The sequence below is a fragment of the Galleria mellonella genome, unplaced genomic scaffold (assembly GCF_026898425.1).
Source record: "Galleria mellonella isolate WM207_F2 unplaced genomic scaffold, CSIRO_AGI_GalMel_v1 utg266, whole genome shotgun sequence".
NCBI lineage: Eukaryota > Metazoa > Arthropoda > Insecta > Lepidoptera > Pyralidae > Galleria > Galleria mellonella.
In genome coordinates this window covers 4,773,678-4,877,500 of record NW_026442061.1, presented here as the reverse complement: position 1 = coordinate 4,877,500, position 103,823 = coordinate 4,773,678, and the positions used below count along the sequence as shown (strand labels likewise).

The window sequence follows — 103,823 nt, the reverse complement described above, 5'->3', positions numbered from 1 at the left end:
ACCGCAGGTTTTCCTTGGCGCGGAAAAAATTAGAATATATTTGACAAGGACCAAATTATAGCGCCTTGTTAATTTGCCGCAGCGACATCTAGTTAGTTATATTATCACTACAGAGAAGTGTAGAGTGAGCTTTACACGAAGAAAAAAAAAAAAAAAAAAAAAAAAAAAAAAAAGCGTGACGGAATTCCGTGCCGTGCAACGATACCTTGTTTAACTAGGCAATAGCGAGCCGGCCTAAGGGCCAGCTAAGGCTGGTATTGCTACAGCCTGGTGGAGGAGCTGCCAGTGAAGGTAGCCATTAGAGGCCTACCCGCTGACACTCCGCCGGACGCTGTGGCCGCCAGCTTGAGGGCCCTAGGGTTCGAGGTGTCACTGGTGAGGACCATACCGGCGCGTCGAGGGCGCCCAGGATACCTGTTCCACGCGCAGTTGATGCGCATGAACAGGGACGACCTCGCCCGGCTCTACAGCACCAAGGTGCTGCTGAGAATGCCGGGCGTAACCATTGAGGCGTGGCGGTCCGCAAACAGGATGGCACAATGCCACCGCTGTCAGGCGTACGGCCACGCTTCAACTAACTACCATCGTCCGATCAGGTGCGTCCGCTGCGCGGGGGAGCACGCCGCGGGCGCCTGCGACCGCCCGAGGGACGCTCCGCCCACGTGTGCCAACTGCGCGAGGTCCCACACGGCCAACGACCGGCACTGCCCGGTGTATAAAAGGGAGGCGCGCCGCCGAAACATCGCGCCGACTGCGCCGATGCCTCCCGCACCCGTAGCGGCGCCAGGAGAGTGGCAGACCGTCGGCAGGGGGCGCACGAGGGCGCCCCCCACCCATACGACCCGCCATACGGCGCCCGCAGTCGCACATAGTGCGACACAATTGCCCTCCGCCACCCAACTCGCGCCGGTGCGGCACGAGCCGGCCGGGCACGGAGGCGGAGCACCACCAGCGTCGGCAGGGGCGACACTCGCCACACCTGCCAACCCACCGACGGCTCGCGGCGCTCCAGTGAGCACCAAGAAGCGCCGCGGCCGCAGGCGACGCGGACGGTGCGCCGAGTCGACGCCTAACCAAGGCGTCGAAACGGAACCCACCGAGTTAAGTAGTAATAATATAGTTAACAATTTAGTAAATAATAACAACCAGGACGTCGGGTATGTGCCCCCCTTGCTCCCTAGCCACGCAAGGCGTCCCCACGGATTCCTTCCGACGCCGGCCGCGAGCACGCCTGGGGTGTCGGTTGCAGACCCATTACTTTTAGTATTGGGTTTGCTAACCGATTTCCTAAAGGCGCTCGCGACGGGGTCGGACATTAAGTCGGCCGCGCTCGGCGGATTGGCCTCTTTGGAACGGCTACACGGGCGCGGTTGAGCTTCGTATTGCCTACTGGAATCCCGGGGGAGTCGCCCACAAAGCAGGCGACCTCCGACTCTTCGCCCAGCAGCAGGACTTACATGTCATTCTGCTGGGTGAAACTAAGCTAGCCTCACATATCGATTTCAGTGTGCCTAATTATCACGTGTATAGGCGGGACGAGGTCTCTCCGGCGGGAATGCGGTACCGAGGTACGGCGGTTCTTGTCCGGAGGGATGTCGTCCACACGGAGATTGGGCACACTGAATATCGTTCCCTGCATTCCAACGGTGTAGCGTTGAACGCGGGGGAGGTAGAGGTCCGCCTGTTTGCAGGCTATCGTCCGCCCGCCGCTCGCTTTTGCTCGAACGATATTCGAGCCATCATGGACAGCGACAAACCGACCATTCTGGCGGCCGACCTCAACGCGAAACACACCGCGTGAGGGTCATCCCGCGTAACGAGGGACGGTTTGTGGCTGTTTCATGATGCCGAGAGCGGCGGTTACGAAATCCTAGGCCCCTCCCCACCCACTCATGTCCCAACCAATCCCAGGCACACAACCGACGTCCTGGACATAGTGTTGGCTAAGAATGTCCCCTGTCCCATCAACCTGGAGGTGTTGTACGATTTGAATACGTCTCACCTCCCGGTATTGATCACGTTTGACGTAGCGGCCACGTTCGTTCCAGCGTCGCGCCCCAGTAGGAGGATAGACTGGACGGCGTTTCAACGCGAGCCCGACGGGTACTCCCTCAGCGGCGAGCTCGCCACTCCTGAGGCGATCGAGGACGCCTCCACGGCCATCACGGCCGCCATAGTGGCCGCCAAGGAGGCGGCAACGGTCGCCCATACCCCCTCGGGAGCGGCGGGCGCGTTTTGCCGCCGCGAGAAATTACCCGTCGACTTATACGAAATGCTCGTACAGAAGCGCCGTTTTCGTCGCCTATGGGCGCGCACGCGTTGTCCGCGCGTCAAGCGCGATCTCAACGGCTGCACAACTGTCGGAGGGGGTGTGGGTGTGGCGTGGGGCCGCCTGGGACAATCTGATTGAACAGGCGACCGATCACGACACCAACCTGCACCGGCTCTGCCGACAGTTGTCTACACGGCCACCACCCGTGTGTCCGTTGCTAGACGCGACGGGCACACGAAGGTACGCAGCCAAGGACAGGGCAGACATTCTAGCCAACCATCTACAGGGGCAATTCCAGCCCCATCCCCTTGCCGTTCCCACAGATGCCGGCTCAAGAACCCAGCGACCCGGAGGTAGTTGCCTCCGGAGATGCAGCCGGGGTAGAGGGGTTTACCCCGAGGCCCCTACTTCGCCCGCCTACACAACAAGGCGGGCAAGAAGACCTTGATTGATTGATTGACAAAAAAAAAACATTACTTTTACCTTTACTTTATTTACATAAAACAGAATTTTTATGAGTAGGTACGATAAACACAAAATATATTCATAATCATGAAGCATTTTCTTTTCCTAAACTACCCTCACATTACATGGTTACACGTTAAAAAAAAAAGAAGCTCAGCGCGCTGTCCTAAAAGATTATTATATGTCCTAGAAGATACATTATATACCGGTCATTCAAAGATCTCGCGGGCTCATACCGATGAGTGCCAGAATAGACTTGTGTCTGCAATCGAAACTTCACTCCATCAAGTTTCGATCTGGGGTGAATAATTGGGTTGATAAAAAGTCGAGTCTAGGAATTCTGGGCGTTAATATATCTTGCGACGTCCAGTTTTGCGGTCATCTGGAGGTGAAGGCAAAGATAGCTTCCAAAAAGTTAGGAGTGCTCAATAGGGTGAGACGGTATTTCATGCCTAAACACCGCCTGAAATTATATAAAGCTCAAGTCAGGCCGCATATGGAATACTGTTCTAACCTGTGGGCAGGAGGGCCAAAGAACCAACTCCTTCCGTTAGACCGCATTCAAAGTCGGGCGGCTCGAATTATTGATAATCAACGCTTTACTGTCCGACTTGATCCACTGAAACTACGCAGAGATGTTGCATCTCTGTGCATCTTCTACCGAATTTATCATGGGGAGTGTTCTGAGGAATTGTTCGGATTGATACCTGCTGCTGATTTTCACCACTGTATAACCCGCCACAAACTAAAGCTGATCCCAATAATCTGGACAAGTGGCGGTCTTCCACCATGCGTTTTTCAAGGCACTTTCTTCCACGCACAACCATTCTTTGGAACCGATACGACAACATAACCTTCAAAGTCCAGTTTACAGGCTAATAATTGGGATAAGGGTAGGAACATGATGATGTCTATGATATATGTTAACAGTAACCTTGTCTTTATTTAACAGTTTTATTTATTGTACTGGAACGCTAGCGCCTCTGCCTTTAGGAGGTGGGCGTTGACAGCCACGACAGTTATTTTTAACTAATGTGGCTGTTATCGTACACTAGTCTACTTTTGTAATTTGTATGGTTCTAATAAATACATTTAAATTTATCTAAGTTTTTTAGTGTACGTAGATTATGATTCGAATCGGGTTCGGTTAAGTTACGACGAAACGGGAAAAATAGGAGATAAGCGGTGGAGGGTAAAATAACGTTTACACAACTGTAGTATAACAGGTATATTTATAATGACAATAAACAAATACATTGTCTGGCTAGCGTCGATGTATGAATGAAACAAGTAACAATATAACGAGCAAAACTTAATTGATTCATATTTATTGTTTACTGTATACAATTTTAAACATGTATATAAAAAAATTACATAATAGATTATATCCCGGACGCGTACAAACTATATACTAAGACAGTTGATAAATTCAGTATCGGCTCTTTGGTCTGCGATCAATTTACAAATTAAACTCTAAAACGAGGAGCGCGCCGGCGCGGCCCGTGCCGACAGCGGGGTCAGCGGTCGTCGGCGGCCACCAGCGCGCGGCACGTGGCGTCGTTGGCGGCGCCCAGCGACAGCGTGCGGCCCGGCGCCGGCCGCGCCCAGCGCCGCGCCGCCGCGCCGCTCGCGCCGCCCGCCGCCCAGCGCAGCGTCACGTTGTGCGCGTACTGGAAGTCGGGCAGGTGCGCGCGCACGCACAGCGCCACCTTGTCGTAGAAGTCGAGGTCGGCGGCGAGCAGCAGGCGCGGCTCGGCGCGCCAGGCGGCGTGCGCGCGCAGCGCCGGCGCGCCCGGCGCCGCGCCGAGCGCCGCGCGCACGCCGCCCGCGCCGCCCGCGCGCAGCTCCAGCGCCGCGCGCGCGCCGCGCGACCACAGCGACACCTGCGCGTGCGCGTCCAGCGCCAGCGCCGCCGCCGCCGCGCGCCGGTAGTGCAGCGCGGCGCCGGCCAGCAGCGCGGCGCGGCCGGCGCGCGTGCGCAGCGGCAGCAGCGCGCGCAGCGCCGGCGTGGGCTCGCTGCCCGCGCCCGCCCACACGTGGGCCAGCAGCTCGGCCTGCCCGTCGAACAGGCGCACGCCGGCCAGCCGCACGCCGCCCACGCCCAGCTCGAGCCCGCCGGCCGCGGCCTCGGCGCCCTCGTCGCCCTCGTCCAGCTCGGCGGCCGCGCCCTCGGCCGCGCCGGCCAGCGACTCGAGCCCGCGCGTCCACAGCTCCACGGACAGCTGCTCGGCGACGCCGGCGCCGTCGTCGGCCAGCAGCCGCACGCGGCCGGCTCGCAGCAGGCCGGCGGCGGCCAGCTGCACCGAATCCAGGCGGGCGCGCCAGCCCAGCGCCGTCCAGCCCGTGCTGCGCGTCAGCACCGACGACGTGCCTGCGGACCGACGTTCCACTTTCCAATTTCACCCGGCAACCGAGTATCTTAAGCCGTCGATAAATCCTAAATTCTTAAGGTGATTGATCACTAAACAAAGTTAGGCAAGAAATATGAGATGAAGCTAAAACGTAGCTTCGTTAGTAAGATTAGTTGATAATCTTGCAAAATTTCTAAAGTGATTTTTATTATTATGTATAAATATGAACTGACAGATAATATGGGTATATGGGCGAAAAACTAAAAGTCTAGCGGTCGGCACAGAGAGCGGTTAACGATGACTTTTCTAAATCAGTATGCCATTCTTCAATCATGTCAAACCTCCCCCTTTGTTTGCCAGTAATTGCCTCTTTGCAAGTGGACTGGCAACCGCAGTCAGGCTTTAGAGATGTTTTAAGCGAGACGCTGCTGTCCATCCCTTTGCCCTAAGGCAAGGCGAGGGATGGGAAATACCGCCCGGAACAAATTAAATAAGTCACACCTATTTGATGAGCCGGCCTGCCTGCCTCCTTGCGCTGGTGTCTTTCTCCACGGCGCAGCTAAGGAGCCTCACGGGCTCCGGAGCACGCACGACAACTTGTATTGAAACAGGGTCGCGTCATACTTCACGTGTCCATACACTTAATAGTTTTTCCATCAATAGAAACTTAGTTTTATTATGACATCTAACAAGTTGCACACAAAACCACGTCGTAAGCAGACTATGAATTTCACTTGTCGTTTATAGTAAAATAAATACACGAGACAGAGCGTATGCTGCTAATATCCCATGCTCACTTTTCGCGCCAACGCCATATTACTTTTTTTTTTATTTTTCATTTTCTTTTTTTTTATTCGATCATAGTAATGCTCAGGTGCGATGCGACAGCACTCTCTCGTGTGCTAAAACGACCTTCAATCCGTGCGATGCAACCGATATCGGATTTTCAACATTATACTAGCCTAAACAATAGGATTTTTTCCTAAATAAACTATAACGCACATAATTGTATTCTTTTTTCTTAGTATGTGTTTAGTTTTTACAAAATCATAATATAAAAAAAAACGCGTCCTTTTGCACCATCTAGTTATTTTTTTTATACAACTTAGAATGGCAAAAAAAAGTGACAACCGTCGCCTATAAACATGAGCAGTACCATGCACATAACAGAGTACTGTTTCGCCCATGATACCCGCCATGCGTTGTCATTCCTGAGGACTCAGGTGTTATTACTCTGTACCCAGTAAATTCACGCCATATCCCACCCTTTAAACCTTTAAACCGAAACACAGCCATGCAAACACAACTGCTTCACGGTTGAAACACGAATGGGACAGAGGTACCCAAGCAATCGACTTTTGTACAAAGTCTCCCCCTAGTGTGTTGTAAGTGGACAATTAGGATTCGAAACAGATCAGTTTGTGTGTAAATGATAGAAAATAATGGGTGTGTACTGACCGGGCTGTGCCTGCGCGTGCCAGGCGGTGAGGTGCGGCGGCAGCGCGCGCACGGCGGCCGCCACGCCGGCGTCGTCGGCGGCCAGCTGGCGCACGCGCTGCCACAGCAGGCGGCGCAGCTCGGCCGGCGCGGCGCCGCCGCTCACGCCGGCCAGCACCTCGCGCAGCGCGGCCGGCGGCGAGCGGCGCAGCAGCAGGTCGAGCGCGGCGCCGCGCACGTCGAGCGCGCGGCCGCCCGAGCACACGAGCGCCAGCAGGCGGCGGCGGCGCGCCGGCGCGGCCAGCGCGGCCGGCGGCGCGGCGTCCAGCGCGTGCAGCGCGGCCAGCGCGGCGCCGCGCCGGCCGCGCTCGGCGTGCTCGAGCAGCGCCTCGGCGCCGTCGGCGCGCCGCAGGTTGCCGAGCGCCCGCAGCCGCACCGCGCGGCACTCGTCCTCCTGCGCGCGCGCCGCTTGTCATTAGTTGTTAAGATGAAACCGTACGAGGAATCGTTGTACGGGCTCCTCATAGCGCTACATGCGACACGAAACGTGACACATACGTGCACACGTGCGAGCAGTGCCTGTTATACTCATCGTCTCCATCATTTCATTGCAATGCAATCTATAGCTGGTGATATCTAATATCGTCTGAGCGATTCGCCGGTGAACTTGTCTCAAAATGATTTCGGGCGTTCACTGCCATTCATTAGTATCTGCTATATTTTAGAGGTAGGAGTTCCAACTAAAATAGAACGTAGTGTACCTATGGAGTCATATCTTTGTACACCTGCTGCGTACAGTATCTAATGTAATAATTGAAGATAAAGTGGAAGAAAAAACATTACTATAAAACCGAATTTAAAAGATATAATATATATATATATATATATATATATATATATATATATATATATATATATATATATATATATATATATATATATATATAATATAACCACGTAACTGTTTTTGTTTATTTTCTTTTCCCGGGCGTGCCGTGTACTTGATAGAATCCCTTCTATTTATGTATTATTGAAGCACTAAAGAGTTAGTGGATACTAGTGAGGGCCTAGCGAGTGTAATGGTACCGTAATGGTACAGCCGGACCCACCTTGCAGCGGGCGAGCGAGCGCAGCAGCGAGTCGCGCACGGCGCGGCCGGCGCGAGGCCCGGCGCGCGGCGCCGCCGCCGCCGCCGCCAGCAGCGCCGCCGCCGCCACGGCCGCGTCGCGCGCCTCCTCGCCCAGCCGCAGCAGCGCCGCCACGCGCGCCGGCTGCGGCCGCTCGGCCAGCGCCGCCGCCGCCAGGTAGTGGCGCGCCAGCGGCTGCAGCGGGTCGGCGGCCGCCAGGTGCAGGAAGCCGTCGGCCGCCGCGTGCGCCGCCGCCGTGCCCGCCAGCCCCAGCAGGCGGCACAGCGCGGGCCGCAGCGCGTGCAGGCGGTCGCGCCGCAGCAGCGCGGCCAGCGCCGGCGCGGGCGCGGCGCGGACGGCGTGCAGCAGGCGCGCCGCCGCCTCGGCCTCGGCGGCCGTGCCCCCCGCGCCCGCCTCGTCCGTCGCCAGCGCCTCGCGGGCCTCCTCCACCGCCTGCTCCAGCGGCTGCCAACGGACCAATCACGGGAGCTGTACTCGACGTGTTTAATCTTAAAACGCAAAATCTCATACAATTAGGTATATTCACTTTTAATTTATAATCAACTATAATAACAAATTAATCAAGACACTTGCAGGGTGGCCCATAAGTCCTTTGAAAAGTAAAATTTGAATAAAACGAAAATAAAAAGCAGTGGAGAGAAAGCGGGGGCAGTAACTTCGGTTTCTGGGAATTTAGCAGCAATGGAGCATTTCACCGGAACGTTTCATTTCTACTAAATGCGGAAAAAAAAAACCGGTGCGCAAGTTTTATCAAAACAACAATTCGGCAACCGTTGCGCGACGTAACTTTAGAGAACACAAAGGTTCACACAACTTTAACGACACTCCAGCTCTTCAAACGACGGTTCGACGTTAGATAAACCACGGTCAGGTCCACAGCCCCTGTATCGATGTTTTGTTCCGTACGTAATCTATTCGTGAAAATCTTACACTGTCAACTCGTAAGCGTTGTCTCGACTCGACATCGATACAACGGATTTTGAAGAAAGATTTACTTATGCATTCTTACAAAATTCAGTTTGTCCAAGAATTAAAAAAAAAAAAAAAACTGACGGTATGAGAGAGAAAATTATGCGAATGAAATGTTGAATCGGATTACTTCGTTCAATAACACAATGTTCTCGGATGAGGCTCACTTCCATTTTAACGGACATGTTAGTAAACAAAATTACCGCTATTGGAGCCTCATCAGTCCAAAACTTAAGCATCGGAAGCACTTACATATTCCTATCAGCTCATAACATCGTAGGGCCTTCTTTGAGGAAGGCAGAGGGCACACGGTTACTGTTACTTCAGAGCTATATGTGGCTTTAATACCCGGACGTGGTTTCAACATGATGGATCTACTACCCATACCTCTAACACTGCTATGCCCGTTATCCGTCAACTTTTCCCTAGCAAAGTTATCTCTGAGAGAGGAGACATTTCCTGGCCTTCACCTTAAGGCTAAAGTGTACGACACTAACCGGGGGTCAATTGAAGCACCTACCTTCACATAGAATTTACAAATTGCAACTGCAGCAACTTACATAAAATTTCGCAATTTCTCTAATTAAGTTGGTAGTCCGACGAGTGGACGTAGTAAACATCGCTGAAGACATGAGAAAGAAGAGAAGAGAACACAACAGTGCAAGAGCTTATCTTCGGCATTGATAAATAACAGATTAAATAATAAATATGAAAATTATAAGCTGTCATCGGTAACGAAACCTGATGCTCCCACGGAAGAAATACTAGGAGCCTGTAATAAACTACAACTAAAAGTAAATGATCAATTGATCATCTGCGTAGGAGCAGATGACACTCATTGTATATAATGTATGGCATGTTTTATCATTCCTGTATACAACGACAAAAAGTATTGGTTCAAGTTGTACAGTAATTATAATAAGTATTACTCGTATTAATAATATTTTTTTTAACATGAAAATGTTAAATAAAGAAATTAGAGGTGTTTGTCAGGGGTTTAAGAACACCTTCTTTGTGAGAAATGTTACTGCAACCAATTATAATTCTATATTTAACGACATATGTAAAAGAAACCATTCAATATTACTCGTAGATAACATTGACTATCATAGGAAATATTTATGTTCACTGAAAAAAAAAAACATGTTCTATCTAGGAAAATTATTCACTCCCATGCCACACATATTAAGTTCAAAGTATCTTTTGATTCTCTATATATAAAAAAAGGTACTTTTCCTTACTATTTTTCTTGTAAATCGAGTAAAATTAAAGAAAAAAAAAATCTAGTGTTAACGATACACTTCGTAAATCTACATTTAAGAAAAGGACTATTCCATTTTATTCTCTGTTATTATCCAAGGAATTACCGCCAAAAATCTTTTTTCGATAATGAGACCTCAAACTGTGGCAAACAACAATTCGGAATTGTACACCAAAATATTGCAAGTATATTATATAAAAAAAAAAAGATATTCTAGAAACTCCACTAGAAGATCTAAAACTTCAGGATATCGACCCAGATGTGACATGTTTAACAGAAACATTTGTGCAGCCCGGTAGACTGAGAGATATGTTCAAATTGATAATTACGAACTAAAGTCAAGTTTCTGTAGAAATGAACACAGGGGTGCAGTCTGTATTCTTACAAAAAAAAAAAAAGGTATAAACATCTTAATCGTCCCATTTTTAGCACAAAAGGCAATTCCCAAGACTTTTGAATGCTGTGGTATAAAGATAATGGAGCATAATGTTATCGCAATCTGTCTTTAGAGAATACCGTCATCCAATGTTACATATTTTTTGCAAAAAATAGATAGTATTCTTCATGATATACATAAAAAATATAAAAACAAAAAACGTATTATCATAACCGGAGACTAATATAAACACATTTAAAGAAAGTAAAATTAAAGATTATTTATATAACGTGGCTCAAAATCCTAACTTAAAAATACACGTAGATAAATCCTCGTGTATTGATCATATACTAAGTGATGTAGCAAACACAAGCATATCAATTGCACTATTAAATATTTCAGACCATGAAACAGCTCAGATGTTAAGTTTGCCTGTAAAAAAAAAAAAAAAAAAAACTAGACGTATTGAACAGAAATCTTATTTTATATATAAAAGAGACTATTGTAATGAAAGTATAAACAAATTTAAAAAAAACGTTTCATTATTTTATCTTTCGTTGACGTGTATAGAAGAAAAGAACTAAACACAGCATATAATGAATTTTAAAATACTATACGTTTATTATATAAATTGTGCTTCCCTGTCATTAAAATAAAAATAAATACACAATGAAGTAATAAGAAATAGTTGACGCGAGGCCTAATGATTAGCTGTAATACAAAAAGAATACTACGATTTCAATATCACAAGAATAAAATTACTGAAAATATTTTTGAAATATATTCAAAAACTTTAAAGCAATATGTATCTACAAATCTCAACGCAATGAAAATAAAAAAAGTTATAAATAATAGTAAGAATAAATATAAAGCAGCGTGAATATTATTAAAATAAAACAAATATTATATAAAATATTGATGATATAAATATTACAAGCTATGACAACAACCAACAGCTCACAAATCCTAATGACATCGCTAGAGCCTTCGGTAAACAGTTTATACACTTGAGCTCTGGCGAAAGTTCACCCGGTATAAATGTCGCAGCTGATCAGAGACTTAGTTTTAATATATTAAATACTAGACTATTAAACTCCATATATTTGTAAGCTGTAGCGGAATATGAAAATAAAAAAAAAAAAACAAATAAAACCTTTAAATAATACAAATTGTGAATACGATGAAATATGTACAAGAGTAATAAAATCTAGCATGGATGAGATAACTCTGATAAACTTATCATTGTTTATGTATCAGTTGGTTATGTATTCAATTTTTTTTTTTCTTTTTGAGTATTTAATTGAATTAGTGCTAATTGGTGGTTTGTATTCACACAATTAAACTTAAAAATGTAAAATAATAATAAAATTATTTAAAAGAGCATCACGCAAGTTTCTTGCTCGTTCTTCTTGTGATGAGACAGCTTTCCGAACGAGCGGTAAATTAAAAAAAATGTAATGACTTTTCAAAAGTGCTTCAATGTAAGTTTATTTGAATAAAAAAAAAAAAAAAAAAAAAAAAAAAAAAAAAAAAAAAAAAAAAAATTGGAACGAGGATGTTACCCAGATATGCTCAAGCCTTTGTATAAAAAAGGAGACAAAAGTGAAATAAATAACTACCGACCGATGACTAATACCGGTGATATCCAAAATATTTGAGGAATGTATGTTATCATGACTTACAAATTATTGCTTTGAATACGATGTCTTAAATAAGGAACAATATGGGTTTAAAAAAAATAAGAGGCTTAACTCTTCAGTGAATCTCTTTGTACTTAAAAAGTAGACAACGAAAAATTGAAATAACAAGCCTTGACAAACAAATGAAGTTAAATCATATACATCTGATTATGAATATAACAAATCAGGGCTTCCACAGGGCAGCATTTTAAGTTCCTTTTTTTTAAATATATGTTAATGACAATATATATGTAACGCATCATACATGTGTATTATTTGCCGGTGACACTTCTATCATTGTCTCATCTGAAAATAATAAGAATAATGCAACTATAAACCATCAAGTTGACATTAATAGTACTATGGAATCGGTAGTTGATTGGCCAAAGAACAACAATTTACACATTAATATGTGTAAAATCACCTATATAGATTTCAGTACTGGTAGACCCCCATTACACAGACTAGAAATAAAATATAAGAATAAAAAAATAGAAGGTGTGCATCACAAACAATTTCTAGGAGTTCATATGAACAGACAGAGAAATACTCGAAATCCGGATAGATTAATTATAGACCACTGCCCTACACGATTCCAAAAAAAATTTCTATGGATTTGTGTAAAAATATTTAATAAGTTACCTGACAATATTAAGGCTCTTGATGTTAGACATTTTATAAAACAACTGTATAGCTGGCTTAATGCTGAATCATTTTATAGTATAGAGGAATATCTGAACCATAATAGCAATTGACGAGAATATATACTGAAGTATAGCGTATGTAACAATCTCAGGTGACTACTTATCAACTGCAATATCTTTTTTTTTATTATGAATATTAATTTAGTGTTTTATCTCATTAATGGACACTTAATTTACTCTGATTTGATTTGATTTAATTTGAAATTTTGCATGTTCTAGAATATAAGGTGAACATTTGTACTTCACAATAGATCAATATCTGTTAAAACAATGTTTTGGCAAATAAACAAATCTCTAATCTATCTGATAAATGTTTGCATACCAGTATTTTGGTGAAACATGTAATTCCAAGTGTACACAACTGAACATGTAATGTAACCATGTTTAATGCAAATAAAGAATATGGATCTCAAACAATGTGAGCCCTGTAGATGTTACAGTATACAATAAAACAGAAATGATATTTCCATGATTTATATATAGCAACAAAAAAAAAAAAAAAAAAGAAACCATATACTACTGAAACTAGGGACAATTTCCACTAATACATAGGTTTATATATTGGCTGTGCCGTTCGACTCTGTGATCTGTTTAGATGATTTCAGTAACAGTAGACATTTTAGTCTGCAAGTAAGTATTATAAAAATACGCGCTACTTATCAGTGAATATAGTCCAACATAACAGTATTTGTAAAATGTAAATTCGAAACGATAATTTCGTCTCGGTCTCCCTTATCACAACGTATCGATATCGGCTACGAGGCAATAAATAACTCAGGGACTCCGTCGCACGAGAGTGCGAGCGGGTCAACCAGAGCGGCCGTATCGAAGGGGAAAGGTCGCGGCGATAACGTCCACACACTAGGTACGCGGCTTCTCAACTACGATAACACTACTCGGTCGCGCCGTGACGAGGCTCATTTCACGTTACGCGTATGTTAGCATGTCGAGCATCATAGGAATGCAACGTCCCTAGTAACATTCAAATCGGCCGGAGTGAGCGAGGCGAGCGGGCCTACCGTGTCGTCGGCGGTGGGGTCGTCCGTGAAGTGCGGCGCCAGGCTGAGCGGCGCGAGCGCGGGCGGCAGCCGCTGCAGCGTGGCGGCGAGCGCCGGCGGCGCGGTCGGCGCGGTCGGCGCGGACGGCGCGGGCGGCGCGGCGCGGCGCAGATGCAGCGCGGCGCGCAGACGCAGCGCGGCGCCGCGCGGGCCCAGGCGGCGCGCCTCGTGCGCGCGCACGTCGTGCAGCGCGTCCAGCGCCGCGCTCAGCCAGTACTGCGCGCCGCGCTCCACCTCCTCCTCCTCCTGCGCGGCCACGTCAGCCTCGCGCTCCTCCGGCGTCTCCTCCACCGAACACTTCCTCTATCCCGGTCAAAGATACTATATTGTATAGTCGTAAAGTATTTTGTACAATTGATATGTAGGCCATATCTTTCCGACCAGGGGAGATCGTTTGTTACTAGTGCCGGGTAGGGGAAACGTTGCTTAGATGATAAGTATTAGATCAGTGAGAATCAATAAATTTAAATTAAATTAGCTTGTAATTCCGTGCTATTTTGTTTTCCTACATAGTATTGGACATACATATATAGGAAAAGAAGTAATCATGCCATCACTACAATCAATATACATTAATTCTGAGAGCAACATGTGTCCCAATAAACTTACTTTTATCTTTCTGAATGATGTCATCGATATTGTTTCATAAAGCACATCACATTGGCCTGAAATGTCTGACTCTATGTGTTCTCCATCGAGGGCTTGAAACTGAAATAAATAAATAAATAATTTAGTTGTAATTATATATGATTATCCTTCTCCCAACTTATTAATGTAAATACAAAATAACCTATGGCATATTTCATGAAACATGTTAAAGTGCAAAAAAATTTAAAAATTAGATTTGTTTATTTGTCAGTACATTGTTTTTTTACAGATATTCGATCCATTGTGAAGTACAAATGTTCAACTTATAGTCTAAAGCATGCAAAATTATTTTTGGGTACAAGATACATTACATTTACAAACAACTTCGACTTCCATATAAACAACTTTCTAACATTATATCTTAAAATAGTACATAACAATAAATATAAAAGGATATTGTAACTAGTTAAAATTAGTGTACTCATCATGTACATCTGAAATACACCAGTTTACAACCATCATGGAGTGTGCTTCACCGTCCAACATTTAATAAAAATAAAAAAAAAATTTGCTCACTTGAAATAGACTGATGAGTGATTTTTTAAAGTTGAGTATATCGGGTGCCTCATTTGGGTCCAAAAAAGTATTATTAATGATTCCATTCCTCCAATATGCATAAAATGTGGAATCTGCGTGTGAGTCCCATATAGACTTGTGGGGAAGAAACTCGGCGTTCGCGCGGTTCCCTCGAAGAAATAACTTGGGTGATTGCAACTGCAATGGAAACAAATATAAGATCTCAGAACACTTCATAAAATTAATAGAAGTGGGAAGATAGTAATATTAATATTAAACAAAATGGGTACTAACATGGAACTTTAACAAAAACTCATGGTGTGAATCGGGTGCACTCCAGGCCGGCTCGACGATCAGCGAGGCTGTGATTCTGTACCCGATGTCGGTACGGTTAGCGACGTCGTCGGCCAGCAGCACCTCGCTTTCCACCTCGTACGCGGCCGCCGCCTGGAATAGCTTCAATTCGCCGTACTCCACCGCCGGCACCGACGAACTCGACGCCCAATTTATCGGTAAATTACAAGGATGCGACAACACCAGAATAAACACGATTAAATACATTATTTTCCTTAGGCATAAATAACGATTTTGAGATAATTTAAAGTCATTAAAAAAGTTTATAATATAACTTCTTAAAATATGAATTCTCTAACTTAGTAACAAAGTTTCAACTTTTCAAGTTCACTTAACTACAGTAAGTAGTTAAGTTAGATATCTATCAAATAAACTATCAAAGTCAACCGACTTACTGACAACTGAGTCAGATACTAACGGGGTTGCCAGATGCGATATTTAATTTTTACACAAATATTTTTTGTCGCGTGTCATACGATGGCTTTCCGATGGCCTTAATTTTTACGAGAAAAAATTTTTATTTTATTTTTTTATTTTTTATTTTACTTTGAAAGGGAAACATACAATATCTATAACACATAAAAAAATATACATAACCATAACATAAATCAGTAAAGTTTCCACAATAAACTAAACTAAATAATCGAGAGCAGATGATTATTGATATTATATATGATATTGATGAACATAAAATATATATAATAGTATACACACACACACACACACACACACACACACACTTGTAAATATGTGCGTATGCATACACACACACTCACATACATACACACATACACACATACACATACATATACTTAACAATAAAAAAAAAAAAAGAAAACAAATATATCAATAACAATTTTAACATGATTTTTCCCTATCCAATTAAACGGGGTTTGCCAGAAGTTCCTCTCTAACGTGTTTTTTATATAAATTTAAATCTTCTCTGAATACATCTAAAGAGAGGAACTGCTGATTATAACAATTGCAAGCTCTTATAAGATACGTATTACTCATGTAATTCGTGTGTGAAATAGGTGTACAAAATAATTTATTATTTCTAGAATTTACCCGGGGACACCTTATATTAACATTACTCAACAGAAAAGGTGAATCAATAAGATTATTTATAATTTTGTATAAAAATATTTGATCTCTCTCAAAACGTCGTTTACATAAAGACATACTTAAAAGTTTTTCTTTATTAGATCTGCAATGTGGACATTTAAAACAGAGATATTTAATAAATTTGGCTTGAATTTTCTCTATCATATTTATATATATTTTATATTGAGGATTCCAAATAGTAGAAGCATATTCTAAAATTGTTCTTACAAAACTATTATATAATAAAGTAAGCGTGGAACAATGCTTAAAATCTCTACCGACGCGGAGCACAAAACCTAACATTCGATATGCTCTTGAAGTTATATCATTAATATGATTTGCATATGTCATTTTGGAGTCGAGAACAACACCCAAGTCCTTGACTTCTGAAACACGATCCAATTGTTCACCATTTATGACATACTCAGATATAATGTTATTTCTTTTTCTAGAATAAGTAATAATACTACATTTTTTTATATTTAAGTATAAATGATTAGATTCACAATAAGTTACTAAATTATTAAGGTCGTTTTGAAGTAATAAGCAATCAGATTTGGATTTAATAGTCTTAAACACTTTCATATCATCAGCGTAAATTATGAAATTAGAGTATTCTATTGCGACTATAATATCATTAATATATAAATTGAAAAAGAGGGGCCCTAGGTGGGAGCCCTGAGGGACTCCTGACGTAACGGGGATGAAAGAAGAACAAAATCCCTTAATAGCAACAGCCTGACTCCTATTCATAAGATATGAACGAATCCACCGAAGTAAATCTCCGTGAACCCCCAATCTCTCAAGCTTCTGAACAAGTATTAAATGTGATATTTTGTCGAAGGCCTTAGAATAATCAGTGTATACCACATCGACTTGGTAGCCGTTATCCATTGATTCTGTTGTATAATGAACAAATTCACAAAGATTGGTCTCAGTGGATTTTTTGCTAATAAAGCCATGTTGTTGTTCAATAATTATTGGTCTGAGAATTGGGAAAATTTCGTCATAAATTATCTTTTCCATGAGCTTCGGTAATATGTTTAATTTGGATATACCTCTGTATTGCTGTATGTTGTGCCTATCGCCGGATTTATGAATAGGATATATATATGAACGCTTCCATTCAACTGGCATAGTTCCTGTACGCATAGATAAATTAAACAGATAACATATTGGATTGGAGAGAGATTGATTACAATTTTTTAAGAATATAGCTGGGATACCGTCTGGCCCACAGTTTTTTTTTGACATCTAAATTTTTCAGATATTTTTTAACAATTGGAATAGAAAATTCAATGGTGTCTAGTGAGACACAATTGCAGTCAATACTGGAAGATAATGGTATGGATTGACTCCTGTGGACATCCTGCATGGCGGGTTCAAAAGCTGACTGAAAGAATGAGTTAAACATATTACAAATTTGCGTACCATTCGAGCTAGAAACGCCTTCCAGAATCATCGTATCGGGAAAGTCAGATGACTTTTTTTTGGATTTTACAAAGGACCAAAAATGTTTACTATTAAATTTAATATTTATTTCCGCATTCTCAATGAATTTATTATAACATTTCATTTGAACATGTTTCTGTCGTTCACGTAAAAGACTAAAAGATTCATAATCGCTTAACCTACCATAAAGTTTCCATCGTTTATGAAACTTCAATTTTTCATTTATTATTTTAATTAACGCTTTTGAAAACCATGGGGGATGGCGTGAAGCATTTTTAATCTTTAACTCACGTACATGTTTAGAAATAACTTGATTTACCATTGTATAAAATGTGGACAATGCAAAATCAATATCGTTACACTCATACAGAACTGTCCAATCAATATTATTCAGTTCTTCATTTATTGCTTCATAATCAGCTCTATGATACAATTTTACAGTTACTGGGGCAGAAATCAAAGGGTGAGAATGCATATTAAGACAATGAATCTCCAAGGCCGGATGATGAGCATCTTGAGATACGAGTGGCTGTACGCATTGCTTGACGAGACATTCTGAACTGCTAATGATCAAATCTAACAGTCTACCATTAATATTTAGGACACCGTTATATTGTTTGAAATCTGTATAATTTAAGAAATTTTTAATTGTATCAATATTAACATCATTATTATTTGAATCGCATAACGTTAGATAGTTTACTGAATCTGATGAAGTCCATTTCGCTGAGGAAATGTTGAAATCACCAGTGATTAAATATTTATCATAAGGACAAGCACTAACAGTATCCGAAACGGTTTCGAAGAAGTGAATTAATGCATCGGATTGCAAACGGCAATGCGGAAAATAGCCACAAAACACATGCATTACACAGGATGTTGAATCAAAAGTAAGGGATAAGGAAACCATTACAGCTTCAGCCGCTGAATTTTGAAAAGAAATTGGGGAAAAACTGTGTACAGATATACGTCGATTAACAGCGATTAACACACCACCCCCAACACTGTCACCTCTAGAAGAATAATCCCGGTCGTATCTATAAACATTATATCTCATGTCAAACAATTCTGCGTCATACAATCCAGGCAATAGCCAAGTTTCGGAAAGACAAATAACATCGAAGTCAACCTCCATCAGATTTCGGAAGAACGCGTTCGTTTTTGTACGCAACCCTCTAACATTTTGATAATAAACATTAAGTTTATCAACATTAGCCATTTCTAATATTGTAATTTTTTAACATATATAAAATAACATTAATATCAATCCTACTGACACAATCAAGAAATAAAAATAAATTTAGTAATTCCGAGACTTCGAGAGAGCAAACACTTATAACCACAAACAAGAAACCCCATAAACTATCAAAATTGAGTTTTTTATATTGAAAATATAGGTGACCCCAGGCTAAAGCACACCGAACATTAAAGGATAAGATGATTAAACATAGAGTTACAACAATGTTGGCCAGGAACGAGCATATACACACTTCCAATAAAATTGTATTAGTTCTTACTTGATTTTGTTTAAATCCTTAGTATTAGAAATGTGTATGACAGGACTCGTATCAGAACGACGAACCATTATTGAACAATTCTTCACCCAAACAAATGCAAAGTTTCTCTCCTTGGCCAAGACCTTAGCGCGCTGCAAGACGCCCTTATTAACACTAGTAAGGTGATCATTAAAATAGATGTTATTGTTATTTCCACTGAAACCAAAATCGCACGCTTTCAATTTAAGTTTTTTCAAATGTGTCAAAAAGTCGTCCTTTTTGTAACGCGCCAAAAATCTTAAAACGATTGGTTTAATTCGCTTATCACCAGATGAATTCATCCTTGGAGCGACGCGGGTGACAAAATCAATATCCCTAGAAACGTCCATTTGAAAACCAGTTCGATCTGCGATATCTTGCACCAGATGCACCAAATTTTCAGTTTTCTTTTCAGGGATTCCGTAAATCTCAATGTTCGAACGTCGTGCCCACTGTTCTCTGTTATTGTTCTCACACTCCAGACTGTCTATACGCTGTTTCAACTCTCCAAGGCTTGCTGTTGTTGATGTTATAATTTTAGAGTCATTCTCCAATGTTCTAATACGTTTGATTACGTCATCGAACCTTGTACTTAAAAATGAAACGGTTTCTTTTAAGGTGGATATTTCACTTTTAATGGCACCTAATTCCGACGCAATTGTATCCTTTATCACCGTCTCCATATGTTGTTGAAGTTTAGCAATTTTTGCGTCGAGCACAGTTTCGAGTAGATCTATAGAAAACTGTTGGGGTTCTCCCTGTAGAACAACCGCACTAGTTCCGCCGCCTCTACGAATAGTGATGTTATCAGGGCTAACGACTGACTGCTGAGAATTGGAACAGTCTCTTATAGGTGTATTGTCACTTTTTAGGACTCTGGGCTTCTTTGCTAAACATTCCACACAGATCCATGTGTTCCTATATTCAACAGAAATAACCTTTTTCATGTCTGATGGAAACAGGCAAGAGATATGAAAATTTAACCTGCACTTTGTACAGACTATATAACCGGTAGTGCTCTCCGATACAGTTTTGCAACAAGTAAACTTCATTGCGGTAAATAACTAAGTACTTCTTCTTTAGAAACTACTAGGTATCTCTGTAATCTTTATTAATAAATTAAATCTTACTCAAAAATACTCAATATGCGGGTACTTGATAGTTAAAATGTTATTATCATAAATTGGGCGGTAGATTGCTATTATATATTTAACACAGTCACAAACACGACACTTAATTGCTACAATTAATTATAGCCTCTTAACAATATGTGATAGTATAATTCCGTTTATTGTATAGGTATAACTCCGTACTGATTACTTTAGATTACATTCAATAAATATGGACAATAAAAATTAATAATTTATAAGAAAGAACTACGTAACATCTGCTCAACGTCAAGGTAGAACTGTAACTGTAACTGTAAAATACCGCGCTTCTGTATGTTTTCAATTTTTATTTTGTCTTATTCCGTCTTCTGTTTTATTACTTTCACACATATATTTTATACTGCTCTATGGTTGTTTTCAACCACCAATACTGCCAAAAAAAAAAATTACCAAATTTTCTTATTTCATTTCAAACCTATTTCACCTTTCTTCAAAAATTTCTCTAATATTTTCTAATTCCCAAAATTTCATATATACTCTGTACTCTTCAGTATACCTTGTTACGTAAATGGTACTATTCATATAGGAGACGGTTACTACTTTCCTAGAGAAATAGTACTCAGAACTTCCCATCAGGTGGGCTGTCAGCTTGTTTACCATTCTTACATATATAAAAAAATTGCTACTATAAATATTTTTAGCCAAAATTATGAAAAAATACACTTTCTGACAATGCTGATTATTAAATTAAGGAGAGGGTTGCCAGTTGCATTTTTTTATTTTTACACAAGTATAATTGATCCGATACTCTTCAATAATTTTGACCGGCAGTGGTCAAAATTGTGATGTTTTTTCCCTAAACATTTTCTACATTCTTAAGTAAAATGTCTTTAGTATTACTACTAACACATTGTAAGCACAGTAGTTTTTAGTACTGTTCTATTGACATAGTATAGCTCATAGACTTAGTAAAACATACTTTATAATCTAAGGTATGACCAGCCTGTTATTATTTAGTAATTTGTCACGATTAACTACGATAATGTTTAGGATGATCTAGTTAAAGTGTGACCTAAGTATATGATATATCGCTAAGCCATGTTACCAGTAATGCGCTTGGTAATTGGACACCAATAAAAGTTGAAGTCTGACAAACTGCTGGTAACACTTTGTATATTTATAATTGTATGTCATGTAGACTAGATGGTACATGATACCGTCTATTATTCATGGGCACACATATTCAAATTATTCAGGAGCGACTGGATTTAGGCGACTGGTTCCGTCCGCAATTCGTAGGTGGCGCTGCGTATCTCGTTTCCTCGTCGATTTTTTTTTTACTTACGGTAGACGTGATTTCTTTCTGTGTTCGGGGTGGGTATGAAATAGTAGGTACAAATTTACTAAAGAAAAACAAATTTTGATTATTTATGTATATTTTATTTGGTATAAAATAATATAGGTAATTTCATTATAAAATAAAAGACCTGAAGGAAACTATTTTATAAGAGCAGCCTACACCGGTAGGTAGTTATGTCCGCGCGTTCGACTAATTTAGTATTTGTTTCGGAGGACAACAGTACACTCGATTAGTTTTTCTCGTGCGTTGTCGGTTTAAATGTGAATCAGGTGCGCACGCGCACATTACATGCTCGCTCTAGGCAGTGAGGCTCGAGTGTCTGGCGCTACGGACTTTTAGCGCGGCAGTCCGCGGTATCTAGCTATCCGTCTTGTCTACGTAGTAGCTCTATGACTAAAGAAATTTACATTAAAGGACTAAGTATATTATATTAAATTGCACATGTTCGATCCGTATTCATTGAAATAGTATACGTGATTACAAATAGATATATAAATAATTTAACAAAACATTTTTAAAAAAAATATTCTACATTAAAAATTATATCACAATTCATACTCTTCTAAAGAGAAACCAGGATGGCTTCAGAAGTTAAATAAATATCTATTGAATAGAGTTTTGTACTGTGAATGATCCGGTCTAGTGGAGCGGGTGAATTCTTTGGTCGCTGCATAGCAATATAACAAAGTATTGTAGATAAATACTGAGAGGGTATTTATTTACAAGAACTCGTGTACCTAATGTACCTTATGTTACAATCTATCTCGCGAGCCGGTGCGGTAGTAACAGTAGGTACACGTAGCGGGTGGCGGCGCGCGTATCGCTGGCCGTATACTGGGTCGCCGCCGCCAACGCTCTTTAGCAACCAGCCACACCGGCGGCCGACAAATTTTATCGAATAGCTACATAAATAGGTATATAAAACTCAACGATCAGGAATCAACAACAACAGAGTATCAACAATTTAGTGTCGTAGGGTGCGCATCCTCGTCGCCCCGGCGACGGACGTGCGGCGCGCCCTCACGTGTAGATGGTCATCAGGATCATCTGTAAACATAGCGAGTGGGTGAGTGCAGTCGTGTGCGCGTGTGCGTGTGGACGCGGGCGGGCGTGGCTGGCGCGACGTACCTCCTCGAGCGAGAGCGCGTGGTCGCGCAGGCGGCGGCGCAGCGCGCGGTGGCGCTGGTGCGCGAGGTGCAGGCGCGCGAGCGCCAGCAGGCTGGCGTCGGCGGACAGGCGCGCGCGCGTCGCGTAGCGCAGCACCAGGCACTCGAGCACCTTGTTGGAGGCGGTGAGGCCGGCGGCGTAGAGCAGCGCGCGCAGCCGGTACGAGGACAGCGCGCGCGCCGGCGCCGCCAGCGCCGCCCAGGCCGCGCGCCACGCCGCCACCTGCGCCAGCAGCGCGGGCAGGTCGGCGGCGCGCATGCGGCCGCTGGCGCCCGCGTCGCGCAGCGCCACCAGCGCGCCGCACAGCGCGGGCGACGCGCGCGCCGCCAGCGCCGCGCGCAGCGCCGCGCGCACCAGCGCCGCGTCCACCTGCCGCCATTCTCTCACACTTATATTCCGATTCTAGTACATCCTTTCACATTTTTACCTCTCCCTCTAGCAGGGACGAAAGTCTACTCGGCAGGAAATGATTTTAATTATACGCGGGACCCTCAGAAAGTTTTGCGGCACTAAAAAAATGTTCTACAGGTACAATATTTTTATTACATCCTTTCAAAGTACTCTCCGCCAGCCTCTATAAACAATTTCGTGCGTCTGAACCGGTTTTCAAAACACTTTTTCCAGTCCGCCGCAGACACCTCGAACGCTGAGAGCGCATCATCCGCCGACGAAAATTGTATCCCTTTGACCTGATTTTTTATTTTTGGGAACAAGAGGAAGTCACGCAGTGCTAGGTCAGGACTGTAAGGAGGGTGACCCAGGAGTTTAACCGGTATGCTGTCTAGGAAGTCCCTCGTTTTGATTGCGGAGTGGGCGGGCACATTATCGTGATGGAGCAATAGCCCGCGGAGCCCTGTGTTTGGTCGCTCGTTGCTCACAACAGAGAAATCTTCTGCCAAGCATTTAGCAGTATACGATGCGGCGTTAATGCTTCTTTGGTTTCATAGAGGAATTGACACCAAGTAGCCAGTCAAATTGAAAAAACTCGCGATCAAAATCTTCCCCCCGCTTCTTGGTCGCTTTACTTTGGTAAGCGTTGATTGGTTTTGAAACACCCAAATCGTTAACTGGCGCTTTGTTTCTGGATCGTATTGATAAATCTAGGATTCATCACCTGTAACGATGTCGTAAACACGCCGAGACGAACCTGCTTCAAATTTATCTACCATATCATAGCACCATTCCACCCTTGCCTGCTTCTGAACATCAGTGAAGTTGTGCGGCATCCAGCGTGAAACTGTCCTCCGCACCCGTAGATGCACGGGTAGAATCTCATGAAGGCTTCCTGATCCAATCTGCAGTATATACTGAAGTTCTTGGTATGTAACTCGTCTATTGTCTTGGATCAAATTTTTCATTGCCAGCACGTTTTCTTCCGTAATAGGCGTCAATGGGCGACCACTTCTTTTTTCATCCCCCAAAGTTAGTCGACCGCGCTTAAATTCATTATACCAACGATACACGGTTGCCTTAGAAGGGCCTTCATCCATGAATGCCATTTGAAATCTATCGTACGATTCGTCCGGTTTCAGATGACACTTAAAATAGTACTCGTAAAAAACCTAGCGCGAAAATGTTCTCGACGCAAATCCATCTTTCGATGGGACACGGTAATTTTAATTAGTTCGCAAAAAATATGGAGGAAAGTTTTGAATTTAGAACGTACCTATTTTTACTTATAAGTAAGATTTTTTTTAAATAAATTATAACTGGCCAGTCTCACATACATAAAAACTTTTTCTCGCAATACTTTCTGAGTGACCTGGTTCTACAAAAAAAATCATCATTACAAATTCAACCATTTTTACGTGGAACGATAGTACACAATAACATAAATAAAACTGCAAAACAGTTATTTTGATTCAGTATCGCATACATATATCCATGCGATAAATTTCTATAAATATTTAACACTGGTAAAATTTTGTTTTTGTTACAATTTTGCTATAGTATATGTATAAACAACATATAAACATCAGTGGGCCGTCAGCTTGTTTGCCGTTCTAAGGCACATTAAATAAAATATCGTCATGTGAAAAGCAATCAGAAGCAGCACATGTACAGTAGAAGTATTCAAACGAGCTCACCTCTTCGACATCTCGTTTGCCGAGCAGCTTGTACACGCTCGCCCGCAGCTCCGCCTGCGCACCGCACCACACAGTATAGTAGGTACCACTCGTTACTAGGTACATCTAGTATTATTATATTACACGTACATACGTATTCTAATAACAACAACATACTCTAATACGTTCATCTCTTATTTATTTATTTATTTATACTTCACTCTACGCACTAATAACACATACAGAAATATGTATGACAGTGGAAAACAAACAAAGGCTAGCATAACTCTGCAAGGGTTTTCTTCCAGAAAACCCAAAGTGGAAAAGAAGACCAATGTCAGCGAGAGAAAAAAAGATCAATATAATCTATTAGGTCGACCTCCACGCGGTTCCCTTTGAAACCATTGTGGGTATTTCTTGTGGAATTGGTCACGATGTGCCAACTGAGCTGCATTCATCTTCACCTGTTATCTCTCACTGATACATCGCCAGTGTATACCGATAGCGTAGACAGGGTTACCACTTCATATTCACTCATTAAAAAAACAGAGCGACATTGATGCGGTTCCCAATGGAAACCCTCATGGTTATTTTTTGATGAATTTATCACGATGAACCAATTGACCTACTTCATCCTCGTTTATCATCCCTATCATCCCTCACTGGTGCCCCGCCAGCGTAGACCGATAGATCAAGCAGGGGTACCATTTCATTTTCATACATTAAAACTAAAAAAATATTGAAATTTTATAACTATAGCTATCGTCGTTAGCTTTATAGCTATGGTTTTTTCACAATGTATTATGCACATATATGTATATATGTATGTTCTACAAAAAAGTCAACTCAGTTGTAGCAAAGCCGGTTATTTTGATTTCAAAACTAAACCATTGAACCCACTTTGATAAAATGCCTACAGGACCAATATGTAAATATACCCTTTCAGATAAACTAACAATTTTCCAAATCGGTTTATAACTGAAGGAGTTATGAGGTGACAAACAAAAAGAAACACAACTGAATTTAGAACCGCCTTCCTTTATAAGTCAGTTGAAAATATACTTAATTATAAAAAACATATTGTCTCTAGCCAGTTTCACTAGTCGTTACTAACGTCTCCTTCCTGATGCCTCCATTTTCCTTTTTTTCAATATATAACAGAACCTCCACCAGATTAGTAATGTAGTAAAAAAAGAAATATTAAACACATATTACCGGTATTGCTTCCTCGTTATCCAGAAATTCCTCCGAAATATTGCGAATGATCATGTTGTCTTCATTCACTTCCCTGGGGGTAAATTTAAATTATGATACGAGCGGAACTAGGGATACCTACTTGTACGTGTGTGAGTGCCCGAACTAAATAACCCTATACTCTTTGCGTTATCTCTGAGGCAAGCATTTTTGTATATTGCGTCTTTTTTTTATACAACTTATAATGGCAAACAAGCTGATGGCCCACCTGATGGAAAGTGGTAACCGTCGCCTATAGACATGAGCAGTACCATGGACATAACAGAGTATACTGATTACTCCCAATGCGTTGCCATTCCTAAGGACTCAGGTGTTATTCCTCTATACCCTGTAAATTCACTGCTATATCCCACCCTTCAAACTGAAACAGCTTGTTTGCTATTCTAAGTTGTATAAAAAAAAATCGTTATATTTTAATTTCGCCATAACTTCAAAACAAAAGGTCCAATATTAATCATTCAAAGACCAAATATTATCTACATAAACTGTACTTAGTGATGAAATAATTTATTTTGATAAGGATTAATAGCATGAGTAAAATAAATGCGTTTAAATGTAGTCCAAAACAAATCAAGATTTTTAAATAAAAAAAATGGTTGTTGTGCCTCACTCGACATAGATAGACACTTTCGCGGACTTTTTTGGAGATATTTATAAGATCTATAATTAATTAGAACATTTTATGCTTCTATCTTTTATAGTTTAGGCAGCGTACACAAAATAAGTAACTTTTCTGGTAAATTTTTTACACCTTGTGTCCGAAAAACCCAAATATTTTACGGAACCCTATTTGTTTTCAAAATAAAATTTAGCCTATGTTACTCGTGGATAATGTAGCTTTCGAATGGTGGAAAAATAAAGGAATTTTTAAAAACGGTCCAGTAGTTTTAGAGCCTATTCATTACAACCAAACAAACAAAGTTTTCCTCTTTATAATATTAGTATAGATTATTATAGCGCTTTGACGGCTCAACTAATTACATACTATGAAATTATGCTAGTTTTTGTCTCTAGTCGGTAAATATATGCCGGCTACGTGGAGGAAGTTGTGGGTCAAAGCTAGTTACCTACAAATACTGACGATATTATCGGAATAACTGTTAACATCTAGATTAAATCAGCATCACAATTTAGTAGCGGGACACCGGATGTCGCCGTCACATTTTGTTACACTCTACTCTAGCTCGCTAGCGATAACATTTCCATTGATTGATTCGTTTGCCACGTGTCCAAGGGAACACGATTGCTGTACTCGGATAGCGACGTGCTCGAAGCCGCTAGTGTTTGTATTTAGTAAACTAGGAGAGGCTATTCGTGCGAGTGGCAATTAAAAATCTGCTCAGTCTTCTAAGCGTTAATGAGTGACGAAGTTTCACATGCAGTGGGAAGGCATCGGCGCCGACTAACCAGACGTCGGCGTGGTGGTCGGTGAGGATGCGCAGCAGGAAGGCGGCGTCGGTGTGCGGGCGGCGTGTGTGCGGCACGACCAGGTACTGGCCCGGCGGCAGCGTGAAGAACGTCACCACCTCGCGCGCGCGCGACTCGTGCGTCACGTCGAGCGCGCGCAGCGCGTGCAGTGCGGCGCGGCCGGCGCGGCGCGGCGCCGCCGCCGCCCCCGCCGGCAGCTCGTAAACGGCGAAACCGATGGCGTGCAGGCGCTGCGGCGCGGCGGCCGCGTACTGCTGCGTCACCGACACCACCACGTGGCACTTGCGCGCGCCGCCCGCCTCCGCGTGCGGGATCTGCACGTGGAACTGCGGGTTGGTGCCCGTCGTCTCTGCACACAGAGAGCGCGGCGTGAGCGGGCGCTGGTGGCGCGGGTGGCGCGGGGCGAGGTGAGGCCGGGCGGGGGCGGGACTCACCGCGGCAGGAGGGCGGGCCGCCGGCGTTGTAGCCGCGGCGCCAGCGGCGGCGCGCGAGCACGGCGCGCCAGGGCCGCCTGCTGCGCAGCGCCGGCTCGCTCATCCAGTCGTCGGGCCCCACGTGCACCAGCTCCAGCTGGCTGAACGACCGCGTGAACTCGGGGAACGACAACCTGCCACCATACTCACACTTCACTACAACTACATATCGCTCCGCAAAATATAGCAGTGCCCTCGATTATTACGACATCGAGGCGGGACTAACTCCCATTGGTTGCAATATCTTCTTTTTATACTTATAATAATTATATAATAATAATTTTTATAGTATTATAATTCCTTTTCCTTTTCGTATATTGTAATCGCAGTCAGAAGAAAAGCTTTCCTAACCGTAAAACGTGTGATTTAGACAGGAAGGCCAACCATGCCAGCTGAAAATAGTTTGGGACGAGAGCTAGAGCATTCATTACTTAGTTCCGATTGTTCACTAAACTTGTTACGCAGTTAAATAATTAGATATGAATGACTAGCAATTTATTGCAAACAATAGTTTGTTTTGGTTCTGAAGATTAGGCACATTACTGTTTTGTATGCAAAGAAAATAAATTAGTATTAATGTAAGTTTTGTATTATTATATATTCGAACACAATTTGTTACACTGTATGTATACAAATGACCGAGCGATCAAAATAGGATCCGTTTCGGCAGAACTAATAGAGCATTGCAGTAAATGGTGTGATTGTCAAGCAATGCTATGCCGGTGAAATACGTATGGTGCTTGCATACTTCCCCCCCCCCCTGCTCCGCAGTGGCCACAGCTTCATAATATATCTAGAGCGTGGGAAATAACGCCGCAGCACTGTACACATTGCAGGTAGGTCGCACAGTTGCACTGTGACCCGCTCGTCCCATGTACTGGACTGGGCTGAGACTCGCGACTACTCATATTAAAAGAAATGCATAGGGCCCGGTTAGAGTCAGACGGTAAAAGGATTGGTCCCGCCGGCGACACTACATTATATCAAAATAACCATTTATAATAAATAGAAACATCCAGGCACCTCTTTCATAAAAAACAATAGTTGCAAAAGTTTTATTACATTTTCAACCGACTTAAAAAAAGAGGAAGTTCTCAATACGCGTGTATTTTTTATATTTGTTGCCTTATAACTTCGTTATTTATAATAATATTACACCTTGAAACAATATTTCGAAGCGGGAAGTATTAGAGTTCACACCTTCTACGCCATACGTAATAAATATTGTACATAGATGATACATACATAGTAAATTATGATAATATATTTACAAAGACGATGCACGTACATATAAAGAAGGCTAGCTATTTGTAAAAACAGTCGGCTGTCTAGTTAGTGTAATGATGCGATGATGCGATGAGTCCTGACCATTTTCGGTCACGGCGACCGCTTTGAATCTGCTGTGATTAATGTAATTAATTGTCTACATAGGGGGTCATTAAGATATCTGTTGTTGGCGTTAGTGTGCTCGGATGCGGCTCACATAGCCAATCTTTTTAGTAAAGGTTCTACTAGCACGCGGCGGGCATGCGAGCACTCCGCCGCTGTTATAATTATAATAATTTGCTGCTGGTAGTCGAGTTTCTATTTCGTCTCTCTTGGCGTCCAGTTGAGAAAGTCTAGTTAGTATCTACGCATGGTAGTAGCACTGCTTAGTTTAGAGAAAAATTATTTTATTTATTATTATTAATTATTTGACAAAAATGACGCTATGATATATTTAGGGTTATTTTAAATTGAACGAGAATCACTCTGGCATCATCATATCAACCGTTAACTGACTACTGTTGAACATAAGCCTTTCTCATGCAGGGGTTTTGTCAGTAGTTGCCACGCAGGCACTAGGCAGGCGGGTTGGCAGGCGCAGTTAGGTTTTTGGTGATGGTTTAAGATGGGCGTCTTAGTTACCTCTTACGAGACCCACGGGAAAGGCAAGGGTGACATTTTATGTTGGGTCCACACGGTAGTCAGCAATCTGGTAAAAATGGAAATATCTAAGGAAAATTTGCGTGCGAGAATTTTCTACAACTTTCAAAGGGGATTATCGCGACTTTAGTGCTCTGAAGAGATCAATTCTGTGTTTAGTGATGCAGCACCATGTCTTTGGACTGTAGAACGCTAGTATTTACAATTCCAACATGGGCACTCTAGCCTCAGTGACAAGCCACGTGAAAGTCGTTCAAAAACCGCTATGCACAAGAGATTATTGAAGCCGTGCGACATACCAACATACCGTGAAAAAGAGGCATTCGTGGGCATTTCAGGGACCCCTGTCCAAAAAAATCCTGCACGTAGAACTTGGTGTAAGAAAGTTGATCTCTCATTGGATACAACATTTGCTTAGCGACGACCAAAAAACAGCCTGTGTTAGTTGGTGTCACACAATTCTGCAGCGATTTAACCGAGGAGAGTTAAAGCATGTTTATGATATAGTTAGTGATGACGAGTCTTGGATATATGCTTACGATCCAGATTCTAAGCAGCAGTCATTTGTCTGAGTCTTCCAGGATGAGTCAAAATCGACCAAAGTCATACGCTCACGGAGCACTTCGAAAAAAATGGTCGCCTCGATTGTGGCAAAGGGTGGTCATGTCTCCACAATTGTATTAGAACATCGCAAGACGGTTACCGCTGACTGGTATACCACTGTTTGTTTTCCATAAGTCATCACCGAATTTCGAATAAATATTTCAAGACGTCGCATATGCCCTAATATAATACTGCACCATGACAATGTGAGTTCGCACATCGCCCGCCGAACAAAGATGTTTTTGAGCACTTAAAATGTCGAAATGTTAGATCATCCGCCTTACAGCTATGACTTAAGCCCTAAAGATTTTTTTACGTTCCCCAAAATTAAGCAGTCTTCGTGGTCAACGTTTTAGCTCACCTGAAGAAGTCGATGACGCATACAAATCGGCCATTTTGACTACCCCTACTTCGAAGTGGTATAAATGTTTTAAAAACTAGTTTGTACGCATACAAAAGTGTATTAAATATCGCGGAGTATTCTTTGAAAAACAATAAATGGTATTAGATTGTCTATACTTATTTCAAACAACACAACTTAGAAGTCAACCTTCGTACAAATATATTTATCTACCTATTGGATGTTTGCTTTTAAAAACCGTTCTTTATATTCATTTATTACCTTAGGTCAGTCGTAGTGAAAATGGAGATGTGAGTAGAACGGGATATGAAAGTGTTAAATCAGGAGATACAGTACGCTTAGAGTACCTATGTAGGTCTGCCGCCCAGCCCTGACTGACGCCGGCGGTCCGGCACGGTTCTGCCGAGATCCATCTTCTGGTATCGGGACGAGGGGCCAGGACAGATCGAGAGGGCGAGTCGGAGTAGTAGTATACTGCGATATGGGGAGAAATTTTAAAATGTAATAAAAAATATACTGACCAGTAGTCGTCAGGGTGGTCGGCGCGCTGCTCGAGCAGATCGCGGTCGGCGGCGGGCAGCGCGTGGCAGGCGCGGGCGGAGCGCGGGGCCGGCGCGGCGCCGCCGACGGCGCGCAGGCGCACGAGCGCGCCGTCGGCGGGCGCGGCGCCGCGCACGCGCGCCAGCCCGGTGACGGCGGCGGACGCGGCCGAGGAGGCGCCGCCCGTGGCCACGAGCAGCGTGGAGCGCGGCACGGCTGAGTTGAGCACCTGGAAGGTGAGCGCGCGCGGCTGCTGGCGCAGCGAGAAGCTCTGCACCACGCCGCCCGTGAGGTCCTGCAGCGCGCGCGCCGTGCTGCCGCCGCGCAGCGCCCGGTACGACCCGTACAGCCTGCGCGCACGCCACACTGCACACCGCGCACTGCACCCAACTATACGCGCCTACATCGTCGCGCGGCCGATGGCGCGGGCCACCCGACGGCAATCCCTCCTCTTACATAATATTATATCAGCGGGATATACTTTTCTAAAACATGCTTGGAAATGTGAGCATTATTTTGACAATCTTCTCCGAGATAAATCAAAATTGCCGTACAGGCCAGATATATGCGGGCAGCGGCTAGCAAAAATTGTATGAAAATCCATATCTGTCGTGTTTTGCGGCCAGATAAATTACTATGTAAAATCATATCCGGCCTGTAATTTAAAAATGGAATGACCTTTTACTTCGAAACAAGGCTACCAAGGAGGTAACTAATAAAAGGTTTTATTTAAATTTCGAGCTGGCTTGCAATTAAAAAGCTTTTTATTGAAAAAAAAAACAAAGGAACATTATGGCGCGTGAAAAATTATTATTGTTCGTTATTCGTAATTGAACTTAAAAAGTAAAATTATGTTTTTGATTTCCACGCATTGTTTGAGAAAAGTAATATACAAGCCTTGGCCACAACTAGGCGTTGATGGACTCACGTATGTGTGCCTCGGCTATGCCTCGACCCACATTTGCACGTTCGTTCATCATTGCCTCAGTTGCTAGCCGCTGCAGTAATGTACTATAGTGTACTTGTGCGAGCACTTCGTAAACTGTTGATTGCGCATATCATATTCATTTTAAAACCACATTTCATTTAAGAATTTACATTTAGTTTTTGTTTTCCTTTTGATCTTCCTTATTTATCCTATAACAACGCCTTCAATTTCATAAACTATTTTGTTAATATTTGTGAGAAATTGTTAGTGACTTAGTTTGTACTTACTCGTAATCCTATACCATTTTATATAAACCAGTATAACCCTAGTTCTCCTTTAAAAGTAAATAACAAAGAGTTTATTACTGGAGTCCAATTCTTTAAATATTGAACTAGTAAATTTAATGTGACGCATAACTACATATCGGTGGTGATATTTTGTATCAATTCCTATGTTGCTAAATCGTCCTATCAATTATAATGGCAACTGCATGTACGTGAAAAACTCTATCGACCCTCGAGTCCGAGATCGTACTATGAGTACGATCATGCAGTTGTTGTATTTATCTACTCGTATCGCACTGTGGGTATGAGATATTTTTTCATCGATAGTGGTGACGTCGTGCTGATAACTTACTTGGCGTAGGCTTTCTCTAGCAGCGGTAGCGTGAAGTCGGTGTGGTGCGCGGGCGCCGAGCCCAGCAGGCGGCCGCTGCACGTCGGCAGCCGGTCGTCCACCACCACCTCGCGCCACGCGCCGAATATCCAGAAGTTGAACCTGTGCGCGCGATCACTGCTGCACTCATAAAATAGAACGACATAAACGCTCCCGGCACACCGGTCGGCTAGCATATTTTTAAAACAGCAAAATGCAAAAACGCTGCTCGTCTACCGGACGAGAGCTCGCACGGGTAGCGCGTTGCGATATACTCCCAGGGCACTCGGAGCGTTCGAAATTATAGGGTTACAGTACAAGCGAAGACAAGCGGGGACGCGGTTCGCGGCCGGCTGGTCGGCCAGTGTTAATTTTACAGCTAGGATGGCGTTAGCGAGCGACTCGGCCGACATGACGGGGCCGCTACTAATAGAAGGCGTGTGGCGGCGCGGTGGGTACCTGAAGGCGCCGGAGTAGCGCGCGCGGAAGGAGTGCGGCGGCGCGACGCGCGCCAGCAGCCGCGGCGTGAGCGCCAGCGCGGCCGCCGCGCCGCGCAGCGCCGCGTCCGCCGCCTCGCCCGAGCCCGCCGCGCCGTCCGCCACGCGCCACCTGCGCCCGCACACACACTACCACGTACAACCTCGCCAGCCTGCTCGAACCCGCCAGTGGCGGTCTGTACTTACGTGTTCACCGGTTTGATCCAGTAAATTGGAAATATGACGGACATAACGACGCAGGCAGTGTAGGAAGTTTCGTATATTAACAAGTGTGTACAGAAAAAGGAAAGTAAGTACCCTGTCCACAAAAACAAATTAAAAAGTGTTTGTCGTCACATTAGTTCTATTGTCTCAGTGGAGGCCATAGTTCCTGGAACAATTGCGGTCAGATGTAGAACTACACGTGTACGAGTGAATGAGAGTGGCGCCCTCACCGAGCCGCGAACTCCTCGTCGAAGTGTGCGGCCGTGACGTCGGGGTCGTCGGGCGCGCGCTCCACGCTCTCGTCGCCGAGGAAGGTGGGCCTCGGGCACAGCTCCTGGACGACACGACGGGCCTTTTAAATTACATTCACGCGAATTTTATTTGTACGACTTATATAACGAGCGAGTTTATAATCTGTCTAAGATGATATTCGTTGCCGATAAACATGAATAATATCGTGGATATACTCTGTGGCTATGGCACTTTTTTTTTAAATGAATGATAATGGAATAGTAACCCGGCTGCGCTAACGGTACACGCTAGCGGGGCATCAGTGAGGGATGATAGATAGCAGTAAAAAGACAGGTCAGTTTATTTATTTATTTATTTATTTATTTGAAAATTTCTCACTACACTTACAGTTTCCCAAAACGTGTAGTGAGCCAAAGTTTTATTTCACAAACTTACAAATTTTGTACAACATTTTAAAAATATACTTCTTTTGTAATTAAATATGTCAATATCTGGCTGCTGAGCAATCAGAGAATTGAGCAGAGAAATAGCCTGATACGTGGGAGCAAACTGAGCAGTACAGGTACGAACCGGCGGTGCCGATAGTAGTCTACAAGCACGCAATCGCATGCAGCGTTGGGGTGCGTACAAAGAACAACGGCTAAGAGTTACAGGATTGTCTATTCCGCCGTTGAGCAACTGATAATAGTGCATCATCAAATTGCACTTTCGCCTTACCTCGAGCGTGTCTAGACCTACCATACCGGATACGAACAGTGATGGGTACAAATAAGGATAGTAGCCGTAAAGTTTACTATATAGAACACGTGCAAATTTCCTCTGAACTCTTTCTATCATTATCTTGTATTTTGTTTCATGAGGGTTCCAAATAATTGAATTGAATTCTAAAATGCTTCGTACAAATGAATAATATAATAATAATATTGCACCTTTATCTTGAAGTTGTGCCGACTGTCTTATCACAAAACCTAACGATTTATATGCACGACTACAAACGATGGTTATATGATTATTAAAAGTTAAAGCAGTGTCCAGCGTAAGGCCTAAATCGCGTATTTGTGACACACGTTCAAGCGGCGTACCAGATATATTGTAGACATAAGAATGGGGAACACGAGACCGCGTGAATGTGACCGATTTACACTTTGAAATATTAAATTCCAAGTTATTATGTCCAGCCCATGCCACAACGTTGTCAATATCTCGCTGTAGAGTTACACAGTCTTCCATGGTTCCGATAGCCATGAATAGCTTCACATCGTCAGCAAACATGAGACACTGAGCAGTGTTAACAACATCTGGCAAGTCATTGATCATAATTAGGAACTGCAATGGACCCAGGGTACTACCCTGGCTTACTCCGGAGTCATTTACACGGTAACATAGGATTCAGATCGATAACCATGTAATTGGACGTATTGCGAGCGATCGGAAAAATAACTAATAAATAATTTTAAAAGTTTAGGTGTAAATCCTATCTCTGAGAACTTTTTTAATAAAATATCATTGTGAACGCGATCAAATGCTTTTTTGAAGTCAAAATATGTCACGTCTACTTGTCTATTATGATCCATTTCAGTAACTGTATAATCAACAAAGTTTATCAGATTAGTAGTAGTCGACCTACCAGGTCTGAATCCATGCTGACAGTCTGTCAATTGAGGCTGGACTTGCACCGAAATAAGTCTGTTTAAAATGGATTCAAATAATTTTCCTAAAGCTGGAAGTACAGCAATTGGCCTATGATTTGAAATTTGGGATTTAGAACCATCCTTGGGTATAGGTATAACCCTGGACACTTTCCATAGCTGCGGATAGGTACTTGTTGTGATAGCCAAGTTCATTATATGTAGGAGCGCTTCCTCTAAAACTCTTATGCAATCTTTAATAATAAATGACGGTATACCGTCAGGCCCAATGCATGTCCCCACCCTCAATCGTTTTACTGCTCGCTGCAGGTCGGTTAGCGTTATATTCTCTATAGCGACGCGAGCAGAGAGTTGGGAACACCTTGCCTTGCTTTCAGCCAGATTGCCAGATAAGACAGGTTTATCGTCTAAAAAACTCGATTTAAAATGTTTTGCAAATGCATTTGCAGCATCTATCCCAGTCACCACTTCCCCATCATGATCGTATAGGTCTTGGCCCCTTCTATTAGAACGTTGATTTCGTATAAACTCCCAGAAACTTTTCGGATCATTCTTTATATTAACCTCAGTTCGCGTGATGAAATTTTGATAAGCTATCCTAATTAATTCTTTTGTACGCTGACGATAAAATTTAAACATTTCTCTATTGAATTCTTTACTATATTTTTTATACTTTTTTAAGTGATAATACTTATTTTTTATATTTTCTATAATTTCTTTCGTATACCATCTCGGATATTGATATTTATAATTACTGCAAAAATTTTTAATAGGGACATTAGATTCTAAACAACACGAGTGAAATATATCATAAAAATAATTCAATGCTACATCAACATCGTCACAAGTGAATATCTGATTCCACCTTGCCGAAGCTATCGATTCATATAGTGAATGTAAGTTCGATTTTTTAAAATTCCACTCAGTGACTGATTCATGCGACCGAAAGGTACAAGCGCGCGGACCCGCGTGCCGCGAACGCGGCATCGCGAGGTAGATGCCGAGTGGTGGATGATGTGCATCTGCCGGCACTAGCGGTTTCACATCCTCATACATTTGTACATATTCACTGCTCAGATTGCTTAACACTAAATCTAGAATGTTACCATATTTATTTTTTGTTACATTATATTGATTCAATTTACAAAAAGCAAGCAAATAACTATATTGTAGAATAACATTTTGGCTACAGGAATTTAAGTTAAAGTCGCCCAGTATGACGACATCCAAATTTGAATATTTTGCGATTACATTCTCTAAAACTAAAAACGTATTTAAGTATTTTTCATCATTCGAGTTAGGCGGTATATAAACAACACTGAATACAATTGTTTTAGATTTCAATGTGACAAGTGCCATCACTATTTCAATCTGCTCCGTGTACCCACTAATGTTTAATATTTGTTGGACTTTGTAATGCGAACGTACTGCTAATAGCACTCCACCCCAACCGGCATTATTTGGACGGTCTCGGCGTACTATGGTATAACCGTCGGGGAACACTTCCGCATCAAATATACTACTAATTAAAAATGTTTCCGTTAACGCATATATGTCAGCTGATTCACTGAGTATTGATAACTTACAAGTATGTAATTTAGAACGTAGTCCTCTAACATTTTGATAAACAATTTTGTGGTGTTTATACTTGGGCGGTATCATCGATTTTCTTGCGAAATCCACTACGCCAAGGTCTGATGTAGACATCCTCTATCCAATTTTCAGATGCTAGGTACTTATCTAGATGTTTTGTAGGCACAGATAACTTAAATGACGCATAATCTCCTCGCGACTTCAGCGCTTCGGCAGAACAGTTATCTCCCGGGCAAATGGTTCGGAGATATTCATTAACCTGTTCAACTGTAGTGCCGATTTTCACATAATATAAATGTAAATATGACTTCCGCTGTGCAGCCGACAAAGTAATATTATTGTCAGTAGGGATGGCCGTACCACGAGTAACGTTGACGAGCGAGCGTCGAGTACGCGGTCGTTTTATCTCGATCCATTCTCGCGCGCTGTCCGTTGCCTCAGCCCCAGTGTCACTCGTCAACGTAACTATAGCTTCGTGGTTATTATCGGGCGTCGATGGGGCACACGGAGTAGGAGGTCCACCTGTTGACGTCGTTGCCCGATCCGTATTGTTTCGCATTGTTGCCTTTTTTGTAGCACCTGCAATTGCTGATGACGCACGAATACGAGCTTCACGGATTGGTCGTAGCCCAGTCTCCGATGTCGAGCTACCCTCACCATCACTAATAATAGATTTCGACGAAACTTTTTCATCACCGATTAGATTTTTAATTAGCTTGTATTGGTCAATAATAACTTTCTCGAGTGATAAAACTTTACTCTGTAGTGAAAGCACTGTTTTAGTTAACTCGCGAATAGCAACTTCGGTACTTTTAGTAGACATTTCTATTTTTTTAGAAACAAATACGTAGAGCCGCACTAACTTGCACGAATCGACGATGCTAACTTAGCCTATCGTGATGAATTCACTTGGAATAAAACACGACAATTTCCAGGGGGAACCGCGAGAAGGTCGACCTGACAAGGTGTTGTCTATGACACCTATAATATCACTATATACTGATACGACGTCGCTGCCGCTCCACATACTAGTATCGATATAGTTAGAGTCAGTGCTCGACGTCAGCGTCTCACCACGACATCGTATTTGCTGCACACGAGCACACGAGCACACGAGCACACGAGCGGCACACCAACGCTCGCGGCCAGCATTTATAGTTTAGTCATAGAATAAATGTGGCCCAGTGTCGCAACTGTACATTAATTACCATGTGGGCTGTGTTGCGACTCATTAATGTAACCATACAATGTCCACCTACATACATATAATTGATTTGTTTTACGCCAGCTTTAATAAATTTCATGATTTAGAATAAAATCAACATGCTACTGATAATATATCAGTGACTGATGGTATACCTACATAAGGCAGGCATTTTGTAAATTTAGAATTCAAAAACGACAAAACGTTTTGAAACTCCTATACTAATTTAATATCTGGACGTACTGTATGACCACAACCCGGAAACTATACAAAAACGCCTCGATCTCGTCGCAACTACGGAAACAAATAACTTCTGCACATGAGACAATGTGTGCGTGTGTAGTTACGGTTAGTGCGGGAAAACAGAGTTCGGTGCTGAAGTGTATTTGAGAGGGGGTGAGGTCAGCGGGCGGCTGGGAGTGTCCATACTGTACTTTAGTACTATTGCTTATAACTTGGTATTACTATGGAATATATAAAATTTTATTACTGCATTCCAACAAATGTTTTTTTTTTTATGGAAATGTTCAATTTCACTTTTTAATAACATAGGAGGCAAACGAGCGTGCTGCTCATCTGATGGTAAGTGATTACCGTCGCCTAAAGGCACCCGCAACATTACAGAAATTGCAGGCGTGTCGTCGGCTTTTTTGAGGTGGCTGCTAGGGAAATTCATTAGCATAAGTACGCCTTTTGTGCCATATTTTACTGGTTAATAAAATTCTATAAATAAAATATAAGAAATATAACAAAGAAAGAAAGACGGCGACGGCGACTATCTCTCAAAGAAATTTTCTATCTTTAAATATATATATTTTTAAATTTTTTAATGTTATATTGAATTAAGTAATATTTTGTTATTTCAATAATTATAGGTAGTATTTATGTTAAATAGAAATATTTATTTTAGAAAATAACACCTCAGAATGGGCTTCAAAAAAAAAAAAAAAAAAAAAGATATAGAATGCAGGTGGCTTGGGACCGTTCCTCGTGGCAGTTTATGATGATGACGATCATGATGATGAAATTAAATATAAAGAAATGTATTGTGTCCCTTAGAGTGGACAATATACATATACGGGCCGTCAGCTTGTTCGTCATTGTAAGTTGCATAAAAAAACACACGAACCTCAGTTTCACATTAGTCCTTATTAACTTTTTACAGTTGCAATAAGTATGCAATAGACACGCGCATACAGCTGCTCGTATGCTCGTAGGCTGCTGTCTGCTGGCTGGGAGCTAGTATAGACACCTACTGGCAGCCCCACTTCTAACTGTATGCGTCTCATAACCTCGTTGCCGTATTCCCATGCGCACAATAACAATCTCATATCTATGTTTGTTCCAGGTTCTTAATTTATTCACACTTCTCACTACATTTATCAAAAAATGTATAAATAGAAGACAAGATATACTGTAATTACATGTGTATTTCGTGTTGGTACCAACTGTAATGAATTATTATCCAATGTTGATATATTCAGTGACTCGATTGTAACGTACAAAAAGTATACTGATGATAGTATGAACACTACAATGTGACCGTATGTATTTACATCTTAATACTTTTTACTGCTGTATATCGAACCTTAGTTATTGTATGCTCTGTGCGCAATAGTTATTAGTAGAAACTTTATTGATTACTGACTACTTGTATTTTATGATCATTGTGCTGTTTGTTTTTCAAATAAAATAAAGATTGTGTTCCACAAAAAATAAAACAGACTTCAATTGGGACAAAACCAGTTATTTTTATTTTATTTTATTTACTAGGCGCACATAACAGAAGTTTAATTTCAACACTAGTCTAAGTCTCAAAACTATTTTATTGCAGATAAAACAAGAATTTTATAAATTGGTTTAAAACTGACGGAGTTATGAGGTAACAAACAAAAAAAAGACATCATCAAAGATCTGAGAACCTTCTTCTTTCTTAAGTAGGTTGCAAATAGGTCACAAAGTTACGGCAAGAGTTAAATCCCTAAAAACGGCGAGTGATAATGAAGAGGCGTGCCGTGTACGCGCACGTTTACTGCGTTGTTGTTATTCCGTAACGCTTGCACGGATGTTTCCTTACGGTGATGATGGTAAAGGCACCCCGCCTGCCCAGGGCGCGCATTACGACATGCTGACGTTTATCTATTTATTTATCCTTTATTACAAAAAAATGTCTGGTACAAAAGGCGGACTTAGTACTATATAGCATTGTCTCGTGGTCAACCTTTGGGATGTTGTCGCCGTTTATCAAATACTAGCTTTTATTGGCGACATGGTTCGCGTGACACGGGTGTGTTCATTGCCTCAGATGAAAAGTAGCTTATAGCCTTCTCCCATATGGTACGTTTATACCAAATTTCATAGTGATTCGTAATGCCGTTAAGGCGTTATAAAGTAGCCATTAAACAAAACTAACTAACTTTCATATTTATATTAGAAAGGATTGTGAATGTAGAGAGCGAAGTATGCATGTATATGGTATTCGGGAGGAGGGCGCAATAAAGAGTATTTTTTATACAACTTAGAATGGCAAACAAGCAGACGGCCCACGTGATGGAAAGTGGTAACCGTCGCCTATAGACATGTGCAGTATCATGGACATAACAGAGTATATTGTTTCGCCCATGATACTCCTCCATTCCTGAGGACTCAGGTGTTATTCCTCTGTACCCTGTAAATTGACTGCCATATCCCACCCTTTAAACTGTAACATAGCTATACAAACACAACTACTTTACGGTTGAAACACGAATGGGACAGAGGTACCCAAGTAAACAACTTTTGTACAAAGTCTCCCTCTAGAGTATATGCACCTATACGCATCATCTGACTATGGAGAAGAGAGTCCGCTCCGCGTCGCCGCAGGTACGAGCAGCGGCAGAGAAACGGCACAGTTCAACAGACAAAGTAACAGCGGGCATCCACGAGAGCGGGAAGCGATTACGTTCACGGACTATTTCATCACACTCGCGACGAGAACAAACCATACCCGTGAACACCACTATCCCTATTTTTATGGTATTTTACCATTAACGGATCTGAACAATGCGAGAGGAGAATATGGGGCGACGGCTCAGTATAATACCACAAGGTCAAGGTCACGACGATGCCTGTCAACAGGTCTGAAGGTTACAATTCCATTGTAGTAGACAGATGTGTTACTTGGTTAGGCTTGTTAACGATCCTATGAGTTGACTGACTGTAAGTGTAAGTGTGTCTTGTATGTACTAACTTGTAACGTTGATTCATTTATAAAAACGTGGATACTTATATGGAAAATAATAGAGAATATTAGATTAAACAAAGTAGTGAGTGAGCGTAGCGTACACTGGTTTGCAACAATCATGACATGCCTGTTTCTAATGAACTAAACAAGACTATCTGTGATGAGAATAATAATTCAAACTTCAGTGTTCCTGTCAGGGAGGTAAGGGATTGTTAGCAATAGATACTGAGAATCTCATTGCTAGCAATATATCCAACCAGGTCGACCTCCTCGCGGTTCCCCCTGGAAACTATCATGGTTAATTCCTGATGAATTCATCATGATGGGCTAACTGGCCTGTTTTCATTCTCATCTATCACCCTTCACTGGTGCTCCGCCAGCGTATCTCGTTAGCGCAGGCGGGGCTACCATACATTTTCACCCATAAAAAAAAATGTTCCTATCACTTTTTAATATCATACTAAACAATTACTTGCATAACAAATGTGCATGATGTTATTCGATCATGCATGAACTTTAACGACCATGTAATTTTAGTCATAGTACATTTAAATAAATATACATAGCGTTAACAGAGATTTAAAAGAGTAACTGTTGAGTTTCTCGCGGGCTTTTCTCAACTTTCCGAATCCTGTAGTAGATGTAAAAAATGACGATTTAAAAGTGCTTGTAAACAGGTCTATTTGAATAGAGATGATTTGAATTTGAATTCTGTTAGGAAGTTGGCGCGAGGGACCTCGATACGGGAGTTGCAGTGGCGATGGAAGGATGACCACGACTCGCCAGGCAGACACGGCGAGACGGACGGACGGACGGACGGGCGGACGGGCGGACGGGTGCGGTGACGCAACAGCTACGTACACATTATATATGCAAATGTGCATGATGTATGAACTCGATAAGTGCGCTATTTGCACATCGGTCTCCACTCCACATGTGTATCGCGATGCAATCGGCACGACCTTCGCAGCCAACTGTAACCACATACTCTACGGTATGAATTTATTTATTTAAATTCAGTGCATGTTGATATGACGCGTACAATATGAACACGCTCAAGTGTAATACACATGAGAGATAGCACAAATCCTCCAGTATTGGAGATCTACTAAAAAAAACTCAGATAGGAGATATATGTATATTTTTTTGCGCCTTGCGAATGGTCCACATTACTAAAAGTAGTAATTGTCGTCAATAGACATGAATGCTTCATAGAATATCTGCACTGTGGCGTCCGTGGTACCACTCCTCCGAATATAGATGGAGACATACATAATTCCATGTCGCACTATCAAATAAAACTACAACCACTTCTATAATATATCACAGCTTTTGTAACAGTGAGAATTCAAATTGAATTGGCGTAAAATATAATACAAGTGAGGAGACGGCGCGGCCGAGCTGCAGTTCGCGTTTATGTCTTTAGCAGGCGGCGCGCGGCCGCCACTCGCCGCGGTACGCGACCACCTACATCAACGTATTTGTACTCGCCCACCATCAAAATCGGCGAGCAAACGCAATGATGAAGTCATTAACAGGAAACTGTCATTGCACTCCGCTCGGATCGGTCGGCCTCGGATGTTTACTGCGGAGAAAGCACGTAGCGAGCACGGGCACCGGGCGAAATTGGTGCACTTATGGCTAGCTGACTCGGCTCGTACGGACTGGTTCCTATGAAGTGACAGGTGCTGATTGGACAAGTGGATAAACACGCACTTCCTAAATACATGGTAGATCTCTCTCTATGGTAATTACAATCCCGCAATGTAGGTTACATTAATATTATATCTTTCTGATTATTTCCTCACGAATTCCTCCACATCTTTAGACTTATATTGATGTGATCGAAGAACTATTTTCTGTTTGAATTCAGTTAGCTACAGTGAATATCGTATAAAACGGTGAAGTAGCTGGTGCGAGGTGGAGTGGACGGAGCGCGAATGGCGGATGCCGGGCTCGAACTACTATAGTGCAATAACCGTGCACTAATGTTGTGAGCTGTCGCAAAGGTCGCCCTCTATGTGGGTAGGATGGTGGCGCAGTGTAGGTACTCGCATACGAACTGGAGGCATCGCAGTCGTAAAAAAAATCATAAACAGTAAAATGAGAGTGCGGCGGCGCGACGGCGCGACGGCGCGACGGCGGCGACAACGGTCACCGCACCACCGTTACGTTGCAATAAAAGTGGCCGGAGCGCAGCTCGCGACTTGCGACACTGTCACATGTTGCACACTACAATAGTAACAGGAGGCACGAAATGTAATATGCAACAAGACCAAACGAATGACTGGTTCAACACCACTGTACAGGATTACCGTTAAGAGCTTAGCTTTCATGCACTATCAACTAATATGGCGCGGCGACTGATGGTGACACGTGATGACGACGGTACTAATAAGCAGTACGACTGTGAACATGCACTGTGGGGGCATCGCGTGACTGCATGGTGTGTACGTCGCCGTCGCCGTCGCCGTCGCTGTCGCCGGTGGGGGCGGGGGCCGGGACGGGGGCAGCGCGCCTCTACAACGTTCAACTTTATGACGACGGACGTTTTAGACAATTAGTTGTCCTATTGTATTGTTAAGGAAAACTAAATACTATGCTCAAACTTTTGTTCACAAGAGCATAGACAATTATATTTGTTTTTGCTCATTAAAAAAGAACGAGGTACTCAGTTCGCGCGTATTTTGTGTGTATGTAACGCAATATCCTCGCTATTTTACTTCAGATTGCAGCTGAAAATCAGTGCTTTGCTTTTAAGCAAAAGTATCACTGAGCTGTAGCCTTTTTGGGTCACTGCGACACACTTGGTGAAAACATATCTCCAATATTCATTTTTTGTTCTATATGTTGTTTTATATTTGAAAAAATGTAAATAATCAAATTGTATCATTTTATTCATTAATTTACGTGTGTTAAATGGCTCAAATAAAGTGTTTATCTATCTATCTATCTATTTTTAAAAAGATTTTGATTTTATTTTTAATATCTACGTATACGTGTTGGTTCTATTGGTTCTAGATTCATTTTGTCATTTTTATTTTCATATAAAAGCATTAAGTAATATATATATAAAGTATTGTTGTATGAGTAGCGCCCTATACAATACGTCCAACCACATGACATGTGGTAAGACAGCACGAGTCGCGTGGCGGCGCGGCGCGGCGGCGGCCCGCTCGTATCGGGCCCGCGAGATGACGCCACGCTCGTGCATTGTGTTAAACTGTGTGCTCCCATGCAGCCGCTCCCACACCCGCTGTCTAGCGTCTACACTGTACCGGGAACTAGGTATTGGCGGCGCGCTGCTAAACCGTCTAATGGATCTACAGACGGCAATACTATTACTTCTCACAACTTTTCTATGGGCGTTTTTGTCGTATTACCAAGTGGTTAGTACAGAGACATATTATGTAGTAAACTATATCGTATCGTATCCGCCGTTGTCTGTCCACTAGCAAACGTAAGCCTCCCCTTGGGAGATCTTGTCAGTAGTTGCCACGCTTGGTATTGGTCATCACAGTTAGTAACTTACAACTTAGTAACTAACAGTAGTTAGTAGTAACGGAAATCTGTAGTAGGTGCCATGGACTCCTTTCAGAGTTTAAGAGATAGATCCCTAAATATTTTTAGATTTAATATTTTTGAGGTGCGACTGAAAGGCGACCGATGGCCGCGGCGACGACCACGGAAGACGGTACCGTTGCGTGCGCGCACCGAGCGCTGACCGAACCGGCGCACGGCGGCGGCGGCGGCGGCGGCCCGACCATCGCTGTCATCATCTAGTGTCGGCCCCTGAATATCGATTAGCGTGATCTATTGAGGAGCGATACTACTATCAGCGGGTTGGTTCGCTCGTTGCCATCAAAAAAGGCATCGCACTTCATATGTATGCCATCGCCGTGCACTTGGCAACGCTATTGTTTTATACACTTCCAATGACAAAAAGTGTTTCTATTCATACCAGTGGCCGGTTACGAGTAGGTATTATTAACTTGTTTCTTTCTCGGATGTCACCTATATTTGGTCAACATAATTTTACATAATCCGTCCGTATATAGTGTATAAACGGATTAATAACTCGAACAATAAAGTTCGGTTTGAGTAATGTTACGTTTATTTGAGTAGTCGATCGGCTCACTTGCATTAGGTGCACGCGAGGTATCGGACAAGCTTGAACAGACCGACATAAACAAGCCCAGTGACCATTACGCTACACGCTTACAACTGTATCTGTAACTAACGACTGAATAATAGAGTAAACGGTAACCGAGCACGAGACGCGGCCGCAACACGCCGACAAAAACTACCATAGGTATTGTTGCTGTAGGGATTAAGTATACCGAGAAAAGTAATAATTCGTGCTTATTTTAGTGAATTAATACAATGACAAACATCTGTATTTAAAATAAAATATTGCTTTGTAAAAATGGTGACTACAGCTCGTCACAAATTAATGCAGTAAATTCTCTTTTTTTTATACAACTTAGAATGGCAAACAAGCTGACGGCCCACCTGATGGAAAGTGGTAACCGTCGCCTATAGACATGAGCAGCACCATGGACATAACAGAGTATACTGTTTCGCCCATGATACCCTCCATGCGTTGCCATTCCTGAGGACTCAGGTGTTATTCCTCTGTACTCAGTAAATTTACGCCATATCCTACTCTTCAAACCGAAACACAGCCATGCAAACACAACTGCTTTACGGTTGAAACAAGAATGGGACAGAGGTACCCAAGCAAACAACTTTTATACAAAGTCTCCCTCTCGATTGCAAAAATGAAATATATTAAAATCGTTTTATAATTCGCTTAACACGCACCCAAAAAAAAAAAAAAAAATACAGGGGATAGTAAATGTCTTTTTTTATACTATGCCGTACACTTTACAGGTGTTATTTTTAGTAATAACAAGTGGCGCTCTTCCACCGTGCGTTTTTCAAGGCACTTTCTTCCACACACAACCACACTTCGGAATCAATTTCCAGAAGTAGTATTTCCGAACCGATACGACATCATAACCTTCAAGAAAAGAGCACATTCCTTTTTAAAAGGCCGGCAGCACACCTGCAATGCCTTTGGTGTAGCGGCTCATGGGCGGCGGTAGTCACTTACTATCAGGTAAGCCGTATGCTTGTTTGCCCCCTGTGTTTAAAAAAAAAAAGGTACTAAAGTGGTTATCACATTGTTCAAAATGTCTATAATACGTTATCAATTTTTGTATCATGACGCATGTTACAGAATTGTTTTCATACATGAAATCGGTACGAGTCGACACGGGTCGTACGGGTTCTACTCTCAGGACTGAAATTGAAATGTCAAACTCTATGTACATACTGGTACTAGTACTCTGGCGCTGGCACAATACAATTTGTTATGAATCAACGTCGAACGGAAGCAGCGTTACCAGTATGAGTTAACTCATACTGGTGTCGACGTGACGCAGACTTTTATTTAATGGATGAAAATGGCATGGTAACGCCGCCTGCGCTTTTGGTATAAACTGGCGGGGCACCTGTGAGAGGTGAGGATGAAAAAGTTGGTCAGTTAGCCCATCGTGACGAAATCAAATCACGATAGTTTCCAGGAGGAACCGCGCCGAGGTCGACCTGATAGGGTATATTGATAGCAATAGTGACCAACCTCTCCATTATTAACAATGCCTCCACCCCCCCCCCCCCTGAGGGAGACTTTAGATCGGCGTTTGTAAAATTAAAATGATAAGTGACGTCAGACATTAGACTATTCGTATCAGTGAATTAGCCGTCTGCGTGTGCGCAGGTGCAAGTACGCGCGCGGTGCAGTCCGCCGCGTTACGTAAGCGTGCACGCGCACCGCACGCGACGCTCGCGAGTGAGTACTCGCGGACATACAGCGGCTACATTACGCAAGCAGCGCTTATTTTTAAATTTGCAGAAGCCAAGTTCTTACTACTGCGGTATATGATACTGTCGGTATCAATTTCATTGTAAAAGAATTGAAGCGTTGCGTTGTTAAATATTAATAAATAATTAACCATAATAAGTATAGATTTATTGTAACTAAAATATAATGTGTTTATTTTACTGGATGATAATGAAATGGAAATCCAGCCTGCGCTATCGGTATACACTGGCGAGGCACCAGGGAAGGACAATTGGTAAGGATGAAAAAGCAGGTCAGTTAGCCCATCGTGACGAATTTAACGATAAATAGTCACGATAGTTTCCAGGGGGAACCGCGTGAAGGTCGACTTGATAGGGTATATTGTAGCAATGGTGACAAACCTCCCCATTACTAACAATCCGTTCCCCCTAAATATAATGTGTTATGTAGTGGTGACCCAATGTATTGTATGCGAACGGCGCAGTAAGTAGAACAGTGTCGTTGTCTATTTACCAAATTACAACATACGATATGTACTGGTGTAGGTACATACACGTTTTATTAAATAAGTACATGGGCATGTGGTGCGCAGCTGTGACAACTAAAACACGGTGTATTTGTTATTTACCATTACATTGTACTGTAGCCTTCAAACAGCAGTGCTAATGTAAAAGCGTGCAAACGTGTTCTGGATTCGATTCTGGTCGCAACGACAAGGTTGTTCACAGTTTTTCTATACCATCTCATGCACGAGCATGTCCAGGTGTGTTTGAATATTTCTTGTGTCATGTAGACAGAGAGCCATAATATTAACTTGACGGCTATAGAACTATACGGCTAGGAAATTACTGGGATTCGAGGTGTCCATCTGTACATGTAAGAGGAGTGGTCCAGGCGTGGGGAACTATGGAGTGGGCACGTGTGGGCAGGGCAGCAGTAGGGCAGGTAGATATATAGTTACGTGCGGGCGCTTCCAGACGACGCCGGCGGCGCGGCGCCGGTCGCCGAGCGCGCGCCACGTGGCCGGGAACTCCGGGTCCTCCCACAGCGGCTGCGCCCTGGATCCTTTACTGCTGCCGCCGCCGCCGCCGCCGCCGCCGCCGCCGCCGCCCTTGCCGGAGCCCTCCGACCCGCTCCAGTGTCTGTCGCCAATGTAACGATCAATTAACATACCGCTGCCGACCGTGGCCATTTCCAACGATAGAAAGATACACACTATCGGCATGCTGTTCAGGTGGCTCACTACGCACGAGGTTTTATTTCTTCCCCAATCTTGCACTGATTTAGTGCTTTGTTTGTGTAATCGCTTCATACAATATTCAGGGGATAAAACACACACACACACACACACACTCACACCACACGGAAAACTAAATTATTTAAGTTTACGTAGGCACTGTACTTATACAAGAATTAGTTGATTACAACATAGCACATCACAATTCCTATTTAGCACATATATTGACTTTTAACAATAAAAAAGTACATTTAAGCAAAAAACATTGTTGTGCCGTTACGATGTGACAAACATACATACGCATTGTGTAACCTGGTCCCAATACGTAGAGCAGTAGCTATATGATCGTGTATGGTCAGTGTACCTGGAGAGCGTGGAGTGCTGGTCGTCCCGGTGCCTTGCGAGCGCCGCGCCGCCCGTGCCATCTACACCAAGCAAAAGTAATGCTTCACTGAAAGTCATTGTTTTGGTTTTAATTAAAATATTCTAGTATCCCTCGTCGGGTTGTCATAGATTTCATAATGGTTAATTCCTGGGGAATACATCACGATGCGCCAACTGACTTTATTTTATACCACTGAGGGGGCAAACAAGCGTATGCTTGTTTGCCCCTGATGATAACCGGTTTCCGTAGCCTATATACACCTGCAATATTAGATGCATTACGTGCGCGTTGCCGACTCTGAAGAAACCTCTTTACCCCTTTTTTTTTAACAATCCAACGCTTTATCTCTTGGAAAATCCTCTATAAGGAGCTCATTCCATAACTTGAGCGTTCGTGGGAGAAAACAACTCTGAAACCGCGCTGTATGCGACCATCTCAGCTGTAAGGTACAGCTTGCTATTATCCTCAATTCTAACCTATTATATCCCACAGATCCCTCACTGGTGTCCCGGAAGTTCATGTCGATAATGGAGGCGAGGTTACCATTCTCCTTTCTAAGCAAAAAAAAAAGAAAACTATCTCACTATTTACAACTATTTGTAGTGCTGTTTGCCCCGTACGGCTAAATGGATTCAAATTCGCCGCACACACCATCCATATTCATTCGCAGCCGTAGCCCTAGATACGTTTAATTATAATTCACACGGGCAAAGCCGTCCAGTACGGCTATCATCATCCGCATCATCATCAGGAGTACGGCCAGTTCTGATAATAATATAAATGTGACAATTTGTAAATCTGTTCGTTACTCATACACTCGGCAGTTAAAGTAAATTGGAGGGTAAAATAATTTCAGGCGAAACTTACATCATCATCATCATCATCATCATATCAGCCTTTAATTGTCCACTGCTGAAGATAAGCCTCTTCCTTGAAGAGTTTTGCCAGTAGTTGCCATGCTTAGCATGTGGATTGGCAATTTTAGTTAGACTTTAGAGATGTTTTAAAAAATTAATACAAAACAAAGCCTACTCATTAGACGATATTTAATACTGGGTATTTTTTTTTCTGTCGCCTTTGGAATTATGAAACGGTTGATTCAATGCGTTAAACATGTACGAGGTCACGAGTGTAACTCGACGAATAGTAGATATTGTTTACTGTATCTATGAGTAAGTACTATCAGGTACAAAAAAGTACATGTTTCACTACTTGAATGAGTTCGTCGCGTAATTAAGTATCTAGTAAGTACGTATCCATTATCCGATTCACTGCAGTTGTCAGAAGCGTGAGGGTCGAGTGCGTGTACTCCAGTATACTCTACAGTCTACAGGATGGTTGTACTTGTATTAGTAACACGAGAAATTGGGCAAACAACATCCAGGGCCAACAGCCAGTACACGCAGACTAGAGCAAATAATTAGAAGGTCGCGTTGAAAATTGGCCGGACAGAGAATTGAATCTTGGCCCTTATTTACGCAAAGCACGCGGTGGCGGGTGTGAGTGATGGACGTGTAGTTATGTATGAGGTAACAAGTAATGAACACGGCGCGCTGACGACACCGGCGACCCACATCGGACAGCAAAGTCAACAAAACGCGGATGGCCTACCTAGCAGACAATTAGTAGTGCGAGCAGAACATTCTGGACGTGATTAATTGGCTTGCCAGAAATTGAAAAAATCTGGCCAAGAGCATGTTACATGACCATAACCAAAAGTACAACGTGACTCTATTTCTTTTCAAGGATGCCGTAAGAGGCGATTTAGGGAGCTAAATACAACAATACACAGGTGCCAAGGGGACAGTTAGTAACCGGATTAGATGAATAATATATCTTGTTAGTGGCCTATGTCAGCGGTCACCCCTGGAAACCCTCATGGTTAATTTCTAGCGTATTTGTCACGACGGGTCAATCATCATTCACTTGTTCCTCACCATAATGTCAGCATTTTACTTTTATGCCATGAATGTGTAGATTACTGCAGTGGCAGAATGTAAAATCTGCAATTGTTAATTGTTTGAATGAACAGTGTAAACACAAAATACCTACTCTAAGAAACATCAAAATTAGAATTCGTGATTTCGCGAGAAAGTTCTAATGGTCGTAATTCTTGCGAGTTTCTTTTGTCGGCGCTCCGGATTTTAATCGTGTTCGAAACCCGGCCGCTACTCGGGCCGCGTTTACATTATCCAATCAGCTGTGCATTAAATAACTCACTATGTTAACATCTTAATACAAAAATCATATCGATCCTTTTAATAAAAAATCTGGTACCTACATGATGGTAACTTAAAAAAATTAAAGTGACTCAAAGTATTATTATTATTAATTCCTACGTTATAAATGCCTCGTTGTAATTTTAAATACGCAAATAAACTTTAGCAAATTTAGTCATAAGTAGGAGAGGACAGGTAGCCATCTATTCCATATTGGATAATGTAATTCATGTCATAGTACTAGGTATAGTTACAACAGTTCCTACCATCGGCTGGCGCCTCCACTCGCTTCACGGAACATTATGCGAGCAAACACGGCGTTCTTTACCTAGTTTACACGCAAAAAATAAACATCGTGCGTGATTAGAATTGGTGCAGTAGTTAATGAAAAGTGGCGTCGTCACGACGAAAGTAACGATCACGTTTTTTTTTATTTCGTACTATAATTAATTGTTATCAGCGATTGTTTTTCGAGGCGACCGAGTAAAAGGCGTCTCTCCTGCCAATGTCGAGTTGGAGCAGAAACACGCGGCCAGAGGGCGCCGGCGCCGCCTCCAGATCAGACGTAGCTGGTTCGCTGGCGTGAGTACGAGTAGGTACCTACAGCGTAGTGCAACATTAATTAACCACTCGACAAACGATCAGTAATTACAAAGTGGAACAAATTACATCTCCACAGTACCAGTTATTCAATTTAATCGTCTGTTCAGATTACTGTTACCGTAAACACATTGTATGCGAGTTTATGCGGGTGTACCTTCTCAAAATAAATATTTATCCAGTTTATGCATTATTACCGATATAAAGATCAGTGAAGAGCCGAGGAGAAGTTGGGCCATGCTTATTACGGAGTTCTGTAACTGTTCATTATTTATAATAATATCACAGGTGGAATTCAACGTAACGGGCCCGCTCGTCACGGGCACAGTGACATGACGCAGCCGAGAATATTTTGAATGCAACTTACAATCGTATCCATCTATCTCTCCAACTACTCCACACATACTAAACTCGAGAGCTATGAATGAATGCGGGTCACCTAAAGAAACCTATAAATCTTGGAAACTAAGAACGCTAGCTTAATAAAATGAACGGTGTTTAATAGACAATATAATACCCTTAAATTAAAATAATAAAAAAAAAATTTACAAGTCACTACATTTAATTTATTAAAAAATACATAAAGAAAAAACTGCTGATCTCGCCTTTAAACAAAAATAGGAAACATGACATTGTTGCACAACAATATGATTTTCTTGAATTTTTATACTTTGTATTGCCTCGTTGTGCTTCCATTACAGCGTTTATGCGGTTTGGCATACTGTACACCAAGTTTCTTATATGATTTTGGCAAATATTCTCCCATTCCTCTGTGAGAGCAGTTTTGAGCTCACGAAACGTGATTGGAGAAGGGTTTCGTTGTTTTACGCATCTTCCTAGATCGGGTTGAAATCCGGGCTGCGTGCTGGCCATTCCATACGAGTAATGTTCATCTCTTGTAGGTAGTTATTCACAATGAAACCATTTATATACCCACTTAAATGACAGATTAGAAACAAAAGGAAAATCAAATGCAGTAACTTCGTAGTTCCATCTTCGAAAGTCTCCCTCTTTCAAATTTGGTTTTTTTTTATGACATAACCTTGCAGTAACTAAGATGTTTTAATACTCGTACCTTAATTTAAGGAGTATTTAATTGTCCACTAAACACAATTTATTTCATTAAGCTAGCATTCTTATTTACCGAGATATATATGTTTTTTAAGTGACCCAGATTCAATGCTCTCGAGTGCAGTAAGATGAATATTAATAATAGATAAAGCGTCAGAATTTAATTAATATAAAACTTCAAAAACTATGAAGAAAAGTCTAAGAAATGTTTTTTTTCTCCTAAGTTTTTTAATAGTATTTTGAGACTAATTAATAACTAATCTACTTTTCAGTACATATTTGGAAACAAACTCAACCTAGGTCAGTAGAATGATATAAATAGAACGGTGCTACTCGTATAGCTGCGTTTAAGTAAAGCTCCTTATTATTTAGGCTTTTAAAGAATCGTTCATTATTAACAACAATATGTTGATAATGATCACAATAGCTTAACGTTTAACATTTACACGACTGATAAACGACTGGCGATCTCATTTGGGCAAAAACAAATAAATAGTTATTTTATTGTTAAAAGTTTAAAAAAGTTCTTATATCTATATTTTTATGTAGGTATATAAGATAATTTTAAGTTGTTTTCAAATGAATAGCTCAAGAATAATTGTAACGTAGCACGATTAATCAAACATAATTGTTTAGGTTCAAAATTGAAGTTTTGATTATTTAATATTTTATATGTCACATGTGCTAGGTAGGTAGTATTACTTTAATTACAACAAAGCTATGATAAGCAAGCGGCGGGGGTCGTGGTCCGGGGCGGGGGCGGGGGCTGGCGGCGGGCGTGGAGCGCGCGCTATATTTTGTGAACGGTACTTGGGACGCGAGGGAATGCGCGCCGCTCGCACGGGTACGGACTGCGGGCAGGTGCTGGCGAGTACCGAGTACCGAGTACCGAGTACCGAGTACCTACTGAGCAGCCAACACTGGCTTCAATCGGCATACAATCATTTGCATATCACAGGGCATCACGTCCTCGCAATCAGAAACCTATGTGCCGTCACGATTACATATATTTTGAGAGTAAGCTTTGGCAACAGGGACAGCCTTAGTGTTTCTGGTGCCCCGAGGCAAGTTTCACACCACCTCATCTGAGAACGAAATAAGGTCGACGAAAGTGTTGACGGCACCCAGCAGATCTCCTCTGACCGACGATGAAAAAAAACATTATCAAAGATCCGCGCTGTTCACTCCAAATAGGAATTTAATGCGATCCTTTACTAATCCTAGCTTAAACGTCTCTTTTTCTTTTCGGTGCCCCTTTTAGATCTCTTTTTTTATTTAGCCGTTAACTGACCATAGCTGGACATAGGCATAAGCCCCCTATGGGGGGTAGCTCGTAGTTGTTACACTTGGCAGGCGGCTTGTTAACAATGGAGTTTGACATTGCAAGCAATACGCCCTAACAGGTCGATCTCCACGTGGTTCCCCCTGGAAACCATCGTTAACAATTCTTGTTGAATTCGTCACGATGGGCTAACTGACCTGCTTCATCCTCACCTATCATCCCTCACTAGTGCCCCGCCAGTGTATACCAATAGCGCGGGTGGGGTAACCATTCCATTATCACCTATTAGAAAAACTGCATGCTGTTGTCTGTAATCCAACAGCGAGCCACTAGTACTAGGCTGTCACACTATTTGCCCAGTGCCATTGGAGCACTAATGTTCAATAGACACCTTTACATTCTGATATAGGTAGACTTTCGTTTTCACTGCAGTATGGACGGTATCGCCACTGGAGACACTAGCCACGGGGTTACGAGGCGCCACGCGGCGGCGGTCGAGTGGAAATCGTGAGATATCGGTCCGAGTGATCAGTACCTACATTGTAGTGTACCACAATTAGATTCATATCACCGCGCAGCGGAGCCGCGGCCGCGACCGGGGCCGCGCTCCCTACGCTACGAATTTTGGAAACTTTCACTGCTCATTGAAGGTAGTGTGCTTTGAAGCAGGACATAATGGAAAACAACAAGTCTGTAAAAATATAAAAACTAGTACGAATATTTTATTTACCACGCTGGCCGCCATCGTCGCTTGAATCATCTGATTGTCACCATTGGGAAATAGTGTTATATTCAATTTCAATAAAAATATTAAGCATGAATTTTCTATTTACAAAAAAAAAAGATTATCACCTAGCTTGCTCTATTGGTATACTTTCAGACGGTATTATATTATATAGGCATATTTAAGGAGCCGGGCAGATCGTGCCTACCTTACGTAGCTTTCATCTATTCGCAGATACATCTGAGATTAAATACGCTGCTAAATATTTTTAAGCGGTCGGGCCCCGCTTGTAGAATAATCAATCTTAAAGACGCCAAACAAAGGCAGGTGAGGATAAAATCAGATCAGTTGGCTAATTCTGATGAATTGATTAAGAATTAATCACTAGGTAAGCAATAGGTAAAGCGGCTATCCCCATTTATCCCATTACTGCAATCTTTTTGCCCGTAATGCTGTTTTGTTTTAAATGCGGTGAAAATATAACGGTAACCTCGCCGGTACTATCGGCAATCGTTGTACGCTGGTGGGACACCAGTGAGCGATGATAGGCGGGGATGTCAAGTCAGCTGGCCAGTCGTAATGAATTCACCAGGAATTTACTGCGATGGTTCCCAAAGCATACGTGTGGATATAGGGCTGACAATGCGCATTGATGGCTATACTTGAGCAAGATTGTGTGGTATGACAGTTTCGAGACGGCAAGTGGTAGATTAATCAGTAAAAGTCACTGGCCCTGTACAGCGTTCAAACTACGCTCATTTCGAATTATTTTTATTTACCATTTTGCAAATTTATGTATGTATGTGTATGAATGAGAGTGGTGGTACTGACTGGCGTGTCCGTTGGTGTGCGCGGGCGCATGTCCGTTGGGCAGGCGTTGCGGCGACTGCGCGCCGCGCGTTCGCACGAACTTCTTCATGCGCGCTCGCTGCCTACGCTCACCATGCCGCCCGCTGCGTCGCTGCCCTGCAGCGATTCACGCTAGCACGCCTCCCTACGACAACGTAACAATATTAATTTTTTTCCACAATCTTATGTTATGGCAACATACTCGTACATAGCATGGTACATAAAATAAGTTGATATAATCATCAGTGTTCGATTGAGAAAAAAAGAAAAAAACTAGAAACCTGTACCTCAGCGCCGAGTACTCAGCGCTTCGTACGTGCGACTCTACCGTGTCATCATTGAGTTTAGTTTTTAACATAAAAACATGTTCATACTTCATCATATATTATAATCTAGCTACTTTTTTGGAGTTTCACGAGTCGGATATAGACAAAAAAAGTCTCGCATGTACATAATATGTACGTACTGGCGTGCTGTTCATAATTTAAGTATTTGAGTACTCGTGTGTACGAGGACACCACACACGACAACATTGTAGCCTGGCGCGGACACAGGCGCTGGGCTGGCAATCACTGCGTTATTACTTGTACATACAGAATTTCATTTAAAGGCCATACACTGTCGTACTTCTGTACCCGCGCTGGGAACACAAAAACTGCACCTGTCGCCCATTATGAGAAAACGCATGCATCATTTTTCCCTTATAGACGTTTTTCCCTATTTTCTCTCTAGACAATGAAACTAGTCTGAAACTTTTTTCACTGTACCATTTGTATCCATCGCTGGCATGCTCGCATGTCTTCCTTTTTGTCAAATACTGATCACATTATTTTTTTTTAATATTGCGAGATATCGTCAAATCTTATGGCTGCAGTAAAACATCCACTGAACACATTTGATGAATATAAAAAGAAATTAAAGATGTAGGGGCATAACATACTATCTTGTTATATTTATGAAAATATAATCAAAATCGGAACAGTTGTGAAAGGGGGAACAGTTCCCCTGTTTCCCCTTACACAATATGAAATGACAATTTGAGCTGTAAATTTTTAGTTTCGAGATCCGGGCACGGCGGGCGCGACAGCAATGGATTTGCAAAATACCTATCCTTCAAAAGTCCCGATCGCCGCGTTCGCTCTAGAAACCTTGTTACAATTTATATAGACACAAGAGCGCGTTGAAATCTTTTGTTTTTGAAAGTTAAAGAACAAAACATGGTGATGAGCGCAATTCCTGTTACAGCATTCAGAGGCGTTTTATAGATAGTTACTGTGGTAATGATAATCGAGTTGTCTGCATTTCGTTCATTATCACTACATAGTATAAAATAAAGTCGCTGTCGCTGTCTGTCCGTCCGTATGTATGCTTAAATCTTTAAAACTACGCAACGGATTTTGAAGCGGTTTTTTTTAATAGATAGAGTGATTCAAGAGGAAGGTTTATATGTATAATATAGTAGAAAAACACTGATAATTTTAGATATTTCTAATGTGATGAGATGTAGTGTGCACCCGTGCGAAGCCGGGGCGGGTCGCTAGTTTTAAATAAGTAACTTTGATATCAGTTTGGGATAACTTAAATCGAGTTTTTTTCATTGATAAAATTGCAATGATAACCCCACCGGTTCTATTGATATACGTTGGCGAGGCACTAGTGAATGATGACAGGCGAGGGTGAAGTTATAGTGACGAATTCACCAGGAACTAACCACGATGGTTTCCAGGAGGGACCACGCGGTGGTCTACATGATAGGCCTATTAGAATCCATTCTCCACAAATATTTTTCCTCCAATTGGTACTGGGTTGGGGCTTTAGTATGAACCTAAGATTGTATCCTTAAATGAATAATCAGTTTTATAACATAAGATGTGGATGTGGGGGGGGGAAGTGATTGTTAGTAATGAGATTTAACAGCCCCATTGCTAGCAATACACCCTATCAGGTCGATCTGCTCGCGGTTTCCCCTGGAAACCATAGTGATTATTTCTTGTTCAAATGGTCACTATGGGCCAACTGACCTACTTTCATCTTCACCTGTCACCCTTCACTGGTACTCCGCCAGCATATACCTACCGATAGCGTAGGCGAGGGTACCATTCCGCCTTTACCCATTAAAAGAAAACAAAAGATGTGTGCGTGTGTGTACAAGAGAAGTAAACAATTGGTGTAGGTAATTGTGTGGAAAGCCACAGATGGTATGTATCATTCGTTCTATATTCTACGAAAGTATCTCGCGATGAGGCGAATATGTATCAAACAGTTTATCTATTTATATAGTAAAATATTGGTGGTGTAGCGATTAGCCACTCCGCCTCACTTATCAATGGTCTCAAGTTCGACTCCTACACAAAACTGTTTGTTTGTGTATTGTTTATATTAAAAATGTAAATAAGACATTGCCTTTTTGCATCACTGTGGTGCGCATATTATGTTATATATAAAAATCGCCCGTTTGTTAAATACTGTTTATTTTTTCTGTTACTATTGTCATATTTTTTGTATATTTTTTGATGCATAAAAAAGTTCATCTATATATCTATCTATCTATTCAAGTATGTCTATCCATTGGCCGATACTCATAATACCTATACGGTAGCTTTGTTTAGTTAGAAGCTGCTTGCTAATATATCTAATTCCATGTCATTTCATGCAGCCTCAATTTATTTAAAAAACGTAGAGTATGTTAATTTCTATTTTTGTATGCGTTATGCAATATCTTACACAATTCTGCACCGAATTTATGTACTAATCCTTTTTACAATGAATCTATAGGTTTTTCCAATCGATAGAATTTCGTTACATTTGTTCCGATTGAACTCGTCTTTTTTAGGAATAGAATCTTAAACAAAGTATATAATTTAAACAACTTTTAAGTACAAAAACACTGCAGGCAGACATTCATAAGGAGCGGGGCGGTGTAGACGGTACCTGGAGCGTGGTACCCACCTGTGAGGTGCCTGGTGGACGAGGACCGGCCTCGCGGTGCGGTGTCCCGCGGCCGCCTGCGCCTGCGCTGCTGCTCACCACACCGACTGGCACACACTGCACTGGAGCCGCACAGCGGACACACTGCACTAGGAGGTCGCGCGGGGCACGATGCGCGAGCGACGTCGCGTCGGTTGCGCGCTCACTGACAGACTGAGCCGCCGGCGCGGCGGCGGACACGCGGCGCGGCCATCAGCTGACACGCACTGCTGCGGGCCGCCGCGGCGCCGCACCGGGAACCACGGCCGCGAGCTTGACGAAACCGATGTCACCGCACTCGGAGCCTTACAGTGACGTGCGCCGTGCAGTAAGTACATCCGCAGTACAGACCACTTGAGCAAAGATTATCAACTGATTTATCTACAGCGTATTCTTACCTGTACAGGGGATCGAAAAAAGAAAATCAACTTTTTGCTTCCATACCTAATAACAGGATACGTTTAGCTCTTACTACGTGTGGTAAGCAAGTGTCTTCGGGGAGTGCTCAGTTTTTCTAGTACCTGCATATCTAGAATATTGATCAGTATGTTAAATTTCAGCCCGTGTATAAATGATGAAGAATTCTTCCTATTTTATTGTGGATTCTTGGACAATGGACTTCTCTGAGAGGTCATAAAGATCTAATGATATCAGGTAGTGAATAGCAGTCCTTTAACGTAGAATACTTCCTGAGCAAGTTCACAATTATTCGCCGCGATAGAACAATGCAGGTGGATGTGTCACACCCACTGTATGCAAATGAAGTTATTTCTATCTATGTCGGCCATGACTCGCTGTTATTAGAAACCTCACTGAATTCGAGTCCATCCACTTGGTTAATAAGGTCTATTAGTGCCATATTAGCGGTTCCATACAAACACAGGTTGATACCGGTCAAACAGTTCCATTTGAAAGTTCTATTCTATGCCGCTCACAGAACATCGTACACCGTGCATTCCAAAACACTGGCACGTTGCCATTTCAGACTTTTTATACAAATTTGACATTTAATCTCTATGTACGGCACCTACTTATTGTAGGACTGATAATAAGTATTCGTATGAATGTGGGCAAGTCTTTTGGAGCGAAACATGACGCACCACTCCACCGCGCAAATACGAAAACAAGACGAGCGTCCCTGCAAAACTTTACAAACGAATACAAAATAATCAAAAGATTCTAATCATATAACAATAAAAAGATTTCACGCACACAACACGGGAAGTAGCAAACTAGATTCTATTTACCGTTGAAGCTCGCGTCGCAAGAGCAGGGTTCACGCAGGTGACTGTCTAATAGACGTGAGTACTCTAATTCTAAATGTATCATGGTTGAATAGTAGTGTATTCGCTACGATGGGCAACTGAAGCGACTACATACTCCATTGGTGATCCACCGTTGTACACTGGGAGCGTAGGTGGATGTATTAGGTACCGGAGTGGAAAGGGACTGTTAGTAATGGGGTCTAACTGCCTCTTCGTTAGCAATATCAGGTCGACTTCCACGCGGTTTCCCCTGGAAACCATCGTGATTAATACTTGTTGAAATTGTCGTGATGAGCTAACGGACCTACTCATTCTCACCTATTGTATGGACCAAAAACTAAAAGTTCAGGGGCCGGCGAAGAGAGGTCAGAGAGGGCGGTTAACGATGACTTTCGTAGATTAGTATGCTGTTCGCAACAACTTAAATTAGTCGTACATCTTTGATGAGCCGGCCTGCCTGCCTCCTTGCGCTGGTGTCTTTCTCCACGGCGCAGCTAAGGAGCCTCACGGGCTCCGGAGCACGCACGACAACTTGTATTGAAACAGGGTCGCGTCATACTTCACGTGTCCATACACTTAATAGTTTTTCCATCAATAGAAACTTAGTTTTATTATGACATCTAACAAGTTGCACACAAAACCACGTCGTAAGCAGACTATGAATTTCACTTAGATGTTTATAGTAAAATAAATACACGAGACAGAGCGTATGCTGCTAATATCTCATGATCACTTTTCGCGCCAACGCCATATTGTTTTTTTTTTCGTCTATCCGATCATAGTTGCGCTCAGGTACTATGCGACAGCACCCTCTCGATTGGTAAAACGATCTTCAAGCCGTGAGATGCAACCTTTATAGGATTATCAACATTAAACTAGCCCAAGTACCTATCATCTATTACTGGTGCCCCGCCGGTCTATACCGATAGCGCAGACGTAGTCACTATTTCATTTTCACCCATTAAAAAAAAATAGGTATCTACCCAAACAAAGACGTATGTTAATAGATTAATAGATAAATTATTTCTTCACCTATACAAGCACACAATTAGAAGCGAAATAAAAATGTGTAAGTGGTTTTATGTGTCGTAACAGTGAAAAGGCAACCAGCTCAGCATTAAACTGCGGAGTACCCGCAGCGCTGATATTCTGCTGGCACTTAAAGAATAGACTATTAATAATTTTCTTGTTGTAATGTTATATACAGTTCCTAACCTCTTATGTAATCTTGCGTAAAATTAAAAAATGCGTAAAGTGTAGATATATAAGTTACAGTGAAGTGGTGGAAATAAGTTACACAGCAAGATAATATTAATAATAATGATTTACATTTCATATATCATTGCTGTGATAGATTTATTAAATACAAGAACAATTTAATAAGGCTGTGGTGAGATGATACTCACCAATGTTTATTATATATATATATCAACTTTTATAATATAATTGAACTTAAAAAAACAAGCAGACAAACAAACATTTTGTTATATATATATTTATATCATGACGCTTGGTCACGGGACTCATTCGCAAAATGCGCGCGCCGGTCGTGCAGGCGCTTTATGATTGTTTGTTGCGCGCGCAGAAAGATACCGCGCACGAGCCAGCGACCGGCGAGTTTTGTTAACTTGGACGATTCAAAAATTTATTTCTTTTATTGCAAAATAATCCTTGTATTTTAATTATTGATTAAATATATTTATAAGATGAACCCTACAATTAATCCTACAAGACCATTATCCTAATCCTAGACTGATGCAAGCATGTTGGTATGTTTTGATAGTATACAATGACTAGCGATAAGGCCGCCTTTTGTATCATTTCTTATTACAGTTAAATGTATTTACTTTTTTATAAATGGTGCAATAAAGTATAAATAAATAAATAAACTACAATGTTTATCGCAGGATATATAGTAGGGCATCCGCCTTTTTGAGTTTGTCAAAAATATGACAAGCTAAATTTCTAAGTGAAGGACATGAGATATTTGGGGTTAGAATTTGAGATTAAGAAAAAAAAACAAGTTTTATAGAGTGCAATCCAATGTATTATATTTTTTTATATCATGATGATGGAGCGGTAACCCCGCCTGCACTAATGGGAGTTGAGAATGAATCAGGTCAGTTAGCTCATCATGACGAATTCATTATAAATTAACAACGATGATTCCCAGGGAGAACCATGCAGAGGTCGACCTGATGGGACCTCAGGAGTGGCAACGTATGGGGGTATCATGCCATTCTAAGTTGTATATATATATATATATATATACATAATTAGCAATAGACCAGAAATGACCCTTATTACAATACACTCGTTTACAAGCTTTTTCAAAGTATTTTATGATTCTAATGTTGCGTTCGGAATGTTATTTGCTGAGAAGAATCCGCAAGAAGCTTATCAGTAACTCTTTTCAATTTATTTATGTACAAGATTATATTGATTTCTGTTTATATGTACTTTTATATACTAATATCAATGTGAAATAGACAAGTAAACATGAGGAGTATCCGTTCACGAGTATGACAGATGCGCTAGCCGTCATTGCCCTCAAGCATATGTCAGGAAGTTCAACGACCCGGCCACTACGTTGCCACTGGTTTGGAACTTAGAGAGCATGACTTGCTTCAAATTACTTGACTACATCATGAATAGAATTTACAACAATACACTACCCACCTGTGTGAAAATCAATGATCAGGCTGTTAGACCCCATTACTTTCTTCCTTCAATCCCTTAGCCCCTATGCAGTGTAGCTGGAGGTATTCTGTCTACACCTTCCACATTCCACCGAACATATTTGAATCCTGTTATAATGCAGGCGACGTTACCATTCAAGGGGTACGTATACCTATTACCTTTTGTAGGGGGAAAAGGGTTGTTAGTGATGATACGTAATAGATTGATTACTAGGGATATACTCTAGCAGGTCTACAAAATTTCCAACGGGAAACCGTCGTGGATATTTTTTGATGAATTCATAATGATAAGCCAACTGACCTGCTTTATCCTCCCCTATCATCCCTCACTAGTGCCCCGCCAGTTCTGGACCCATTCTGGCACTATTGGCGAGTGTATGTTTACATTAAGAATTTTTGTTTAATTGAGTGAGACATCATCACGTGCTCTAATACGAATCATTATAACATTATCGTCTCTATATGTTGGTCCAGATCCAGCACCCACTGCTGGACATTTTCCACGTGCGTTCCTCCGCTGTTGGCATCTTCAACTGACAACATACATGGCCCGTCCATTACTTAAGCTGATCCTGCGTTTTTTTATATTATTTTAAAAATTAATATAAAATTATAAAGAAAATTGAAAGATCTGAAGGATTCCACATTTTTTTTTCACCTTAGAATGGCAATCAAGCTGACGACTCACCTGATGTAAAGTGGTAACTGTCACTTGTAGACACGAGTAGCGCTATGAACATAACAGACTATACTGTTTCTCTCATGCGTTACCACTCCTGAGGACTTAGGTGTTATTCCTCTGTATCCTGTCAATTCACTGCCATATCCTACCATTTAAACCTAAACACAGCCTTTAGAATGGAAAGACATGTGGGCTTCTTACCATATCCTAACCGTGTGTTCTGTAATATTCCTGTTGTTCATGTCTACAGAGAACGGTTATCATTTCTCATCAGGTGAGCTGTCTTATTTATTTAGTTTCATAAAAAAAATATAATTATGCCCATACTTCCTACAGAGATAGTTATGAAGCATTTCTCATGGCCACATCTCACCAAGCATATTAGCATCCAATATGGCACGGAAAAAGTCTACGGTCACCATACAGGTAATTTGGTTTGGATGAGCCTAGAACGGTGTTTTCCAACGCGGGGCCCACGTCCCACAGGGGGGCAATTTGCTAATTAAGGGGGGCAATTAAAAAATAGAGTAAAAGCTATTTTAACCGTCTTGTTTCGGGCTATTTAAATGTAATGCTACGAGTAGATACCGGTGCCAAATTTAACAAAAAAAAAAAAAAAAAAAGTAAATAAAAAAAATGCTGTAGATATTTATTAGGTATAATTTCGTTTGACGTTACCAAAATATCAACTGGGCAATAAGAGTCAAGTAAACTTTGTCGGGAAAACTTATTTATGGAGGCATAAAAATTTTAGAAATGTTCAAGCGAGGCATGGCACAATAAAGGCTGGGAAACAGTGGCCTAGAACAAAAATAGCTATGACACTGGGACTTCGATGAAACACATTATAAAACGTTTGTTGGTAGACAAGTGAATACACAAATAAATACAACAACAAATTAATAAACAATTTGCATATTTATTTAATAATAATTAAGTTTATTGCGTTACAATTTGACTACGATTCGTAAACACGAGATTCGAAGAGTAATCCTAGTAGTTCTAGTAGGACATAACAGCATGTAGCTACTACACAGTGGTAACGATAGAAAAATACTTTTTAAAGATTTAAATCACAACGTATTCTAAATATAAGACGCCAGCACGGCGGCGGCGCCGCGCCGCCTCCGCAGCGAGCTCGACAACCACTTGCCAACGACGACTTACACATCCTACATATAAAGCACTGTTTGTCTTTGAATAAATGAACGGATGAAAACTCTTTTTTGTTGCCTTCAGAGATATCACGAAATATAAATATTAACAATATGTACACAAACTAAATTACATAGAAGCAAGATAAGGAGGCACGAATGGGCGGCCTTATCGTTGAATAGCGACCTCTTCCAGGCAACCGTAGGATGGAGAGGAATCATTGTGTCTGGTCGAGGCGTTACAACAAATAATAGAGAGAAAATGGGCTAAAGATAATTAATAAGAAGCATAAATAATGTAAATAAAAAAATACTCACACATAACGATAATAAAATACTTATGTGTTACATAAATGAAAATAATACATAAATATATATGAATATACATATATAAAGTTATATAAAGAAAAATATATCTACTAAAATGTATTACGTACTACGATGGCGACGATTTTCTTAAATAGTAATTTTTTTATTTGCAACTTAATATTCGGCAATGATTTTATTTTTCTCATAGTAACTGGCAGCAGCCTTTGGAATATCACAGCTGCGTTATCATACAAAACTTCCATCTAATGAAATTTCCCCGCGCGAACAAGCGCCCACTGATGACAACTTAGCAATATTTCAGTGCAATAAAATATCTTTGTCCTGTATACATACAAGTATACGGAAATATTAAATTTAATACGTGGATAGTTATCGTAAGACAATGAACATTGAAAATAGTTTGCGGACAAATAGCGACGCACGCGAGTGGCGATGTCGCGCACACAGCACACGGCACGCGGCACGCGGCACCGAGCAGCAGGCAGCAGTGCGGTGCCGCGACACGCCGACTGAATAAATCAACGTATAAAAACGTCCGCGAACGCAGTGAAATACCCACGAAACAGAACATAGGGTGATGCCACGCAGCACTCGGCTCCATTGCAAATAGTGAAATTAAGTTTATTACTAGTTCATATTAATATTTAATTATTATTCGTTGAATATTATTAAAAAAAAAATTATAACCTTAATAAAATAATTATATCACAGATCGAAGTAGGTTCTCGTGAACCGCAGCTGGTGGAATGTTTATAATTGTACAAAATGGTGCTATTCATCCTTGTCAAATATCATACAATGAATTTGTTTTTCCATTTCTAAATATAAAAATCATACTATATTATTAAAAATATGATGACAATGTATCATCGGGCAGCGCCGCGATGTTGATTATTTACGTACAGTACGCTTGAAGAAATATTAACATGGAGGGACACTGGCAGCGGCGGCGGCGCGGCGCGGACGCACGTACGAGTGCGAGCAGGCAGAGGTTTGCTCGACTCACTAAGTAGAATAACTATCACCTAGAGCTTAGCGTACACTCTACACGGGGGAATGTTCGAGAACTGACAGCGACAACTCCTGGAAAGCTAAATATATACAATCGGTAGTAGGCTGCAGCGGCACAGCGGAAGGAACCCTTTTCTCCCGGGGATCCAGCGGTCGGATAGACAGAGCAGGGCGTCGCGCGCGATCACGTGACTGATGGGGACACGGCGATCGCGCTACAATAAGCGATGGCCGGGCACTAGTCGCGGTGGTCGGCGCGGTCGGGGCGATCGGCGCGGTCGGGCCGGTCGGCGCGAGCGGCGCGGCGGTCGCGGTCGTCGTCGTCGTCGTCGCTGGACAGCGCCTCGCGCGCGCCTGCCTCGCAGCAGGCGCGGTCCGCGGCCTGCAACACCGCGCACGCGCCGCGTGAGGCGACCTGCACCTTGCACGCTCACATTTCATGTCGAGTTCAGTTTTTAATAAAACTACGACAGATGTCAATTTTTTTGGTAAGAACGGCGTGTGCGTTTTTTTAACGAACAATTTCTATTGACACTTCCTAAACTTTAATTTGACCACTTTCATCTTTTAGGAACTTGAATGTTCAGTATTACTAGTGTAGGAGTACATGATCCCCGGAGCCGGATAAGGTGTAAGTGCGCAAGCGGCGGCGGCGTAGGTGTACCTGTGGGCAGCGCGGCGCGGGCGCGGGCGCGGGCGCGGGCGCGCGGTGGCTCTCGGGCAGCAGGTGGTAGGCGCAGCAGGGCGCGGGCGGCCGCCAGCGCGGCAGCAGCAGCACGCACGGCAGCTCGGCGTGCAGCGCGCCGCACGAGGCGGCGGCGCGCGGCGCGGCGCGGCCGGCGCGCGGCCGCCGCCCGCCCGGCGCGCGCTCGTTGAACTCCAGCGTCTGCGAGCCGCGGCCCGCGCCCACCCACCACCAGCACGCCGCCGCCGCCGCCGCCGCCGCCGCCTCGTGCACGCTCTCCTGCGCGGGACACGCTACTGCACACTACCCACACCTGGCCGACAGCTTTCATAGAATACGCGTCGTCTGCATTTAGCCACCTATCACATGTACTTAATTCCCACCTACCACGTGTCCAGGCGTGACGAGAGAGCGCTGTCCGGCAACAGCTTTCGCAGTACCACGGTACTCGTCCGCTGAGACGCCATTCAAAATGAGTTGCGAGTTACCCAAATTGCGGGTCATACGCTCCATAGGAGTATACATCAACATCGACGGCGCGGAATTGAAGATATAATGCGCCTGTCGCCCCCCAGTGAATGAATTTTGCCCCTCCGGTATCCGGAACGAACTAGACGGGAAGAATCCTATTTTTAATAATGTATTGGGTCTAGCGCATCCAACACACATACTGACTAATCTTCATCTATACTCGGACGTTCTGAACATCGTACTTATCCATCAAATGGCCTGCCCGGTCATTATAAAAACATTGTATGATTTAAACACACAGCACCTCCCGGTTCTAGTCACGGTTGACCTCGCCACTACAACAGTACCTCCGAGGTCGGAGCGGCGGAGTACTAACTGTACGGTTTATCGCACAGACCTCCAGCACATTCCCCTCGACGGTGACTTTATAACGTCTGAGGGAATAGAGGCCGCCCCTGTCGCTTTCAAAGAGCGTATTCAAAATGCTCTACTCACGACTCACGATGTTATTGTTTTTATTTTTTCCCACACCTTTTTCTCCTAGCCTGGACTATTTGCAATAGCACCGGTTCGGCCCCCCGGGCCCAAAATTAACGACGCGCAGGCGGCAGCCCGCGCAGGGTAAGCTGTGGCAAGGAGTTTAAACCCGAGGCCCGGACCCGTGTCCCCGTAAAGGGATGTAGATGGCCGTGATTATTACAGATATCGACATGGATGTGTTTGTAAAAAAGCTGCAATGTTACAATTTGTACATATATGTTCAAAACTCATTTTTGGAAAAAAGCGACCCGGCTGTTTTATGTATTACTTGCTCCAAATGGAAAAAGCTAAGTTGAAACGGTGACGATATAGTCATATAGAGTGACGCTCGCTGGGTAGCTAGCCGGTGAGCGGCAGTACCTGGTCAGCTATCGGATGCAGCGCGCGCCGCGCGTACAGTGCCCGCCAGCGCGGCGCGCCGCCGCCGCCGCCGCCGCCGCCGCCGCCGACTACGCCGCCGCCCGCCGCCTCGCCCGCCGCCGCCGCGCCCGCGTACAGACCCACGTTTGCGTATCTGCAATATAGACACACACACATCGAATCGATTTAATCATCACTGAATCTACAGTTCATTTTCAAATATTGTTATCGATCGATATATAAGGTGTTACCAAGTTATCTGCATTCCCTTTAAGGGGATATAGTATTACACATATACGTTACGATAATGATAGAATTTGGTATCTCAAATATTATAGTATTTTTCATAGAAAACAAACATTCTTAATAAATGTAATTTTTTCACCCTGTGTAAAAAACTCTTTTATTGGTCCACATTTGAAATATCATATTTTAACATAAGCGAAGTCTTTCCCATGACCACGTAAGAAGTCTAGCACAGTTGAATGTCATTGGGTACCTTTATCTAACTCGACACGTGACGCATAATCATTTATAATGGTAGGCATGGAGTCCAACTTACGAGAACACCAAACCTTTCTTGAAATAATATCATTGCATGCACAGTCATACTAGCACATTGCCGAAACCAAAATACAATTTCTAGGTAGTCTAAGATAGTACACTGTTGTACACGAAAGATGGCTACGTTCATGTGTAATTACGAAAACAAACGCACAACGCGCAGACGTCAGATACGTAACTATTGTGTAGGTATAAAATTCTGAGGTCCATGCGAACTGTGATCCTTGGTGCGCCAATAAATAACGCCGCGACCTTGGCTTATTGGATTAAATGCACTTTTTTTATTTTCTCGTCAATAGTGGCGTTTTTAAGGCTGTTCACTGACTTTTAGAGTTACTCCAATACTATTGCAGTTGTGACTAAAGCGGCAACGTCGCTTTTTTATACAGAGTGAAAAATTTACATTTATTACGAATTTTTGTTTTATATGAAAAATTTTATGATATTTGAAACATTAAATTCTATCATTATCGTAACGTATACGCGTAATACTATATCCCTTTAAAAGAAATGTAGATAATTTGTTTACATCTTACATTATATAAAACTGATCATCGGTTACTACCAATTTCTGAACTAGTGTGGATTTTATTCGAAGCTTAAGATCAACGGAAGTTTAAATATGAGGTTTACCAACGATCTTACGAGTGAAATAAACATTAGAAGTACAAACCCGGGCTCGGCGTGTGCGTGCATGTGGGCGTACGGCGGCGCGGGGTCGTCGTAGGGCGGGTGGCGCGGGTGGCGCGGGTCGTCGGGCGGCGGCCGCGGCGGCGCGGGCGGGCATCAGGCGGGCAGGTCCACCACCGCCACGCCCGCGTACGACCGGCCCACCGACATGCTGCCGCTCAGCATCGTCCACGTGTCCGTCGCCGGGTCGAACACCTGCGCACAACCGCGCACTCGCCTGTACTTGCCGACCTTCCAAACTCGGCTGACGGTACAGGACAGATTACGATGGAACACAGAAGCTTCTTTTTTTTAAGCGAGTTAATGCTACGTAAAGGTTAGAGAGCACGGCGCTCGCGGCGTACCTCGACGGTGTCGAGGTTGGCGGCGCCGTCGTCGCCGCCGACGACGTAGAGGCGGCCCTGGTGCGCGGCGACGGCGGCGTTGCGGCGCGCCGAGTGCATGTGCGGCGCGGGCTGCCAGCCGCGGCCGGCGCGGTAGCGCTCGACCGAGCGGCGCACGGCCGGCCCGTCGTGGCCGCCCACCGCGTACAGCGTGTCGCCCAGCACGCCCACGCCCGCGCCCGACCGCCGCGCCGCCATCTGCTCGGCCGCCTCCCACGCGTCCGCCGCGGGGTCGTACCTGCGCGTCGTACCCACTCGCATCACATACATACGAGTACAAGCTTTCAACTGAGCCCTACCAGTCTATTATTTATTTATTCACAGGAAAACCAGGGCTATACCAGAGCAAGTAGATACGGTTTAGGATCACAAACCGAGCCACTAGTAAGTTTTCACAAGTAGCGATAGAAATTAACAAAAAAAAGTATAAATAAATAAAAGGAATGAAAAAAAAAACGAAGATTGAAATATAAAGTAAAAATCAAATGTAAATATTTAATTAAAATACGACCTTCTTATCTATACGATAGGTATTTAACCAGACTATGAATCAAAAATTGCTTACTCAGTTGGTCACTCGCTGATATTATATTTTTCGAAAATAAATCGATATTAAAAATTCTATAAAGAGTATTAAAGTTGTTGCTAGCTCGCCAAAGGAACGAATTTTGTTTATAATTCCATGACACTAGTGGGACAAATAGAGTGGAATAGTTTTATGTTACTACATAAATTAAAACTATTGTGTTCAAGGCAATCGACCTCGGTGGAAGCTATCCTCATCAGATATGCAATGTCAGCGATATTTCTGCGCTTTCCGAGTGGGAGAAAGTGGTATTTTTTACAGAATTCAAGATAATTTTTAGTATCATATATCTATCATATCATTCGCAAACAATAATGTGTCATATAATAATCCAATATACAGAATGTGCAAATTGTACAACGACATTGATTGTAAATCGGATATTGACATATTCTATCAGCAATTTTCATTGTATCGAAGCACTTTACATACATTGATAACCTAATAGTTTATAAGCATAGTTTGGTAGTTTTGTTTTTGATTTGATTGTTTTGTATCTAGTTTTTATCATTGATTCTTTTTGTAGTAAAAATCAACGTATTCTGTTTCACCTCTGTGAATGTTGAGCACAACTATAATTGGACTGCAGACTTATAATGCTAACATATTGTTGTATTCTATTGTTAAAAGTTTTGTTTGTAATCTGTTGTTGTATTACAAAAATAAAAATAAAATAAAAATAAATCATATAATCTATAAGCCAAAAAACTAATAAATTATTTCTGGATGTTTTCAAGGCGAGATATATAAGTTTTATACGAGGTCTGTCCGGAAAGTTCGTATAAAAGTGTTCTGGAATGCGAGAAAGAGGAGTGGGGAGGCCAGGTAAGCGCAGGACCCCTTCCTTATGTCCCTAACAATGCTTCAGTTCTGGTCTGACCGCCGTGCGGTGCGAACTGGCTTGTCACGCCATCTGTGAAGTTACCTCTTAACGAAACCCCGTCGGCATGGAGCCCGCTTCCGTTGAAGAGCAGCGCGTCGTAATCAAGTTTCTCTCGAAACTCGGCAAGAATGGCCGTGAAATTTTTGCCGATCTCAGTTTATGGGGATGATGCTGTGAAGGAACCAACCGTCCACAAGTGGCTAAAAAGATTCAGAGAGGGCCGAGAAAGCGTTCAAGATGACCCACGTTCAGGACGTCCTTCCACTTCACGTATGTCGGATTTTAGATTTGTAAGGCGTATTTTACTCCTAACTAATGAACAGTATAGAATTTTTAAGGTTTTGGCTTGCTGAAAATAAGTTGAGCTGCGCATTAAGAATCCGAGTGCCTGTGAAGCTTCGGTTACAAAATCGTCGATATGAACGTCAAAAATTTATTTCGTATCATAGGTAACATATAAATCTTTATTAGCTGTTGTTTTTTTTTCTGGAATTCATTAATATTGTATTTAGTAGCAATTAATTTGGATTTACGTGTAAATGTGACTATAAAGCATTTAGTGGGGTTAAGGTCTCGATTATCATTATCATTATTATTAGGTATAGAATCAGTATCGAGGCGTCGAAGATCAGATTAAGGGCATCACATGTCGCTTAGGGAAGATACGGTCCTAAATGTTTTTTCACAAAATTAAATATTTTTTTCATAAATACTAATCGGGCAATAGATACGAAAAGTATAACAGGCGGAGGGCGGGCGCACCTCTCGACGGTCTGCAGGCACTGGCGCGAGGCGCCGTCGTAGCCGCCGACGGCGTAGATGCGGCCGTCGAGCACGGCCACGCCGACCGACGAGCGGCGCGTGGCCATGGAGGCGACGGGCCGCCAGGCGCCGTGGCGCGGGTCCAGCGCCTCGGCCGAGCTGAGGCCGGCGGCGCCGTCGAAGCCGCCCACGGCGTACAGCACGCCGCCCAGCACGGCCACGCCCAGCGTCGAGCGGCGCGCGCCCAGCGGCGGCCCGGCCGACCACGAGTCGCTCGCCACGTCGTACACGTCCACGCTGCGCACGCGCAGCGTGCCTGCACAGCGGCACGGTCAGTACGCGGCGACGCTACGCGCGAGGGGCGCGAGGGGCACGAGGAGGGGACCGGGGGTCGTACCGTTGAAGCCGCCGACGGCGTACACCTTGCCGCCGAGCACGGCCAGGCCGGCGCGGCAGCGGCGCGCGGGCAGCGGCGCGGCGGCGCGCCAGGCGGCGGCGTCGAGGCGGCACAGCTCCACGTCGCGGATGGCCTTGGGCGCCTGGCCGCCCACCACGAGCAGCGCGCGCGGCGGCCGCGGCGGGCGGCGCGGCCGCGCGCGCCGGCTGGCGGCGGCGGCGGCGGCGCGCCGCTCGGGCCGCAGCAGGTGGTAGGACAGCGCCTCGATGACCAGGTCCTTGACGCGCAGCCCGGCGCCGGCCAGCGGCTCGGCGGCGGCGCGGGCCACCAGCCGCTCCTGCGGCAGCAGCGGCAGCCGCACGTGCTCCAGCAGCATGCCCAGCGACGCCGCGCGCGCCTGCACCGCCGCGGGACCGTCACTCACGTGTACTCCCTGAGCTTCCTTCATCATTTTAGGTAAAAGTATGCCATGTACCTCTGGGTCGTGCTGCATCCAGCGCACGACGGCATCGAGGACGACCTCCTCGTTGGGGACAGTGATGCGGTCACTGTCCAGCAGCTGCGCCAGCACGTCTGCCGACAGCGCTAGGAACTCCTCCGTCTCGAGCACCTGGATACAGTCACATGACAAAAAATTACATCTAAACAATAATGCATTAAATATGTATCCCATCAAAAACATAATGTAAAATGAGTGCCAAGTTCAATATTATGATATATGCCTTGGTTATTATATATGACTTCGACGACAAAAGAAGTGAGATCTAAATGGGTGCCAAGTTCAATGGTCAGTCCTGAAATTTATTTATAACAACATAAAATATCATTACTTCTTATAACTTAGGATAATTATAATGCATTGTAGTAATAAAGTCTGACTTGGCTAGTTTCCATATACAAATTATATTATAGCCTTTGCAAGCTCTAAACTTGTTACTTGTTAGTTCTTTCTTTACTATTCCGAAAATTTGGCTTGCTGGTAGAAACTAGCTATCGAATATAACAATTCATATATGAGAACTAGTCAAGGCAGACCATAGAATCAATTAAGTGAAAAATTATAATAAAATGATAAAAAATTACCAGTTTCTGATTTATTCCTTTGTATTCACCTAATTACTTATGTGCATGCCAAATTTGAACTTTCTAGGTTCTATCTGGAACTGAGTTAGAGTTTTGATCTATAAATCAGTGAGTGATAAAAATGACGATTTTTGGACGTTAATATTTAAATAACCGTTGGAGATGTTTATGAAATTAGGAGCACATGTATATCTCGCAAGTGTCAATATATTAGCCGCTCCAAATGTTGCGTGTAGCGTTAGACGCGGTGGTGGTCGCCAGGTGTGCTGCGTGGTAGAGGAGGCGAGGCGAGGTGAGGCGCGCGTACCTCGACGAAGTGGTCGTGCACGTAGCGTGCGGCGGCGAGCGCCAGCTGGCGGCAGGCGTGCAGGTCGGCGAAGGCGCGGATGCCGAGCGCGTTGTCGGGCGCCAGCGCCGCCGCCAGGAAGCCGCACGCCGCCGCGCGCACGCCCGCCACCTGCAGCAGCGACGCCGCCGACAGCAGCGCCTGCCGCCGCACAACCAACTGTGTTCTACACTCATGTACACGATAAATCATTCGCAAGTAATGTTTTCATCTCATTTGTAAAGATCTGAATGTACTCATTGCTGGTACCTTAGAATAGTAATCATGGAGATTACCTGCACGTTATCCTCCGTAATAACGAGCGATTCCGGCATGTAAATGTACTCGATGATAGCTTCCAGGGCTTCAGGCTCCACATTCTGGATACATTACAAAAAATTGTGCAAAAAAAGTACAAAAGCCTTGAATTAAATATATTTATGCAACAAATGATGTTAAACATGTTCTGTGATTGACTGATTATGGAGCAATGGGCTGGTTCGCAGTAAATTTTATAATATGATCTGACTGGGGTGACCTCGGCAATTCTCTCAATGACGGAGTATGAGATTGTATTGTCTTCCTCTTCTTTTACATAAGCATACTGTGCGTAGGAAAAGGAAGGGTATACATATAGAAAATAGAGAGGTACCAAACTGCTCAACCCTAATTATTTTGAAATTATTAAAGCAAATGCGCAAAAAGTGATATTGCATAAAAGTGCAGGACTACCAGTAGTGAATTTAATAAATGCTAATTTCAATATATATTGAAATTACTAAATTATTTGACAATGCACTTCACTGCATTTACTTTATACAGCTGTTATGTACCCTTTGGTACTCATACTGTGAAGGCAAATCTAATATTCAATTGAGTAACATCCATGGAACTGTTTGCTCACACCATGACGTGACCATACAGCACCTGTATAGTGACGACGGGCCGCGTGCGCTCGTCGAACTGCGTGAACATGGCGAGGAAGTACGGCGACGCGGCCGCCAGCACGGCGCGGTGCGCCCACACGCCGCCCGCCGCCTTCGCCTCCGCCGCCGCCGTCGTCCCCGTCGTCCCCGTCGTCCCCGTCGTCCCCGTCGTCCCCGCCGTCCCCGCCGTCCCCGCCGCCGCCGCCCCCTCCGCCGGCACGCTCTCCGCCTGCGCCTACGCATTCACTTGTATCCTTGAATTTATTGTTTTTGTAAATAACATCTCATTGTCTACGTGCGATGGTTAACACTTTCCGTTAGGTGACTTGTTTGTAATTCCAAGTTACATAAATTTACATAAAGTTGCATAAAATTGTTGCCAATGCAAATCAGCGTCATGTTGAGATAGACAGGACATACAGCTGCGGGACACCAATTTAGTGTTCTTTTCTCCTTTTTGTTTACTGTTAAATATTTTTTGTCATTAAATTTAAAATCAAGCACTAAATATTACTTATTTTATTTCTTTTTTAAAAAGAAAATAATTAAGTACCTTGCAACCATATGTACATGACAGACTGGAGCTCCTCCGGGGAGCAATCATAACATGTTACTAACTACTAATCATTGAACAGCTGTCTATCCTCATTAGACAAGGATACTCTCCTTGATATTAACCTAATAGAACATGAGCTTTTACTTAGTTTTCCCACTCTGGTATGTGACACTGGTCTGGTATATAAGAAACAAATTGTTGACATTAGAGAAATACATAATGAGAAGGGAGACCTGCAGGCGCACGTCGGCGAGCGTGCCGTCGCGGCGCAGGCCGGCCAGCGTGGAGAGCAGCGCGGCGGCGTGCGCGGTGCTGTGGACGCCGCCGCCGGCCGCCACCGCCGCCGCCGCCGCCGCGCGCTGCGACGACTCGTCCAGCGACGACTGCGACGCGCACCGCATCAGGGTGCTGCCCACACACATACATACAATATAAGGATCCACTTCTAGCAAAATATATGTGTCTCAAAATTCAATGATAAACCAGCAAGGGGGCAAAAGTTTATAACTAGCTAGGGAAAAATCTAAAAAAGGAACCAGCTCTTCTTGTTCAAAAATGACAAATAACATTATTAAAGCAGCTAGTGCTCCAACAATCTGCAACAATTCATGCCACAAAAATAGAATATTGTCCTCTCTCTTTGAGTACTCTGGCTCATTTTGATTGGGCATGCAAACAATTACTATTCTATTGAAAATACCTACTGAACTTATAGATTTTAGCTATTTATATATTTTATTTATATTTTAAGCTATTTTCCTATTTTCCTGACTATGACAAAGCAAAAAGGATCCTCCTTTTCTCCTCTATTCATATCTAGCAATATGTTTATTTATAGAAGTCACTTAAATTTATTATTAAAGATAGATTGATAAAAAAACACTACTACCACAGAAATTTATGCCAAAATAGAGTTTAGCAAGTTGACATCAAAACAACACACGTGCCCAGCCTCAACATCTACTGCCATCTATATCTATACTATATTATAAAGAGGAAAGATTTGATTTCATATATGTTTGTTTATAATAATAGATAGACTCAAAATTACTTAAACAATTCGAAAAATTATTTCACCTGTAGCAAGCTGCATTATCAGTAAGTAACATAGGCTATATATTACTTTCATAAAAAATAGAGTTCCCGAGGACAATTATAATCATATAAGCAAAAGCAAAAACATTTATTTATTACTAATATAAAATACTAATTTATCTTTCTATCTACATGTGTGAAGCAGGGGCGGATTGCTCATTTACAGTATAGAGAAATAATGACTGAATACATACCTGTACCTGCCCCTGTCCCCATCTCCTTCTGCAGCACTGTTGTCCACACCTAATCTGTTAATATTCAATATAACATTCAATTAAAGTTACATTTCACACTATTTTCATTACTAGCAGTTTTATACATTTGATCTCATTTTATTATAAATTAGCTAAAAATAAATAGCACTTTAAATTTACAATGTGGTATGTTTAAAGTCTAGATTGAATTCACAGTTAATTCAACATTTGGCTTTGTGCAAAATTGCATACTAGCAGGCACTAGTTGGGAGGCCCTTGGATTAGAAGATATCCTTAGGGTTGACTATAGGTCACATATTCCTAGGTGCCTGTGGTATTACACCTCCTACCATCATAGGCTTATCATCTAAACGATCTATCATTAATCACATATGTCATGATTACATTAACATTAAATTATTTACATCTATTCTATTAATATTATATTGTTATAGAACAGTGTCCCATATGAGAATTATAAACTGTTGTCATCAATCCATAGCTCATTTTCTCTATACTACTGAGATATTGAATGTCATTTAATAGGAAATAGTCCGTTTTTTGTAACAGAACTTGCAATAATGATAAGTAGGGTCAGGTCAAGTCGAGACTCAAGGGAATAAATCCATTGTTATTATACTAACGGTGAACGCTCCTGCTCCGGCTCCCCGTTGCCGTCCATATCGAGGTTTAGTCTCTCCAGCTTAAGGGCTCAATGCTCCAACGTTTCTCACCAGCATCCAATCTCTGCTTGCCACACAGTCTTCCGTGAACAACGATAGATCATTTCACAGGCTTGTTTACTATCAGTTCGTAATGAGATGCACGTTATCACTTATTGAGTTTACTCCCTATGTAATATTACCTTTCTTCGAGATCAATAAGTTAAATATTATTAAAATATTTAATATTAATGTACTTTTTATTACAATTTTGCAATTTCGCAATATAAAACATACGGTGGGTTCACAAACACAAAATGGAAGTAAACATGACATGACACATGACGTATGACGGTGACAGTGACAACTAACTAATCAAAACTAAAAAATAAAAACAGAACAAAAAAAAGAATTCTTACCGAGCTTACCTACTCTTATAAATTATTATTCCTAAATCTATATTGAAATCCCTCTAAATCTCCAAAAAGAAATCATCATGGATCATAATATACGACGGCCACCTTTTTTTTAATAGATGATAATGGAATGGTAACCCCGTCAGCGCTATTGGTATACACTGGTGGGGCACCAGTGAGGGATGATAGATAGGAATGAAAGGCAGATCAGTTAGCCCTTCGTGATGAACACATCTGAAATTTAGCACGATGGTTTCCAGGGGAGACTACGTGGAAATCGACCTGACAAGTTATATTGCTAACAATGGGACCCCTTCCCTCCCTAAGATGGCGACTAGTAATGTAAGGGTAAAGTGCTAGTCGCCAATAGGGCTGCGAGGCCCTATTACTGTGAAGGGGGGGGGGGGGGAGGTTGATAGTAAATCAAACTACCAGTCTCATTGTTAGCAATATGCCCAAAAAGGTCGACCTCCACATGGCCCCCCTGGAAACCATTGTGCTGAATTCCAGGTGAATTCATCACGATGGGTTAACTGATCTGCTTTTTGATTCTCACCTATCATCTCTCACTGGTGTTCCGCCCGCGGGCGGGGTTACCATTCCATTATTATCCATTAAAAAAAAAAGGCCGTATTACTAACAATTCCTTCACTCCTAATGCTGGGATAATACATTATTATATTTTTACCGCCTTCTACGTTAGTTTTCTTTTTTGCTTTAATTTAATTTGGCTCTTTATTTTTGCTATATATAACATATTTTTGCTCTTGCAGTTCTTAGGAAATATAAATAGGTAGTTTAGAAATTTCAGTACAGATGGCGTTATAAATATAAAATTGTGCTAACACAATTTTATTCACATTCTATAACAATTTTTATGTAAATACTAACATTTATCTAAATAAAATGAGTATAACAATTGTTAGAGTAAAATAAGTACAAGGTAAGATCTCTCATAATTTTATTCATCAATAACTTAGTACTTAACTAGATAACTGGGCATTAACTTAAAATAAACTTCATAAATAAGAGAGGTTTTGCCAAGCTTTATAGCAGTTTTGACAACCGCGGTTAGGCTTTGGTGATGTTTTAAAAGTGACGCTGCTGTCCATCCCTTAACCATTTTGTTGGGTGAAAATGGTATGGTAACCCCGCCTGCGCTAACGGGATACGCTGGCGGAGCACCAGTGAAGGGTGATAGATGAGAATGAAAACAGGCCAGTTAGCCCATCATGATGAATTCATTAGGAATTAACCATGATAGTTTCCAGGGAGAACCGTGAGGAGGTCGACCTGGTTGGGTATATTGCTAGCAATGGGATTTTCAGTCTCCATTACTAACAATCCCTTTCCCCCCTCCCTTAACCATTAAGTTTCCTTAGTCATCTCTTTCGATACTCACGGGAAAGAAAGGGGTGGCCCATTCTATGTCGGGACCACACAGCAAAAGGGTCCGTATCCGCTACGGGAGCCAGTTGGAAGAGCCAATCTCGTGCAATTTGGTATTCAAATTCTTGAGATTATCTATAAAATAAACTTAGGTTATAACAATAATTGCCAAATTAGCTGAAAATGCCTCACCTCGTCTACTATCACATCTTCCGTCTCTGAAACCTCTCCCACACTTGGTTAAAGCCCGTGTGGGTGAGTAAACCTTCCTCCATATGAAGAAGACAAAAAATATACTAAATACTATAATAGCTACATAATAATGTTTTTTTAATGGGTGATAATGGAGTTGTAACCCCACCCGCGCTATCGGTTTACACCGGCGGGGCACCAGTAATGGGTGATAGGTGAGGATGAAGTAGGTCAGTTAGCCTATTGTGACGAATTCAACAAAAATTGTTCATGATGGTTTCCAGGGGGAACCACGTGTAGGTCTACCTAATAGGGCATATTGCTAGCAATGGAGCTGTCAAACTCCATTGCTAACAATCCCTTTCCTCCCACATAGTAATGTTAGGGAAGATTTCTTTATACTATGATAAAATAATTCGCCGTGTGGTCCCGGCGTAGAATAGGCCACCCCCTCTTATCCCATGGGTGTCGTAAGAGGCGATTAGGGGAGAGCGAGGGATGGGCAGCAGCGTCTCTCTTAAAACATCTCTAAAGCCTAACTGCGGTTGCCAATCCGCCTGCCAAACGTGACAACCGCTGGTAAAACTCTCCAAGGAGGGCTTATGTCCAGCAGTGGACAGTTAAAATGATGATATAATAAACAGTAGAAATTTGATCATCAACACATAAAATTCTAACAAATTTTTAATATTTTTTTTATACCACTGAGGTGGCAAACAAGCATACGGCCCTCCTGATGGTATGCGGTTACCGTAGCCATTGAACGCTTGCAATACCAGAGGTATTACGCGCGCGTTGCCGACCCTGAAGAAACCTCTTTACCTTTTGAAGAACCCCATGCTGTAGTCACTTGGGAAAACCTCGGCAGGGAGCTTATTCCATAACCTGAGAGTTTATGGAAAAAACATCTCTGAAACCGCGTTGTACGCGACCATTTAGGCTGTAGGGTATGAGGGTGAACTCCCTGTCGATGGCGATATAACGGAAATCCACTGTTTGGACTATATTTATGCAAAGCAGCATTTTTTTATGTGATTATAGTCAATATGACAATCTATCAGATAAAAAACACCCAATCATCGCCTGTAAACATAAATTACACTGTGACGCCCATGGTACGCTTATACGTTGCTATTAGTGCAGGCTGCTTGGCGATAGAAACACGAGTAAGTTCCCGTGATGGTAATAATGACTTTTCAACCGACTTAAACAGAAGGCGATTTTTTTGTTGGGTGAAAATGGCATGGTAACCCCTCCTGCGCTATCGGTATACACTGGCGGGGTACCAGTGAGAGGTGACAGGTGAAGATGAAAAAGCAGGTCAGTTAGCCTATCGTGACGAATTCAACGATAAATTAGTCACAGTAGTTTCCAGGGGGAACCGCGTAGAGGTCGACCTGCTAAGGTATATTGGTAGCAATGGGGACTAACCTCCCCAGTACTCAATATATCTCTATTGTAATTACGAATTTATTTTATGATCGTATTTTTTTTATTTATTCTAAAATGCATGGGGAAGATTGGCGGGGAGCGTGGCGGTTAGCGGCGTGGGGCGGGAGCTCGGCAGTGGATCAAGGGCGCTGGGCGCTGGGCGCAGGGCACGGGGTGCGGGATGGGACGCATCGATCCGCAACAGCTGTGCGCAGCGACGCCGGCCGGTGTTTATTTCTCCTGCTGGAGTGTCTAATTTGGCGGATACGAATTTAGCTATAAATTATCACGACATATGTATATACATTAAGATATATACCATCTACGAATAAACAATTCCTAATTGTCAAACTCACAAAGAGACACATTGTAAGATGCGTTAGAAAGGAATAGATGATAAAATAGCGCGGAGGGAACAGGACGTCAATACCGGTATGCCTGATGCCGCTGCTGAGCGCGCTACGGTTTACGCAACAGCCGTGGTCATGGCTCCAGCTGATTTTGACTGTTGTCAAGCCGTGTTTGGCGATGACAGTGAATTGCAGTAGGGGCGCGGCGCCGGTGGGGCCGCATATAACGTGGCAACGGGGCGAAGCGAGCGGGGCTGATAACATTCCTATTATTGGACTCGATTTAGGGAGCCGGTCCTTTCTCTGGTTTAGCTGAGAGAATCAACGAAAGGACAAATAATTACAATACCTTCGTCTATGTACACGTATATCCAATTGAAGAAGTTGAAAGTAAGACACCTGACTTCTCTGATTAGGTTGAATTTACTTAGTATCTGCTGGCGGCCAATTAATTAACGTAGCAACATCTTTATAACCTCGTGATACATTAAAAAACAATTAAATAATTCTATATCTATACTAATATTGTAAAGAGATTATATATTATTTTCAAGCTTCTATTTACCCGTGCGAAGCCGGGACAGATCACTAGGAAAAAATAAAGATTTTTTTTATAAAAGACAACCTATTTGCAGTCTGTGGCGACGTATTTTTCAAACTTAAATGTTTAATTAAATGACAGATAAAATTATAGTATGCGTCAGACGATTACATTAGATTAAAATTCTACGTCTCCTATAGGAACTATTTATGTCCAGTTTTTTTATTTTTTTACCTATTTTTTTACTTTATTATATGTATTACCTAAAGTAGTAAAGATATAAAGAGAAAATACTTAAATAGTATGTATGTTTATTTGTTTATAATGGATAAACTCAAATACTATAGATAGTTATATTATCAACAGAGAGAAACATTGCACTAAAGTCGTCAGTTTGGGTACCTCTGTCCCATTTGTATTACTGCCGTGAAGCAGTTGTTTGCATGGTTGTGTTTCGGCTTGAAGAGTGGGATATGGTAATGAAATTACAGGGTACAGAGGCATAACACATTAGTCCTCAGGAATGGCGATCTATGGGGGGTATCATGGGCGAAACAGTTTACTCTGTTATGCCCAAGGCACTGTTCATGTCTATAAGCGACGATTGCCATTTCCCATCAGGGAGGTTGTTAGTTTCTTTGTCATTTTAAGTTGCATAAAAAATACAGCGAGTAATATAGGCTGTATATTATCTAACTCAAGATATACCGGGGGGAAAGGGATTGTTAGTGATGGAGACTGAGAATCCCATTGCTAGCAATATACCCAACCAGGTCGACCTCCTCGCGGTTCCCCCTGGAAACTATCATGGTCAATTCCTGATGAATTCATCATGATGGACTAACTGGTCTGTTTTCATTCTCATCTATCACCCTTCACTGGTGCTCCGCCAGCGTATACCGTTAGCGCGGGCGGGGTTATCATTCCATATTCACTTATCGAAAAAAAAAACCCCGCCTGCATTATTGGTATACCCTGGCAGGGCACTGGTGAGGGATGAGAGGCGAGGATGAAGCAATACAATAGAAAAGTAATACAATAATATGAACACAGATGATCAAACTCTTAGTTTCGAAAATTCGTCAAATGGACTATAGGAGTCCATACTTTGGTAAGTGGAAGTATATATAGTACAAGCAATATAATATATATATATATATATATATATATATATATATGCCAACCATGCGGGCATATATATATATATATATATATATATATATAATAGTTAAAAGAGTAACGTAAACGACATAAAATTATGAATTTTTATAATAAATATTATGCTGTCTCTCATTAGTTTCCTTTTAAGTAGGTATCTAATCATTGCATAAGTGACCTTGTGGTTTAGCCTTCAATCTGTGACTTGTATGTACGATAGGGTATCGGTGAACAAAAATATTGTATGTTTACAAAAATAACATAAAAGCGACCTCCGTCCGCGTCGGAAATGAAACTTCCTCCCGCAGGAAGAGCTGTGAATCTCTGCAGTAGGGACTCGGCTGGTTTTTTGTGAACTCCCATTTCGATTCAACGAATTAATGTTTTGTCTTCCAACATTGTATTTCGCAATGTCCGATATAATGGAATTTTTTTGACAATACGTTCATTCACGAATTGATTCTATACCATATATTTGTGGTAGTTATTATTGGGGCTCTCTGAATGTATTGACATAAATAAATGCGTAAAAAAAGACTTATGTAGGTGTAAGCTAATAGTTACGTTGTTAAATAATTATAAAATTTGGACAACTAAATCGTTATAAGACATTGAGTAGCGCTCCACTCGTAAGTCGCCCGGGGCACCATCCGAGCACCACCCTCGCCGAACAAACAATCCACTGTTTTCCTCTTTTCTTGCTCATGTAAAAACAAAAGTACGTATCTAATTACCGTTTTGGCTTGACGATAAGGCATCACTAAACTTGCGCTGTGCTACCTAATTTATGGACGGGGAGAGGGGTCGTTAGTAATGGGCATATTAACCCCCATTGTTAGGAATATAGGGTATATAGTCAGGTCGACTTCCACGCGGTCCCACCTGGAAACCATTGTGATTAAATTATGTCGAATCCGTCACGATGAGCTAATTGACCTGATTTCATCTTCACCTATCATCGCTGACTGGTGCCCCGCCAGCGTATACCGATAGTGCAGGTGGAGCTACCATTCCGTTTTCATCCACTAAGAATCTTATTTATGAATGAATCTGCTTATGGTTATGTTTAATCAGAATACCTACTCAGCTGTCAGACTATAGTCATTGTTATGTTTCATACCGTCCTTTACGTAGAAAATTTTAAGCACTATGTGCCAATATATAATTACGTACTTTTTAGGACATGTTTCAGTGTCATACTAGAATACAATATATCAACGTAATTTATATCAGAAATAAAAATAGCATAAATGTGCAGTTCCACTACGATTTCCGCTAGGAATAAGACAGAGCGCATTGAGTGTATAGCGGCGGCAGCAAGGGCGCGATGCAAGAAGCGACGGAAGGAGCGAGCGGGTGGGTACGCGGTCGTTGCGGTGTGCGGTGTGCGGTGTGCGGTGTGCGGCGAGCGGCGTACGGTGTACGGACGGCGCCGCGGCGTGCGGTGGCGCGGCGGTGCGACGGTGCGGCGGCGGCACAGGGCCGCGGGCTGCGGGCGGCGGCGGCGCGGGGCCCGGGGCCGGCCGCGCTCAGTACGCCGCGCGAGCCCGCCGCCGCCGCCGCACCGCCCGCATCGAGCCCGCACGCCGCCATGGAGCACTTTATCGAGACCGTTCGCAAATACCCCTGCCTGTGGAACACGACCGCCATCGAGTACCGCGACCAGGAGCTGAAGGACGCCGCGTGGGCCGAGGTGATGAAGGAGACGGACTTGTCATCCGGTGAGTGTTGCGTCGGGTCGGGAGTCGCCAGTGCACGAGGCCGCGGCCGCGGGCTGCGTGCGCCGCCATTGCGCGTCGCTCGGCCCGCTAGTCTCGCGTCGGTCGCCCCTCCCCCCGCTCCCCCCGCTCCGTCGGCCCCTCGCGCCGTGTCGGCGGCAGCGGGCCGCGTCTTGCACGCACAGCAGTCTACCGCACGCACTCCTTTATTGTAACGACTGACAGATGCATACTGGTTCACGAGCACCGTGCTCCTTCGTATCCGTATACCTACGAGGGCTATCTATTTCAATTAATAATACACGGATGTCGATGATTAGCGTTCTGCGAATGCTATACTGTGATTCTCCACTTACCATTTAACATCGAATGCATTTGTGCATTCTGTTGACGTTACAAAATTGCGACAGACTGGACGCTCAGCTGTGCTATGGTAGCCGATCCCCGAACCGATATATTGTTATATATACGTACTTAACTAGATATTAGGTATCTGTAATTGAAAATGCACTTGTATGTGTTGATTTCTACTAATTGCTCGTATCCGGTGGATATTATTATGAGTACTTTGAAATTATTTGCTCTAAAGGCGTGTTTCCTGTGCCAGAGTTTAACAACACAGTTAAATTATAGCCTTTGAGTTTTAGGTAAATCCGTCATAGTATCAAAAAGCCAAGTCTCCAATCTTTACCATTAAAAAAAAACCAGTTAGAGGTCTTTTGTTAACTTCAAATAGGTATCATTATGTATACGACTTAACTGGGTTTAAGGGTTTATGCAGTTCTTTATACCTATAAAATTATAATTATCTATTGTAAATTTTTATTTTGTCTTAAAAGAGCAATAATCAGAAATCTTAAGTCTTAAGTTAAGTACTTTCAAAATAAAGCATAAGATAGTAAAGAAAACAATGTCCGTTTGTTGATAATTTTCGAGTAAGCAGGTATATAAAATAAAAAGATATTTATTTTTTTAATGTATACGGCACGTGTCAATAATTAAAGATTGTACAAACAAATGAAAAAGAGACATGAATTATGACTAAATCAGTTATTTTTATTTAAAAAATAAATTACTGAACTAATTTTGAAAAAAATCTATGGGATCAATCTGTAAGTATAGGTATCCTTTCAGATTAAAAAATAAAAAAGCGGGTTCGAACTGACGGAGTTACGAGGTAGCAAACATAAAAAAAAAATGCAACCAAATTGAGAACACTCTTTTTGAAGTCGATTGAAAAAGAAAACAGCTCGTCTGAAAGTACGCGGTAACTGCAACGTAATGACGCCAACAGCACGGGAGACATTATTCGCGCGTTGTCGACCGTGACAAAGATTGAATTACAATGCTCGCTAACGACAAATCACAGCTCTGTATATGTACTGAATAAATACGTGGTATATTCATAATCGATCTTCAAATCCGACCATGGCTACATTAGCTACATACCTATAGCTATGTACGTGCAATATAGAGCATATAAGGGATCTCGATATTTGCGTCCTTGAACTTTGCATTGCTCCTACATTGTAATAACTGTTTTGTGAATATTATATGCACGAATCCATATAGGTACCTATACTCCACTAGGTATTTAAGTACTCATATTTTTATAAAAGAGGCCCTGATTTATTTAACTTTGGAAGTCTTTGTACTAGCAAATGAACACGATTTAAATATCTCCTGACCTGCGCAAAAGTGTCTGCTGTCTCGATTTTTATTGTCACTTATTAAGTTATTTGTCACGGTATTAGGTGTAAATATTGGTAATATATTGTAATATCTATATATTTTAGTTATAATATCTATTATACTGATCCAGTAAAGAATATGTTAAAAGTCTATACCAATATATCATTTTTAGTATCCAAAAAATAATATACTTTTAATATATTCGAAAATAATTATCCGACCGTTATGGGCGATATAGATATTTCTATGTCGCCTTGACCGTGATGATACGGTCAAGGCGTGATTTCGGTTTGAAGGGTGGGATATGGCGTGAATTTACAGGATACAGAGGAATAACACCTGAGTCCTCAGGAATAGCAACGCTTACTTTTCAGAGGAGTTTAGTTTCTTGTTCTCTAGAAAAGGCGCAAGTGTAGGTGCACTGTTAGACTTGTGCATATGCACAGCTCCTCCGCTCACATCCCAGGGCGAGCGCCAGACAATTTTGGGTTGGGCTTAGTGTTTACTTTTACTTAGATATGTAGTAACTAAGATGACGCAATGTGTTTTACTTGCTTGTCAAGTTTATAATTGTTGAATTGATTTATTACAGTGAAAGAAGTTAAACTGAAATGGAAGAAATTGCGAGATAGTTACCGCGACGCGCTCAAGCGACAGAGCGAGATGCTAGCGAAGGATCCCGGCAACCCCGCCAAGAAGAATTACCCGTGGAAGTACATGGGGCTGATGCAGTTCTTGCAGCCGTACATGAGCAACCGCAAGAAGCCAGCCGAGTGCTTCCAGCCGCCACCCGCGCCCGACAACGGCCACGCGCAGAACGGCGTCGACGGGCACAGTACCGACGACTCCGAGTCCGAGGCTGAGTCCTCGCCCAAAAGGAAGAATTGCGAGCAGCTGACCGTCATCGACAGGAAACTCGACTACCTGTGCAAGGCGCAGAGCAAGAAGCAGTTTACCGAGGCCCAGTATCAGGAGCGGAAGCGCGAGGCGCCCATGCTCACCGTCGACCCGCTCGACATTTTCTTCAACAGCATGTGCCAGTCGACGAAGCGGTTCCCGTTCCCGACGCAGATCAAGATAAAGAAGACGCTGTTCAACGCCGTGATAGAGGCGGAGGAGGCGCTGGTGGCGGAGCAGCAGAGCTACGCGAGCCTGTGGGCGCAGGGCGCGGGCAGCTCGTCGAGCAGCGAGGCTGGCGAGCCGGCGGACGAGGACGAGCAGAAGCCGTCCTGAGCCCGCCTCCGCCTGTACCCGTGGCTGCGGCAGCTGTACGCCAGCTACGCGCACTACGCCGCCGCCACCGCCGCCACCGCCGCTACCGCCGCCACAGCCGCCACCGCGCTGCCGCCGCACTAATCACTCCTCGGCTCTCGGTGTGCAGTGCGTCGTCAGGTCAACACTGACAAGTGTTCAATTCCACCGGACTACTTGACGTAGTAGTGAGAACACCAAAAACACTTTCTAGTCCTAAGCGTAATATAGATTGTAAAATAAACATTTGGCAAGCATTGTATGTAGTTATTACCGTGTACAGTTAATTGGAATATTTAGTGAGCCGTATTTATATGTGCGGGGCGTGATAAACTGTGCAAATGCACTTAACGCGTAATAGGTATTTTGGATAGTGAATAATTTTATACGAATTTCCTAGACGATATTGTGTCAATTTCCAATATTTTTATTCTCGTTTCCGTTAATTGCAGTGTTGGTATGTTGTTCCGTCGTTGTATTCCTGTGAGCGGTTTTCGTCTACACGTATCTATGGTATTTAGGCATAACAGTAGATGGACTGCAGTTCATGCATCGCTCTCTGACAGGTTGACTGGTGCATGTTGAGCTCAAGAAAAGTGGTATGTGATGTAGATATATTGTATACAATTTGCTGTAAATAAACATTGGAATGTCGATGCGAATTAAACAAATTGTGACTGAATATATATATATATATATATATATATATATATATATATATATATATATATATATATATATATATGTATTGTGTAATAATAATTATGTTTAATGAAAGATAAATAATTATATGACGACACATATTGATACAACTTTTCCAACTGTATCCTTCTGAAAATATGTAAGCAATCTCATTAGTGTGTATCTTGACTTGAATAAAGATTTTTGTATCTCTCAAGTTTTCCTATTACTGTGTCGAACCCGTATTTGTTTTGTCACGATTGAAGTTACCATAATTTTTAATTTACAAAGCAAAATTTAAAATTACACCTAATTCTATTTTGTATTTTTAAAAGAATAAGAAGTAGAATAGGTGTTCATGTGCTAACGGAGTAAGAAGACCAGTAACCTTTTGCCGATTTCGTATAATCGTAAATGGAAGGTGTGTCCATGAATATACTTGTCATCAGGTAAGAGGTTCGTATCGTGCATTTTTTTATGGATGATAATGGAATGGTAACCTCGCCCGCGCTGTCGGTATACACTGGCAGGGTACCAGTGATACATGATAGGTGAGGATGTAAGCAGGCCAGTTGACACATCGTGATGAATTCTACAAAAATTAACTACGTTGGTTTCTAAGGGGAACCACGTGGAGGTCGACCTGATAGGATATATTGTTAGTAATGGGGCTATTAAACCCCATTACTAACAATCCCTTTCCCCCGTTGTCATGCATTATCGCTTTTGAGGTCTTAAGTGAGCGTCGTTGTGCTGTGGTATAAAATATATCGGCGGGATACCAGTGGTAATTGATGATAGGCGAGGATGAAATTAGGCTCGTTGGCCCATAGTGATGAATTTAAGAATTTACCACGATGGTTTTCTTAGAGGAGCGCGTAGATGTTTACTTGACAAGTATATTGCTGAACATGGAGTCGCGAGTCCTCGTTATCAGCAATTCCATTCTCCTCTCAAGTACCTCGTGACTAATCAGGGTTCCCAGATGCGCAATTTGATTTTTACTCAAATCTCAAATATTTGTTTTCTCCAAATCGATATGATTTTCAAGAGTTTTACGTGATCGCAAAGTTTTGTTTCTACTTTTAGCTTACTTACCCTCACTTTCTTTTATCCTATTTCTCTGTTGTGTTATTTTTATTATTTTTTTACTATATTTATATACGAGAGGTATGTACAGTTTACAATTACCAAAACCGTTAAAAAAAAATCTTCAAATTTTTTCAAACCCATTTTACCTTTCTCCACGAATTACATTTTTGCAAAATGTTGCGCACAGATTTATTTTTATCTAAAATTGTAAAAAATAATACCTAACGTGGTAACGCTATGACTAACCAGATATCGTATCCTTCCGGTCAAAAACAATAAGGAATAACGCAGCTATTGGTGCTTCATTGCGGAGGTAGGCATTCAGGACATTGGCGCGACGAAGAATGGTCTGGCCTCTTTTGATTGCCAATGTTACTGACGGCAAGAATTAAGAAGTTTGTTTGTTTCCAGATTAAATAAAATAAAATTAAATACATTTCAGCATTAATTTGAATTTAACAGGTAGTAGTAGTAATTAAGTAGTAGTAGTAATTAAGTAGTAGTAGGCCGTGTGGCTGTGTGGTCCCGGCACGGAATACGCCACCCCTTCCTATCCCGTGGTCGTAAGAGGCGACTAAGGAAGGGCGAGGGATGGACAGCAGTCTTAAAACATCTCTAAAGCCTGATAGATAAGTAGTAACTCCTGTAAATAGAAGAGAAGATCTTTTTATCAATCAAGAACATTAGGGATTTGTAGAATTTTTACATATAATGCCTGTATTTGTAAAAAGGTGTATATTGTGAGACAAAAAAATCGTATTTCTCAAAAACGTCACAGCACCGCATGTGGCCCCGGATCAGCTGTTGTTTAGGGTAAACACGTTCAGGTACCTCGCTACAAATAACAATCCTGGCCCTGACAGAGCGCCTTTCAAGCATGCCGCATCCTGTTTACTGGAAATAGCGTGAACTACGATCAGCTGATTGCAGTCGCTTTTTTCAGGGGGCTAGTCCCCAGTGCCGCACCAATCTCGACCCTATAACAAAGAACTAGGTGCTACATGTAGTTTGGAATGCGTTAATAGTTCCCAGAATCTGTAACAGCTGTTTTCTGTCAAAGGAAACATATGTTTCTGTGAGGCGACGCCGAGAGCCCACCTCCCCATAAACAGTGCAACGGAAGGGATTCGCAGAAACCGTAATGTTAATGTTCTTATTTTATTATTACCACAACGTTATGGAAAAAGCAGATAAAGCAAACAAGCATTCATAATTATGCTAAGAAAGGTTTTAAAAACAAAAGGGCAGGTATTTATATGCTTTTGTTTGTATAATTTATAAAATTCAAAGGAAAGTAACGACTTCGGTTAAAAATAAATAAAAATAAATAGATTACAACCTTATCGACTAACTCCGTTTAGAATTGGAGATGATATTATCTGTAATATGCATACGAAAAATATAAGTGATTTAAATTGTCAGAGGGAGACTTTGTACAAAAGTCGTTTGCTTGGGTAACTCTGTCCCACTTGTGTTTCTGCTGTGGAGCAGTTGTGTTTTCAAGGTTGCGTGGGGATAGCTATGAAATTTCAGAATACAGAGACTTAACTCTATAATTCTTTTTTTTAGAGTGCAGCTAAAAACTGCATTAATTGAATTGCTTTTTTTTAAATATTATAAAGGTTTAATCGTATGAAAGAGTTCAACGAGCACATCGGTTTTTACAAATATCTATTTGTATATATAAAGTTGTCTGTGTAGGTACTCGTATGTGACGTAGATAAATCATATTCAGTATGCGGGTTTATTTATTTATTATATTCATCCATTAATCCAATATGTTGTACTGAATATATAATTTCAAATTATTTGTCGTGTAAAAAATATGTAGAATGGTTAATTAAAGACACAATAGTGCTGGCAATAGACTTTAATTCACATGATAGACTGTTGCTAGCGCTACTGTATCACTCACGTGCTATGTTAATCTAGAAAATAAAAATCGGTAAAAAAACTTTTAAGTTAAACGGTTTTATTTTATGTGCACTGAAAACTACAAAATAAATAAATAGTTACTTACCTGTCAACCTACGTAGGTGATCTCGGTCATTAATATCTCTGATGGTAGTGGTTGTCATAGCATGAACCATGTCAACGGCCGAAAGGCAGTTCATGAGAGAACACTGACACCAGGGTTTGCTTGGTAGGTAAACTAAGCAGCCCACACTATAAGAAGTAGGTATTTTGACCTTCTAGTTCAGAAATATTTTAGTACTAGGCAGAATAGCTTTTAGGCATATTAGACTAAAATAAAAACGTGGGGCCCATTAACTATTTCTGTATTACTTTCTACTATACTAAGTGTGGATTGCATTGACTTATTATAATCGTCATCATCATCATCCTAGCGGTTTATCCCGGTCGCATCCGAAACCTCATAGCTCCGGAGTCCAGGGTCCGCTGAATCGACTTACTATAATCGTTACTGGAGGTTTTGACCACCAATAACCAGCCGTTACGGCTTCACCAGCGAACGCCGAGCTCATGATCTACCAAAGTATAAGATATGCTCTGCTATAGGTATGATTTCAGAGGGGCCCCACGTTTTTATTTTAGTCTAATATGCCTAAAAGCTATTCTGCCTAGTACTAAAATATTTCTGAACTAGAAGGTCAAAATACCTACTTCTTATAGTGTGGGCTGCTTAGTTTACCTACCAAGCAAACCCTGGTGTCAGTGTTCTCTCATGAACTGCCTTTCGGCCGCTGACATGGTTCATGCTATGACAACCACTACCATCAGAGATATTAATGACCGAGATCACCTACGTAGGTTGACAGGTAAGTAACTATTTATTTATTTTGTAGTTTTCAGTGCACATAAAATAAAACCGTTTAACTTAAAAGTTTTTTTACCGATTTTTATTTTCTTGTTTTTAGTTTTTAGTAGTGAAATTGTTTACCGAATATTCCTCATTCTATTTAATTCATTCAGTGCATCATTATTACATGGTTTCTTACCTGATAATTTAGTACAATCTAATTCCTCAATACATAGCCCTTCCAGAGACTTGACTCGACTTAGAGCCACGTACGCTTGTCCTTCCTCAAACCATTTTGAGCCCAAATATACTACTGCATGGTCGACGGTGCTGCCCTGCATTTTATGGACGGTGAATGCTCATGACAAAACTAAGGGCAACATCCTTTTTTCAGCCGTACCATAATTGAATTTTGCTGGAAACTGTATGGCTTTAAGGTAAATAACGTGCATGCCGTCTGTGCCAAAGTCAATTAAAACTGATGATATATCTGTTTCGTACATTTGGGTTCGACGGAACTGAGACCAAAAAATTTCTGTAATGTGGCCTATAGCGTCATTTACCAATCCTTTTGTAACGTCAATGTTGGGCCGCAACAGTACTTTTGCACCTACAAATATTTCAAGTACTGATGGTAAGCCTCCAGTCTTATTTATATTTGTTGGTATTTTTTGTTTATTGTTACCATGTTGTTCCCACAATTAAGGGGTATTTTGACGGTCGACCCCCTCCCCGCAGTCCAGTAAAGGGGCAAGGCTTAATATACAACAAGATGCGCCCAATCTTGAGGGGGAAGCGCTTACGACATTACATTTTTATCCACCCTAATGCCATACAGTCCTCGGCACGTTTTAACCTATTACCTTAGCTTTGAATGGCGTGAATTTACTGGATACAGAGGAATAACACCTGAGTCCTCAGGAATGGCAACGCATGGGGGGTATCATGGGCGAAATAGTATACTCTGTTATGTCCATGGTACTGCTCATGTCTATAGGCGACGGTTACCACTTTCCATCAGGTGGGCCGTCAGCTTGTTTGCCATTCTAAGTTCTATATAAAAAAAAAAAAAACTTGGGTGGTATAACTACCGCTTACTAACGAGGTATCTAATTACCTATTTTTTTTATCTGCCCCTCTAACGTCACACAATCTTAGACGCAACTGTTCTCGATACGACTAATCATGCCCCCACCTAATACGCCATTTTGTAACAGCGTCCATCTTGAATTTGAAATTTTGACATAATGACAGTATTCTGCAGTGTAGTCCTATTATTTGATACCCATATTGTGGTGGTTGTGGAAAAATATGTACCTAGTCCGCCATATGGGAACGGCGTCCATCTTGAATTTTAAATTTTGACATAATCATCGTGTTTTACTAGTGTAGCCCTTTCATTTGATACCCATATTGCGGGGGTTAAGGAAAAATATGTAATCCGCCATTTTGTATCGGCGGCCATCTTAGATTTACAATGTTATTGATTTTATTATATTGTATTGTCATCTAAATTAAATGTGTGTACCAAATTTCAGATCAATCTGACAACGGGAAGGTGCTTAAATTCCAATTTCTAATTTTGACCCAAATAAATAAATACCGTACAGGTCGAGCTAAATAAAACCGTTTAATAAAAACCGTTTAATAAAACCGTTTAATAAAAATAATCACAACTAATTTAAAGCAATTGTGAATAGGCTATTCTCGGGTCCACAAGCTTCGTCTAAGACCACATCATCACCATCCATCTGGTGAGATGTGTGTCTAGTGTCTGAGTGTCTTGTGTCTGAGTGTCTAGTGTTTAGTGTCTGAGTGTCGAGTGTCGAGTGTCGAGTGTCCGAGTGTGTAGTGTCTGGGTGTCTGAGAGTCTAGTGTCTGAGTGTCTTGTATCCGAGTGTCCAGTGTCTGTATGTCTAGTCTCCGGGTGGTCTGATTGTCTAGTGTCTGAGTGTCTAGTGTCTGAGTGTCTAGTGTCTGAGTGTCTAGTGTCTGAGTGTCTAGTGTCTGAGTGTCTGAGTGTCTAGTGTCTGAGTGTCTGAGTGTCTAGTGTCTGAGTGTCTAGTGTCTGAGTGTCTAGTGTCTGAGTGTCTAGTGTCTGAGTGTCTAGTGTCTGAGTGTCTAGTGTCTGAGTGTCTGAGTGTCGAGTGTCGAGTGTCGAGTGTCTAGTGTCTGAGTGTCTAGTGTCTGAGTGTCTAGTGTCTGAGTGTCTGAGTGTCTGAGTGTCTGAGTGTCTGAGTGTCTGAGTGTCTGAGTGTCTGAGTGTCTAGTGTCGAGTGTCTGTGTGTCTAACGTCTAGGTGTCTGAGTGTCAAGTGTCTGAGAGTCTAGTGTCGAGTGTCGAGTGTCGAGTGTCTAGTGTCAGAGTGTCTAGTGTCTGGGTGTCTGAGTGTCAAGTGTCTGAGAGTCTAGTGTCTGAGTGTCTTGTATCCGAGTGTCTAGTGTCTGGGTGTCTGAGTGTCTAGTGTCTAAGTGTCGAGTGTCGAGTGTCGAGTGTCGAGTGTCGAGTGTCAAGTGTCGAGTGTCGAGAGTCTAGTGTCTGAGTGTCTAACGTCTGGGTGTCTGAGTGTCAAGTGTCTAAGTGTCGAGTGTCATGTGTCGAGTGTCGAGTGTCTGAGTGTCTGAGTGTCTAGTGTCGAGTGTCTGAGTGTCTAGTGTCTGAGTGTCTGAGTGTCTAGTGTCTGAGTGTCTAGTGTCTGAGTGTCTGAGTGTCTAGTGTCTGAGTGTCTGAGTGTCGAGTGTCGAGTGTCGAGTGTCTGAGTGTCTAGTGTCTGAGTGTCTAGTGTCTGAGTGTCTGAGTGTCTGAGTGTCTGAGTGTCTGAGTGTCTAGTGTCGAGTGTCTGAGTGTCTAGTGTCTGAGTGTCTGAGTGTCGAGTGTCGAGTGTCGAGTGTCGAGTGTCGAGTGTCGAGTGTCGAGTGTCGAGTGTCGAGTGTCGAGTGTCGAGTGTCGAGTGTCGAGTGTCGAGTGTCGAGTGTCTAGTGTCAGAGTGTCTAGTGTCTGGGTGTCTGAGTGTCTAGTGTCTAGTGTCTGAGTGTCTAGTGTCTAAGTGTCGAGTGTCGAGTGTCGAGTGTCTAGTGTCGAGTGTCGAGTGTCTGTCTAGTGTCTGAGTGTCTAACGTCTGGGTGTCTGAGTGTCAAGTGTCTGAGAGTCTAGTGTCTGAGTGTCTTGTATCCGAGTGTCTAGTGTCTGAGTGTCTAGTGTCTGGGTGTCTGAGCGTCTAGTGTCTAAGTGTCGAGTGTCAAGTGTCGAGTGTCGAGTGTCGAGTGTCTAGTGTCTGAGTGTCTAGTGTCTGGGTGTCTGAGTGTCTAGTGTCTGAGTGTCTAGTGTCTGAGTGTCTAGTGTCTGAGTGTCTAGTGTCTAGTGTCTAGTGTTTAGTGTCTGAGTGTCTAACGTCTGGGTGTCTGAGTGTCAAGTGTCTGAGAGTCTAGTGTCTGAGTGTCTTGTATCCGAGTGTCTAGTGTCTGAGTGTCTAGTGTCTGGGTGTCTGAGTGTCTAGTGTCTAAGTGTCGAGGGTCGAGTGTTGAGTGTCTAGTGTCTGAGTGTCTAGTGTCGAGTGTCTAGTGTCTGGGTGTCTGAGTGTCAAGTGTCTGAGAGTCTAGTGCCTGAGTGTCTTGTATCCAAGTGTCGGAGTGTCTAGTGTCTAGTGTTTAGTATCTGAGTGTCGAGTGTCGAGTGTCTAGTGTTTGAGTGTCTAGTGTCTAGTGTTTAGTATCTGAGTGTCGAGTCTCGAGTGTCGAGTGTCTAGTGTCTGAGTGTCGAGTGTCTGAGTGTCTAGTGTCTAGTGTTTAGTGTCTGAGTGTCGAGTGTCGAGTGTCGAGTGTCGAGTGTTGAGTGTCGAGTGTCGAGTGTCTAGTGTCTAGTGTCTAGTGTCTGAGTGTCGAGTGTCTGAGTGTCTAGTGTCTGGTGTTTAGTGTCTGAGTGTCGAGTGTCGAGTGTCGAGTGTCTAGTGTCTGAGTGTCTTGTATCCGAGTGTCTAGTGTCTGTGTGTCTGTGTGTCTAGGGTCTGGGTGTCTGAGTGTCTAGTGTCTGAGGGTCTAGCGTCTGAGTGTCTAGTGTCCGAGTGTCTAGTGTCTGGGTGTCTCAGTGTAGTCCTATTATTTGATACCCATATTGTGGTGGTTGTGGAAAAATATGTACCTAGTCCGCCATATTGGAACGGCGTCCATCTTGAATTTTAAATTTTGACATAATCATCGTGTTTTACTAGTGTAGCCCTTTCATTTGATACCCATATTGCGGGGGTTAAGGAAAAATATGTAATCCGCCATTTTGTATCGGCGGCCATCTTAGATTTATAATGTTATTGATTTTATTATATTGTATTGTCATCTAAATTAAATGTGTGTACCAAATTTCAGATCAATCTGACAACGGGAAGGTGCTTAAATTCCAATTTCTAATTTTGACCCAAATAAATAAATACCGTACAGGTCGAGCTAAATAAAACCGTTTAACAAATTATTTCATTTGTTTATGTTATTGAATTTTTCGATCCTTTCAATTCAACCATTAGCGTCATCGTTTTAAATACACCATTTACACCCTCCAATTTAATATCGGCTCATGATTTGTGACAACAGGTTCAGTTCAGGCCATAAATAAAGCGCTCTGTACACGGTCGAGTTATTGCCCACCGTGCCCGCGTACGTGGTCGTTCCGTTCTAATGACAGCACGCCAGATGTTTCCTATCACGAAAATTAACATTCCTAGAGGCGGAACGGATCTCTGGCTTTATGGGCCAAAATAATAAGCAGCGCTAAATATAGTCATTTGCTGGATAAAACGAAAAAATGGGTGCGAGTCGCTTAATTGCTCACTAAATCAAGATAGAGTTACGTGCGCGCTCCCCGCTCCGGCGTCGGCCGCCCGCCGAGTCGGGTCCTGACGGGCGGCGGCGGCGGCGGCGGCGGCGGCGGCGGCGGCGGTGGCTCGGGGCTGCTGTGGCGATTATTTTCGGAGACAATCTTCAAGTGTAGAATGAAAATTAACGTTTCAATAATGACATATAGAATATTACAGTTTTTTTTTAATAACTGTAGTTATTTTTCATAATGAGTGAAAATGATATATTGACCCTGCCTGCGCTATCGGTATGCACTGGCGGGACACCAGTGGAGGATGATAGTTGAGGATGAAGTAGTTCACTTAGTCCATCGTGATAAATTTAACAAGAATTAACCACGATGGTTTCCGGGGGAACCGCGTGGAGGTCGATCTGATAGAGTATATTGCTACCAATGGGGTAATTAAACCTCATTACTAACAATTTCTCCCCCCCCTGTACTTGCAAGTCTCCCTTGTATTCCGCTACGAGGTACGACTCTAATCAATTCCCTGTTTTGTTTTTAGATTGCCACCCTTTCTTAGAAGGGTTCGTAAAATTAGGGTCTAAAAATTAAAATTTTGTCCACAAGTCAATCATTTTATAATAATGAGGATATAAAATACTACGATGAAATACGAATGATAATGTGCGTTACATTATCACACAATTGATTATAAAAGATATGAGGACAATAGGTTGTACAGCTGTTCTCAAGGTGAATAAGGTAAAATTAATATCTATTAAAGAGCCAAAGTGCGGTCTAGTATTTAAAACAGGACTGCTATCTGTCTTAATGCCAAGTCGTGTCTTCGATACTGCAGGGAGGATACCTAAAATTTCTAAATGTAGAAGAAGAATAAAATTTTATGTTTTACTATACTACACTACTGTAAGTTGATATCTAAATTGCACCAGAGGGAGACTTTGTACAAAAGTCGTTTGCTTGGGCATCTCTGTCCCATTCGTGTTTCAACCTTGAAGCAGTTGTGTTTCCATGGCTGTGTTTCGGTTTAAGGGTGGGATATGGCAGTGAATTTACAGGGTACAAAGAAATAACACCTGAGTCCTCAGAGATGGCAACGCATTGGAAGTTTCAAGGGCGAAACAGTATACTCTGTTATGTCCATGGTACTGCTCATGTCTATAGGTGACGGTTACCACTTTCCATCAGGTGGGCCGTCAGCTTGTTTGCCATTTCAATTTCCGTAAAAATCTTGTATAGTCTATTAAAACAAACTATACAAGATTTTTTTGGCAAACATTTAGGAAAATCAATGAAACATTAACCAAGTATTATAAAAATTATAATAGAAAAATCCTCAAAATAAAATTAATAACAAACATTCAATTAATTAATGTGTTTTCAATGTGTACCTGCTACGAGTACCTAATATTGGACATCAGCAGACTGTGTTATGGTGGGATCAATTATTAGTTTGTTTAAATTTTCATTAAGTAGCATTGCAACAGGTTACAGACACTTCTCGGTGATGTCGTGTCGCGCCTCACCTCGACCCTTGTCACCGCTCGAGCCCGATGTTTCCATCCCTCGCTGTTATTTTCGACGTCTTGTTTTCAGCTTATTTGCCGATCACCTTGACGGTGTAGCGGTTTAACTCACAGCTTCACTTTCCGATGAATGCGGGTTCGATTTGGTTTACATGAGTGTGTCGGTTTGTATTGAACTAGCTGTACAATACGTATGTAGTAGAAAAAAGTATTTAAGAATAAAACGTGTGTCATTTGTCTAGTACACATAGTACATTGGGGGGAAAGAGATTGTTGGCAATGGAGTTTGACAGCTCCATTGCTAGCAACATGCCCTATTAGGTCGACCTACACGTACACCTTACCATGGCACACGCATGAAAGAAAGGAAAGAAAGGAAATGTTGGTTTATATATTTTGCTTTTTTTTTGTTTTGTTGCTTTTTTATTTTCATTCTTTTATTTCTTTTACTGTGTATTATGTGTACGTTTTTAATGTAATTTGTGTGCTATGTTATATTATTAATATATGTTACTATTCCATTATCACCCATTAAAATAAAGTACCCATGGTACAAGTTTTGTTAAATTTGGGATGAGATTGTATTGTAATATTAAGAACTCTTACAATATGTCCTGTGGTTTTCGAGAGTTACTCTACAAGTTTATTAACATAATTTAATAAATTATTCTAATTTTTATTTTTCGTTGTATGTTTACCAGAGGGAGACTTTGTACAAAAGTCGTTTGCTTGTGCACCTCTGTCCCATTCGTGTTTCTACCGTGAAGCAGTTGTGTTTGCATGACTGTGTTTCAGCTTGAAGGGTGGGATATGGCAGTGAATTTACAGGGTACAGAGGAATAACACTTGAGTCATCAGAAATGGCAACGCATGGGGGGTTTCATGGGCGAAACAGTATCCTCTGTTATGTCCGTGGTACTGTTCACGTCTATAGGCGGCGGTAACCACTTTCCATCAGGTGGGCCGTTAGCTTCTTTGCATAAAAAATCTACCCACGTGTCACAGTAATAACAACGAATCTGTAATATTTAATAGGAAAGGCCCGAAGTCGAAGATATAAGCCGAGTTACGAGGAACTTTAAATTGATATTGAGATCTTGAAATCTAAAGTTCAGTCGATATTCATCAATATTTTCAAGGTTCGTTGTGGAGCGTGCTAATTGAATTAATTCCTGAATTCATAAATAGTCTAGAACGACACTAGCGTATGTCCAATATTATCACTAGGGGCCACTCTGTTGCTCTTTATTGCCAAGTGTAAAGTGGAAACAGCAACGGTTCCCTAAACGTTCTCCGGACGAAGCTATTGTCGATCTGTATTACCTAGTAACTTCTTTACGCCGGCAATTTTCCATTTTATAATGGAGGCAGCGGGGCTTATTAACGGAACGTCATTCCCTTAAACGTCCCCCTAAAGTTCTCTAAAGTTATTTCTCGTTAACCGACGTCAAGATGCAGGAGAAATTTAATTCGACTGTATTATTTTTTGTATGTATTGCAACAATTATCAACTAATTTCAATAATTATAAAGAGATTTAGTAATAAAGAGGAATTTTATATTATGGTCGTGTTGGTGCCTTTTTTTATTAAGATTGAAGCTGGGAAGAAAATGTTTTATATACATATAGATAAATTCAGAGAATGACATTTCAAAATCCGACCTAGGTTTTTTTATGCAAATTAAAATGGTACACAAGGTGACTGCCCACCTGATAGAAATGGTAAGCATCGCCTACAGACATGAACAGTACCATGGACATAACAGAGTATACTGTGTCACTCATGATACCCCTCATGCGTTGCCATTACAGGTACAGAAATATAAGAATTTCATTGCTCTTTCAAATTGAAACACAGCCAAGTAAACGCATTTGCATCACGGCAGAAACACGAATGGGACAAAGATACCCAAGCAGACGATTTTTGTACAAATATTTTTGTTGTTTTTTGGCCTAGGCTTTAACGTAATAAGCGTGAAATGTGTTGAAATTGTAATGAAGAGAAGGTGTCCGCAGCGCATCGTTAGACGCGCGGCGATTATAAAGACAGATGCGACGGCGACCGGCGCCGCCTCTGTCGACCCTCGTCAGCTATGCACCCGCTCGTCACACCCAGTGTAATGTGACTCTTGTAGTAAAAGGCGCCAGGGACCGGCACAACAATTATTTGGCCGTTCAGTAAGTTTTTTTCGTATTATAACGGTGGTTTTTTTAATGAGTGAAAATTGAATGGCAACATATCAGTGTACGCGGGCGGGATACCAGTAAAATGGTAACAGATGATAGAAATAGGCCAGTTAGATCTTTTTACTAATAATCTCTTCCCCCCCCCCACCCTCACATTACAACGGTGGAAAACGTTGGCATACGGTAACCGTATGGTAATCAGTTTTGAACAACCTACGAACCACTTGAGGAACCTTCTTTGATGCCACACTGCGTCATGATGTAGCACTAGGGATGCTCCCTGTCCCACGAGTTCCAACCAGGAATATGGATGGCATCATTTTTTGGCATTTTTCATCATATTGTAAAGACTGTATTCCACATTGCATACCTGACGACAAAAGATTTTATAATGAAATGATTGAAATTAGTATTTTGTGTAATATTATTAAATTAATAGTTTGTATAAATTAATAGTTGGTAAACTAAGGGTATATACCTGAAAATAAAAAGATTTATTATTATTAATTGTCATATGCTTTAGAAGGTTAGTTAATTACTAACCTTCCTTCACCGTTTAGTTTATTACTATTAATTATTATTATATTTTTATATTTTTATAGGCGTAAACAGTCTATTTAGGCGATCATTTAGGGGACTCATAGTATAATCATAGTTACTGCAAAATTATATACTTATTTTACAAGATGGTTGCAATGCACATGAATACGCGGCGGCCGGCTGTGTGTGCTGTGTGTATGCGCTCGTAGGTATGTATGTATGTATACAGTTACTGCCAGTGCCTATTCGTGTTACAATAATACAGTGGCTCTAATCCATGGGAGAGTTATAGAGGGGCAATTAAAAAGTCAATTTGTATGCGTTGGGGGTGCGGCACCGGAGCGCGGAGGCGCGCGCCTGGCTACTTACCTAGCTTTCTAAAATTATGTCCCAAATTCAAATTTGCCAATCCGGAGGGATGAGCTCGGAGCTCGTAAAAATGATGCCAATTTACGATAAAAAGCTGATTTCGTGCATTCCGGAGGAAATCTCTGAGATGGCAATGATGCCAGTTTTAGTGCCGCTCCGGGCCGCCGGCTCGCCGCGCCGGCCGCCCCGCGCCCTCCTCCCAGCACCTTAGCTATAGGTTCGCTTCTCGGAAGTGCGAATTTATTGCCCAACTTTCGGAATTGTTATAAAGATAAGGGTTGTTTCAACAACTGCTGTAAACACGTTCTTCGTCGGTGAGCCGCCGCTTTTAATGTGTGTTGTGATGCGCTCTGTGTTTGTTCACGTGTGGACAATAATACGTACTGGATCGAAATAGAGTATTTATAGTATATCTATATGTAATAATACATTATCCATATTAAATAACCTTCGCAAATAATTTCAGCTCTATAGGTATAAGTGAATGAATAATTTAGTATTAAATTTGGTGCTTACAGTGATCTTATTATATTTGTAATAATTTTGTTAAGATACTAAAATGACAGGAACAGCTCGTATTCAATGTATTGTATATAAAATAAAAAAAAAATCAATTGCTCAATTGCAATAAAAATTTCAAGTGGGTCAGTAATATATTTAATTCATTAGCAACTTAATATTATGTAATATGACCTTTGGCCACAAGAATATCAGTGTTCTGCTCTTTTTAGAGCAAAGCAATAAACTGAGTTGTGACCATTTTGTATTTCTGTGGCACACTCACGATAAAACAATTTTTTTTGTAGATATATATTTTATTTCTTTTTTTTTTTGCATATGTATCTATATCTGTTGTTATTTGTATGATGTAAGTGATGCAAATAAATTACCTATCTATTAATTCCATCCAATAGCTTTATTCATGTGAATGCGGATAAAAGGTATCATATTATATCCGGCTTATAATCCGGCTGTGAAGCGAATGGCATTTCACATACATAATGTAATAAACATCCAAACATTCACATTAATGACAGGCATGTATTGTATATTAACACGTTTTGTTCCAATTCCTAATCGAGAGGCAAAAGTTGGACATTCCAGCAAGTGACCTCTATGTTCCATTTGTCTGCTAGATAACCTGTCACATCTGTCTGTTTACTGTAGGTGTATCTGTCTATTTACTGTATGGATAATCTGGTAGTATTGTTTTATTGTTACCCTATTCCCTTTGGCCGCAACAGAATATCAGTGCTTTGCTCTTTTGAGGGCGAAGCAATAAACTGAGTTGTGGCCATTTTGTATTGCTATGGCACACGCACAAACGAAAAATTGTATTTAGCTTTATGTATTTTTTTTAATTATTTATGTTATCTCGCTTTTTATGTATATCTATATATGTTGTAATTAGTGTGCTGTAAGTAATGCAAATGAATTATCTATCTATCTATCTATCAATGTGGCAATGATCAATTTACCTAGTCAGGACGATTTGTTTATCATACGTTTGGACACGTATTTCCTTGTCAGCCCGCCATTAGCAGTATCACTACGCAGATTATTCACAGCTAAACATCGTACAGGCGCTGTGCTGTTACGTTATGCACGGAATGGATTTGGAATGCGACAATGAATTATAAACTTAATTGAATTGAATTAAAATGGTGATTTTTGAAGTCTGATAAATACTGCCTAGAAAGGTGTGCATGCTATTGAATATGGAGAAACATACTGAACGTTAAAATACAAACTGTAATATCTTATGTCACTATATTTTTTTGAAATAATACATGTGATTATAATTAATTGTAAACAAGACATCATTCAAGAGTGTCTTCAACAGGAATTTAAAATATAGTGTATTTTTTTTTACATTATAACAATGCCAAATAAGCATACAGCCCGTCCGGTAGTGACAGTCATAGTAGTACGTGGACATTTGTGTCATCGGGGATGACTCGCCCTTTTGTAATTTTCGATCATATTTATTTTGAGTTACGTTTTACTCTTGATGTGGTATTTATTCTACTGTCAATGTTTTTATTGTGTGATTTAATAATTTGCCAAGGAATAACCATATGTTCCACTATCATATCCCACTACCATTTATCACAATATAAAATGATTTAGGAATAGCCAAAGCCATAAAAAAGATATAAAAGTAGACACTTGTATCAATGAATATGTTTGAAGGGACATCAAAGTGTAAAAGATTGAGTTTATACCAATAATGATATGCAGGAAGCCAGGCGGGCACCCAATAGGTAAGTAGATGCTAGTTTAGTACCTCAGCGATAACAAGTAGGCATTTCAGAAGTTGACAATACACGGAGATGACGCGGGCCGGGCGGCGCGCCCCGGAGCCAGAGGTCGTCTCGCAGTTTACTACAGTTTTAC

General features: G+C 42.1%; 5 protein-coding genes across 9 annotated transcripts; 1 reads left to right on the top strand and 4 right to left on the bottom strand.

The window, feature by feature from the left end:
• Positions 1-3,950: 3,950 nt before the first annotated feature.
• Positions 3,951-15,642, bottom strand: LOC113519991 (microsomal triacylglycerol transfer protein). Its single transcript, XM_052895177.1, has 7 exons — positions 15,179-15,642; positions 14,885-15,082; positions 14,330-14,428; positions 13,682-14,023; positions 7,635-8,117; positions 6,547-6,979; positions 3,951-5,108 (listed from the first exon to the last, which is right to left on the bottom strand). Exons 1-7 carry the CDS (start codon positions 15,443-15,445, stop codon positions 4,255-4,257), a joined length of 2,676 nt encoding a protein of 891 aa, XP_052751137.1. The 5' UTR covers positions 15,446-15,642; the 3' UTR covers positions 3,951-4,254.
• A 3,646-nt stretch (positions 15,643-19,288) lies between these two features.
• On the bottom strand, positions 19,289-20,741 carry LOC113520150 (uncharacterized). Its single transcript, XM_026905412.3, has one exon. The coding sequence runs from the start codon at positions 20,379-20,381 to the stop codon at positions 19,308-19,310; it is 1,074 nt and encodes a 357-aa protein (XP_026761213.3). The 5' UTR covers positions 20,382-20,741; the 3' UTR covers positions 19,289-19,307.
• Positions 20,742-21,856: 1,115 nt separating this feature from the next.
• Positions 21,857-59,468, bottom strand: LOC116412909 (calpain-3-like). Of its 5 annotated transcripts, none has more exons than XM_052895168.1 (14): positions 59,003-59,465; positions 56,036-56,198; positions 49,288-49,348; positions 48,648-48,828; positions 34,130-34,233; positions 33,658-33,807; positions 33,181-33,339; positions 31,598-31,996; positions 28,148-28,320; positions 27,693-28,062; positions 26,247-26,319; positions 25,053-25,106; positions 22,927-23,334; positions 21,857-22,845 (listed from the first exon to the last, which is right to left on the bottom strand). In XM_052895168.1, the coding sequence occupies exons 2-14, from the start codon at positions 56,121-56,123 to the stop codon at positions 22,819-22,821; spliced, it is 2,247 nt and encodes a 748-aa protein (XP_052751128.1). In that variant the 5' UTR covers positions 56,124-56,198; positions 59,003-59,465; the 3' UTR covers positions 21,857-22,818. The 5 variants fall into 5 exon arrangements, with proteins under 5 accessions (XP_052751128.1, XP_052751124.1, XP_052751126.1 ...); XM_052895164.1 differs by having other exon boundaries at positions 25,053-25,157; positions 33,181-33,321; positions 59,003-59,463; XM_052895166.1 differs by having other exon boundaries at positions 25,053-25,157; positions 31,598-31,966; positions 59,003-59,461.
• Positions 59,469-68,236: 8,768 nt separating this feature from the next.
• On the bottom strand, positions 68,237-77,812 carry LOC113513455 (kelch-like protein 3). Its single transcript, XM_052895163.1, has 12 exons — positions 77,306-77,812; positions 76,662-76,715; positions 75,606-75,780; positions 74,818-75,051; positions 74,187-74,270; positions 73,873-74,052; positions 72,958-73,092; positions 72,483-72,879; positions 72,086-72,401; positions 69,816-70,092; positions 69,455-69,666; positions 68,237-68,371 (listed from the first exon to the last, which is right to left on the bottom strand). Exons 1-11 carry the CDS (start codon positions 77,341-77,343, stop codon positions 69,568-69,570), a joined length of 1,989 nt encoding a protein of 662 aa, XP_052751123.1. The 5' UTR covers positions 77,344-77,812; the 3' UTR covers positions 68,237-68,371; positions 69,455-69,567.
• A 6,300-nt stretch (positions 77,813-84,112) lies between these two features.
• On the top strand, positions 84,113-88,137 carry LOC113513451 (uncharacterized). Its single transcript, XM_052895256.1, has 2 exons — positions 84,113-84,521; positions 86,803-88,137. Exons 1-2 carry the CDS (start codon positions 84,128-84,130, stop codon positions 87,441-87,443), a joined length of 1,035 nt encoding a protein of 344 aa, XP_052751216.1. The 5' UTR covers positions 84,113-84,127; the 3' UTR covers positions 87,444-88,137.
• Positions 88,138-103,823: the final 15,686 nt, after the last annotated feature.

Coding starts and splice junctions, on each gene's coding strand:
- LOC113519991 (XM_052895177.1), bottom strand. CDS start 15,445: ATGTATTTAATCGTGTTTATTCTGGTGTTGTCGCATCCTTGTAATTTA. Junction 14,024..14,329: donor CATCATTCAGAAAGATAAAA/GTAAGTTTATTG, acceptor TGACCGGGATAG/AGGAAGTGTTCGGTGGAGGA. Junction 5,109..6,546: donor GCACGCGCAGGCACAGCCCG/GTCAGTACACAC, acceptor GTCGGTCCGCAG/GCACGTCGTCGGTGCTGACG.
- LOC113520150 (XM_026905412.3), bottom strand. CDS start 20,381: ATGAAGTTTACTTGTTGCAAAACTGTATCGGAGAGCACTACCGGTTAT.
- LOC116412909 (XM_052895164.1), bottom strand. CDS start 56,123: ATGAAGAAGTTCGTGCGAACGCGCGGCGCGCAGTCGCCGCAACGCCTG. Junction 34,234..48,647: donor TCGTCTGGAAGCGCCCGCAC/GTAACTATATAT, acceptor CGTGTCGTCCAG/GAGCTGTGCCCGAGGCCCAC. Junction 28,321..31,597: donor GACCACCCTGACGACTACTG/GTCAGTATATTT, acceptor GTATGGTGGCAG/GTTGTCGTTCCCCGAGTTCA.
- LOC113513455 (XM_052895163.1), bottom strand. CDS start 77,343: ATGGACGGCAACGGGGAGCCGGAGCAGGAGCGTTCACC. Junction 74,053..74,186: donor TTACGGAGGATAACGTGCAG/GTAATCTCCATG, acceptor GTGCGGCGGCAG/GCGCTGCTGTCGGCGGCGTC. Junction 72,402..72,482: donor CGCCGTCGGCGGCTTCAACG/GTACGACCCCCG, acceptor GCCGCTGTGCAG/GCACGCTGCGCGTGCGCAGC.
- LOC113513451 (XM_052895256.1), top strand. CDS start 84,128: ATGCAAGAAGCGACGGAAGGAGCGAGCGGGTGGGTACGCGGTCGTTGC. Junction 84,522..86,802: donor GGAGACGGACTTGTCATCCG/GTGAGTGTTGCG, acceptor GATTTATTACAG/TGAAAGAAGTTAAACTGAAA.